This window comes from Pogona vitticeps, chromosome 1 (assembly GCF_051106095.1).
Source record: "Pogona vitticeps strain Pit_001003342236 chromosome 1, PviZW2.1, whole genome shotgun sequence".
Classification (NCBI taxonomy): Eukaryota; Metazoa; Chordata; class Lepidosauria; order Squamata; family Agamidae; genus Pogona; species Pogona vitticeps.
The window spans coordinates 50355058-50499236 of record NC_135783.1 but is presented as its reverse complement, the minus strand read 5'-3'; the positions used below and the strand labels follow the sequence as shown (position 1 = coordinate 50499236).

Below are 144179 nucleotides of genomic sequence, written 5' to 3'. Positions count from 1 at the left end.
TCTTCGACCTCCTATTCGTCCACCGATTCCGCAGTGGTCCCTTCACCTGGTCCTACATGCCCTTTCTAGGCCTCCATTTGAGCCCATGGCTACCTGTGACCTTAAGCTGCTCTCTTTGAAAACATTGTTTTTGGTGGCTATAACATCTGCTCGCCGGGCTAGTGAATTAGCAGCGCTTCGCTCTGATCAGCCATTTCTTCAATTCTTCAGGGACAAGGTTATGCTCTACTTGGACGTTTCGTTTCTCCCTAAGGTGGTCTCGGACTTCCATGTGAATCAGCCGCTGATCCTGCCAACCTTGTTTCCCTCTCCGGCTACCGATGTTGAGCGCATGCTCCACATGCTCGATGTTAGACGATCCCTGGCCTTCTATGTGTCTAGAACCAAGGAATTTAGACAGGCGAACAGACTTTTCCTCTGTTACTTTGGTCCAAAGAAAGGCTGTCCAGCCTCGCCGTCGACACTCTCTACGTGGCTTGTATCTACCATCACTCTCTCCTACGAGCTCAACCACAGAGACCCTCCAGAGGGACTTAGGGCCCACTCCACCAGGGCTATAGCCTCATCAACTGCTTTTCTGCGTGGCGTAGACCTGCCCGACATCTGCCGGTCCGCTACCTGGTCCAACGCCTCTACCTTCATAACCCACTACAGATTGGACATGAGGGCAAGGGATGAGATGAGATTTGGGAGTTCAGTGTTAACATCTGTTCTTCAGTGACAGCCCACCATCCGGTTAGTAAGCGTGCTAATCACCCTTTGTGTGCATTCACAGAAGACCACGATGAAGAAAGAAAGGTTACTTACCTGTAACGATGGTTCTTCAAGTGGTCATTCTGTGAATTCACACAATCCCGCCCGGCCTCCCCTCTGTCTGTCTGTCACTAGTATCTCTAATGGATTCAGGTACCTGTGGCGGACAAATGGAACTGAAGGACGGTTAGGCTGGGCGTGCGCAGTAGGGGTAGTCCTAAACATTGTTACTTTTCTCTTGCAGCTAGAGAATGTTCCGAGAGGACCGACGCTGGCACTGGGGTTAACCCTTTGTGTGAATTCACAGAATGACCACTTGAAGAACCATCGTTACAGGTAAGTAACCTTTCTTTTCATTACTTGCAGTGGAAAAAATCAAATGGCAAACTGACAGACATTACTATCTGCTTCAACAACAGACCTCAACAAACTACACAGAGAGAAGGAGAACACACAGCAGAGAAGTGAGACTCTCTTTGAATTCAGAGGCAGGAGAGAACAATTGATTAATGCTGGATAGATTGACAATCTATCCAGAAAGGTCCCTCCCAGCCAAAACTGCTAAAGGCAGCATGCAAGGTTGCAAAAACTCCAGCAGTTCCCAGCTGAATGAAAAACAAATTACAAACTATGAACAGAGGGGGGAAAGGAAGAAAAATGCATCTATATATTTGGGCTCTCCAGCCAGAATTCTTGGAGCTAAAATCTAAGTCGACAGAGGAGGGTTTTTTTTTTAATCACTCACATATGAGCCTCAGTAAGCCTCTGGAGCTGCCATTATTTGCTTCTGAAGAAGAAGGAAATGGCTGGGAAAGGGGAAGCCTCTTTGGGATTCTTTCATTTTGGCTTCCCAACTTACTTTTTTGACACAGCTGAAGGTAGTCCCAATGATCTAGGAAAACCAAGCCTGAGTGTTTCCTTTTAAAGAGTAGTTTCACTGAGTCACCTATGAACTCACCTTACCAAGACAGGAGAAGTGATGGGGAGAGTTTACAGCAACCATTTGTGCTCCTGTTTGCTGCAGTGAAGTCCCACTGGAAAAAAAGGTAATGACAATCCTATCAATATTATAACAGAAATTGAATCATGTGCAATTAAGTAAATTCTGACTTATGATGACCCTTTCCAGGGTTTCCTAGGTATAGCATATTGGGAAGTGGTGTAGCATTCTCTCTTTCTGGGGGCAATTTGGGATTGTGTAGCTTGCAAGGTTCCATAAGGCTGGTTCTTCTTCTGCAATGCACACTGAGGAGTCACTTCTTGAACCTTGTCTCCATAAGTCAGGTGTTCTAGTTCACTGAGCTATCCAGCCAGCTCTTACAAAACATTAATTTTATGTTTACTGGCAGTGAAAGAAATGCAGAAGTCCCACACCTAGTCTCCATGTTCTCCCAAATGCTCTCTAAACCACCAAGAGTAGCAGCATAAGAAGAAGAGAGAAGTCGGCAGGTCTGGAAACAAGGCAAGAGGGATGGCTAGAAGATTCACCTTTTAAAAAGAGTAGCCCAACAGCAAACCAACTTAGGGCTCATTTGTCTCTGAAAAGAAAATACTTCCAGAACCATCAGAAAACTGCAGAAAACCCTTTAAAACTCTAGAGGGCACTCCCTTCTCATAAATAAGGCAAAATGGGTTGGGTTACTTGAAAGAAAAGCATTACTTTTAAAGAGTAATCAAAAATAAGGTGAGATTTTTGTTGACTCCATGTTGAGCCAGGCTTCCTGTTCATCTTCTCCATAAGAGGACCCTAACTTTGGGGAAATCATAATTAGCAGGATATTCCAGGCTGTTGTTGGAGGGTCAATAATTAATGAGACAATCTAAAAGGACCTAAGATTATATCCACCACTGATAATATAATGGCCAGATAATAATGTCATCTGGTTTATGCAGCATAAATTTACACCAATCAGATTTTGTCCAAAAAGTGTGTGGTGACTCTGTTTTCTGCCAATTCAGTAGTCTGGGTGTCTAAGATGCAGGATCAAATGTTTTGTTTCTAGTTCTGAATAGCTGAATGTCCTGTATTGGGAGAAATCTAACACTGATTGTCTGTAGTCTGCCTCTTCCATTACCTCCCAAGAAAGCAAGGAACCAAGCTTCTCTCTGACACACACACACCCTTTTTCTTTAACGTCTTGACTGATGAAGATATACTGATCACAAAAGCCTGGACATTTCTTTGTGCTTCTTTTAGTTGCACTAACAAAACTATTGCTACAGTTTCGATTTTGGAATGTGTGTTATGCATGCAAGCCTAACTCTGCTTTTGTTGATCATACCTTAGATTTTTCTTTTGGGACTCTCTCAGTTTTCATCATATTCAGTGTTTTTCTAAAGCCGTTCAGCTCTAATATTAAAGTTTTTCATCAGGTTAATAAATGTTGCCTTCTATTGAATTGACCTTGACCTTTAATTTTCTAAAGATATAATGATAAAACTATTGATGAAGGAGAGGTGATGCCAAGCTATTAAGTCAATGATACAGGACCTCCATCAAATTGCACAGTATCTATGCACAAATAAAACCACAGTGCTAGAACAAATGTGTTTACAGCTCCAGCATCTTTCTCATGCCCTGTGCAAATGTCCATTAGCACAAATGTATTGACAGGGTATTATATAAAGGCAGAGCAATTTCAAACTCCTACACACAAAGGTCAGTGTATGTCATCAGACTGCTTCTCTTGTGTACATGGTGCCATTGTGCAAACAGAGATCTCCATGAAGAAAACCCATCTTGTATTTGTGTAAGTGGCACCATGCTTGTGCAAATAGCACAACCCCATGTTACGATGATGTAGGGACTTTCTACTCAACAGAAGCTATGTATGATACTACTTGAAGATCCTGCATTAGTATCTTTGCTCATAGGGCAACAGTGACTTTTTGCGAGTATGTGGTGATGTGATGCATCATTCCCAGGTGTCACATGTATTCGGGATGTGCTGCTGAGACTGCTGAATAAATGGAAAGCGAAGGTGACCATTCACTGAGGGTTTGGGGGCTATCATGTCAGTGAGTCATCCCTTTTGCTGGCCTACCCACAGTAATGAAAGAAGGTACAAAGGAAAAAGAAACAACCAACCCACAATGAGTATTTGGATAGGCAGAAAAGGGTTAGACAAATGTGTTCAAAATTTAAACAAGCAACCTCTAAAATAACATAAAAACTAACAATCAGCTGGGATTTATGAAACACAGCAATATTCAGAAATGTTGCAAGTTCTTTAGCAACATAAAAAGGTGTTACATAAACAAAATTCTGAATGCTCTCATGAAAATAGCACTGAAAGAAAATACATGAGATATTGTGTAGACCTCTAGCAAATTTAGAGACAGCATCTGGCTTCATGTAAAAATTGTATAAATTTACCCTTCAGACAGGAGGGCCTGGCGTGCTCTAGTCTATGGGGTCATGAAGAGTCAGACACAACTAAATGACTAAACAACAACACCCCTTCAAAATGTTTGGAGGCAAACGGTTAAAGAGAAGTAGAGAAATAACACCTCTGTATTTAGGAACAGTAAATAATTCTACAATAGGCATATAGGTATCAGGAACAGATTGGGAAAGGTCTGACAAGTTCACAGGCAGAATTTTTGGTTCCTGCAAATCTGTATCTTTTGAGATCAAACTGGTTGAGCTCATATTTAGAAATGGAAAGCACTGGAAAGGCACAAAAATATGAGTGAATGAATGACTCAATTGGTTCCATAAGGCAACATACAATGAAACTACTACAAATGGAGCAGAATGGTTCCTTGTCTCCTTTACAGCTCTCCATGAACTCCAGACCCCTCATGTAAACTCCAGCTCCAGTTTTGGAGAGCTCCCAAGAACAGAGGGGGGGGGGAGAACATTGCTGGGTTCAATTTAGGTCATAGCTGAGCAAATTGGGTACCTGACTCTGGAACCAGATTTTGGGGGCTTGATTCCACACTGTGCCTCCTGTAATGCAGGACCTGAAATGAAATTCATTTTGAATGGGTGGCAGGCTTCCCACAAGTCTCAGCATCAGTCATGGCCCCCACAAACTCTGTCAATATCATGTGTGCTGTAAGTGAGGCAGCAGAGAATATGGGCCTTACTAGGAATGGTGGCAATCGCTGCAGTGCTAATATACTATTTTGCCTCCTGGCCTGCCATTAAGTTATTAGTTTTACCCATATTCTGGGCCTATTAAATCTGATGTTTTCACAATTTGTTTCCATAAGGAGCTAATGCAGAAGCTATCCCTGCTTTGTATGGCCTTCCACACAGCCCATGTCTTCTATGCTTTCATGAGGATTGCAGTCCCTTCTCCGGGTCATGCACTGAAAATTGAGGAAATTGGCTGCTGGTGATCTAGCAATCCTAATCTTGCCACACACTCTCTTGTTAAAAATGCAGGGAAACTAGTCAAAACTGATTTGAATTTCTACTCTAGCAGGCCCAAATTAGAATATATTTCAACAATGAAGCACACAGTGTGTGTTACCTGTCATGAAATACCCGTACCTGTTATGATATACTCATTAACATGCGCTGCCTTCCACCATCAATAATCTGGCAATACCAACATCAACATGGAGAGCCATTTTGCATAATATGACACCATGGTTCAGCAATATATCCCAGCTTGACTGTAAAACTTTTTAAAGAACCATTTAACTTACTGAACAAGACCATTAGCATTTCATTAACTGCTGAGGATTAATGGCTTCTAAGTTCCTCCAGTAAGATGTCAATAGGTATGTATTTGTGGAAGTATTTGCTCTTACACACAGGGTACACTATTAGATTAGTTATAAAATGTTATATTTATCCTATATTGGCAGAAAGGTAGTTGCTATAAAATTACCAGCATGAACATTGTGCCAGAAAAGAGTACTTACACAAATGCTTATATTCGCCATGTCATATAATGATGCTTCTATTGCACTGTCCATCTGATGAAATAATATCTTGAGATGACATTGATATTCTTTACCGCATTGCTCAAGTGTCTGTATTCAATAAATTGTCCTTTTGGCAGTTGCACAAAAGTACCCGGGGCTATGTATAATGTTAGGCCAAACCACACTTTGCTTTCCCAGAAATTGCACTGCTGAGATCTTTCCCAAAATTATGGAAGAAGAACAAAGATGGATGCCCAGAAATGTCACTTACAGAAGCTTTGTAGTATTCATATATGTGAAGGCCTCTTCACAGTCCTTGTCCAACAAGGGAACCTTACAAGTGCTTAGAAAGGTTATGGTTTTGGAGTAAAACTCCCAAAACGTCTTATCCAGCATGGCTACTAAACTTTCCCTGGTTCTGATTGCATCATGATATAAATGGAGCCATCTCCATGAAATACTTAAACGTGTGTGTGAAAAAGAGAGAGGGGCACACAACAGAGATGTCACTTGTGCAAAACAGTGACTTATTTTTAAGGTTTCACATTCTAAGCAAGTTGAAATAGAATTATTCCAAAGGAAGTTTTAAAAAATCCAAGATAGATGACCTAGTCTCCATCACAATATCACTTACGAGGAAAGCACATGACAAAGAGTCCTCACAAGTAGTTGCAATCCCCAACTCTGCAATATATAATTTACATATTTTTAAATTTAGACTGAGCAACACTGCACATCATTGTCTGGAACTCTGCTGATCTTAGTGCAAGGTTTGTGTAACTTGCTGAAGATAATTTCAGGCAGCTGATGAAATGCCAGGACCATTGTGCAATCAGGTGCATGATCAGTCATATGACCAAGGTGCACACTGGAACCTTGTGGATTAGCTGGAGCAAGTTACAGAAACTTACACAAACACCAACAGGATCCTGCCTGATGTGTGTTAGACCAATAATAGACATTTACAAGCTTTGATCTAGAAAGAGAGAAAGAAAGAAAGAAAGAAAGAAAGAAAGAAAGAAAGAAAGAAAGAAAGAAAGAAAGAAAGAAAGAAAGAAAGAAAGAAAGAAAGAAAGAAAGAAAGAAAGAAAGAAAGAGAAAAAGAAAGAAAGAAAGAAAGAAAGAAAGAAAGAGAAAAAGAAAGAAAGAAAGAGAAAAAGAAAGAAAGAAAGAGTTAGTTGGTATTATGGCCATGTAGCCAGTGGTATTTTGGTATTCTCACTAGTTAACTAGTGAAGAATTACATTTCAATATTTTGTCCTTCCCATCCCAAATATCAGGAAGATCAAGAATTCACTGATGAGAGACACCTATGTCTTTGCTACCTGTGCTTCCTACCAATATTTTCTTTTATAAATGGGAGACATTCACTTTTAGATTAAAATAAGGGAAAATCAGATTCTGTACCATGGATCTTAAACGTTATACTCAACATTTATTGGTCTGAATACACAGATATACAAGCAGAAATGTCTTGAGGATCCAGTTCGCTGAATATCTGCACAATATAAAAGTGACCCAGTAATAGGTGAAGGCAGGGAAGTTATATTTTGGGCAAAACAATACTGCCTGCATGGCCATATGACCAAGTAACATTTTAATATCTAGGCAGCAGGGTGGGGTGGAAATCATAGTGTAGGTTGTCCCCGGTAATTAAACAGGCTAAATAAAACTGTTCTTTTTTCCTCACTTCCTGATCTGATTTAAAGATTGCCTAATTATATTCAAGGCTGATGCATTTTCTTCTGGATCAGCTCTAAGTTTGCCAACTGCATCTCATTTTTCTATTACCCTTTTCTTTTCCTCTATTATGGAAATTATGATAAATAAAAGGAGAAACCTACAGTGAAATATATCTGGCAGCAGCAGATACGTAAAAAAACCCCACCTTCCAATTGATGGCTAGCAGAAGAGAGGGTCGGCCTATAATGTCTCCCCACCCTGCTTTCTTGATTTCAGTAGCTCAGGCAACACTGAGTAAAGTCCGCTTGCTTGAAGCCAAGACAAATAGGAACACAAGCAGAGGTACAGATGTGATGGATTAATAACAAGAGAAGACATGGGGGACAATCAGATTCAGAAGTTTCTTTGTGACTCCTCTGGATTATGCTAAAATCACAGTACAGCATTTATCCCTGTTAGATGTTATTTTGAAGATGACAGTGGGTCTGGCATGAATGGAATTATTAAAGACTAATTGCTTTCCAACTCACACCAGTTCAAGCTTTTGTAAAATGGGCATAGTCAATCGTATAGTATACTAGAGCCAGTGGCTGAAATCCTGTTCTGTAAATTATGCCACATAAGGCTGATGTCATCAACCATAGCAATTTTTCAGAAATAAAACATTTCTGATTCCACCACATCTCCCCTCTATCCCTTTTTCTCAAGGCTAAACATGTTCAGCTTCTTCTTTATTTCCTCATAGGGCTTTGTTTTCAGTCCCCTGATCATCCTCAGGGGAGTAGAAACCATCATCCTGGACATGACAACAGAACTCTTCAAAATGTTGAAAGAGAAAACGCCTTGTGTTGTGGGAGAAGAGTGAGCAGAGTGAAAGTCTTAATTAGCCTCAGAATAGACCTGCAAGGGTTAAAAATGGGGTGGGAGAGAAAAGAAACAGAAGAGAAAGGGGAATTGTTGGGCATTCTAGAAGAGGAAAAAATGAATCATGACAGCTGAGTGGAGAGGAAGAGTGTTTAATCCTCCTGCTTTGCGGATTCTTTACCAGCTGAATTCACTATGCCACAATGATAGTTACGTTACATTTGCTGCATTCATAGACACTAGGTGCTCAGAGGCAGCCACTAGTCTCAGACAGCAGATTTTGCAGTACAAGTGTGTTTTTGCAGTCTATCCAAGGCATGGATCTAAATAAATTTTAATGTAGGGTCATCTCCAAATTATTGCCCATCTTCATTTCCTCAATTCTGGCACTGGTGTGAGAGTTTGGACTGTAAACTTCATTGAAGTGGCATATTTTCTCCCCACTTGTACTCTGCAGGGAGCTGTCCATGGAGTGCTCATGGTGTTGATGATGAAGATGAGGCTTGCCAGGTCTCAGAGAATGAGCTGCAGTGCCAGGAAGTGGCTGTGCTTCCTTGAATCTCTAGGCCAGGCAGACAAATGTCAGGAGCACTGGTGGAAGGGAAGGGAAGAGTCTCGTTTATTGTTACAGGATCGTCATAGTGTTTGGGTACACAATTCCAACGCTCTCTGAATGGCAACAGGGCTCACTGGCTTCCTGCATGTTTTGGATGCATAATATATTTAGGAAGTCGTATAGGGGACCAACGATGCCTCTCCCACTCTTTCACACCTGCAGACACATTATGTTCCCACTGTTGAAAAGGCTCCTGTCTCTTGTGACATCACAAGGCCCCACACCATGACCTCACAGAGACCCATCCCACAGCATTGGGCCCCAGATATGAGGGGATGGAGAAGATGCTCCCATGAAAGCCCCTGACAAACAAGACAATTTATTTATTTATTTATTTATTTATTTATTTATTTATTTATTTATTTATTTATTTATTTATTTATTTATTTATTTATATTTTATGTATTTATGTATTTATGTATTTATGTATTTATGTATTTATGTATGTATGTATGTATGTATGTATGTATTTATTTATTTATTTATTTATATTTTATGTATTTATTTATTTATTTATTTATTTATTTATTTATTTATTTATTTATCTGTTTGTTTGTTTGTTTGTTTGTTTGGTGAGATCATACTTTCGCACTATTAGGGAGCAAGCCGGGTAGGTGGGACCCGTCAACCATGGAAGGCAGCCCATCTAGGAGAAGGAAAACTCTGATTTCAAACCTCCACTGCCTTGTGGCTATATCCACTCATGGAAAAGGCTTCAGGAGATAACCTCGAGGCAAAATCCGGAGCCAGAGTCCCGTAGACTGTTCGTGTTGTTCTGCCAACTCCTGCGACGTCGCTGGAACCAGTTGTATTGGCTCTTGCCTCTCCATTGGACTATTTCAGTGATGTGCAGAGGGGGGATTTGCTGCTTGGGTAACAGCCTATCCTCCATATTATTCTACCCAGGCTTCGTGCTCTGGAGAGGACACTCCAGCTTTGCATACAGTGTCTAAATAACACAGGAACTAGAAGTTACTGGTTATACGTTTTGCTCGATTGGCGTAGAGCATGATGCCAGGGGCTACTTCTGATGGTGGGAGAGCCGAAAAGCAGATCAATAACCCTGCACCATGCAACAATCAGAAGAAAACATCTGCCCTAAAGTTGGGCACCTGGAATGTTCGGACAATGACCCCTGGCTTTTCTGACAACCTGCAGGAAATAAATGACGTGCGCAAGACAGCTGTCATCGACATTGAACTGAGTAGACTGCAGATGGACATTGTTGCCCTGCAAGAGACGAGATTGCCAGACATGGGATCTGTCAAAGAAAAAAACTTCTCATTCTTCTGGCAGGGGAAACCATTGAACGAGACCAGGGAATATGGTGTTGGCTTTGCAGTCAGAAATACTCTGCTGAGATCCATTGTTCCACCTACTGTGGGGAGTGAAAGAATCCTGTCTCTGCAGCTCCACTCATCAGCGGGACTGGTCACCCTCATCAGTGCATATGTACCAACACTGTCATCCACAACAGAAGTCAAAGACAAATTCTATGACGATTTGGCAGCTACTATCAAAAAAGTCCCTGAGAGAGAGCTGCTATTCATTCTCGGAGACTTTAACGCTAGAGTTGGTGCTGATCACAACTCTTGGCCCACCTGTCTAGGCCGTTTTGGCATTGAGAAGATGAATGAAAATGGCCAACGCTTGCTGGAGCTTTGCTGTTATTATGGTCTTTGTGTCACCAACACGTTCTTTAATACAAAGCTTAAACACAAAGTTTCCTGGAGACATCCAAGATCGAAGCATTGGCATCAGCTTGATTTGATCCTCACTAGACGTTCTAGCCTATCTAGTATTACGATCACACGCAGTAACCAGAGTGCTGATTGATACTGATCACTCCCTGGTGTGTAGCAGAATAAAACAAAGAAATTGTATCACACTAAAAAGGAAGGAAGACCACATATAGACATCAACGAGATTCGCAATCAAAGAAAAGTGGAGGAATTTGCCCAAGCGCTTCAGGAAGCCCTTCCAGGCCCGGCTGATGCGAATGCACCTGAATGATGGGAACACTTCAAGAACGCTGTTTATAATACTGCCTTGTCCACATTTGGCAAGAAGACTAAAAAGATGGCTGACTGGTTCGAAGCCCATTCGGAGGAGCTGATTCCAGCCATCGAGGATAAGAGGAGAGGTCTAGCAGCATACAAAGCCTGTCCTAGTGAGTACAACTTGCAGGCTCTTCGAGCTGCCCGTAACCAAGTCCAACAGACTGCCAGGAGATGTTCCAATGATTATTGGATTCAGCTCTGCTCTCAGATACAGATAGCAGCGGACACAGGTAACATCAAGGGAATGTATGATGGTATCAAGCAGGCTTTAGGTCCAATACAGAAGAAATCTGCTCCCTAGAAGTCTACTACAGGCGTGATCATCCAGGACCAAGCACAGCAGATGGAATGCTGGGTGCAGCACTACTCTGAGCTATATTCTAAAGAGAATGTAGTAATGGAAGAGGCACTAAATAACATTGAGTGCCTGCCTCTCTTGGAAGAGCTGGACAGTGAACCAACTTTAGCAGAAATAAAAGCGGCCTTGGATTCCCTTGCCTCTGGAAAGGCACCTGGAAAGGACAACATCCCCGTTGAAGTTTTGAAGTGCTGTAAAGAGATCATCACCACTGAGCTGTATGAAGTCTTTTGTCCTTGCTGGAGAGAAGGTGGAGTACCACAGGACATGAAGGACGCAAACATCATCACATTGTAAAAGAACAAAGGCGACAGGGGTGACTGCAATAACTACCATGGTATCTCTCTTCTCAGCATTATAGGGAAGCTGCTGGCCCATGTTGTGTTGAAGAGACTTCAGGTGCTTGCAGACAGAGTGTATCCAGAATCACAGTGTGGTTTTCGAGCTAATAGATCCACCACCGACATGGTATTTTCCCTCAGACAGTTGCAGGAGAAATGCAGGGAACAACAACAGCCACTCTTTGTGGCCTTCTTAGATCTCACAAAGGCCTTTGACTTGGTTAGCAGGGACGGACTTTTTAAAATACTTCCCAAGATTGGATGTCCACCTCAACTCCTTAATATATCAGGTCCTTTCATGAGGAAATGAAGGGCACTGTAGTTTTTGATGGCTCAACATCAGATCCCTTTGACATCCGAAGCAGAGTAAAACAAGGCTGTTTGGGATCTTCTTTGCTGTCATGCTGAAGCAGGCCTTTGGAACTGCAACAGAAGGTGTCTATCTCCAGACTAGATCAGATGGAAAGCTCTTTAATCTCACTAGATTGAGAGCGAAGACCAAAGTCCAGCTGAAATGCATGCGGGACTTCCTCTTTGCTGATGATGCAGCCATTGTTGCCCACTCTGCTGAAGACCTCCAACAACTCATAAATCGTTTTAGCAAGGCCTGCCAAGACTTTGGACTAACTACCAGCCTGAAGAAAACACAAGTCATGTGCCAGGGTGTGGACTCACCTCCCTCTATTACTATCTCTATGCAAGAACTGGAGGTTGTTCATGAATTTGTGTACCTTGGCTCAACAATCTCTGACACTCTCTCCCTAGATGTCGAGCTGGATAAACACATTGGCAAAGCAGTTACCATGTTCTCTAGATTCACAAAGAGAGTATGGCTTAATAAGAAGATGACGGCATACGCCAAAATCTAGGTCTATAGAGCCTGTGTCCTGAGCACACTCCTGTACTGCAGCGAGTCCTGGACCCTTTGTGCACGGCAGGAGAGGAAGCTGAACACCTTCCATATGTGTTGTCTCCGACGCATTTTTCGTATCACCTGGCAGGACAAAGTTCCAAATAGAGTAGTCCTAGAACGAGCTGGAATTTTCAGCATGTATACAATATTGAAACAGCGCCGTGTACGTTGGCTTGGGCACGTCGTGAGAATGGCTGATGGTCGGATTCCAAAAGATCTCCTATATGGAGAATTAGTGCAGGGAAGCCGCCCCCGTGGGAGACCACAGCTGCGTTACAAGGACATCTGCGAGCGGGATCTGAAGGCCTTACGAATGGACCTCAACAGATGGGAAACCTTGACATCTGAGCGTTCAGCCTGGAGGCAGGCAATGCATCATGGCCTCTCCCAATTTGAAGAGACACTTGTACAGCAGGCTGAGGCAAAGAGGCAGTCCCGAAACAAGCAAAACCAGGGAGCTGGACAGGGGACAGATTGTATTTGTCTTCAATGTGGAAGAGATTGTCACTCTCGAATTGGCCTTCTCAGCCACACAAGACACTTTTCCAAGACCTCCATATAGAGCATGATACCATAGTCTCTCTTATTTATTTATTTATTTATTTATTTATTTATTTATTTATTTATTTATTTATTTATTTATTTATTTATTTATTTATTTATTTATTTATTTATTTATTTATTTATTTATTTATTTATTTATATTTCTATCCCGCCCTTTTAGAAAAAGTCTACTCCGGGTGGGTTCAAAACCATTCCAGAAAAATACTTTTATTGGCTTTTGAAAAAAGCCTAAATGGGTATCCTGGTCCTCAGTGGAGACAGCCCGGCTCAGCTCCAGCAAGACGCCTGCCTTCTGGCCCCTCGCATCACCCTAGGGAAGAGGAAGCTTCTGGCCCTGCAAGAGAATGAGAGAGAAAAACAAAACTAAGGGGCGAGCTCATCCACTGCCGTCAACCAGCTCATCCACCGACCAATATTCTGGCAACTTCAACCTGAAGTTCTGCCTACCAACATCCACTGGCTTCATCCAGGAATATCCACAAGTTCATCTCTTCCACTCTGCTTCTGAAGCAAGCCTCCGCCAGCTTTTGAATGCTTGGGTCACACACACACACCAGCGACATCCCCATGGAACGCCAGCCCGCCCATTCACACACACACATTCACACACATGCACACACCATCCAGTCCCCCCAACACACACACACACATTCACTCCCCCTCCGACACACACCCAGGCTTCCATCCACCAATATCCACCAAGCTTCCGCCAGCTGGTTTCAGGAGGCTAACGTCCACCAGCTTCATCCACCAACCTCTGCCAGCCTCCGCCTTGCGGCCTCAACCAACTTCAGCTGGCAGATTCCACTAGCTTCTGTCTGCCAATGTCCACCGTCTTCCGCCCAGTCCATTGCCAACGTCAGCCAGCTTCAAGCCACAGATCTCCGCCAGCCTCGAGCTGTTAACTCACAAGCCCATTTAGCAAGTTCAGAACTTGCCTTGGGCAGAAGGGCTGGATCCCCTGCAGCCACCGCCGCTGCCACTATCTCTTCCGGACTGTCCTCTGGCCACTGGCCTCCCCTCTGGTTTCCTGCCCTGCCCAACAAGCCCCTTTTATCTACCAGCAGAAAGGTGGAGCCCTGTGAGGTCACAAAGACTGAGGAGAGTGGGGTTGGGTTCACAAGGCAGCAGCACCCTCGGGATTGGCTGTCCTGAAGATGATGTCAACAATCCCCCTTATCATGTGATTTACCCACAGAAGCTTGCATTTTATATGATTTTTAAATATATTTTTTATTAGTGGCCTATAAATGTATCACCTATCACCAAATCCCTCTGATTGTTAAATCTCCCTATGTTGACCTTCTGACAGGATTCTAGGCTGGCGCTCCAGAAAGTTATCTTCCAGCATCTGCATGAAAAGGAAATTTCCTGTGCTCTGAGCTAGGGGAAAAATGAAAGTTATAATTGAATAAGGATGGGCACAGTAACACAATGCAGCTTTTGACCCTTTGGGGTCTCTCTCTCTCTCTCTCTCTCTCTCTCTGTGTGCCTCTTTTTGGACATTTCTTCTTGTTCTTGCCATGAAAAAGATAGTATAAGGAGCCAATTAAAAAAGACCTAAGTGTTTGAAACACATACCAGTATTTTAACACTATCTGTGAGCTATCAAACATGCCACAGTAGTTATTGCAGTTGCCCCTGTCACCTTTGTTCTTATACAATGTGATAATGTTTGCATCCTTCATGTCCTGTGCTACTCCACCTTCTCTCCAGCAAAGACAAAAGATTTCATGCAGCTCGGTGGTGATGATCTCTTTACAGCACTTCAGCAGGGATGTTATCCTTCCCAGGTGCCTTGCCGGAGGAAACCATTCCATATTCTATCCTAATGGTAGCTTCTTCTCCACAATACAGGTTACACATTAGGACAATCGAGTACTAAGGCACACCCATTTCTTTCTTCTATAGCTTCTCATGATCCACACAATCGAAGGCTTTGCTGTAGTCTTTAAGTCATAGACAGATCTTTTGAAATTCGTTGGTGCATTCCAGTAGCCAGTGAATATTTGCACTATGATCTTGCTTTCAGTTTGTTTTTCAAAATCCAGCTTAAACATCAGATATTTCTTACTCTTTGTAATGTAAAAGCCTTTGTTGCCACACCTTGAGCATAACTTTGCTTGAATGGGAAATTAAAACAATAGTCTTATACTTACTGCATTCCTTAGCATCTCCTTTCTTGGGGATTTCAATTTTTGGACCATTGCTTTGTTTTCTACATTCGTTGGCATATCCCTGTTTTTTAAACAGCCTAAACATGACACACAGAATTTTTCTTCTCCCCCCCCATTCCTTTTTTGGGGTTAGAGCAATAAGCAACATGTCCAGAACTTCGCCAGAAGATTAATCCAGAGCTGAGCAGATCTACATAGAATGATGTGAAGTTTTGCGTGCAACACAAGCTGCAATACATCATAGACAGATGAAGATTATTCAGAGCAAGATGGAGAAGGCAATTAAACTCCAGTAATCACAGGACAACCACCACTGACCAAGAGAGTAGATCTACAAGCACAACACCTCTGTGTTTAACTGGTGGGGGAGGGGAATGTTGAGATTTTAAAATTATCAAATGTAGTGTTAAAATGAAACCTTGAAAATGTATACTGTGCTTAACAAAATGATGTTTTAACTAGTGTGTGCTAAAAGTCAGTGTAAAACATTCAGTTAACTCTCTATCCAAGCCATTAAAAGGAAATGTAAAATAAAATTGCCTCACAAAATATATACAGTGGTACCTCACTAGACAACGACCCCACTAAACGACAAATCTGCATAACGATGACTTTTTTCGATCGCTATAGCGATTCGCAAAATAGTCATTCCAATGGGCGATTTTCACTTGACAATGATTTGGTCCGTGGTTCACGAACTGTTTGTTCGCAAGATGACGATTTCTATAGCTGATCGGTGCCTTCGCAAACTGGCTGCCCTGTGTTTTCCGGACCCATGCTTCGCAGGACAGCCATTTTTACAGCTGATTGGCACTCCGCAAAATGGCTGCCCTATGGGTGATGTTCGCAAAACGACAAGGTATTTTCCCCATTGGAACGCATTAAATGGGTTTCAATGCATTCCAATGGGGAAATGGTTTTCACACGACAATGATTTCGCTAAACCGATTTTCACGGAACGAATTATTGTCGTCATGTGGGGCACCACTATATTTCCAAGCAAGCTAACACTTGAGTGTAGACATGCAAACAAATGATAAAACAATAAAAACTGTGGAGAAAAGAATTCTTAGACCATGAAACTCCTAGAGTGCTGTAATGCAAGTAAAGCAATTTGGTATCTCACCCAATTCATTTACCAACAATTTGGTCTCCCGGCAGTTTGCTCTCAAAGCAATCCACACTCCCAGTGGTTTGCTGGGTTGGTGAAAACAATATAAACCTGCATAGAAACTTTATGAGATATATTACATGGGACAACAGTTTGCTCTACCAGCAGTTGTTGACAGTTGAACAAAAAATGTAAACAAAGGAAAGAAATATAAATACTGTATAGGAAAATGACACACACATTCCCCCCCTCACACTCACACAGTGGATATCAGTGACATCGATACCAGGCACTAAGCACCAGACATCAAAGAAGAATAAGCAATAGCACAGTAGCAAGCTTCATTTCCAGGAACTAGCAACACAGAGAGATAACAAGATCATGGATTTACCCCCATAGATATAAACTGACACATGGCTGGCTTGGGTGAGTGAGAACATTGTTCAAGTGTCACATTTTTGACCCTGACAACATCAGCCAGTTTTGTTTGGAAAATGAAAGTAATACTGTAACAGAATCAGAAAGCCTAAGGAAGGAGATGCACAGTTCAAATGCCAATAAAAAGCCCAAGCTCTCCAGGAAACCCCAGTCATGAAACCCTAGGAAGATCCAGACTGATGAAACAGAATTCTATGCCTCCATGATTAGACACTATTTTGGGTCTTGGCAGAGTGGGAGAACGGTGTTATATTGTATCACTTTATTTTCAATAGAGTGCATGAGAGATTTTTTTTCTTTTTCTTTTCAGGCAGCCGCAGATTTCAATTTTTAGCACACTTTAGTATCCAATTGATTGAATGTCTCTGTGTGTGCATGTACCATCAATGTTTGACTCTCTTGTGCATGATTTGACTGGGGTAGGTTATTACTCTTAAGACCAGAAGCATACGAAGTAGAAGGTCAAGCAGATTATTGAAGAGGAATTCTCCATTAGTGTACATAGTCTGAATTCTTCTTTATCCTTAATTCTTATGAACCCTCTTTTAATGTGCACACTCTGAATTCTTGTCATACCTAATGCTTTTATGGAAGCTTTGGCTAAAACTTTGCACCATTGGGTAATTCCTTATGTAAGTAGTTATATCCAATTAGCCTCTCCTGTAGACAGATTGGCTTCTGTGGGTGGAACAGGGAGGGGGCCATTTCCCTTCCACTCTATAACCTCTCCCCTTCCTCAAATCTGCTCTGGAGAATTAGGGAATCCTTGAAAGCAGATGGCATGCTTCCAGTGGAAGGAGAGAGGAGAAAAACCCAATCATGTGATCCAAAATCCTAAGCAAAATGACACCATCTGTTGACAATTCCTTTTAAAAAGTAGATATTAGTCTAGTAAAGGGTTGTTTATTATTATTATTATTATTATTATTATTATTATTATTATTATTATTATTATTATTATTATTATTATTATTATTATTATTATTATTATTATTATTATTATTATTGGTAGCCTGTGTTTCTGCACCATGAGCATCAATTACCATTTCGTTGTAGAACTTTTTCCAATATGGTCTCTTTAGGACATCCTGGCACTGTTTTTATGAGTAAGATTTGTTTTCATGTAGGCACCACAGGTAAATAGCAAAATTCCAATGTCTTTGTCTAGTCACAGACTGGTGGTTGCCAGTATTAATAGATAGGATTAGCAAATGCAAGCAGGCCAGCAGGGTGTAAAGCTTCCACTTGCCTCCTTGAGACTGATAAAGCAGAGGGGATCTAAGGAGACAGAGAAGGCTCAGCTCTGTCGGCCACAGAGAGAACAGAGGTTTCAGAAAGGAAGAGGTGGTTTTCTTTTTGTTTCCACCTGGGACGTAGGAAAAGGGACACATTCTGGAAAAGAGACTGCTGAAAATGTCTCTCCAGGTATCCCCTCAAGCACCATGGAGGAACAACAACATCTCTTTTTCGAATAAAGATCTGACCGTCTCAGAGCAAGGAGAAACTATAATTGGCTTCTATCTGCTGGCTCTAGGTATGTATGGGTTGAGTATCTGTACGACAGTTGAAATGACATGGGTATACAGGATTTAAGAGGCCATTCCATGCAACTTCATTAAGAATTTAAATCTCATAAATGTTTGCAGTTTTTAATCATTGTGGGCACTTATCCACCCCAGTTTAGGAAGAATGGCAAGCTATAATTTGGATAGATAAAGAATAATGATAATTGCAACTTCTTTTTTGTGTGTATTATGAAAACTGAAAAGTGATGTGTTTTTATTCGACATTCAAATGTTAGAAGTGGAGTGGGGGAGAAGGGGGCACCGTATCGTCCACCCTGTCTACTGTTCAAGTAAGCTGACGTACTGGACTGCAAACTGATCAGGTTCCATTCACTTCAAAGGGATTAAACTGGCTTGAATCTAGGGACTTGGGGTTAATCAGGTTGAATGTAATCCAACTTGTTCTTGTACTAAACTGCAATCTAAGATTAATTAGACAAATGCAGGGGGAAATGGTTAGCAGGTCCTTTACAGTGTTTTCCATGTAACAATGATAGATTTGGGAAATCTTTCAAATAAATCTATGCTGCTTGGATTTCCGAAGGGGTCCAATCTGAAACCTGCTTGTACGGCTTAAGTACTGGCCATCTCTCTTTAGTCAACAAAGAGCTGTTAGCCTCTTAGGGTTTGCAGGGATGATGGGGCTAATTTAATAAAGCAACGCTACTGAGTCTCAGTCCTGTGTGAGTGATTGGGGAGACCATTTTTCTGCCCTTTTGCCTATGACCAGTTGGAGGCATCAAACAGCAGGTGTTTGATTACATCATTGTGCACTGAGTTTAAATTAGACTCGAATGGCATAATTCAAAATCAGGTAATCTTCTGTTGATTGGACCTTTGTGACACTTATATTAAAAGATACCGTGACAACAGGTATGAGGAAAAGAATTACTCCAATGTGGTGGAAATCAAACGGTCATTCAAAAACACAGGAACCTCTTGCTGGAATCATCTTTGGGCTCCTTAAGATGGGGCTCTTCACCCCAAATCTGTTTCCATTGGTCCCACTTGATAGCAAATGAACATGGAGATTACTGGGAATTCTACCTAGTGTACTTGTTATTACAACCTCACTTGTCTTCTCTTTAAGAAACTAACAACTGCTTAAGAAATTCCATATATTCCAAAAAGGATGATTTAAAACTATATTTAAACATGATCTTCTCTGTTGGAGTTTGTGTCATGATAGATACAGTATACCACTAAAATTAAAAGCTTCAACCTGGAATCTTTGTCAGTGGGCATCCCCTAGTAATCCACTTTGGAACTGTGTTCCTCTTTTGAAAATCTGAATGAACTCTTTACAAATGATCTCTTCTGGCTTTTTCTTTCTTGGTGTTGCTCTCAAATGGTATTTTAGAGATAAAAGTGAATGCTTCCTACAAGAGAAACTCATGTTGACCGAATCCCACTCCCAGTATAAAGTGAACAATTGTCAGTCTTTTTTTATTTATTTATTTATTTATTTATTTATTTATTTATTTATTTATTTATTTATTTATTTATTTATTTATTTATTTATTTATTTATTTATTTATTTATTTATTTATTTATACCCTGCCCCTAGACCATGTGTTCTCTGGAGGGCCTGAAAAGAAATATCATTAGCAATAGTCAAGTCCTTATTAGAGAGTAAATAAGCTGTCTGGAGGAGCACCTTGAGACCCAAGACACTCCAAGGTTTACATAAATGGTTACCGGACTATGACATTAATCAGAGCTTACAAATAATTAGTTTTTTCAACTACAACTCCCATAATTCCCTAGCCAGCATGGTCATTCCAAGCTCTGACAGCAACCTCATTGATTTTTAAGAGACAGGGCAGAGGGAGATTTGCCCTCAAAATGAAAGTTAAAGGCTCTTATTATACGTAATAGGAGAATGTGTTTCTAATAATATAAAATCCAGAAAATTAGAGGTTTGCATGTTTTCATTATGGCTCCCTTCTCAAAATTAAGACTGAGTTATGATTGCACTTTTTAAAACCAAGCGTACAACCATCCCAATTTTCAGTTCCAAATTCATTTTTATAGGCAAATTTTCCTTTTCCCCACAGGAATATTTTGCTTGCATAATATCAGGGATGTTGGCAACTCTTTGGGTTTGAGTCCCAAGTCTGAGTCTTTGGTACCAAGTCCTAAGTTCCAAGTCTGAGTCCCTACTAAAAGCAAGCTTTTTCCCTGGGAAAAAAGTAAGAAGTGGGTGGGTTCCCAGTCATGAGTCGTGTCGTTGGTGCAACTTAGGTTCAGCTTGACAGCAAGTCCTACAACATGAGTCCCCATCCCTGCATAATATCCAGTCATCGTTCAAGATATGTTTTGGGAAGATTAGGTTAAATAAATGTAAGTTCAAGAACCTGATAAGAAGATCGCATTTGCAGCAGAACTTGCAAATGTTACTTTTTGGGCTATTGATTGCAAAATCTCACAGCCAACATGAAGGTACAGTCCAAAACAGTAACTTCTCTGATGGGTAAGCCAGTACATATGACCACAGTCACTAGCTCAAAATAAATTTTGGAAACTCCAAAGACAGAGTTAAAGAAAAAAAATATGAGTACAATATGTGGATCTCAGTGAAACAGAAAGAAGTTTCAATTGTGCTTGAACAGTTGACTTGCCAACAAGTTTGCTTGTAAAAATGACAGCTGTTTCCTTAGAATGCACAGAGCATGTTTGTGTGGGGGGGGCACACCATGTGTGCAAAATATGATACTTTGCTGCCATCTCATCCTTCCCCCCACTGCTTGTTTTTTTCCTTTTCTCTTCTTCCTTTGATTTTTTTCTAATGTTAAATTCATTGAATTTACAACAATTAGAAAATACTTATATTTAAAGTCACAATAAATTAAGACATTAACAATAAAATATGACTAAACCAACAGAATGTTTAAAATATCCTTATTTAAAACAAGTTAAAACATATTCAAAATATACTAATAAAAATATGCTGCACACACCCCCATACTATAAGATACAATCCTACATGGGCATTTAATGGTCAAAACTAAAAGCCAACTTTAAAAAGAAGTTTTTCAGCTGCTGATGGAAGGACTGTAAGAAGGTTACCTGAAACGCATCCTCACTAAGATTTATGTGCAAAATGTGTAGGAAATAATGATTATGACAGTGATCACAAGTGTGCAATTAGACTCATATTGAAGGCAGTATTTAAGTCACAACTAAGGCTAAGGACTATACAAAATGGTTTATTTTAAAAGGTAGTACAATACCTAAATGATCTGCTGAGGTCCGACGAAATAAATGCTACATTTTATCTGAAGCTGACGGTGTCACTAGGTTCTGGTTGTAAACATTGTGTATTTACTATTTGTGGTGTCCAGGATGTCTCGTTTCCTTTTGGCACTTGAACAATATGATAGGATACTGTTCTTGGAAACTCTGGTGTGTCTGGCATAATTTAGCTAAGTGCACAGAGTTTCATGGGAATCTTACTATTTATTGCTGCTGCAAATTTTTTTCCTGTTGGTGCGTGAAGGTTTTATCCGGCACGAGGACTGGTGATTTATGATACCGTTTCTTATTCCATGTACAGTATTATTGCATTCTGGCAATTACCATTTGAGAGTATTAAGAAGTTATAAAATTTTAGTGCTTACTTAATACAGTGGTGCCTCGACTTATGAACATCCCTACTTACAGCCGTTTCGACTTACAAACAGCTCCGGTTGCAAAATTTTGCTTCGACTTGTGACCGGAACTTCGATTTACAAACAGAAAAAAACCACAGGGAAGGCGGGGAAAGTGGGAAATTTGAACTTTCAGTTAAATGTTGGTCAGCGAAGAGGCTGCTTGTCTGTACCTTGTTCGCCCCAGTGGTTAGAGAGTGTGGGTATTGAGAGAGACTTCAGACTGTACTGTACATACTGTTTTTTTTTTCTTTCTGGATTTTTGACTTTCTTTTTTAAAACAGAGAGACTGCCTGTTCTAGGTGAATACACTGTATTTACTGTACAGGGTTTTTGCAGTTTGGGTTTGGGGTAGGTGCTCTGATGGGCCTTGCAGTGTGGATTTAAAATGCGAAAAGTAGACTATAATATTAAATTAAAATTAAATGTGAAAATTAGATTGTAATTTTAAAATGTAAAATTTATTTATTTATTTTTGCATTCTGTGGCTCCTAGGGTTTGTGTACTGTGACCTCTCTTCTGTTTTAAAATGTGTGGGTTTAAAATGTGACTCCAAAGTCTTTTTGTTTTAAAGTCAGAACATTTTCTACAAGGGTCTGTGGTGGCTGGCATGCTGTAAAATGGAGTTTAGCTCCAAAGTTTTTCTCTCTTTTTTTGGTTTAAAAGGTGTTTGGTTTGGTTTAAAAGGTGTTTGGTTTTAAAAGTGTTGATTTAAAAGGTGTTTTAGACTCCAAACTCTCTCCCGGCCCCCGTGGCATTTGCCCCTCGTGCCCCTGCCTGAGTCCCCAAACACAGAGCACACAAAGGCAAACTACCGTAATACTCCTTTTTTACCCGCTGCCACCAGTTGATCACTAAATTAACGTTACTTATGGAAGGATGAAGATGCAGGTCCAAACTTCACTGTCTTTTAAATAAAACTTGTTTATTGATTACAGATGTTTGATTATTAATCATAGGTAACTTCTGCAGGTTTATTGATCATCAATCTCAACCTTTTATTTGTTATACAGACCTTATTCACTCTTCAATCTAATTACACCTCAGATCTCCCAAATACCACACTCTATCGCTCCACTCTGATCTCTCTGACTGTCTGACTCTTTGACTCCATCTCTTTTTACATATCTCTCATCCCCGCCTCTTAGCAACATTAGCATTCAACATGAATAATGTATGACTGTTTAACATAATAGGGAGAACGCTACACCCCCATTGTCTTCTCTCTCTCTACCTTCTCTTTTTGTGCTTAACAGCACAAACCTTTGTCTGAGGGGGTCTGTGTGCCCCAGTGATGTCCTTCTTTCTTTCTTCTTTTTCCCATTGTTCCCCCCTCCCTCCTTTCCTGCCCCTTTTTAACCTAAGTCATCTTAGGTTAAAAGAAGAAAATTCTCCCCCTAGTGGTAGAGGGCGGATTAACCGCTTTTGCATTAGTTCCTATGGGAACAAATGCTTCGACTTGGAACCGGTGCATCAAGATACAACCAAAAACAGCCAGAACAGATTAATCAGGTTTCAATGCATTTCAATGAGAAATACTGCTTCGACTTCCAACCATTTTGACTTACGACCATCTTCTGGAATGGATTATGGTTGTAAGTTGAGGCACCACTGTAATAAAATGACTGCATTGGATGTGTTCTCTTTAGATTCTGCCCCTTTAATACTGGTTCGCTCCATGCAAGTATAACTGTTATACAGTACTTTGATTCCTATACTATGTTGGTGGCTATTGTTACTGGATGCATAGACCTAGCATTTATTTAGGTACAACCTGGACAGTTTAGTATGATGATTTTATAAAGGGTGTCCCAGGACCGCACGCCTAATGGCGCGCAAAATTCTCAAATTTTGTATCTGGCCTTAGTATGGTAAATAGGAAAACCAATTAGATTTGCATAAGCCGGGGAGTCAGGAAAGTTTTAAGGATCAGATCATACTTTTGCACTATCAAAGAGCAGGCTGGGTAGGTGGGGCTGGTCAGCCATGGAAGGCAGCCCATCTAGGAGAAGGAAAACTCTGATTTCAAACCTCCACTGCCTTGTGGCTATATCCACTCATGGAAAAGGCTTCAGGAGTTAACCTCGAGGCAAAATCCGGAGCTGGAGTCCCGAAGGCAGCATGTGTCGTTCTGCCAACTCCTGCGACATTGCTGGAACCAGTCGTATTGGCTCTTGCCTTTCCATTGGACCATTTCAGCAATTGGAGAGGGGGGGTCTGCTGCTTGTGTAACAGCCTATCCTCCATATTACCTTACCCGGGCTTCATGCTCTGGAGAGGACACTCCTCGATTCAGAGCATGTTACCATAGTCTCTCGAGACTGAAGTATGCCTATGCTATAATGTCAGGAATAAAGAGCAAAGTTTACTTATATACATGAAATTCAAAGAAATGTGATAGTCCAAAATTGCAAGTTAACATTGTATGCTTTTATTAGTAGTATCAGGTTCACTGATCACTTGAATTCCTTTCTCTAGTCAGAATTATGCAAGCAGAATTAACTCTCCAGAATATTTAACCACCTTTAATATTCATTATAGTAGTAGCAGCCTGCTAAAACTTTATAATATGGGCGTGTAATTTTGAGAGGATTGTTAGGAACTGAAGTATGGTCTCTACCCCTGGATTAAAAAAGCATATTGTACAGCCACTGCTTTAACCCTGAGATATTTTTGGAGGCATGTTAATATAAAATGGAACTACAGAAAATTATATGGATAAATAAATATAGAAACTTGCTCTTGAAAATCTCAGCAGGAAATTCCAGCACATCAAAGGCAGCTCCTTTTAGAAGGTTCTCTCCAATGTTTAATTACCACCACAACCATTCTTTATATTAAAATCATTATTTCTTGTCTTCATAATAACCAGTTAATTTGTTTAGGTCATTAGTGTGTTGTGTTTGGCTGAACATACTCAGTTATTCTTCTAGTATATACCCAGTACAGTACTTACTAAAATACTGCTGCTTGAGTTATTCATTTACCGGAGTACTGAAGTAAGAGTTTGCTTCTGTTCTTATGTAGCACACGATCTTATGCAACAGGCAAGGGCTCCTTCTTCTCTGCTGAAGGTGATGGTGAAAAAATATAATGAACTACAAAGTCATCCTTGTGTGTGTGCATGCATGCATGCAGCATGTGTATAAACATACATACATACATACATACATACAATGTAAAATGAATAGGAAAGCCATGTTAGATTAATGCAAAATTTTCTATGTGATTATTTTATTGATGATTACTGAGAAGGACTGATACTAAACCATACTTTCAATCATCAAAAAATGAACTTGGAAATTAGTTTTTTTAAAAAAATAATTAATTTGCTATGTGTATATCAAACTGCAGATAAACAATGGAGGAGAAACAAAAGGCAGGGACAGAGAGAAGTGCTTCCCGTATCCAGATGGAGCAACCAAAAAGAAATTTGCTTATGAAGTAATAGTGAAGGAAGTACTGGACTGAATAAAGAGGTCTTCGACTGATGCCTCAGGGGAGAGAGTGAGGGGGCTGCCTTGCCTCCCTTTGGAAAGATATTGCAAGGTTGATAATAAGCACCAAGAAGGTCCTCTCTCATATCTTCACCAAATGTGCCTCTAGGGGCAGCATGGCAGAGATGGGTCTTCCACAAATATCTCAAGCCTTGACAAGTTTACATGGGGAATATAGTCTTTCAGAAGTCATATAGGGCTTCATAAGCCAACCCCCAGGACTTTGAATTGTGCTGGACACAGACTACTAGCCAGCAAAGGTATGGTAGCAAAGGCCTCCCTGTATGCCTCTCCTTGATGCAAACATCTATCAAGGATAGCAGTGTACTTCTGTCTTGTATTGCTAGGAGAATCTATTTTCCTCTTTTTAAAGAGTCTATGTCTGTTTTATTTTAGAAAGTTATAACTGCAGTTTTTATGAGCCAGATCCTACCCTGGAACAACTATGTCTAGATGGGCGGCATATAAATGCAATCAATCAATCAATCAATCAATCAATCAATCAATCAATCAATCAATCAATCAATCAATCAATCAATCAATCAATCATTCAATCAATCAATCAATCAATCAATCAATCAATCAATCAATCAATCAACTACGTAAGTTGTGTCAACAAACCTCAGCCAGCCAACAAGATGCTGGTCCTCTGCCTGGCTAGACACTTGTCACATAACCAGGGATACTACCAGCAGTTTGCTGACCAGATGCAATTCGCTGCCACAACCCTTGTGAGTTCATCATTCTAGTGGGAGCCCGGCCATGTTTTTTAATTAGCTTTTTTTCTCCTAAAGAAACAGAAGGCACTGCCATTCAAAAAAAATAATCATGAAAAAAACAGAAGAATCCATTCAGGCTTGTAATTAAGAACAAAACCAAAGAATTGACGAGTATTTTCACTGGGAATATTAAAATGCTAAAATTACTTGGTGCAATTTAACAATGATTGCAAGTAACAACAAATTTAAACTAACTGTTTTGTTCATTCTACCCTTATAAAGGCCCCCTCCCCAATGTCCTAGAAGTCATGAGAATTATGGCTGCTAATCATGCTGAATGTATCTAGAGGGAGAAAAACTATACACGGTCATCCAAGCTGCACTGTGATACCATATGGCAAATTTTGGCATCTAAGTTCAGCATTTATAATTCAATATTTCCAGGATCCTAGTGTGCTGAGTAAGAAAATTCTTTGCTAAGTGTAATTATTTTTCATAACCCATAAATGTTGCTTTAAGGCACATAGTGTGACTTAGAAAGCAGCCCAACTGATCAAAAAGACATCCCCATTTAGACTTCATAACACCTCATTAAAAATATATATATATATATAAATCAAGAGTGATAAAAGAAGATATAGAATAGTTATCTACCAGAAGTTGGTAGTGTATGTATAGTTGCCAAAGTTATATACTGTATAAAGGTTTGGTACTTCACTGGGATTTTGAAGTAAAACTACTCAGTGTGGTGACAGAGCACAGAATGCATTTAGAGTCAGGGGGAGGGGGAGTGGTTTTTTGGAAGATGCTGAAGCAGAGGTTAGCATGTAATATTCATCAGTAATGTTACAGGTTTCAGAACAAAGCAAAAACCTCTTCTACATTAGTCCAAGATCATTTGACCTGTTGATTGCCATATTGGATGACTTACACTAGCGAATGTATCCTGGACTTTCCAGTAGTTGATAGCATTGACAATGGTAGGACCCTTACCCTGGATCTGCTCCATACCTAGAATGAGGTACCAGGAAATTACTGTTTTACCCCATGGTCACTGGGTTCTGGGGTGCCTCAGATTTCTTTTATTCTCTTTTTAACAGCAACTGTAATAAGCCATCTGGAGATTTGTGCTAAAGTACTGTCAACGTGGGAATGATACCTCATTTCCACCAACTAATTCCAGGGAATCTGTGGAAATCTTGAAAAGGTGCCTGGAAGCAGTTTTAGGGTAGAAGAGGGAAATTTATTAAATAAATAAAAAATAAAACAAGATGAAATTTAATTCAGCTAGGTAAAAAGTTCAGGGAGTTGAGAAACCTCCTGATTTTGGGGGGGGGGGGGGGCGGCAGAGTTGCACTCTCTGCAGAGGATCCAATACACAACATTTCCAGTCAACATGGCACTGATTCTGGAGATTGCTAAGTATGGCTCTTATCAGCTTTGGTGAGATACTGGTTGTGCCCTTAGCTGAAGAAAATAAACCTTGGTACAGTTATTCCTGGCCTGGTTAAATCCACACTAGACCATTCAAATGTGCTTCGTAAGGGGTTGTCTTTAAAGGTATTTCTGTGTCTCCAAGAACTATTCTGAGAAGGGGAACAAAGCTACATAGCAGAATACAGCACGAGTCACACATGGAGTCTACATCCACGACAATTGCACAGGGAATCCGTTCATGTATATGAAAATAAAATATACAGTGAGGAATCCAGGGAAAGGCCAAATACTCACTTTCCCTTCCCTGTAGATACCCCTGTCTTCTGTGGCTTCAGCTGGGGAAGACAGCTCACAAACGGCATGAAATCTGAGCATAGATCAATTCTGTACCAGCTGCAGTGGTTACCAAGACCCTTCCAGGCTTACTTTAACGTGCTACCTCTACACACAGATTGGGTCCAGGTTAAGAGAAGTCTTGCCTGAGCCCTAAGATTGCCTCCATAGGAGTGAATGGCTTTTGCGTGCATCAGTAAGATCTGGTGTGAGCACAAAAGAGAAAGTATTTCCCTGGTGACCCCTTAGGGGGTGCCCCGTAGCAGAACATGAACCTAGTTCCCTGCGTGATCATTTTTAAATGGGCCTTAAAGCCATAGCTGCTCAATGCTGCTTCCAATTCAACATTAAGGTCATGTTTTATAATATAATTTCTAAGGTTGCGGTTGTTCTAAAGCATTTTATGTTATTTTAATTAGGTTTTATTTTTTAAAATGACTACATTTTTTAACTTGGTGAACTCAAGGTGGCTTTCTTTGGTGTTTGTTCCTCTTGCCTTAATATTCCATATTCGACTGGTTCTGAGAGCAGGCTTTTCACTTAGCTATCCCATCTTCATTTGGAGGATTATATAACTGGATTGACTGGTCTGCAAAAACTCCTTTGAGAACTCTTTCAGCTCACTAATATATCCATCTAATGGAGAGATTAACAAATATAATCCAAGCACCTTCAATCCTGAAACACTAGGTTAAACCCCCCTTTGGTTGAGAGCTTCAGGACAAACAGATGGGTCTCCAGTTGACAGACTGAACAGCAGCTTTCTAAATCCTGCCTTGAGGTCGATGAAAGCAAGGCTGTTTAACCCTTGGAGTTTTGTTGCCTGGAAGCTACAATTTGCTGCCACCTTGAGATCATGGAGAAAATACATTATCATCATGTCAGGTTGAAATTATGCTAATGTCAAATATTTCTACTGCGAGCAGTTGCCTTTTGCAGCTTTCCCTTTACAGCATTTTCTTTTATTTTACAGGATGGATGTCTTGGTTTGGGAACAGCATAGTAATTTTTGTACTGTACAAACAGCGAGCTGCCCTTCAGCCTACAGATTACTTGACATTTAATCTGGCAGTATCTGATGCCAGTGTCTCTGTCTTTGGTTACTCCCGGGGGATCATTGAAATCTTCAATGTTTTCAGAGACGACGGATTCATTATTACATCAGTATGGACTTGTCAGGTATGAAGTACATTTTGATGGATTAGGCAACCATGGACGTCTACACAATGTGAATACCAGGGGTTACAATAGCTCTCTCTCTCTCTCTCTCTCTCTCTCTCTTTCTCTGTGTGTGTGTGTGTGTGTGTGTGTGTGTGTGTGTAACTTTTCCTAGTTCTGATAAGACCTGGTGGAAATGCAGTTCTGCCAACCTGTACAGGAGACTCTCCCTTCCCTCAAGGGTAAAGTCCCACTGTTCCTTTCCATGTCAGTTCAGATATACATTAGCACCAGCGTCAGCCGTGGCCTCTACCTTATTCAGGGTTTGAAGCTGGTTTGCAAACTGTGGCTAAGTGCAAGGCTGCCCTGATGGTGGAATGATTGTGACAATTTGTCTAGGGCCCCCACAACGCAAGCCAACTTTATGTGTACTGTTGGCCCCTGACATGCCATTCACCAAAACTGGCACATAAATGTAAACATAAATGTAAAAGTAATGTGGAGGCAATCTCATGGCCCTTAACATCACATCTGCAACCTTGTGGGTAGCCCTAATTAAGAAAGAACCTGATTATCTGATTACCATTAACCATGGTTTATGTTATGCCAAGTAAAATGATAAACCAGGCCTGCACAACTTGTGACTCATAAAGCTGAATACAACACAGCAGCTCTCTAAATGGGCCAACTTGATAGCCAGGGAAAAATATCTTTGCTGCCTGACCAAGAACTCAAAAACAGGAGAGTTCTTGAGAATCTGTCAGCCCCAATAGACAGCTCCTAGGTTGTGTTTAGCAGCAGAGGAACATAAGATACTTCCTTACAGTGAGCCAGCTATTGAACCATCTAATCCTGTAGCATTTAAAAGCTAGAAGAAACTCTAAGGATCATCACATCCAACCTTCTGATGAAGGAGGAGGTCCACAATGTCAAGTACTTGTTAACTCTCCAGATTTCTGGGGTGGGGATGTAGGGCTCTCCTATAACTCCAACTCAAGATCTGATATTATTTGGTCTTCCACTTTAGCCCAATCCAAGGATAAATAACATATTGGACAAAGCATGCATTCAACACCCAACCTGTGATCACCTTTGCAAAACCACCCAAAAGGTTTCCAGGTCTTGAGGCAAGTGTGATATTAGGAGTCCATACATGTGCATACATAACTGGGGGCCAGATGTGAGAATCATCAAATGCATGAACTACATGTGAGAATTCTTACAGCTCCGCCTTGCTGGGACCCAGGGGGGGTAATTGCTTGGCCAGGGCAAGTCCTGCGCCTTCCTATCTGCTTATTTCTGTTGCCCAGAAGTAAAGCAAGCTTTTATCTGATTATGGTGCTTGTATACTCCCTTGCAGGGAAATATTCTTTCCCCTTTCCCAAGTACTGTATATATTTCACAGCCAGCTTGAGATTGAGCAAAAGAGCAAGTTTAATTCATTGTTCTTTATCAATACAAGTAACCAGTAAAGTATTTTTTATGTTCCATCCATAGGGTGGGCATATTTCAGGTCTCCAAATCTAGGTAGCCAAATTTGTATAGTGTGTAGGTTAGGTGGTTTCATCTGCATATTATACAAATATACATACTCTGCAAATTAAGTCCATTAATGTTCTGTTTCTTTTTCTACCAATATATATCAGCCTTTGCATAATTTATATAGTAACCATTGACCTGAAAGAGCCACTATAGTGTAATAGTTAAAGTGGTGGATTTTGAATGGTATATACAAGCTTAGTATTCTTGGGCCAATCAGTACTTCTCAGCCAAAACTACCCTACATAATTCCTTTGGAATAAAATGGGGAGAAGGGAACTATGTAAAGCAGACATGTACAATACTGATGAGGGATATAAATAAAACAGTAACAACATTTGTCACATGCAAGGGCTTCTGGTAATATTCTCACAAGATGGCCGTTATTTTATAGCATCAGTTTTTATAGAAGACAAAATCCACTACAGAATAAAGGCAGAGAAGGGCAATCATGTAAGCATTTTTCCACTCCAGCAGGATCCCCTTTGCATGCCCCATCTCACACTACTTACAAGATTGGTTGTGCAGCTGGCTGCACAATGGGGGCCTGCTAGAGCAAGGAAACATTTACACAGTCATCCTTACTTTCCAGATAGGATACTGGGCCATGCAACCTCCTAGAGAATGTGTATAGTGTTCCATTCACTGTAACATCTATGTCCAGCCTATGTCTTGGCTGTGTGAGGCTCAAGGTTGGCGAAATTAGTACCCATCTTGCTGGGAGCAAAGTGTTCTTTATATAGATATGTTGTAAACTGCCCAACAACAACATTAAGATAGTAAAACACATTTGTTAGTGAAAGGAATAATTTATGGACAGGTTTTGGAAGCTCCAGTTGAATCTTGTGTAACTCATTATAATAGAAAGCTAGAGACACACCCCAACACATACAAAACCAAGATAAGGATATCACCATGCTTTGTAGAAACCCCAAATTTGCAGAAGTACAAAATATGCTTTAAAAAATCCAAGGGGAATATTCTTCCCCAGAATATAAAATGTCTGTTCTGCATGCTAACATGCAATCCTTTCTTCTCACAAATTTTGGATTGTTTGGACAGTTCCTTCTAGAGGAAACAGAATTCCCAGCTCTGTTGAATGCATGTTGGATGGATCAGAGCCAGTCAGAACCTTTAAGTCTAACCTACCCCACAGGATTGTTGTATGGTTAGACCATGGGGAAGAGGACATAATGTGCTCTGCTTTAAACTCCTTGTAAGAAACGTGTACATATAAATGTAAAAATAAATGAATTAATTAACATAAATCTGTTACATAATTCTGATTCTATAAAAAACTAGCACATCTTTCAACCTCCAGAGCTTACACCCAGGTACAGTTTTTACAGTGCAGCCCTGTACGTGCCTGTTCAGAAGTAAATATCTTGAGTTAAATGGGTCTTTACTCCCAGCTAGATGAGACTACCTTTGTAGTCTCAAAAAGCAAATTTCAGTCCAACCTGCTGTCTTCCTCACTGCCACCAATGCCTACACCTTGCCGTGCCCTGGAACGTTCAGAAAACTATGCACGAGAAATGCACAACATCATCTGGGAGCATCCTTAGATACTGAACTGCTAAGTCCTTTCCAACAGCAGGTCTGTTAAGACGTTGCTGCAATAATCCCCAGCATTCAAGGTTTCTAAAATCGAAAGCACTTTAGTTTAATAGTGAACGTTGTTAATGACTGGCACAAGAAGATTAGAGTTGGAATCCTGGGAAGGAATGAGGCTCGGCATTACTAAAAGTTTACCTCTTCTGACAGCTGGTGATTTGACAATAAACTATTCAGTCTTAACACATGGAAATACAAGTCAGACTGTCAAAATCAGGTGGCAGTTCTGTGCATCTATAAACACATCAGGTTTTATTTCCCAGAAGGATACCCAGTATAGTGCAGTGCATAGAGTGAAGGATTATAACTCAAGAGACCTGGGTTCAAATCTCTGCTCAACTATGGAAACTAACAGGAAGAGAGAGACACTCACAACTATGCATAGGATTGGACTGATAAGGATTTTAGCAGCAAGATACACATATTTGAAAAGCTCCAGTTGTAAAACATTGCAAATCTTGAACTCCTTGCAACAGCCTTTTCTAAACAGGCATCCTCTAGGTGGCTTCAGTGATTCCTCCCCTGCCACCCCAGCCAGCATGGCTACTGCAAGAGTACCGGTGTTGTTGTTCAATATATCTGGATGGCACCAGGCTAGAAAAGGTAACTTTGAAATGAGAGACTGTCTTAGGTAAAGGTTCCCCTTGACATTTAGTCCAGTTGTGCCTGACTCTAGGGAGCGGTGCTCATCGTTTCCAAGCCGTAGAGCCAGCGTTTGTCTGAAGACAGTTTCCATGGTCATGTGGCCAGTGCGACTAGACACAGAATGCCTTTACCTTCCCACTGTGGTGGTACCTATTTATCTATTCACATTTTTACATCCTTTCAAACCGGCTCTAAATCCTGGTGCAAACAGAGGATAGTCACTCCTGTGGACTTGGGAGGGAGGGGCCAGCTGCACACAGCTCCCCAGAAGGATTTCCACAGCAGTTTTTGTTCTCTCAAAACAAAACAAAAATATTTGGTGAGTGTTTTGGAGGTGTTAGGGAGCCACATTTGGCACATGGGTCATATCTTGCCCGCCATGTGATAGATCAGTGTCTCTTAGATGCTGGCCTTCTCTTATGGAAAGTATACAGATTTTTTTTTCAGTATTTACCTTATCAGAATTTCTTAGGCACACTTTTGGGAGGGACCAGGGCTTTTTCTCTCATTCCATTTTGTTTCATTCATTTTTATCCCAGGCATTCTATCTTTCCCATGCAGAAAGAGGAAACGGGAAACTATGGGGGAAAAACTTTTCTGGGTTTCCTTTCCCTTCTCTTTTTGGCTTAGCCATGTAGGTTGAAGAGAGTCCGTTTTTAGCCAGGTTACTTAGGGGAGCTGAATGATGTACTTCTACGACGTCTCACCTCAACACCTTTATTATTATTATTATTATTATTATTATTATTATTATTATTATTATTATTATTATTATTATTATTATTATTATTATTATTATTATTATTATTATTATTATTATTATTATTATTATTATTATCCCGCCTATCTGGACTATAAGACCACTCCAGCTTTGCCACCTGTTTATCTGTTAATGCTCTTAAGACTGTCAGATGCACCGTTTGGCTCTTAGGTTATTTCCACCTTACACAATGTCAGAAATAATGAACTATGTATAGACATTTGCCTCCATGAATGCCTGTGCTATTTATTAAGTCTATACGAGCAACTAGTTCTTAATTTTTGTTGCATTCATTTTCTTCAGACCTTGCCTTAAAATAACATATAACAACAGACAGTGCTTGGGTACATAGTACATCTGTACATTACAAATGAAATTCCCCAACTCCCAGAGACTTGTTCAGATTTCAACATCTTTTGGCAACTTTGGACAATCTTATTTTGTTGAATTCTGAACCATTTCTTTCTTTTTTCTTAGGATGGAGAGAAAAAAATAGGTGCATATAATGCATTTTGGTCCTCATTTGTGCTATATTATATACGGTACATACTTACCTTGAAGCAATTTCCCTTAACTCAGTGGGACATGTGTCTGAGCAGCCATGAATAGGATTACACAGAAAGTGATGCACCTGAGGTGGAATCCAGGCTGATCCCCGACTCAAGTGCGGAGAGTCCTACTCTTGGGAAAGGGGTTAATGGGTGAGGGAAAATGTTTTCACAGTTTACAGTGACAACAAGCCTACAAAGATCCATTGTTTGGTCTCTGCACACATTAGGAATCTGTTGCAACAGTTTCCTTTTAATTCAGGGGTGGCCCTATCCTGAGCCTGGATGAGGCCTGCTGACCATCCTGGCTGGAGGATTCTGGAAGTTGTAGTCTTTGAAAAGTAAATTTTTTAAGATCTGAATGAAGTGTGTGAAGTGTTATAAGCTTATGTTCAGGAAACTGTTAAAAACAGCTATTCAAAGCTGCCATTCACAGCTGAATTTCCTGAATGCCATTAATAGGAAGATAACAGAAAAGGAAAGACCAGAGATCTGTTCAGGAAAATTGGACATATTAGAGGAACATTTTGCGCAAAGATGAACATGATAAAAGACAAAAATGGGAGGGACCTAACAGAAGCAGAAGACGTCAAGAAGAGGTGGCAAGAATACACAGAGGAATTATATCAGAAAGATTTGGATATCCCGGACAACCCAGACAATGTAGTTGCTGACCTTGAGCCAGACATCCTGGAGAGCGAAGTCAAGTGGGCCTTAGAAAGCCTGGCTAACAACAAGGCCAGTGGAGGTGATGGCATTCCAGTTGAACTATTTAAAATCTTGAAAGATGATGCTGTTAAGGTGCTACATTCAATATGCCAGCAAGTTTGGAAAACTCAACAGTGGCCAGAGGATTGGAAAAGATCAGTCTACATCCCAATCCCAAAGAAAGGCAGTGCCAAAGAATGCTCCAACTACCGTACAATTGCACTCATTTCACACGCTAGCAAGGTTATGCTCAAAATCCTACAAGGTAGGCTTCAGCAGTATGTGGACCGAGAACTCCCAGAAGTACAAGCTGGATTCCGAAGAGGCAGAGGAACTCGAGACCAAATTGCTAACTTGCACTGGATTATGGAGAAAGCCAGAGAGTTCCAGAAAAATATCTACTTCTGCTTCATTGACTATGCGAAAGCCTTTGACTGTGTGGACCACAGCAAACTATGGCAAGTTCTTAAAGAAATGGGAGTGCCTGACCACTTTATCTGTCTCCTGAGAAACCTATATGTGGGACAGGAAGCAACAGTTAGAACTGGTCATGGAACAACTGAGTGGTTCAAAATTGGGAAAGGAGTATGGCAAGGCTGTATATTGTCCCCCAGCTTATTTAACTTATATGCAGAATACATCATGCGGAAGGCTGGACTGGAAGAAACCCAAGCCGGAATTAAGATTGCCGGAAGAAATATCAACAACCTCCGATATGCAAATGATACCACTCTGATGGCAGAAAGTGAGGAGGAATTAAAGAACCTTGTAATGAGAGTGAAAGAGGAGAGTGCAAAAAACGGTCTGAAACTCAACATCAAAAAAACTAAGATCATGGCCACTGGTCCCATCACCTCCTGGGAAATAGAAGGGGAAGATATGGAGGCAGTGTCAAATTTTATCTTCCTGGGCTCCATGATCACTGCAGATGGAGACAGCAGCCCTGAAATTAAAAGGCGCCTTCTTCTTGGGAGGAAAGCGATGACAAATCTTGACAGCATCTTGAAAAGCAGAGACATCACCTTGCCAACAAAAGTCCGAATAGTCAAAGCTATGGTTTTTCCTGTCATGATGTATGGAAGTGAGAGCTGGACCATAAAGAAAGCAGACCGCCGAAGAATTGATGCCTTTGAATTGTGGTGCTGGAGGAGGCTCTTGAGAATCCCCTGGACTGCAAGGAGAACAAACCTATCAGTTCTAAAGGAAACCAACCCTGAATGCTCACTTGAAGGACAGATCCTGAAGCTGAGGCTCCAGTACTTTGGCCATCTCATGAGAAGAAAAGAGTCCTTGGAAAAAACCTTGATGTTAGGAAGGTGTGATGGCAAGAGGAGAAGGGGACGACCGAGGATGAGATGGCTGGACAGTATCTGCGAAGCAACCAACATGAACCTGACACAACTCCGGGAGGCAGTAGAAGACAGGAGGGCCTGGCGTGCTCTGGTCCATGGGGTCACGAAGAGTCGGACACGACTAAACGACTAAACACACACACACAAGACATTTATTTATTTATTTATTTATTTATTTATTTATTTATTTATTTATTTATTTATTTATCCATCCCGCCTATCTGGTCAATTACGACCACTCTAGGCGGCTCTTTAGTGTCAACATCCTCTGCTCTCCTCATCCTCAGATATGTCAGTTCCTGATTTAAATAAATCACTCTTTACTATTGTGCATCATAGCCTACAGTTTCATACCTGCAACACAGGTATGAACATTTCCAATCATTATCCATTATGGAAAACAGAAGAGAAAGCTCACAAGTCCAGTGTTCCTCAAGCTTCAACATCCTAATGTTGGTCTTACATCCTAATGTGTTCATTTGTGCTAATTGAAATTAACAATGTCACATTTGGATTCAAAATCAGAGAATTCTCCAAGAATTTCCCATAGAGAATTCTGGGTGTTCCAGCCTACAAATACACCATCAAAAACCTTCATTTCATTCACTTGGAGAAAGGCTGGAGTTTCCTTCTAAGTCTTGGACTTGATCCCTGCCAGAACACTTACTGGGGGCAGGGGGTTCTTTAGGATGTGCCCTCTGTTGAGCATAAAGGGCAATGAGACTAACCACCACCCCACCCCCAGATGCATTTTAGCTGGAAATGAGCTAGAATCAGCCTTTCTCTACGTAGGTGAATTGAAGGTATCTGCATGCACGTATTTATGAGTGGGAACGCTTTATCTTTATATATTTATCTTCCTCTTTATATCTTTCACAGTTAAATGGCCCACACAAATTTCATATATGGTGTTCCTTTTTTGAAAACGGAATAGAAAAATATTGGTAATGTTTTCAGTGCAGCTTGCTCCCATTAAAAGCAAAGGTTCAATAAAGATAGCTTGAGTATATGCAAGTTTACTCATAAGTCAGTCCTGTTGAATTCAGTGCACAGGGAAATTATGCATAAAATTGTAATTTTATCAATTGCATTAAAGCTGATAAATCAAATTTCTGTAATAATAGTTTTCCCTGGGTTTAGGCTGCACTCTTGTTTATACTTCTGCAATGATAATTCCCACTGAACTCAGAATGACTTTCTTCTGAACTGTATAGATCAATGACTGTTCATGTTGCTTTTGGCTATAATTCCTTTTAGAAAAAAATCCTAGTCCTTTCCATCTCATTTATGGTTAGTTCTTATCAAAACATGGCTCCCTCCAAATTCTCTTCCATGGCATTAAATAGCTATACTACAGTTCTTTGCCTGTCTTTTAGAACTACGTTTCACCAGATTTACAGGAATTTATTCAAAGCCAAGTATGTATGAGATTGCACCTTTACCCTATACACATTTACATGGGAACAAGTCCAGCTGTGATGGAGAATGATTCAGTTACATCCTGCTCGGATTACTATAGCAAGCTGTATATAGGGCTGCCTTTGAAAAGTATTCAGAAACTTCATTTGAAGCCAGACTGCAGTGGGTTACAGGAGGCATATAACTTCCATACTACAGCTGCTCCATGGGCTGCTGTTCTGTTTCTGGACCCAACTGAAAGTGCTGTTGATGAACTCTAAAGCCAGGCCCTATACTGCTGGGTTTCAAGTTAGCTGAAGGACTGCATTTCCCCATATTAGCCTCTACAGGTTTTCAGGTGTTCAAGGCAGGCTCCCTGTCCATCTCATCACCCTCACTGACACTCAAGAAAAGGCCTTTTTCCACAGGAGGCTATATTGTCCCTCCACCAATAGGCAAACGTCTTTCTCTTGAGGCAAGCGTTTGGCATCTCAATAGGCTGCAGTGGGGGGGGGGAAGAGAAGTTAGTGAGGGATGCTGCATTGTTTCTTGGTATAATTTATATAGGTGTTTGTTTTTCTTTTTAATTTGTTTCAAATTAATGGCATTCTAATATGATCGCATATTTAACTGCATTTTTCATATTATAGTTTAGGCATCTCTGTATCTTCCTCTCAACATTCTGTAAGCTGCTTGGGTTGGGAGAGAGGCAGGAGATAAATTAAATGAATTGAAATTAGTCTCCTTGAGTTTAGGAGGACTGACTTCAGAGTACAAATGAATAGCATCGTATCATATCAGTTGATCATATTATACTCTTCCTTTGAGGAGTTCCATACATTATACATGTACCTTCCCACAATATTTTAGCTTCACAAAAACCCTGTGAGGCACATTAGGCTGAAAGGAAGTCCAAAGTCACCCAATAAGCTTTTTGCCTCCCATTGTTTAATTTGTTGAAACATTTCTGCTGTGTTTTAGCTCAGAACAATGGGCCTGGAAACATAGTGGGAGCCAGCATGATTCACAAAGAACAGGTATCCAATGTAAACTCCCCAGTTCCAGATAATGTTTTAACAGCCCTGGGGTGGGTGTGTTTCTATTGTAGTTTTCAAACCATTTACAAAAGCAGCCTCACATACAGTGCATTGTACTAGTCTGGATGGGAGCATGATAGAACATAGTGGCTAACTGTCTCCACTCAGGAATGCTAGCTGAAGCTCAGTAAAAGAGACTTTGAAGGACAAGAGCCCACCAGAAATCTACTGGTTCATTACTGCTTCCAACCACTGTCTGATCAAAGTTTAGAAAGATGGGTGACACCTCTCCCAGCAATTTTATGTAGATTTCAGCATGAGAGATTAGAAGCTTGGGGCATTCCGAAGCTTTACTGGGAATATACCAAGCAGTAATCTCCCAACACCACCTTCTGGAAACCACTTGGGAAGTCGAAGACGAATCCGTACCCAATAGTGCCTATACATAAAGTTGCCATGGTTGATGGTACTGAAAACCACTGAGAAGTTCAGTAGAATCCACATTATCTCATCCCTATGCCATCCTTCTTGGAACTTGAATTAACATGTTAAAAGTAATGTTATGTGCCATGAAGTTGGAACTGACATATACTGTAGTGACCCTAATAGGGTCATTATTAATAATATTAAGGGTAAGTGAGATATTTAAGGAGTGGTTTTACCAGTTCTATGCCCCCAATTAGTTTCCATAGCTTAGCAGGAATTTGAACACAGGTCTCCTGAGTCCTAGTTCATCACTTCATCCACTACACCACATTATATATCCCATAATGTTACTCATTATGTACGTATTTTTCTTTTTTGAGTAACAACTACTGAGGTCATTACTTTTATGTGCTACTGGTATATTTATGTATTACTAATATATCAGAATCCTACTGGTGTCATGCTGCATAAACATAAATCATGTGAACAGTGTGCCTGGGATCTTGCCAGCTGTTCACTGCTCACTCAGACATGCCTGGGTTCCTGGGTGCTCAGCTGACATCAAACCCAAGCACATGACAGATGGCCAGCAAAAAGTGAACATTACTTTGTCAGGTTCTGAGTTGTGCACAGTCGCCTTTACCAGCAGGGGCAAGGGCACCAGGACCCAGCCAGCAGCACAGAGGGCCAAGCCCAAACTCACACATGGACCAACGAGCCAGGATAGGAGCAGAAACTGGAGCACCAGGACTGGAACCCGGCCACAGTAGTGGGAGCACTGAGCCAGAGCAGGAATGTAAGGTCAGGAATACTGAAGTTCAGAGCAGGAATGGAAGCCAGAGCAGCAGGGCTCACGAGCACAGGAACAGCACGGCCAAAGACCTATGTTTCTGAGGCAGCTTCTTCCTTAAGTAGGCCTTCCCTCAGGATTCCCAGGTGGACCTCATGGGAGCCCCAGCAGCTGATGCCCTGGCAGGGCTTGACCCTACAAATGCCAGGCACTTCCAGGGACCAAACTGGCCCCAGTCCTGCAGCTGCCAGGGCAGTGGTGCAGGGAAGTCCTGCTGCCACCCAGATCCTGACAGACTTGCGCAATTACTTTTACATCAATGGTATTTTGCAGTAGGATTTTGAGCTTTGTTTCAAATGTTTGAATGTGACTATAATCTTATTTACAGGGGTCTTTGGGGGGTATATTTTAATTTTAGTACATATTTTCTATACCACATTACTAACAAGCAATATAGTACACATTAATTTTTGCTGTTTAGTAATTAAATAAATGAAACTATTATAAAGTAATGCTACTGTGTTAGGCTTTAAAGGAACTTTTCTAACCACTGGTCTTTTTTTTTTTTTCAATAAAAGTCATACGACAGGGTGACCAAGGCAGGTTTGTCCCAAATAATTATTTGAATTGAAACTTTACAAAGACAAACTCAATCTTCAAAATTCTTAAATCAATTTCCATTCCAACACAGAACACCCAAATCACTTCTTATTAAATTAATTTGCCCAGATATTTGAATATGTGCTCCAAAATCAGTTTCCCTTCAATTAATTTGTTGTTATGTGCTGTCAAGTTGGAACCAACCTAATAGGATTTTCCAGGTAAATTGGATATTTAAGGAGTGGTTTTATTAGTGCTACACCCAAGTGAATTTCCATGGCTGAGCAGAGATTCATAGCCAGATATCCTGAGTTCTAGTTCATCAATTATATCACTGGGTGGCTCTTCAATTATTACCCCAATTCAATTCAGCTCTGTTCAATTAAATCATCACCCCCACCTGTCAAATTGAATTCAACATAAATAGGGTGCATATCACCCTAAACAGGACAATGGGAGGTTAGGGCATTTCTACAATGAGACATGATAGCTAATCAATCCATCTTGCATTTGTTAAACTTAATTAACATAACCAAAGAGAAGCTGGCAGGTGAGTTGCTATTGAAACCTCACATTCCTCCAGTTAGGACAAAATACATTGATCTTATTTCTTTTCATGGATAGTGTACAGAGATGGAAATGGCTTCCCCATCAGACATAGGGAAACTGAACATACTCTTTGTTTTTTTGACACTATCCCTCTTGTCTTAGCTGAAGCCTGATATGCTGCCATTTAATTGGTGAATCATTTCCTGACTTAGAGATAAATGATGGGGAAAGTTTCAGGGGCTTTATCTGCTTATTACTTTTGGCTGTAGTCCACATTAAATTACTTTAAAGCACCCTTAAATTACATTGACATAACTGGTTCTTGTCTGTGCAAATCAGCAGCAATAAGAAGTGCTCAGTTTTGGCTGCTTCTGAGACTTTCCCTGTGTGCCATTTAAAATCTAGGGTTTTTTCTTTTCCACCTTTTCTTTGATTAGTTAAGCATGTACGTTTAAACATGTGTTTGCTAGTTTACTGAAGCTATACCTCATCCAGATGACTGCCTTTGAGTTTTCAGATGTCTCCATGTTTGCTGATCATTTGGATGATAACTTTCCTTGACATTTGATATTTCACTGATACTTAAAATGCTTGTTATGCCCCTAAGTGTATTAATATGAAATCACTGGAACACTCCCAAAGTTTGTTATTGCTGTTGGCATTCTAAAGTTGAGCTGTGGTAACTGCTCCTTAGCTATTTGGGGTTTTTTTCTTTCTTTTTTTCAGGTGGATGGATTTCTGACACTGCTGTTTGGTCTTGCTAGCATTAATACACTGACCGTGATTAGCGTGACCCGCTATGTAAAGGGATGCCATCCTGATAGAGGTAAGGTGTTTTTTTAACAACAGAGAATTCATTATATTGTTCTGCTTTGGCCTGATTTCTCTCACCATAGGCTATACCTGTAATGATGAAAAGCAACAATGTTCATGTGGCCCCCCTAAAGTGTATCAAGTATCGTAGGCTTTTCATAGATTCGGTGTACCTGAAAAAGTTTTTTTCATGAACATTTATGCCAAATAAACCTAGTCAGCATTTAAGATTCCATAACATTATCTGTTAATTTGACTGCAATCAATAAACATGGCTATAACCCAGGAAATTATTGAAAATATTTGTTGTAAGGAATGTTAATTACCCACTTTCCTAGATAGGCTGTTTTGTGCAAATTGAAATTGCTTTTATGCAATGGTAAATCATGGATTCTTATTATAGAAATGACAAGATGCATTAGACTTACATACATTATAACCTCATCCTGCTCTCCATCTCTGGTGTGGCTATTCAGCAGAAAGTGGCAGCACCCATTGTCAAGTATCCACTGTTAATTGTAATGTCTCAACCCGGACAAACTGCAGTTGGCATATATATATGTTACATTTTGAATCAAATTAGATAATATGCTCAGCTGATATTTAAAAGAAGTCATGCTGTTTGACATAGTGAAAACCTTTGCCTCTCATTACCTCATTATTGTGCATTCCAGGCTGATCTGTTTTCTGACTGGGCACCAGAAGATAAACATGGGTTTAATTTGTAAGTCTATTCAGTGAGACACAATGCTCTAAGGAGACCCCCATGCTGGAGAAAAAGCATGCTGATAGCAGAAGAAACGCTGTCTCATTAAATCCACAGACTAATCACAGGCTTGGACCTGCATCTATAACACACAGCCTTGGTGCTTTTTCAAGGTGTTGTGGAAAGACAGAGATGCTTTTGATTCCCAAATATTGCCCTGCAAGGCTACAATATCTATTGACACAAAAGAAACTGTTCTGCTTTGCTTCCCCCATTTCCACTTTGAGGAAGTCTGCATAAGCTCAACCAGTTCTGAAACAGAGGGATCAGGCATGATAATGAAATCTGTGTTTTAGAAGTCTAGCCAATATAAAACTGATCAGATTCATTAATTAGTCAACAGATACATAAGTGCTACCTTACCACACAGCAACTGATTCATTGGGTCTGCTCTAGCTGGGGTTCTCAATATAATTCTTCCTATGCCTATTGGTAAATGGATTCCTGGTCTTCTAAATTTCTTTGTGCAACTTTCTTGTGCATGTGTGGGCATTGTATGATCATGCAGTTAAGATCTTGTGTCCTCCCTGTACCATTTTAAAACATGCTAAGCTCTAACTTTTCCTGATGTACATTTCAGGTCAGTGTATCAGCAACAGCAGCATTTCTGTGGCACTTATTCTTATATGGATAGCAGCCTTCTTCTGGTCAATTGCTCCTGTCCTGGGATGGGGCAGTTACACAGGTAATGGAATAGTTTCAGCTACATTGAAAAAGGTGGGGAAGCCGTTCTGCATTGTGTCACAGTCCTTATGTAGGGCAGTTATGCCTTAGTTGCTGCAAAAAAGGAATAATGTCAAGAAACTCAATATTTGGCTTTTGTACACTCTTTCTATTTATTCATACTTCCAAGTCCTAGAACTGGTGCATCTGAAAAATGAGCACACACTTTTGCTTCAATTTCTTCCACTTACACAGCATGAACTCTCTCTAAATAGGTGAGGAATTAAGTTTTACAGACCCACAAAGCTGAGGAGCAGTTCTGCATATGTCACAATTGCCACCTCTGTTTCTGGCACGATCAATTAATTGGTCACTGATTGTGCGGATAACATGCATCAATTCTGTGTGCAAACTGTTGTTACAGTCAATTTATCTATGGGGGAAAAGGGGGCCTAAAGGGAGGTCATTGCTGCTGCTGCTGCACAGGAGGAGCCCTGAACAAAGCAAGGCCCACAATGTAATATGTATTCATTAAGTTCCTGAAGTATTTTGCATTTGGAATTCTAAAGGGAAACCTCTCTGAACCAATTTCAAAGATTTGAAAAGTATAGCAAACTGTTTGTTAGGAGGGCTTGTTAACCAGGTTCTTTTGCTTCCTAGATCGCATGTATGGAACATGTGAAATCGACTGGGCAAAAGCCAACTTCTCCACAATCTACAAATCTTACATCGTCTCCATTTTCATCTGCTGTTTCTTCCTCCCTGTGTCGGTCATGGTTTTCTCATATGTCTCCATCATCAATACAGTCAAGTCAAGCCATGTACTGAGCGGAGTGGCTGATCCAACGGACAGGCAGAGGCGTACGGAACGAAGTGTCACGAGGGTCAGTCTGGCTTCTCCTCCTTCTCCTCCTCCTCCTCCTCCTCCTTCTTCTCCTCCTCCTTCTCCTTCTTCTTTCTTCCTTTCTTCCTTTCTTCCTTCGTACCTGAGAAAGGCAACTGTTCAAGTTCAAGTTTACTGTATTGGCTAAAAGCTGTCACAATTGGTTGTTGTGGGTTTTTCGGGCTTCTTGGCCGTGTTCTGACGGTGATTCTTCCTAACGTTTCGCCAGTCTCTGTGGCCGGCATCTTCAGAGGACAGCAAACTGTTTGCTGTCCTCTGAAGATGCCGGCCACAGAGACTGGCAAAACGTTAGGAAGAACCACTTTCAGAACACGGCCAAGAAGCCCGAAAAACCCACAACAACCATTAGATCCCGGCCGTGAAAGCCTTCGCGAATACACTGTCACAATTGTTTAAAATACAAATATGATCAAATAAAATCATGATAAAATCACAGACAGATAAAATAATAAGGGATCCTTCATATCTGGGAGTCTCCCGCACAATTGATCGTGGTGGCTTTCAGGAAATTAGGACAAATATTAGCACAAAAGGCAACTGCTGGGAGTCGCTTGCACCATGACCACAACAAAATTCAGCAGGGGCAGCTAATGTTGCTGCCCAGTGTGCAGAGCAGACACATCTTTTCCTTCCAGAAGTGAAGATGTTTGTTTTTTCCTGTGGTTATCACAGACTGTTCCTTTTTAGGCAGCGCATCATCTAGGCTCAGCCCCATGGGCTCCAAACAGGCAGCTCCAGCCATTCCACACATAACTGTCTTGAATGGGTGCCTTGTATAGGTTTCAGGTTATTATGCTCCTTTAAAGCAAAAAGAAGAAGCAGCAGCAACAGAAGTACAGGCACTGGTGCCAGGCTTGCTCTAATCATGGACAATTAGTGGCCGTACACATCTAAAATGCTGCAACTCACTTCATCAACCTGGTCTAAGGACCGTAAATAAACTATTCTATTCACTTCAGCAACAACTGGATCAACACTGAGGTCCAGATGTGCCTCCAGCTGTGTATTTGCATCAATGAGAGAGAAACTGCATCTAAGTACAGCTGTAAACCAGCTGGGTTAGAAAATGAGCAGCTAAGTAGAGCTATTTGATGGAACCACATTTGTCTTGAGGCCCCAGTTTCTGGTCTGTAATATAAATTACATTTAGTATCCTTGCTGCTATTGCTATTATGTTGCTTTTGATTGATGGAATCCTATGAATCACTGACCTCCAAGATGTTCTGTCATTAATGGTTGCTCTCAGATCGTGCAAACTAAAGGTGATCACTTCCTTTATTGAGTCAAATCCATCTCATTTCAGTATTCCTTTTTTTCTCCCTTTTGCCTTGTGCTTTCCCCAGAGCTATTGCCTTTTCCTTTGATTATGCTCATGATATGCCCAAAGTATAATACCCTAAGTTCACTCATTTTGGCTTCTAGTGTGAGTTCAGACTTGATTTCATCTAGGACCTGCTTGTCTGTCTTTCCCGCAGTTCATGGTATCCATAAAGCTCTCCTTCAATACCGTATTTCAGATGAGTCAATTTTTTTCCTGTTGGCTTTTTTTTATTGTACAGCATTCACATATATACACAGCAATTGGGAATAGTATGAGTGCTCTTGGCTTTTTAATCTCCAGCAGCGTCTCCTTGCATGTGAAGATTTTTTTCTGGTTCTTCCATAGCTGCCCTTCTAAGTCTCAGTCTTCTGGTTTCTTAGCTGCAGTCTCCATTTGGATTCATGACTGAACCAAAAGATAGAGAAATCTTTAACTAGGTTGCCTGCATTGAAGTTATATAATCTTTATGTAATCTTTTGTCCTCTTGTCCTAAAGTTACTGCAAGCTTGGCATCTTCTGTCTCCGGGACTACTATGTGCATTAAGCATTTCTAGTCTGTGGGCCATTGTTTTGTTTTCAATACTTACTGACATATTCTTGTTAGGATGTTAGCCTTCATAGCTTGAAATAACTCTGTTGGTATCTTATCTATTATTGGTGAATTGTTTCTTCCAAATGCCGTAAGAGCAGTTTTTCTTTCACTTTCTAATGTTAAAGGCTATTCATCATTTCTTTGAAGGAAATTGCCTTTATTGCAACTTTTTTTGCATAGTTGTTCAGTATGTTGTATCCATCTGGTCTTATTTTTATCCAGATCAGCATTCCTAATCTTATGATAATTGTAATTTTCCTTAATTTTTTTTACTAAAATGCTGTTGCTTAGTATAATAAGTTGTAACTTTATTGAATCAGCAAGTGAGTCAACTACTGTTAAGTCTGTTCAATGGGCCTACTCTAGTTGTGGCTTTGTATATTAAGTAACAGGATTTCAGTTTTTGGATCTTATCAGAGATATTTCTTTTTCTTATTTTCTGGCTGTCCTCTTGTTTCTTTTCAGTAATTCTTTTTATAACAGTTCTTTTTGTCTCTACGTGCAAGTTGTCAAAAAGATGTATTTTGAATTCTCACCCTATTTCTGTCTCTTATTAACCTTAATTTTTGTGTGTTGTTAACAATTTTAAATGTTTCACTAGTCATAAATCAAAGCTTTTCTTTTGTTTCCAGAAATAGTCTTTTTTGTATATTTCCCTGATTATAATTCTGATTTCATCGCACAGTTCTCCTGGTTTCTGGTCAGCTGAACACAGTAATGCAAATCTCTTATTTAAATTATTAAATTTAAGTTTTTCAGGAATGTAATTTAAAGTATATTTCAGTATTCTGTTCTTTTTCAGCTTTTCTATTATTCCTGATGTTAAGAACTGTGTGTGTGTTCCTGTTCTGGGTTTCTCAGAGAAAATGGAGCATCCTTGTCTTCTGCTTCTATTTACAGTCTGTTTGATTTCTATATTGTCCATTCGGTCATGTCTACATATACAGTCCTCTGTTCAGCTGCCCAAAGCATATATTCATAATTAACAGTTTGTTGGCTTCTCAGAATTCTGTGACTCACTTTTCTGCTTCTTTTTAACTTCTAGGCTGATGATATTTGGTTATTTCATACTTCTGTGATTATCAGCACATCCTATTTTGTGTGATCAGTTTTCTCCTGGATTCTTTATAAAATACTAATAATATAATAATATTTATTTATATTGTGCTGTCTATCAGAGTTCATTCCAACAGTCAAAAACAGTTAAAATATAACCATAACATAATTACAATGATGAAAACATGCAGTAAGCAATTATAATTCAATAAGGCATAAAAATCAATACAAATAGCTGTAATAACAATATAATAATTAAAGTATAGTAATTCTATCCCAATAATTACCTATTTCCATGGTCAACCCCTATGGTTCCAGGTTGAACAAGTAGATTTTTAAGTCTCGTTTGAATTTGTCCAATGCTGGTTCCACAAGAAGGTACTGCAGAAGGAAATCCCATCTATTTCTTCTTCTTCAGCATCTGTAGCTGAAGCACAGATTTAAACAATGGTTATGTTGAGAGTCTTTCCATGAAAGTTGCTATTATTTGATCATACTTTGCATTAATTTATTTTCAAATTGTTGTTTCTTATATCAAGCCTTTGTGTCTGTTGTTTTCAAAATATTCTCCATGTTCACTGTCTTAAGTAATTTTTCTCTGCTTGTACTGATATAATCATTTAGGCTTCCTCCTCTACTACCTGCTCGAGTTGTTATTGTTGTTGTTGTTTAGTATAATCTCTCACATAGGGAGATGGAAAGTGGGGATGAGAATGAGCTTCATTTTTTCATTGTCTCTCATCTAGGTCTCCATCGTTATTTGCACAGCCTTTATCACTGCTTGGTCCCCATATGCAGTCATCTCCATGTGGTCTGCCTATGGCTACACAGTGCCCAGTTTAACCAGCATTCTCGCCAGCCTTTTTGCAAAGTCTGCAAGCTTCTACAACCCCATCATTTATTTTGGAATGAGCTCCAAGTTCCGGAAAGATATCTTCATGTTGCTGCACTGTGCCAAAGAGATCAAGGACCCTGTAAAACTCAAGCGGTTCAAGAAGCTCAAGCAGAAAGTGGAGAATTCACCTTCTCAAAGAGAAGAGAAATACGCAGCTGATGTTCTGCCTGCTCTGAGTCCTGATTCAGGTGTGGGGAGTCGCTCAAACACCCCACCCCCAGTAAACAGGGAAGTATATTTTGGAGCTTTGGATAGTCCATCCAACAATCCTGACATCGAATGTGACAGACTATGAGCTGCTCACAGCCCACCACCAGAAAATACATCCAATAGAATACTGCAGTCATCCTCAACCCACCATCCTTCAGATGTGTTGGACTACAGTTTCCATTATCACAAGCCTAGAGATGATGGGAATTGCAGTCTGACTGTGGGAGAGCTGGAACACTGCTTGGCCAACGCTTGTGACCTCTGACCTGTTTCTCTAGCACTACTAATACAGCATGCCAGCTTGACATGAAATGAGGCAAGAAACAAAAAAAATTAGTTTTGAATACATGCAAGATATAAATTTAAAAAGTCACCAAATTGCACTGCAGCTGATCCAATATAAAGGAGGGATCGTGACAGATGAGAACAACACATCTCCTGTGAGCAGGACAGCTGCAAGACAACAAACAGGATGTTTTCATAGACAATACACCCACTGGCATGTGAAAAAAAAAAGGAAAAGGAATTACTAATATTTTCCCCCCATCCTAATTAACTTAATCTAGATGTTACTTATTTTTCCTGCCATTTTCATCTCTTGCTCAGAATCTTGGCTTTCATCCAACTTGTCCCCAGCTCTCACATCAGTGCATTGACTCAGGGAGCAGAGCAGCAGGAAAGGCAAAATATTGCCAATTGCACCAAAACCGCTCTTCCCCATTCAGCCACCAGAGGGTGCGCAAGAGTTAGCACACCCCCATGGGAGACTGCACAGTCCACAAAAGCTTATTCCAAATAAAACTGGGTGCAGTCAGACAGCTGGAAAGGGCCATTTTAATGGAAGTGATCTCCATTAAAGTGACTCTTCAGCCTGCTGGGGAAATCTCACCAGCCCAGCTCACAGGTTGACCAAAAAGGTCCATCTTGGGCATGGATCAGAGTCAGTCTGAAGCGCATTTCCCTTTATATTGTGTGATCGCTGGGAAACATATGGCACTGGTCTGCTCCACAGGTAGTCCAACATGCAATCTATTTCCCTGTGTGATTACACTCTTAGTCTTTAAGGCAGGACAAGTCCTTTTCATATTTGCTGTAACAAACATCCTTTCCTATCTACAAATCTCTGTTTGAAGTCCATTTCCCAGTATCTCTAAGCCAGCATGGCCTGATTTGGGTGAGAGTCTAGGAACTGATGTCCAAAACTTGGAAAAGTTCTTTTGGAAGAATAACTTCTCCAAACTCTGGTTCGAGGTAAGCAAAAGTCATCCCGGACTGCCTAAATAAATTGCTTTGTGGCACAACTGTGATGGCGAGAATTCATTCTAATGTTCTTCCATCAAGCTTTTGTAGAATTCCTTTCAGCACCAGGAAGCTACTGTGTAATGGGCAGGAGTCTTTAGGTCCTGAAAATCATCACTGCTGGGATGATTTTTTTGAGGGGAGAAATCAGAAATACGTTATTTCTGAAAAATCGCTGTAGTTGATGTCATTACCTTGATGTGCCATAATTTATGGCAAAAAGGATTCTACGCGTAGCCTGTGTTTTATAGAGTTAATTTCCTCAGTCCAAGATAAAATTGTCATGTGAGGCAACATGGCCTCCCTTCTGCACAATATACAGGAGCTCATGCTGAGAGAGCACCAAAACTATGAAAAGCCATTGTTACTAAACTAACAGATGTTTTAGAGGGTGATTTCTAAAAACACATAGAGGCAGGATTGGGGGACTACAACTCCCAGAATCCTGCAGCAAGATAGACCTTGGACATCCTGGTAGTTGTACATCCTGGGAGTTGTACTCCAACTCTGTTTGGAATCTCAAGTCCTGTATATCATAAAAAGAAGGTAGCTACATGGTATGAAGGAGGAGAATAGCTTCCCTGCATATTTTAATGACGTGAATATGAGCAGCTTTCCTTATTACATTTCTCATACTTAGGAAAGATTTTTTAAAAAAAAATACATTGGAATTTTGCACTTTCCCAAGTGGGAGGGAGTGCAGTGGGAGGCGGAGGAGAAGGAGGCTACCGTGTTTTTCCAAAGACTGCATTTTTCTATTTGTATTCCTTGGGATGGTTACAAAAAAAGCCCACTTTCCTTTCCTCCTTCCGTATATTTGTTTTGAGATTATCATCTCTAATTTCAATTTTAAACAAATAAAATCTTTATAAGCAATAAGAAAGAGAACTATTGATTTCTTTGGGGGCTATGGATGAAGTGAAAGCATATTCAGTTTTAGGGGGAAAATGGAGAAATTGTTTGGCCTTAATTCCCATAACTAATGAAAAGCTAATAGATAACATGTCTGCTCCTGGCTATAATCATTTCAGAACCAGTTGAACCAATGGTGACAACAGCCAAGTCTTTTCCTCGACTTAGAAAGTGAAGCAAGATGATTCAGCAAAAACGTACTAAATCTGAGAGATGGCGTCTCTAGTTCAGCATTCTGTTCCCAAAGTGGCCAACCAGGCAGCTATGGAAAGCCCCACTGGGAAGACACAAACACAACACCAACCTCCTGGGCAACTGATATGTAAAGGCATACTAACACTAACTGGAGGGGATATATAGCTACTCAGTGTCTTCTTGAAGTTGTCCAGATTGGCAGTCACTGTGCCATCTTGTTGTGGCAACAAATCCCACAGTTTAACTACATGCTGTTTGAAGAAGTGCTTCCCTCTATCTGTCCTGTACTGCACACAATTCAGCTACAGTGGACACCTCCAGGTTCTAATATTATGGGATAAAGAGAAAACCCTCTCCACTCCCCTTTTCCCTGGGTAATTTTATACACCTATATAATATCCTTACTTATCTGTTTTAATAAGCTAAACAGTGCCAAACCTTTCCTCATAGGAAAATAGTTGCATGCATAGGGGATTATTTTGGTTGCTCTTTCTGTTCACCTTGTCCAAGTCTAGAGTATGTTTCCTCAGGTACAGTAACTAGACAGTTACATAGTGTTCCAGATGTACTAGAGCCATTTAATATTGATAGTTCTACATTTCCTTTTCTATAATGCCAAACATGAAAGTTGCATTTCTTATACCAACCACAAACTGGGTCAATGTTTTCCTTCAGCTGTCTACCACAATCCTAAGACAACTATTTTGATCAGCTCTTCCTGCTCAAATCCCATCAATGTATATGTAAAATTGGGGGCTAGGAGGAATTTCTGGGAAAAAGGTGCATCACTTTACATTTCTGTGTTTACCATTGGTTTCAGACCATTCCCCAGTTTGAAAAGGTCCCGTCAAAGCTTCTCAAAATCCCTTCTTGACCTTGATACCTTTGATAATTCTGTGGCATCAGCAATTTTGGCTACTTCACTACTCATCCCTAACTCCAAGTAATTTATGAATCAGCTAAAGCCTTTTAGAAGTAAACATAGGCCAAAATCCCATTGAGCTCTTACATTGGCATAACATAAAAAGGTAAAGGTAAAGGTTCCCCTTGACAATTTTTGTCCAGTCGTGTTTGACTCTAGGGGGCGGTGCTCATCCCCGTTTCCAAGCCATGGAGCCAGCGTTTGTCCGAAGACAATCTTCCGTGGTCACATGGCCAGTGTGACTTAGACACGGAACGCTGTTACCTTCCCACCGAGGTGGCCCCTATTTATCTACTTGTATTTGCATGCTTTCGAACCGCTAGGTTGGCGGGAGCTGGGACAAGCAACGGGCGCTCACTCCATCATGTGGATTCGATCTTACGACTGCTTGGTCTTCTGAGCCTGCAGCACAGGCTTCTGCGGTTTAGCCTGCAGCGCCACCACGTCCCTCTGGCATAACATGTGGTGTAAATCTCAGTGCTGAATTGCTGCAAGTTAAGAAGTTATGCAGGAATCTTCTGTTGCATGCTATCACATGACTCGAGATCCAACAACAAATGCCTAAGCCAGACCTGGGCAGAAAGTCACTGTGCAATCATCCATCTTTTGCATATCAGATATTAACATTGACCTGTCCAAAGAGTCGGGTGGAAAAGCTGAGAGTAGAAAAAACAAAGATCCCAACCCCTTCCCACCCCACAATTATCATTATTTGAGGAGGACTGGAAGGATGACTTCTCATTGACCTTCCTCTCCCACATGTCTTCATTTTTACTCATTCCTGCAGCCTCCATTGAATTTTGCAAGGAATGAGTCAGGCGGGCTACACAATGAAAACCTTGTTTAGAAACACCCAGAGGTGGAAAATAGAACCAGAATTAGATGCTGTCAAGGAGAGCAAAACACACGCACACACTATATATGTAGCGAATTTTGAATTAGTGGTAGTGATAGGTTTGCCATAAAACTTATGAAGGATATATCTTACTTATAATCTATAATTAGAAGAGGGGAGATCGTAACTGCTGAAAGAAGTCTAATTGTCATAAGATAGACTGTCTCACCTCCAATACTGTATCTTGCAAATTGCTCTGTTTTGGGATTGGTCATTGGGAAGTAAACATGGATGGTAGTTTTTTGTATGTTTGTTTTGTGCAAATTTGATATCTCAGGCCTGAAGCTGCATGGAAATCCAAACTGGTAAGAGGATTTTGGGAGCTACCGTGGAAAAAGATAATGTTCCTACACTCTGTTTTGAAGGGTATCCTTTCCCCCTTTGCACTTCCTTATTCAGCTGCTGATGCACTTAATTCTGGAACTTCTGAAAACAGTTCAGATTCTTTCTTTTTTTCTTTAGAAGTTGATCAACATGTTGGTCATGCATGAGGTTTAAGCCACTGCATTGCTGATTCAGATAACCTGGCATCTGGTTCAGCTCAGCATGGACTAAATGGTCACAGCAGGATCAGGAAACCAGAGCAAGCCTCTATGCTCAAGTACCTGGCCTCTTTAAAAGCACTTTGAACCACTCACAAATTAATGTTAGGCTTTTGCTAACCAGGCGTGGGACAATTTGATTTTCTCAGCAAGGTACTTGAAAACAAATAATTCAATTAATGAGAGAAACAGAGTGTAAAATTGCTTGGAGATATGGAGAATGGCACAAATAAATGGTGAGAGGGGGCACCTTCTTCGTGGAAAGACCCTCCAGAAGACAGCAGCTTGAGAAGCTTTCCTTGTTTACATTAACCGTGTGGCTGGTGTTTGACTTCCACAATAGCCCAAGCAGTCATTTCATTGGCAGTTGTTAAAAAAAGCAAAGGATAAAACTTGACTCTGGGGTAGCTGTGCTGCACTTTAATTCAAAAATATTCCAGTAGATACATTCCTCTGAATTCAACAATGGTTGGTGTAACTTTCAGCCCTGCCCTCACCTGTCCGTCACAGCTGGGCAGTGGAACAGCAGCCAATGAGGGGATGGAAGGTGGTGCTAAAGAGGGAGGAGCTGGGATATAAAGGGGTGTGTATGGTGTTTGAGAGATCAGTTTGAGAGTTTGATAGAGTTAGAGAGTGAGTGAGATCTGGAGAGCTTGTTTAGAGGCCTGCGTGCCTGAGTGTCAGTGAGGGAAAGTCTATGTGATTGATTTAACTAAGTAGCAGTGATTTACACCTTGATTATCTTCATGTGATTTACCTATTTTATTTTGTAATCAATAAACCAGTTTTTGTTTTTGAAAGAAACCCTTGTCCTTTTCATTTAAAGGAAAGGTTGGTGGCAGCAAGAATGTGTAGTAGCGCGGTGGACATTCTGAGAGGCCCGAGTAGGAGGTGACCTCAGAGTGTCTCAGCCACGTTACAGTTGGTTACATACATTTTTTCCCAATGATTCAAGGCAAATGTTCCTAGCAAACAAACCAAGAAAGGTCAGTTTAAGAAATGCAGCTTTTGTTCAAGATGGTTGAGATGAAGGGGGGATTATAAGCAACATGCTTGGCTTGCTTCGTGTTACTGGCCCCACTCTTCTGGGTGGGGGTGTCTTTTTAGTTATTTTTTTCAATGTTAATTCTGGTATTGGAATCCAGAATTTCAAAATACAGTAATATGTTTAGTCTGTCTTGATATGACTTTGAATTAACTTCTTCTGAAACTATATTCCTAGCCTGCCATTTCATGGTTAAAATGTCAAGGAGTCTTTGTAACTGAGAGTGTTACAGCCTTGGCTTAATCTAGACTGTTGTTCAGAAATTAATAATTGACCCTGTTCCTTACAAAAGAAGTCATAAAATTATTGAGTTTTCTTTTTCACAGAGTTCTGTAAATCAGTCTAACTTATTAGGGTCACCAGTGACTTTGATCAATACATGCGCAACTCTTTTCACTGAATTATCTTCCCAACAGCCCAATTTAGAGGGTGTTATTAATTCATCTACAAACACAGTTGGAAGCTTTAATTGGTTTACAGAGGAACTGTTGTGTTTAGTTTTCTTTCTAGCACTGGTCAGTTGGGGGACTTACTCTCTCAGCTAATTATGCCTTGGATTGGAGCCTAGAGCCACAAACCTATACCTGTTTACCTGGGGATAAGCCCCATTGAATTAAATGAAACACATCTTTGAGTGGACCATATACTGTATAGCAGTTCACTTTTAAAAGATTCACCAGCTCAAATTTTAGTAGACTTAGGGAATGTGACAATCCGGAGACATGTGACACTAACAAGCGGAGTAGCAGGGAAGGATTGGGATGCAGAAGTGGCACTGGGAGCCATACACAGACCTATGCTTTGCCCACCTGACCTCAATATAGGTGTCTGCAAAACCCCGCAGTCTCATTTGCAAGGGACTGTGGCAGCATCTCCAGTGACTCCCCCTCACTCTGATTGGATAGAACGGATTGGATTTTGATCCCGCCTGTTAACTGAAAAGAAGAATTAATCAATTTGTTGTTATATGCCCTCAAGTTGCCTCCACCTATGGCAACCCTATGAATGAAAGATCTCTGAGATGTTCTGTCCTCAACAGACCTGATCAGCTCTTTTAAATTCAAGTTCATGGCTTCCCTGATGGAGTCAATTCATGTTATATTTGTTCTTCCTCTTTTCTTGCTCTTTTCAACTATTCCTAGCCTTGTATTTGCAAAGGCTTTCACGGCCGGGATCTAATGGTTGTTGTGGGTTTTTCAGGCTCTTTGGCCGTGTTGTGAAGGTTGTTCTTCCCAATGTTTCACCAGTATCTGTGGCCGGCATCTTCAGAGGACAGAAGTAGCACTTTGTGCTCTGGTGCAGTTTGTTTGGGAGTATTTATAGCTGTTGGAGCAGCTTTTGTCCTTGTCAGGAGATGGGTGATTATGGTGATCAGTGTGTTTTTGTTGTGATAAAGGAGGAGAGATTATCTGTCACTATGATTGATGGGTGTCGTTAGCTGGTCTTTTGTGTGTAGTGACCACCGGTCCTTGTGGCTCGGTAAAGTTCGTTGACCTTTTGCAGGCTGTATTTTTTAAATTGTTTTAATAACTTGGGTTAGGGTATGGGATACAGAAGGTAAGAGGGGGTGTAAGGAAAAAAGAAAAAGGGGGGAGGAGAAACCAAAATATACTAACATCCAGTCTATTCATATTGCAATATCAAAATTCAGACTCTGCTTTTCTACTATTTTCTGCCTTCCAGATTTTAGTTCACGTTTTGATCTATGTTATTCAAGCACTTTCTGGTGACGCTAAACATTTGTAAAATAAGTCCCATCTTTCAGTTGCCTTTTGTATAGGACAGTCCTTCATCACTTCTGATAGAATGTCCATTTCTGCTGCTTCCCTTATCTTCTCAGTAAGTTCCTCTTGATTCGGTATCACCAGACTTTTCCAATTTTTGGCATAAAGAATTCTGGCTGCAGTGACTATATATATAACTAAACACTTCTTTGCCTTATCTATATTATCTGGTATCATACTCAATAGAAACAGTTCTGGAGTTAATGGAACCTTGCAAAGCAACATTTGTTGTAACACAGTATGCACTCCTATCTAATATTGTTTCGCTACTCTACAAGTCCACCACATATGATAATAGCTTCCCATTTTTTCGGAGTCATATGGCACCTATAATTTTATTTATTTATTTATTTTATTTGTATCCTGCCCATCCGGTCTATCCGACCACTCTGACCAGATATATCTTATATATGTTCTCTTTAAAATTAACCGATTTTGAATGCTTTAGATTATTTTGCCATATTTGCGACCATTGATCAATATCAATATTATGACCTATATTTTGTGCCCACTTAATCATACATTCTTTAACCATGACCTATATTTTGTGCCCACTTAATCATACATTCTTTAACCATCTCATCTTGTATTTTAATATCTAACAAATAATTATACATTTTCTTAATTATTCATCTTTCAAGCCTAATAGAAATTTATCAAATGTCGTTTGTTCTGAGTAGAAATCCTCTATTTTGTCTTTTCTGTATCTGGATTCCAGCTGTGTCTATAATGTGTCTCTAACTCTTCTTTAGACCTTAACTCACAGTCCTTTTTCAATAAATTTTGATATCTTAGAAACTTCGCTTCCGTCATAAGATTAGGTTATGTAAAGGCCTCTATAGGTGAGACCCATACTGGTGGTTTTTTTTGGTAAATTTGTTGGATAATCTTTTTCCAAATTCCTAATAAAGCTCTTCATATCATATGTGAATTAAAATGTTTTTGCTCTTTATCTTTTTTATACCATAGAAAAGCATGCCAACCAAACTGCAAATCATATCCTTTGCAGGCTGTATTTTTCAGTGCTGGGAACCAAGCTTTGTTGAGTTTTAAATTTTCTTCTTTTTTGTTGAAGCTCTGCTGGTGTTTGTGGATTTCAGTGGCTTCCCTGTGCAGTCTAACGATTTCAATGGCTTCCCTGTGCAGTCTAACTTGCTGGCATTGTCCAGTATTTCAGTATTTTGAAATAGAATTCTATGTCCAGCTTGTTTTAGGGCATGTTCAGCTACTGCCGATTTTTCCGGTTGTTTTAGTCTGCAGCGTCTCTCATTTTCTTTGATTCTGGTGTGGATGCTTCGTTTTGTGGTTCCACAGTATACCTGTCCACAACTGCAAGGTATCCGGTATACTCCTGCAGTGGTGAGGGGGTCCCTTCTGTCCTTTGCTGACCTTAACATTTGTTGTATTTTTGTGGTGGGCTTGAATATTGTTTGTAGTTTGCGTTTTTTCAAATGTTTTCCCATGCGGTCCATGACCCCTTTGATGTATGGCAGAAATACTTTGTTTGTGAGTGGCTGTGAGTGGAGAAAAGTGGTTTCCCATAGGAATGCATTGCAATTCATTCCTATGGGAACCTCACAAGAGGAAAATAATTCATTCGTCTTGCGAGGCATCGGCCTTATAAAGATTTTGGTTGTTTGCTGAAAAAGTCCCCCCTATGTTGCTGTGCATTATCCCGCAGAGATTTTAATTGGCCTCATAATGTTGTGACAGGGTTTTCTGTGCAGCTGTGTAAAAAAATCAGCAGGTGTTGTGGTTAAGTAGGGAAAGTTCTCTGGCCTTTGTTTTGATTTACTTAAATGGTTCCCACACCACCCTTAAATATATCCCTTCCAAGTTACCAATCTGCTTGGCATACTTTATTGATAAAGTTCAATGGTTTGTTTCACATGACAGCAGACAAATATGGCCCAACAGTGACAGTTGCACAGAAATTATTTCTTTTGGTTTGTTTAGAACACAGGGATGTATCACTAGCTTTCAAGGACTCACATCAAGAACTAGAAATACACAGCAGAGGAACTTGGCTTTTAACAATGTTCAGTTCTCTTTCAGCAATAACATTGCTGAGCTGCATCAATGACAAGCCTCCCCATCTTGTACTTTTTCCAAATTTTTTTCCAAAACTGTGTTTGTTATGAGCTGTTTTGGACCACAACCCCTGGGTTTGGGGCTGCCCCACTGAACTATATCAGATGGGTTGTGTTCAACATAGTTCCCAAGGAATTGGACAACTATGGGTTTTCTATATGTTAACCTATTTTTTTTTAGTATACATTTTAGTATATACAGTATGTTGAGATTTACACACCGCGGTATTGTTTATGTTGTTTGAGATTCTTCAGTAATCTCTAAACGAGAGCAAAAAATAAAGACTCTGGACACAGACGTTCCCTTCACCGAGAGTGTATTTACAAATATACATACGCCGCACTTCAGAACTGGCAAAATCCACGATTCCAACTGACAAATTGACGTGCTGCTCCTCCATGCAACAACCCAACACTTAGTCAGCACCTTGCTTATATAGCGTAGTCTGATGCAATCATGACAGAGCATGTTGAACTCTGCACATGTGCAGCAGAGTCACATGACCTTTGGCTCACTGCCAACCTAATTCACTCAGCCTTTTCTGGTTTCCCACAAACCACCAAGGCAATTCCATATTACATTTTTATACAAAGTGCTAATAATACATCTAGCCCAGATGGCATAGGTTTGGAGGGGATTTAACAAGGATGGGGCATTTCTGTGTGTCAGTTTTGAACCCACATATTGTATTTCAGTACACACTTTGTGGGGATAGGGCTGAAACCTGGTGTTTGCTGCACAAAACAATCCATAATGAGTATGGATGTTTCACATATATTTGTTGAGGATGTGAAATTGGAGTTCTTATAGTTATCAAACTGAAATGGCTGCTCAGTGTCCCTTCCTTCAGAGTATTTCCCTAAATTACTACATGACAAGTGAGGGCCAAATTATTCATTATAGAATGAATAATGAGGAGGGAAAAAAATTTAAGTACTGATTGTGTGTGACTATCACAGGAGAAGCTCCTCTCACTTCCTGTAGTCTGCACTGTTTGGGGTTGATCTTCCAGTCATGAGAACAGCATTTCTTGGCATGTCTGTCTGTCTGGATCCAAACATACATTGCAGGTAAGTTATAGGTCATTAGAAGAGAGAACTCCTTAAGTACTAATGTTGTGTAATTATCAGAACATGCACTTTTCTCATCTTCCATAATTTGCAAGGTAGCTGGGTTTATCTGGGCTTAGAAACGGGGATGGGCACCGCCCCCTAGAGTCAGACATGACTGGACAAATTGTCAAGGGGAACTTTTACCTTTACCTAAGGTCTGACCCCTTGGTACAGAGGAAATGCTGGCCATGCCCCACAGATAACATGTGATTGGCATACATGCATAATATATCTTTTAAAAAAAAGAACACCAAGAGAAGTCATGGAGTGATATATATTGGTCCGTGAGAACTCTTCTTCAAACAAGATAATTTAAAACACGCAGAAACACAAACCTGCACCTCTGCTTTATTTATTTTTTAGGCATCCTTCAGTCTCAAAAGACTATGGTAATGTGCTTGGTATGGAGGACTTGGAACAGCGTCTAGTGTGGCTGAGAAGGCCAATTCAAGAGTGACAATCCCTTCCACACTGAAGACAAATGTAAACAATATGTAAACCTCTGTTTACATATTGTTAAACTGTCCACCTAAGGAACAATCCTGGAGAACCCAAAATGTGGACATTTTTGCTTGATTATAGTTGAGCCTTATAAACATGTACCTGTGAAGAATGCTAGACTTTGCTTTGGCCTACCCCGGTGCTCTCTGGGTTTGGAAGGTGGCTCTTCCTGTTCCTCTGACCAAAACGTGCAGCTCAGTGCCTGCTGAAGGAGGAAATCCACAATTTTGAAGTATTTTAGACCTTCTAGAGAGGTCTAAACCTCCAGATCATCTTCAAATGAGAATTCCTTCAATGTGGGCACAATGCCAGGAACACTCCATACCCACATTCCTATCTGAGCACAGTCTGTGGTAAGTTAGAGAGTAATGGCAACCTCACTGACACCTTTTCAGAGAGCAATCAGGACAAGGCCGCATGGTCAGAGAGTAGTAGAGCTCATCCTACTCATAGCTTACCTGTCGTGCTCTTGTCCTTATGAATGGACTAAAGTGGAGTTGAGGTTAAGAGAGTGGGAAGGAATTTGATTTATACAGAGGCAACTTGAAATACTTCACCTTAAATGCAGTTTAGAAAATCTCCTGGGGTTCAGCTGAGGTGGTCATAGCAGAGAAGACATGTCTAACTGGAGTTTAACTGAGCATGAACAAATACATGATCCTCAGGGAATAGGGCAAAACTGTCCCCATTTGTTCTGGAGATGATTGCTTCACCACTCTCTCATTCCAACCATTCAGGTAAACGTCTGCCCAGTTTTTAGAAAGCAGAAGCCTTAATAACTGGCAAGAAAGAGATGTGAAAAAAAGCTAAAAGCCAAAGCAAGAAAGTTTTTTTAAAAGCTGGTTTTGTGCATAGGTAGGTTTCCCCCTCAGCATGTCTGGTTGTTGCACTTTTATGTGTAGGACAGGATTGGGTGGGCAACTTGTGACCTTCCAAATGTTGATGGAGTGCAGCTCTCATCAGCCTTATCTTGTATAGCTAGCAGTGAGAGATAATGAGAGTTACAATCCAACAATTTCTGGAAAGGCATACGTGGACCACTCTGATGTAGGGCATGGTCTAGTTCACTTTAATGCAACACTGGTGTTTGTCTATCCTCACACTTTGGAGTGCTTTTTCCATCTCCTTTCTTTGCATGGATGATGGCTAACTATCTACTGATTCATATACCTTTTGGGGAACCCTACAAGCAGCCTGAAAGACTTTGCTGCTAATATGTACTCCTGTAATCTTGAGGTGGTAAAGTGCAGCCTATGTGCTGCCCATCAAGAACATTTTCCATCATGGAAACCCCTGTTTAGAAAAATATCTGAAAAATATTTTGGAGACGAAAGCGTGGTTTATTGCTTTTGGAGGCTCCCAGGAAAAGGGGTTTCCACAAACCCACCAACACTCAAAACTAGAAGTGGATATTCAGGCACTTTTAATTTTTTAATTTTTGAACTTTTTTCCCCTTTACACTACTGGGCCTGATATGGCCTCCCAGCAGCCCTGGGAACAAAACTGTGTACCCCCAGGTGCCCAAGTTGTCCAACCTCTCCCCCCACCCACCCTTGGACAGTCTGAGGTAAGCTGAGTGACACATAGTTGCATACAGAAATCAGTCTGGAACACACACACACACACACACACACACACACACACACACACACACACACACACACACACACACACACACACACACACACACACACACACACACACACACACACAATTTCCCTGAGTGATTGACTGCCTCAGTGGGGTGTTAATTAGGTTCTTGTACCTTACTGCTCACTTCATACTCATCAGGGGCATTGTTATTATATCATATCATATTTAGCCGATTTTTTAAAAAAAGATAATTTATTTTGTTCTAACTCAGAAGGGCTCGCCCACAACTTTTTGCTACTTCAAGTGGAGAAGGAAAGGATGTCACAGCCCTCAAATCAAGACAGGTAGTACCTAAGAATGGTCATTGTATTTTGTCACATGAGACAAAAAGAAAAGTCCTCTTCCAGCTCCCTCAGAGTACAAAGATAGGAATGCGAATGATGTACTTCTCTTTTGTGACACCCAGAATCAGTTGCCTGAGGGGACTGAGATGAGAACTAGGGAAACACTGTTCAGAGACAGGTGCCAGGGGAGGTTGTTGAGTGCCTTATTTAGAAGGTTTTATCCCTCTAAAGACATTTTGAGAGCTATGTTTGGCTCTTTAAATCTAACAAAGGAACAGGCGTTTTCCAAGTGAGCTTTCAAGTAGGGTTTTCAAGCTCTTTTTGTCTCTTTAAGGACCTTAAAGGGAATTTAATTTGGGAATGGCTGACATTCTTTGTTTGTGTGCAGCTTCTCCATTTAACTAGCTTTCTTGTGCATACATAGGACAGCACACAAGATGCTAATATTAACGCTTTGAGCTGCTAACCCACTGCTCATGTTTCTTGAGCTGGATTTGAATACATGATGTAGCCTGCCAGGGCACACCTGATGTTTCTATTTTGGTTTTCATTCTTTACTTGCTCACTTGTAATCTTATATACAGTATAGCTGCCTTTTTAGAGCATAGCTCTCACAAGACAGCTTCCATAATATTAAAAATACAAAATATGACTTAAAATCAAAATCACAGATTGCAATGCACTAATTATTTAAAACCACAGACTAGTTAAAAGTGCTGTACTGGAACATTGGAGATCCAAGGTTTAGTTGCCACTGAACCATGCAGCTCAGGGACCGATGCCTCTCTCTCCCTCTCTCTCCCTCTCTCTCTCAGCCTACTTCAAAGGGTCATTGTGAGGATAATGTGGGAGAGGACAAGAACTAGTCAAAAGTCCTGGAAACTTCAACCCTGGGAGTCCCGGCTTCACTACATCTCTGCTTATGAGATGATATAGCAAAGCTGCCGAATGAGAGCAGGCAAGAAAATAGAAAAGAGGATAGAACAAAAGAAGAGCAAACAGGCAGAGGGTTTGCAGACAATCAGGTAATCTGACAGGCAGAAATAAGTTAACTGGCTAATGGGGCAGGTTGAAGACAAGTTGTTGCCTGAAGCAAAATGTAATGTGGTGGCTCCTTACCCTTCCTCACCATAGGGCTGGAAGCTAGCAGGGAAGTGCACTCCCTATTGCTGCATCCATGGCAGCAATCCTGTTTTGGTGAAACAACAAAGATCTGGTGCCCTGTGCAGCTCTGCCACCTGACAGATGGGTAAGCCTGGTGGCAGGGAGCTGGAGAGGAACAGCTTCTTCCACTTGAAGCAGTTGTCTTACTCTGCCTAATGGTAGAGCCAGCCACGCTGGCTGGCATGTCAAACAAACATGGCTGTCATTTGATTGCAGGCTTCACCTGCAAATCTTTTTAGACAAGTGAGCTCAGGAGATGGCAGAGTAGGAGGAATGTGGAATAGGAAACAGTTAGGAAATGTTTGCCATGCATACACTAGATATTTGTTGTTGTTTATCTTCTTGCACCAGTGCGGCCTTGTTTCTGAACAAACACCATTGTTTTTAAGACTGTGCTAGGAGAATGGATGTTACATCTTCAACATATAACACAATGATCCCAAAGGTCTCTGAGTCAAATCACTTGTTAATGCAAAGTCCTATGTCCTTCCCTTATTTTTGGTCTCCAGAATCCCTTCAAACACAGTGCATGAGCAATCAGACTTGCAGACAAGGCCCATGTTTACTTCCCAATGAACAGGCACAAAAAAGCAAGCTAATGGGCAACATGTGGTGTGAAGCTGAAGGGACTGTGTACACAAAAGCACTACATGCAACACACAAGAAGAACACACCTTTAATAACATTGAAAACGGATCCGATCACACAGAACACAGTTTGGAAAGATAAAACACAGCCAGCTATACATATATATGTACATGTTTTTCATTCCCTCAACGAGTCTCTATAAAGGAATATGAATGGCTGGGTTTTGACTCACTTCCCCAAGGCAAATAACAGGACCAATCTTATGCAAATTCAACTCTGGAACCTAGGCAGTCACCGCACAATACCTTTTTCCTATGCAAGCATTATTTCCTTCTCACCTTGGTAGTCTCCTTTTCATCCAACCTTGTAACCTCTTTGCAATATAATAAATTGCTTTCCTGTCAGAATAATACAATACGGTAACCATGTATTTCCATAATCTGTTGTGTTGTAAATTCTATCCCGTCTGTGATTCCCACTCCGATAAAGTTTGGATTCCTTTGTAATCCCAGCCCTTCTGCCAATAGGTCACGAACCACCCATTTCTCCTCCCATCTCCTTGTACCATGAACCATTTTTCCTCCCATCTCCTTGTGTACCAATGTTATAAAAGTCCTGGTCTTCCTGTGCATGGCATGGGTTCTCTTGCCTACACTTGGAGGCATGACTTCCGTCTGCCTTTTATTTAGCTAAATAAAACAGCAACCATTTGAACTCTCTCCCGTGTCAAGGTTATTGGTGTTAAAGCTTTGACTCACTATTCCGGATACTACCTCCTGGTTTAAACAAAGCAAGGCTGTGCCAGTATAAGCAGACATTTTTACCTTCAAAGAAACCTCTTTTTCTTATGACATGCTAACTTTATGATTTAGTTTGAGTCTTTCTAGACCAATTTCACATGGCATCCCATTACAGTGAAGTGACCTCTGAGCTGTGGAAAAACATTAATTGTGAACCTGAAGAGGGAAATCCTTTTACCCATTATTTGTGTGAGGCATTTTTCAGGCCAAGCATATTTCCTAAAGGCTGAAGCCATTCTGAGCTCAGGAGGACCACCCAAACGAAAGCAGGCCATATACTGGGTAATACCAGTAAGATCTACAGAGAAGGAAATCTCCTGTGGAGTTTTGCTTTTGATTGTACCAAGCATTCATTAAGCTTATCTCAGGCCAGTTCTTCACACAGCATTTCTCCTGTATGTGCTTCCTTGTTAGAAACAGCTAGTAATTCTAGCAGAGTTTATGTGATCAACTTGGAACAGTATTTTCCCCCTGAGAGCCATGTTATAAAACTGCCCTCATAAAACCATTAGGGAGAACCTAGGTGTGTAGTTGGTGCTGTGTATAGTACAGCTCTCAGAAAAATAAATCTCCTTCCTTCCACATGTTAATCAGACAAACTAGGGTCAGATGAGTGCTCGGCAGACGTGTGGGGGCATGGTGGGGCCCTCATAAGAGGCTTCTTATGAACTGTTGGCACTATCTTGAAAACAGGAGAGAGAAATAAATTAATCTACTGGTTGATCACACTGGCAGTTCTGGCTAGAGAGTCTGTTTGGAAATATGTAGGTGCCAATGCTGTGGTACAGTTCCAGCATGTTCCCTCCAGAAAAAAAGTTTGCATTTTGTTTAATCCCCAGAGCACTGAACGAAGTAGCCAGGAATAAGTACACACCACAGAGAGGATCTGTTCGGTTTCATGGAAGCAGGCGCTAAGTAGTTGTTGCTGGCACTGCTTTAACTGCTTTGACAGCTGGGTGCCACACGAAAACTCGGCAGAAGTCCTGTCGGAAAAGTTCTGAGGCACTGCACAAAGAAGGCCATTATAAGGACTTGGGCATTATAAGCTGGGTTTAGAACAATAAGCAAAACAAATGGTAAATGTCACTTCAATTCAGCTGCAAACTTCAGAAGCCTCTACTTAGCTGCATCCATTCCCCTTGAGTTCAACACTATGGATGGGTCAGCACTTGATTGACTGCCTGAATACTATGTTATATATTGCTTTATAAAAATGGTTTCCATGTTTCATGTGATTGGCAACAAGTCACTCAATATGGATACCTGATGGCAAAATTTATTAAAATAATGACGAGCTGTGTGTGGCTACCTCCTCTTGACTATATAGAGCACGCACTGCAGCTCTGAAAACATACACCAAATGGGTAACACAAGGGGTGTGTGTGTCATGTGTTCATTCTTTTCATGATGTCAGTTTACTGCTACCCACTGGGAAAGAATATATATGAGAGAATAAAATCAACTATATTAGATATTGAGAGAAGGTATAGCATGCAAGGAAGACTTAATTTCCTTTTTGCTGCTAGTAAACATGAAGGAAGCCACTCTGCATCAGGTCCATTGCCGCTGATAGGAGAGCACTTTAACATCCTGCTCAGCTGAATCTCTCCCCCCCGATAACTTTGAGATGGTTAAAAAGAGAGAAACTGATTTTGTTTTGCAAATTTGGGGATAGAACTGGAAGGGAAGAGTTAAATCTAAACAAAGATCGGCCCAGTCTAGAAAAATGAAAGACTTCTCTGCATGCTCACCTTGGACATGACATCTCATTTCCAAATCTGTTGTGCAGGAGCAACATGGCTTGTAGTATTTCTGCTCCCTCTACTGGTCACAAGGGAAACTGCTTGCCTTTTGGAAATTTAAACATCTCAACTGGTGGTATTCTTCATCATAGATGACAACAACAAAAGAGAAGCCTTTTCTTTGAACACCACCTAAATTTAATCTTCAGCTTGGCTGAGAAAGGAGTTGCCATTGAACTGGGTAGTTGGCTGAATAAGCTCATCAAGTGTAAAGATATGTCACTGAAGACCAAGACCAAGGTCATCCACGCTCATGTACTTTCAATCACCATGTATGGGGTGTGATTGCTGGACAGTTGAGAAAGCTAACAGGAAAAAAAATGATTTCTTGGAAATATGATGCTGGCTGAGAGCTTTGTGGATACTCTGGGCTGCCACAATGATGAAAAAGTGGGTCCTTGCACAAATCAAGCCTGAATTATATCTGAATGCAAAAATAATGAAACTGAGACTGTCCTACTTCGGGCATATTATGAGAAGGCAGGATTCTTTGGAAAAGACAATAATGCTGGGAAAGGTTGGAGGCAGCAGGAAAAGAGCAAGACCAAATATGAGATGGATTGACTCTAAAAAAAAAGAAAGGCATGAGTTTGCAACAGCTGAGCAGGGTTGTTGAGGACAGGACAGTATTTGGAGATTGCACATTCATAGGCTCACTGTAAGTTGGAAATGGCTTGATGGCACATAACAACAACAATGTACAGTTACTGGATGCTTCTGCTGTGTGCCAGTATAAAGGTCATACACTTTGACTAAAAAGCAATGGAAAGCTTGAGTTTCTGTAAGCTCCTTTTCTACAATAATGGGTACTTGATTCTACATCACTGGAAATACAAGCTCTCTAGTTGCCTCCCTGTGCTTGCAATCTCCATAAACAATTTGGATTTCTGACTTCTCACACCTTCTTTTGCAACAACCTCTGGACTTGTGTTTTTCAAGCCCTCTTCCAGACCCCTAAATGCCCAATGGCATGCTACTTACACCACTGAGAGATGCCTCCAAAGGAATTTATGACATCAGGATTATCCAGAAATAAGAAATTTTAAAAACTGCCAAAAATCTCACAACACACACAAACACACACAGAAGGAGGGACCAGAAGTAAAACCATTAATTAGAGCCTTGGGTGGCAAATATTTCATATTTTGAGCTGTTTATTTATTTATTGTCATCCGTTGTTACATTTGTATTGCTACTGGTTTGGTCTGAGTAGAAATTGTAAAGTTACTTTTGAGAACAAATATGATAATACACCGAATCAGTGATACCTCTGCTAAGTTATGGGTTCAGCATTATAAGGTCTAACTAGACTTTTCACTTGAAAGATGTAGCATATGGTTTTCCTTATGCATGTATTTTACTTTAGTGGGCTTTGTTTTGTGTTTATTCACTGGAATGTAACCATAAGCTTACTTTGCATGTCCAGTTATTGTGTCTCAGAAGTATTTCTGCGGGAGGGGAGGGAAAACTGGTTATTCAGAGGAAATATACATTATCCTGAATATTTAATTTGATTGGGTTCAACCTTCCAAGTTCAGCCCTTTGGAAGATTCCAAAATGCTGAGGGATTACACTACTGAAATAAACAAGGTGATAGATTGGGGTTTTTTTAAGTTGGCTTAAAGTCCTGTGGTTTATTGGTTGGTATGTGTGTCCTCTTGAGACAACTATTAATCCATATTTAAGCTGTGTTGTCAGTTAAGGGGGCTACACAGACTTTTAAACTGTTGCATTTGAGGCTTTGTCCTCCACCAGCCTGTCGTCACACTGACGTGCACTCGACTGCATGGGGTTTGTTAAGTAACCGATGCCAGAATCATGGGTTTCTGACTGCAGGGAAACCTTGTAACTGTAGTCTGATCTGTTACAAGGTTGCTGGCAGTGAATAGCTGTTAGAGATAGCCAGTGTGAGGGAAAGTAGACGCAGGACAAAGCCTCAAATGCAATGAGATACCTTACTTTTTGAACAAAAAAAACCCCATGCTTCCTAGCAAAAAGAAAAAAAAAAGAACAAAGTGATTAGCGGTACATTTTGTGAATGGATATTTTTAAATCAATTCCAAACGTGCTAAATCCAAGGCAAACCAAGGAGTATTTTGATATCTAACCACACCCTGAGACTAATTTATAGGACCACAATAATCGCCAACACCAAAGTGTACTAGAATCAAATATAATAATTTTGCAACAATTAGGACTTTTTAAGAACCATGACAGGCATTCTCAAAGAATGAACCAAGGAGAGCGGCTCTCCCATCCATGCAGTGGGTGGGGGAGAGTCAGTGAAAGTCAGTGAAGCTTTCCATAGAGCTTGTGAAAGATGCTGGCCCCACCCAACCTGACTTCTCACCACAGGAGCCTCTGAAGTTTGCACCCTTAATTTAAGCTGCAAAGAGTTTAACAAGATGCTTGTGGTATATACCGAACACAAACTCCTCACATGCCAAAATGGGAGGGAAAAAGAAAAACACCCCCCCCCAAACCCAACCCTACCACATTTCCTGACGCCAAATTTAATGGGCACCCTACAAAACTGGAGTTCAGCTGTTCACTGTAGTTAAGTTATAACATGAAATTTGTGGGCATTTGAACTTCTAAATGCAGTACAAAGAATAGCATCTCTTCCAGGCAAAAGCAGCTTCACTGAGCACTGCAAATACACTTCGGTAGCCTAGTGCATATAATCCAACATTCAGTATACAATTTTCAATACACAAAGATGGCCTCCTTATAACATTTGTCTTCTGCATTCTCCAGGGAAATAAACATGTCCACTTCATCCTGTGTTCCAAAATCTCATGCAAAGGGCCTCTGAGTGTTTAGCCAACCTGATTCATTTTGTAACGAGCGTACATAGTCCACACACTATTTCATTGTTCAGCCTATGCAATGCAGCACCACACTTCCCAAAGTTTTTGTGGATTACAAAATTACAGTTCATAAAATCCCCCAGCGAGCAGGGTGAAATTTGTATTCAGAGACTTGCCCTTCTTCTCCCCAGTGGGATCCGAGCCCATGTGCTTATTGGGGACAGTAACAGTGAAAACATGGCCTTAGGGTTATTTATTTATTTATTTATTTATTTATTTATTTATTTATTTATTTATTTATTTATTTATTTATTTATTTATTTATTTATTTATTTATTTATTTATTTATTTATTTATCCCTCCATCCTGCCATTCTAGTGTCCAGGACACTACTCTGGGTGGCTTATGATGTCATAACATAAACACAATAAAACTAGAATAATGATCTAATAAAACATCAAATAAACCCAAATCTCTAAATATAAAATAAGTAGTACAGAAAATACAAAGGTGCAATAGACAGTGGCAAAAAAATGGAGATAATTATTCCAGAATTAACAGATTAGGAATGGTCACGAGCAACATTAATCCGTGGCAAGGCTGTGGAAGGCCTGTGTAGACAACCATGCTTTTAGCTGTTTTCTAAAGGCAAGGAAGGAAGGGACCCGTTACACTTCTGTTGAGGGAAGAGTTCCATAAAGATGTGGGCACTACAGAGAAGGCCTGGTTCTGAGTTGTTGATTTCCAGGCCTCCCTCAAGGTAGCAACCCATAACATGCCAGAATATGTGAGGCAGGTGGTCATTCTGAGAATGTTTCTGTTCTGTTCCCCTCTTGGATGCCGACTGATAACCTCAAGGATGGTTTAACTTTCTTTCTGTCAGAGTACTCTTTCATCTTTCTCCCAAATACTATAGAATCCCTCTTTGAATATGTCAGTATTTTATTTCAAAAGAGGTTTTACCCTTTCAAAGGCCTCTTGCTATCTTCTGCAACATCTGTCTTAATCCCTCTACTAATTTCAATGAACACCATGCCTTATTGTTATCACCTGCTGTTACTTCTGTTAGCTAAATGCCAATAATAATGTTTGTCAATGGCCCAAATAACCAAGGTTGCAGTCATGTATCAGCTTAGCTGGGATTTAGTTCTGAACTGATATGAGAAACATCACACAAACTCAGATCACTTCATCTAGTGTAGCCCATGGACGAAGTCCCTACAGAACAACAACAACATTTCTCATCACTGTGGTGTAAGATGATTTCTAATGACATTCAACTTTGAATGTGTCCACATATAGTGATGCTAAAGATTTTTTACATCTCAAAAAATATTGCTATTAAGTTCTCACCCAGAATGTGGTGGATTTGTTCTAGAGTTTCTCTGAAATTAGCTTTATTATTTTATTATTTTAATGTATTTTATTTTTGTTATGTTCACATTTTGTTTTAAGTTGTTATTGATTATTTCTGTATTATTGCTTTGTATTATTGTATTTGTAAACTGCCCAGAGTAGCCTTGGTAACCAGATTGCAAGTATAAAACTTAATTTAATTAATTAATTAATGCTTAAACCTTTATTTTCAGTCATGTTAGAACAGTTTGCTGACCAAAACAATCAATGCATATTCTAGCCAAGTTAAGCACCTTTGAAGGTTTAGTTCTGAGTTTCTCAAATGGTTCAAAATTAAGTCCCCACCCCTTCTCTTCCTCCACCATCACTACTACCTCCTCCTTCTGGGGGATGGACCTCTTTAAAATAGTTTTTCTGTCTTGACTTCAAGGTTTCTCCTGGCTTGCACATTTTAGTTGTGTCTTTTGCCACCAATTTCTGATTATGTTTTGAGGCACAAAAGTAGCCTGGAGCGGCCTGAATGCCCCTCTCTCTCTCTCTCTCTCTCTCTCTCTCTCTCACACACACACACACACACACACACACACTCTTAAAGGTTCTTTGAGATATATATGTAGTTTTAGAGGCAACTCCCACATAGAATCAAATGAAAAATCACCATGCTTACAATATAGTGCTGTATGTTTAAAGAAGAAACCCTACCCAACAGTAGAGGCAACTTGCTAAGTATACTTTCAGCATGTAAACTTTCCTCCTAAATTATCACTCAAGGACTGTAAGTAAAGCCAGATTCATAGAATTGTAGGTTTGGGAAAGGCTTGTTGTCTGAGCCAGACCCCCTCACTATTGCAGAAGACATCCTCTGACACAGTGAACAGCTTTCAGTGGTGGATATTTAAGTAACTTCTGTACTCAGTAAAACCTGTTGGGTTCCTATCCTGAAGCCATGATGTGTTTGAGACAGGAAGATATTAAAATATGCCAGCAACTGTAAATGCCGGACTTAGGATGAATAATCGAATATTGATAGTATCACAATGTACAACAAAATTGACAGGGACACGCCACAGCAGAAGACTAATGGATTCAGATATGGGGTCCCCAGTTTCTGTATATCTTTTGTTGGGTCCACCGGTTACATTGGCAACATTTCTCATAAAGGGACAGAACCTAAGAGGCAGCATAGCTGGGTAAGTCTGTCCCTTTTGTTATGCATACAGTACTACTAAAGCAATGCAAGCCGTAAACACTGCCTAGTATCATGATGCTACTCTTTCCTGAAGGTCTCTACAACCAGCCTTTGATATACAACCCACTATGATTTACCCTTGTTACTAAAGTAGGGTTTTTAATGTTTATAAATTATTGAACAAGGTGCTTATTTGAGCTTTTCAAATTTAAATATGCATTCGCTGTTCTTAACGTTACAAAGAACATTTGAAGGACAAAGAAACACAGAAAATCCATGCAGTTTCATAACCCCACTAAGCATGAATACATTGATTTCATAAGTATTCCCAGATATATGTTTGTTAGAATCCTGTTGCACTACTATACTTTTAGTGATGAATTTAGCACTGTAAGAAATCATTGTACACATTATGTATTGTATACCATCACACAACTGTGCCATGAAGGATGAAATGATGGCTGGGGTGAATAACATCAAATGACAGACACTTCTAGCCAAATGTCATCAAAAAACTGCTGAAGAGGATTTTATAATCATTTGATCAGGTACTTTACTAGAGCTTGCAGGGGGGGGGGGAAATGCTTATTTTAACCTACAACTCCTAAAATCTTTCAGTTTCTTGAATTCTTCTTGTGAACTCTGATGATTGGAATAAGAGAACGCTGACCCTCCTATAGTCCAGTGAGATGGGTTGCCCAGATTAAACTGCACTTCTTATTTTTCCTCTTGCTTTCAGCCCAAGGAACAAAGTCCTAACTGTAAAATTAGTTCTATAAGCTTTTCAAAGAACCATGACTATTTTGCCCTTAAGAAACTATTGCTTGCAATTCCTCCCCAGCAAAGAAATTCCTAAGTAACATTATCAGCAGTATTAAAATAAAATGTGCCAAAAAGCTTGTCAAATGATTCTTGGCTTTCTTTAAAGCCTGACACTCTTGATAAAAAGTTACATGCCAATTTAGTTCCCACAATTTTTTTTAACTCAACTAGGGAAAAAAGTGGGAGGGCGAAGAAATTTAAAAGAGCACCGCCTAATTCAGAAAGTACATCAATGTTAGGAATTCTGTGTTTGTGGTGAGAGGCAGAGAGGGTGGGAGGGCAAGAAAGAGAGAAAGTAGTTAAATGTGCCTTTCAAACTACCGGGAGCTTGACGGGAATGTTTGATGAGTTTCTTGCTTGTTTCTGATTCTTTAGATTAATATGGTCTGACGTTTGTGGTGCAGAAAAGCTCGGGAAAAGTGACCTAGAAATACAGGTTGGAGAAAAGGATTTAAACAATTACACACCTCCAGCAAGGTAATGCTGATTATTTCCCTACATTTGTTTTATAAAGTACTGTAGTAATATTCTAAGGCAAAGAGAATAATTCTGTATTTTGAATAATTCTGTGTTTGTATGTGAGTATTTGTATGTTTGCATTTAAAGTACTTTCAGCACCTCATCAATGATAATATAAATTTCACAAATTAATGATATGCCCACAAAATATACAAAACATACACATACAAGCAGTGGCTACATAATTCGATAAAGATTCATTTACGTCCTCAAAGTTATTCTATAGGTAATGTAGCATATATATAACATACACAGTAGTGTTTTCAAATCTGTAGTCTGTTTTCTTACCACCCCCCCATTGTCTCTGCATTTAAAAGCTAAAGAATTGTATTAATATTGGTCAAAGTTTGTGTATTAGGAGGACGTCTTTTCCTGATTTGTGGATTCAGTTGTGTGAGGAAAAAGGAATTGACAAAGCACTATGCATGTGCATTGCAATAGTCTCTTTCTTATGTTCCTTCCTTCCCTCCCTCCGCCTCTCTTTTTTTTCCCCTTTCCCCCTCTCCCCTCTCTCCAAATATCCTTTTGTGCTGAATGGCTGCTATGCTAGTAAGACTTTGAAGAGGACTAGCATTATCAAACCTGTCACAGCAACTCACCTTCTCCCAGAGCGAATGGATTCTTGATAAATCTCTACAATGTGATTTGTGTCAGACCAGTAGCAACATGCACCGGCTGCTCCAGGCAAATTTGCAGAGAAGGAAAAAATAGTATTCTTAAGATTGGTGAATGCTTATGGAAATTGTACCCCCTTTTAGCAAATTGGCAATTTAAATGGGGAGATCCCTTTGGGATAGTGTTTCTTCTTCCTCCTGCTCATTCTCTACCCTCTTTCTTTCTTTTGTGTCTTGCTCTTCCCCCTCTCTGCATTAATTGGAAAACAATAAAAGGTTCTCGACTAGCAAATAAGAAAACAGCTCAAATGCCATCATTCATTAACATGTCAAGCTGTAGCAACAGGAATTCAGTCAAGTCACACAATTTCCAAATGGAAATTTACAACAAGCATAATCAAATGCCTTATATCTCCCCATGCCATGGAAACATCATTTCTTGTACACAGAATGCTGAATGAGTTAAGCTATCTTGTTTATGGTGCCCACAAAGCAAGGAAAGGAAAATATAGCTATTACCCAGATTGCAAACGTGACTTGGTGATAATGCAACAGGATTTTCTGAGTGTAGATTGTAAACAGGTTATGAACAGACACGTTTCTCATTTACAGTATTTTAAGCTGATCTGACAAATTGCTTGGCAGTGGAGATAGATGTAGGATAAAAAGGAAATGCGTTCATTCTTCTCATTATATTTGTGAAAGAGCAGTAAAACTAAAAATGCAAGAAGCATCCCATTTGTGTGGATTGAAGATGGGTTGAAGGGAAAAGTCTGATTATGGTCAGCAGCTGTTTATCAAATTGTAATGTATCCCCTGATGTGATAGGTAGTGGTACGGGAAAACATCAGCTCTGATTTCACAATTAGAGTCTTGGTCCTGAGTTGGCAGTCAAGGGAGGAATGTCGCCATGCATCCAAATTTCAGTTTCATTCACTAGTTAGGATTGTGACAGCTTACAGCTAGTCAGAGTGTTTTTGCTGGCTTGTTTTTATTCTCTCACAACTTTATTTTCATTTGTTTGCGTTGCACAGCCATTTATTGCATTGATGCTGCTTTTAGTGTTTCCCAAGTTTGCCTTGTGTTGTATTTATCCATGGTGGACCCATTTGGGGGCTATAGAGAGCAGATTCCAAGCAATTTCACAAGGACAGAACCAAAACTTGGAAATGCAACTTTTAAAATGTCAGCCCTCAATCACAATGACAGATAATCTCTCCCCCTTATCACAACAATACATCCACAACAAAAACACGCTGATCACCATCATCACCCTATCTCCTGAAAAGGACAAAAGCTGTTCCCACAGCTATAAATACTCAACTATCCAACAAACAGCAACAGAGCATGGACAGAGTTCCTACTCCAGTCCTCTGAAGATGCTGGCCACAGAGACTGGCGAGATGTCAGGAAGAACAACCTTCAGAACACGGCCAAAGAGCCTGAAAAACCCACAGCAACCATCAGCCCTCAGAATTTGCCAGACAGCATGGTTACTGGCAAAAACTCTAGTAGTGGCCGTCCAAAACAGTAATTTCCCCAAGCTCTGGGAGGTAATACATCTTTGAAGCCCTAAAATTTTAAAGTTCATTTATTGCTTCCCCCAGTATATACTTAAGGTGGGTGGGGGCTCAGCACACTTCATGGACTGTTCGCCACACAGCCACATGCATGCACTTAATGGGCAAAAACCTCACCAAAGAGGTTATAAAGATGATGATGGTCCTGCATTCAATGCGCTGCTTAGAGCAGGGAGGGGGAGCCTTAGGTATTCCAGAGGTTGTTGAATTCTATCAGCTCCAGGCACCATGACTGATAATTGGGGATGATGGGAACTGTAGTCCAAAATTCAAGAAACCTGGTAAGAATTTATCAGTCATGACTAGAAAATTAATACTACATGCTTCAAGGAATGGTTTCACCATGAATTGGGTGAACAAGATGACTCACAATACTTGGACCAGGACGACCCACACTCACAAAGAGTAATGCAATCTTAGGAAGCGTGAAAGCAATATACTGTGTTTGTTTTCTTAAAGCTTCACGGCTTTGCATAAACACAAAGGTTTCTCTCTATGAAAGCAATGTATCTCCTTTTTTGGAGTTTTAGGAGTGGGAAGCTACTAAAAACACAGTACTGGTAGGTCCACATAATGTTACAACAATGATCTGATTAGTATGGATGGAAGGCTACATTGAGATTTCTCAAAGACCATTTTGAGTTCCACAGTGGAAGGAAGATGGGAGGAAGATGTCATCCTTAGCGAGTTCATTACAAGAGGGGATGGACTGGGGACACTGACTCACAGTCAAACTTGACATTAAGGAGAAAATGTGTTCCCTAAACATATATTGTGCAATTGAATATTCTCCCATCCTCCCTCTAGGTTTCTCATATCTAAGAATATTGGTTGAGATTCTACAAGGTACATTGCTGAAAATTGTCCCCACTTGCCCCATGTTGTAATACCATAGCCTGTCTATCTCCACTGATATGAAACCATGCATACTAGACATAGAATGTAGCCAAACATTTCCACTTATATGGACCTGTATATACTAGACACAAGATGCATCCACTCAGCTACTTAACAGTTCTACTGCTGGTGAACAGAACTGGGAAACTGGCAATTCTTACTATTTACCGTAACAAAATATTAATTGGAACAGTTGCAGCCAAAAAAGATGAATAAGGAATGACCAAGATCTGGTGGTAAGAAACTACAATTCCCTTGATAAGCAGGGACAGTTGAAGCATTATGTGTTTTATAGAGTGTTTGTATGCCTCCTGCTTTACAGAAGCTAGTTCTCTATATGAAGGTGTTCTCTATTGGAAGCACTGGCCCATATTCTCTTGCCCAGCTCTGCTGCATTGTTGTGGAACTCCTTGCCACAGGATGTGGTGATGGCATCTGGCCTAGATGCCTTTAAAAGGGGATTGGACAGATTCCTGGAGGAAAAGTCCATTGCAGGCCCCAAGCCATGATGGGGATGTATAATCTTCAGGCTTTAAAGGAAGGTACCTCAAAATGCCAGATGCAGGGGAGGGCTATAAGGAGACAGCTATCTAGTTGTCTCATGTGCTCCCAGAGGCATCTGGTGGAGTCACTGTGAGATACAGGAAGCTAGACTAGATGGGCCCTTGGCCTGATCCAGCAGGGCTCTTATGTTCTTATGTTCTTATGCCTGGTGCAGGGGGAATGATATCAACAGCAGTAGCAAATTGCCAATAATTCAAGTGTTCCTTTTTTTCCCCCTTTGAGAATGCACAATGAGGCAATTGGCCACTCACAACAACATTCCCACTGTGCTGGTGGACCTCTATAAGAGGATACTGGCCACATTGCTCTTTAAATTTGCTGCTGTTTGTTGTATTGTAGTTATGTTGCAAGAGTAAGCCTCATATCCCAAAATAACTTGGCTGGGTTGGGTTTTATGCACCTTGAACTGGGTTTGTGTGGGTAATTGAGTAATCCTTATACCTCTCATGGAGAGATTTCCTCAGAAATATGTCTTACCATTCAAATTTGCAAATTAAGCCCATGTTTACTTTCCAAGGCAAGGTTTGATGACATTCAGCACTTCTGCTAAACCTCTTACATAGTTTAATCCTGCTTGCAGAGCCAGAAGGATATATCAGGAACCCCTAGCTTCCCAAATTCCATAATGTACAAGGTTTTCTAGTTCTATCTAAATTCTGCTTCAGCTACCTACCATACCTGCAACTAGACCAGGGCTTACACATAAACCAGATAATAGGTAATCACAACTCTAACACCGGAGGCAGACTAAAATGAGAGATAAAGCTGAGTATCATAAACAGTGCATCAGCTACACCAGGGGTGGGCAATTAATTTCTATAGGGGGCTACGTGAAAAATCTGAACTGTGTTCGGGGGCCGAGCCAACTTTACTTAAAAATAAAAGATAAGCAACTGATCAACTTTAGACAAAACACTACAAATGGTTTTGATGTTCAGTGAGAGAAATCCAGTCTCTCTTGGGCTTGAACAAGTGCTTGAACACTTGTACCTCATGATAATCAGTATTACTGTTGTTATTGTTGTTTTGACTTATATGTTGCCCCATAGTGCTAGGACACTCTCTAGATGGTTTACAACATTATTAGGCAAGGAACACTCCCCCCCCCCCCCAGGGAGCTGGGTCCTCATTTTACCAGTCTTGGAAGTATGGAAGGCTAAGTCAATCGTGAGCCAGACCTGAACCCATTGGGATAGACCTCAGAAGCTTGACTGCAGCGTTGCAGTTTCAACACAAGGCTCACCGACATCAGTAGAAAACGATATAAATATCTGTGTACTTTTTATTTATTCATTTAATTTATCACCTTTTCGGTGTGGCAAGCTTTCAGTCAAATAAGACAACGATCTTCGTAAAAAGCAAAAAAAAAAAAAAAAAAAAGCAGTGTGTGCTGCTTATATGCCACATCATAATGCTTAAAGCACTCTCTGGGCAGTTCACAATTTAATTATTCAGGTTGCACATTGGTCCCCCCCCCTGCAAACTGGGTACTCAATTTACTGATCTCAAAAGGACAGAAGACTGAGTGAGCCTTGAACTGGCTACATGGGAATGAACTTGGGTCAGGCGTAGAATTTTGGCTGTAGTACTACAGTTTAACCAGTGCATCACGAGTTTCCTTTAGTAGTGCACCCATTGATGTATAAAAAGGTAAAGGTTCCCCTTCACATTTTAGTCAGTCGTGTTCAACTCTAGGGGGCGTTTCCAAGCCGTAGAGCCAGCCTTTGTCCGAAGACAGTTTCCGTTGTCACGTGGCCAGCACAGCTATACACAGAATGCCATTTACCTTCCCACCGAGGTGGTACCTATTTATCTACTCGCATTTACATGCTTTCGAACTGCTAGGTTGGCAAGGAGCTGGGACAAAGCGACGGGAGCTCACTCCGTTGCGTGGATTCGATCTTACGACTGCTGGTCTTCTGATCCTGCAGCACACAAAGGCTTCTGCGGTTTAGCCCACAGCGCCACCACATCCCCATTGATGTATAGGTGGACTATAAAGCTTCATCTAATTTTATATGAGTGTTGTTGTAAAATAAACTTGGGATAAAAACTTCCCAAGACTTTCACTGATGCATCATAATGTTTTCCTCTGAGGATCAAGCTATGCTCAATGCTGAATATGTTGGCCAGGATCCAGTATATGGTGTTCCCACACAAATTCCACCAGGAAAAAGAAAATGCCTTGCTGTGGGAGCAATGGCTGGGAAATTATATTGTTACTGGCAAAGCCAAGACCATGCATTCCATTGGTCAAGAATTATTTGGCATCCAAGCAGTCTAATGAGCTATGAATGTCAAATATATACATCTATTTACTTTGCTTTATGTTTTTAGTCATGAATCATATTTGGACAATAAATAAGACAATCACTGTATAATACGTATGCAGGAAACAACGGATGCAGGCATTTGCAATCTCCTATACAGTGTGAGCCATACCTTAGACGTAGACTTTGTCTTCTTCTGAAACTGTAGTTACAGTGAGAGGCATAGGTCTTTAAGGAGTAGAATTGTGATGTAATGGTATGAAATCTAGGCAGTCAATTATAAAAGTGTCTGCAGTTAGACCTCCAATGAGGGCCCAAAACAACCAGCAGCTGTGTTGAGTCAGATAAATAAACTAGCTTTAATCTTATAGAAGTTTAATTAATCTGGCTTCCTCAGTACCTTTAGAGGGAAGTGCCTCTATCTTTGCTTTCTTCGTGTAATGGTGGAGGAGCCTGAAGAGGAAAAAATCCAGACTCAACATGTACAATATCTATTCAGTAAAATATGCAAACTGTCATGCAAAGAACTTCTCCTCTTGATACTCTTCCATCATCACACAAAGAAAAAGATGACAGGGGTTGGTGAGACTACATGCAACTCTCTCAGTGCGCTGAGAAACTTAGCTTCATTAACAGCTGAGCAGGGTTTTTGCCAGTCTGTTCCAAGACATTTTGTTTCCCAAGGCAAATTATAAGAAGGCACCCTCTTCATTTCATATGCAGAAGCAAACTAGAACGGTAACCGAATCTTGTGCGAACATTACAGAAGGGATGGATGCTGCACCTGAAAGCAACTGTTGTGTGGTTTAGGAGAGTGCAGGTCAAGTGGCATGGCAAGTATATGAGCAATGTCCTCTAAGAGAGGGAATGTTGGTGTGTGTGTGTGTGTGGTGGGCAGGGCTGGGGACAAAAGGTTCAGGACTGCCACCGCTACCCCAACCACATTTCTCACAATTGATTTTTTCTTCTGCCTAATGGTGGAATCAGCCTATCTTTAGTAAAACTGATGAGTTTTATTTGCCCATTCAAGACCAAGCCATACCAAAATATATTGCATTACAAGAGGAATATGTTTCACTACAATGTTCACTCTGCAGTTCTGGCTCATCTGCACTGGTTTCCTGTTGTGTCCCTGGCCAGGTCCAAGGAGATGGTTCTAGCTCATGAAGCCCTTAATGGTCTAGGATCACATGATCTGTCAGAGCATTTTTCCCTCTGAGCATCTGTCCCATACCACCCTGTCTTCATAGGCTTTGCTTCTGCGACTGTCTGCACCAAGGGAGACAAAACAGACGGTTACTAGAAACCACATCTTCTTGATTGTGGCCCCATCCTTAAGGAATGGTCTCCTACCAGACATGTATCAGGCTCCTGCTCTCCCAGCAGTTAAGAGTATGTTAAAGACCATTATCTTCTGCAAAGCATTTAAAGACATCCTTGTTTAAGTAAATTTATATCTGTGTTCCCTGTTATTTGGGTTCAATGTCATTTATGCTTATATGTGGGTATGTACATTGGTTTTGTGGGATTTGCAAACCAGATTGTTTTTAATTGTAAATCACTTAGAGCAGCACTTAGTACTAAGTCAAGCTGTCTATGAATGCCTCAAATAAATTAATGAATGAATGAATACATATTTTTAATGCAAAATCCATTTTCTCCCCACCAACATTGAGCGTGTAGTCCAGCTCAAAGCCTGGAGGGATTGGCCAATGACATAATCATCTCTTTTCATCAAAATGCAACACTTATAACTATTGCCTTTCTAAGGCTATAATTGCCAGAATTCCCCAGCCCTATGTTAAGTGAGGAAATCTGGGAGTTGTAGTGCAAAAAAGCAACATTCTGAAGTTCTGTCAAAACACCCTGCTGCTTCCATCCTGCAGCATTTGGTTTGCTACTTTATTTGAGGAGAATTTTGTATACATCAATTTCTCAAGCTCTTTCCAAGGACTTTTTTCTTTCTTTTCTTTTTCTTTTTTCTTCTTTCCTTGCTTTTCTCCCCTTCTTTTGGGCAACCATGAAGCCAGACCAAATTTTATGGGCTGCCCTTTCCTTAAAGAGATGTATTTAGTGGCACCCAATACACCTGCAGGGTGGAACTAGCAGGATGTTTTGACAGAGCTTTGCAAAAGTTCCTTTTTTGGATCATGACTCACTGAATCTCCCAGTTAGCATGAGGGCTGGGTCATTCTGGAAAGTGCAGCTCAAAAAGGTAACGGTCCCAAACTCTACATTTTGATTAAAGGAGATAGATAGCTTTGTGAATTGAATATCTGGTTATGGAACCAGAGGTTGGGAGTTTGATCCCCTTGGTGTGATTTCCAGGAAAAAAGAAAGTCTGTGTCGCCTTGGAGTGGCTGCCCAGTCTCAGAGCATTCCCAGAAGAAGGGAATGATAAACCACTTCTGAGGACTCTGAAACTAGAAAATTCCTGAAGGAGCCACCATAAGTCATATGTAAGACAGCATGTAAGCATTATTATTAGCACACCTGTGACATCTAGAAGTGCGGTTACAAATGAATGCTTTATTTTCTGGTCCAGCTCATTCATTTGAGTACAGAACTCACAATATTTGACATAAAAGATTGTCAATTCTAAAGGAAGAACCAACACCTTGTCCTGGAACACCTGGTTGCTTAATTTGTGATGTACAAAAATTAACAAAATAATTCTCACTTAACTGAGTGCAATGAAAACATTGGCCAGCTGGAAGTAATGCCAATGTCAGGGAAGGGAATGTTATTCCTGGAGGCGTGAAAGCTGTCATAATAATCTGAAGAAGGGAAGTGTAAAATGGACAAAACTAGGCTCGTCCCTCTGAATATGAACATTCAACATGGATTTGCCTTAATTTATATGTCAAATGGCCCCCAGCTAATCAGTCTGTAGACTATCCTGCAGCGAGGAACACACTTTCATTTATTTTCTCCTTAACAGCTTCTCTTCTGCGAATCTTTTTTGGCACCTCTTGATCAGCTCAGACTTCCTGGATCACCTCCTTTGACATCACAAATCTACACTCAGTACTCTGGAATTGGATTACTGTGCTTTGCAATTTAGGCAGTTTAAGAAGGGGTGCTGATGTACCAAAAGATCAAAATCCTAGAAATCAAGGGCAGGCAGTCCAATTTCTGGTCCAACTTCAAAATAAGGGGACAAAGTATGATTCTAAGTTATTTTGTGCAAATGAAAGATGTAGTCGCACATCCAAACACTTTAACTTTCAGCTGATTCTAAAATCCCATCAGAAGTCTTGTGTCAATATTAATTAACCAAGGGTTCTTTTAAAAGTATTAAGTTCTTGGTTATGGCACAGAGCTACGTTTTTCTAGGCTAAGAAAATGACTGATTGTTTCAAATGCTCTAGGCTGGCTTTATGTACAGCAGAAGAACTAATGGCTGTAGTTCTAGTTAAACAAGATCCAGCCACAGCAAACAAGGTTCAATTGACTGGAAGTGTCTTTCTCTTTCCATGGGAACTTCCATTACATCCTTGCCATCCAAACCTTTGGCTTACACAACAGTTGTACAGGTTCATGTTTTTGGTCCCTAATGGCCAGAAATCCCTGGGCAGCATAGCTGTCTACAGTTCTCTAGTTTGCATCAACGTTTGTAGCTCTGATAGATCTAAACATTTAAAGGAACTGTTGGAAAAGCAGCAATGACCTTTTAAAAGTCCATTCCTGCCATTGCTGTTCATATAACTTTACCTAAAATTTCATATACGAAGTAAATATGACAGATGAAAAGCAAGCTGTAGCATGTCCATTTACACAGCACTAGAAGAGAGGGTGCTGATTGATGTGTACTTGCATGTGCTAGTTTATATGTACAGATGCAAAATTTAAAAAAATTGATGTTATAAACAGAATTTCAGCAGCTGTCAGCAAAACTGGGAATAACATAGCTAGGTAAGTTGTATGTTTGTTGGGTCTGTTGTCCAGACACTAACTGTGGATGGACTACTTTAATGCTGCTGATTTCTCCTCCTTTTGATTTTTTAAATCTGCAGTTCAGATTTGAACTTGACAGCCCCTCAACTAGAAGGATCCTTTTAAAAAAGGACTTTTCTCTCAGAGGCTTCAAACGGGAGACTGTATGTGTAAGGGGAATGCAGCCACCTTAAGCAAACTGTCATATAGCAATCCCAAATGTTCGTGTGTTCCAGCGTCCCCTCTTTTTGTAATATCTGGTGTTCACCCTTGATTAAATTGCTTCCTCCTTCTGAGAACTTTAATCCAGAAAGGTAACCTGTCCAAGCTTGGTTCCCAGAGTCTTCTTGTATTTGAAAATAATTGCTGATTCAAAGCCATTTCTGAAAAAGAGTACATTCTCCATTTTTCTTCTTCTTCTTCCCCAGTCTCTGTTCAGCTTCTTCCTCTACTACCAGCTGCTGCTTGAGGCCCCATAAAGCCAGAGGCAGACCCTAGAAAGGAACCTTCCACAGTTCATGCTCATGCATGTCCGGCTGGCCGCCATGAATAAGTATGAGTGGCAGCCACATCGCCAGCAACTTTAATGGGCAGATGGTGCTTTCCAGAATTTAAGGCAAAGTCCCAGAGCCCAGACACATATTTTTCTTCACCTGGCGCTCTCTACAGATGATGATAATATTGATTAGTGGCGCTGGGGAGAACCTATTTAAATAGCACGAGGGTTGCATGCAATTCCCTTCTTAAGCTCTCCAATACAGGAGGGTGTCAAGCTCTGTGCGGACATGTAAGAAAAATCCATAAAATGACCCCCAGGGTGTTTTTCAGGGAACCAGAGTCTGACACACAAATTCTTTTGCTGCTAGACTAAATATGTACCTTCAGGGGGAGGCTAGTATTGTGCAGTGATAGTTCTTACCTTATGAGAAGCATAATGCTGTATTTACCAGAGCTTGACAATATTTGTTCTTTTGACCACTATCCCAAGAATCCCTCAGCCAGCATGAATTGGCCAATGTTTGCCAGTTGTAGTCCAAAAGGGAACTTTGCCAAGCTCTTGTATGTACATATGTCGCTTTGCTTTCTCTTGTGATGAGAGATAAATCAAATATTTCAATATGAAAAGTTACAATTTAGCATTTAGCCACTGGAGAAAAAGTTATCCCTGGGTTAGGGAGCTCTAGAATTAGATCCTGTCTTTGACACAGGCTTAGTGGGCACACCTGTACCATATATTTAAGTGGATTTAATAAGCTCATCTCCAGGAAGAGGGAGAAGAGGAAATATGTCAACATATTCGTAGTATTGCCAGTCTTCAGTTCCCTGACTAGTTAAGGAGGTTCAGTCACAATGAAATAGACATTCAACAGTTGAGTCTGTGAACTTGGCCATTGTGTGATTTGATGCCAACAGCCCACCTCAACCTCAATTCCCCATTTACGAGATAGGAACGATCACAACTTAGCACACCACGAGCATATACAGCAATCTACAGATTTTAAGGTGCTAAGTAGAAGTAAAGGTAGCTTATAAAGTGAAGGGAAAATGGCTGTTTATACATCACCCTGTGCACTGCGGGGCAGTATAAAAATAAAATAAACAAACAAACTTTGAGTTAAAAACCTCATTAGATTTTTGCATTCCAAATACAAGTCAGCCCCATCAAAATGCCCCTTACATCTAATTTCACATTGATTTCACATTTACCTCTTTCACATGAATGCTACTCACCCCCCAGGCAAGAATTAATGGAACCCTGGAAGTTCTTACGATGCACATATGAGTGGAGGTTTGATCATGATGCTTCAACAAAAGTATAAACATCCCACATGTGTTGGCTTTTTGGGAGGGAAGTTAAGTGCCTGGAAGGGCTAGAGGAGGAGTTAATCATTGGAAGGAGAGTTCACATTCCCAGCATTCAGAATTTAGCAAACTTTGTTGCAATCTGGCACCCATAAGCTCTGTGTCAGATGTTCAGGGTAAAGCTTGCCACTTGTAATCAGGTGAACTCTGAGAACAGCCAGCCCTTGTGACATGTTTGTGGTGGTACTTTCCTGGCAGCATCTTGAGGAGGGATCTTTTGATATACCATCCAGTCTTGAGCTGATTCAACTTCTGTCACTACATATTGAGTATGCATGGAAAGCTGGCACTTATAAAAATAATCAGCTGCTTGCATTTTTTTCAAGCAAAAGAAACACTTTTCAGTTAGCTTTTAATTTAAAATTATACATTGAAAGTATCAAAACAACAAAAAATAGAACAAAATATAGCTCTCCAAATGTTTTATGAGCAGCGCATAAATTTTATTTATTTATTTATATTTATATTTATATTTATATTTATATTTATATTTAGTTAGTTAGTTAGTTAGTTAGTTAGTTAGTTAGTTATAGCCCGCCCATCTAGTCAAATAAACTACTCTGGGCGGGTAACAACATGACATATAACAATTGACAGTTTAAAATGGCAATATATTACTAAAAACACACTAGTCCAAGATGGAAGAGACACAAGAACAAAAATTCAGACAGTGGATGGAGGGAAGGCTTGCTTGAACAACCAGGTTTTCAATTGGCATTTGAAGATGCCTAGGGAAGGGGCCATGCAAATCTCAGGAGGAAGATTGTTCCAGAGATGAGGAGCCACTGCCGAGAAGGCCCAGTAAAAGTAAAATGCACCTTTTACTTTTATGCCAAGAAAGAATGATGTCACCAGTCATCTTATAATAAAATATAATTTCATAACCATCAGTCACTTAATCAACTATCATTACTCCCAAATCAACATTCTGCATGTAACATTGTTGCCTGTAATGCTTTACTTCCATATTCAGGCTTTGAATGGGTGTCAGGATAGCCAGGCCTCAGGGTGCTGTCTGAAGCCTCATGAGGTTGCTATGCTTCTCAGACTCATCAGGTGAGGAGGCAAGTCTCATGTCAATCAGCACTGGAGGAAGAAAGGATCATTTTTCATTTTCTCAACACAAAGGTGTTTGTATGTGCATTGCAGCACATGGCATGAAAACCCAAGTGCAGGTACCTACCAGTTCTCCGCTAGTCCCCACTGCTCGCTCCTGGCTCTTAGGCCTGTCATACCATTTGGAGCAAGGCAGGGGTTGAAGCACTGACATCACTGCTTATAAGCCATCTTGTTGCAGCTCAAAGCCTGAAAAGGGTGGGGGAGCCTTTCCCGTTATCCCAATCCTCCCCTGCCTCTGTGATGCCATAAAGGCCCATCCCTATGACATTACAAGTATCCTGCCCTTAGACTCTCATTGTGTCTTTAAAATACAGTAGCAGGGAATGGAATGCTGCTAGTCTGCAGATTATAGGATACTGTACTTCCACCTTTAGCCAGGAAGAGCAGGTTCACCTCATTTCACTTTCCATTTGGTCACTCTAGGTTCTTCTGGGAAATGGACAACTCTACTTATCCGGAACCCAATGAAATGAAGACAAAGTCCATTTATTAGTATTATAAAACTACCAGCTCTTCACATTTCTTTTGAAGAGCTGGTAGAACCGCATATAAAGCTCCCAGGTGGTCCTCTCTCTTGGGACTGGCAAAGCCTACCACTGCTCACATCCCTGGAGAGAACTATATTTGGCAGCTCCCTTGATTTGCTTTGGAAGGAAAGGTGCAGGCCTAACTTTGAAAGCAAGGTGGCAAGGGTGTTTATGGCCATGCACGTACAAAAGAATGGGACTTACATGCTGGGCAAACATATCCCTTTTTATGATCCAACTACTTATTCATCAGTTGCATGCTTTCAGACCTCACAGTTCAATGCTCCTCAAAAAAAAAATCCACACCTTGCTCAAATTGTGTTGTATTTTCTTTTGCCATTCCAGTTTTATAAGCTATGAAATTTGACTCACCGTGCCATCTCCTCTAGCCAAGCTGTAACTGAATCAACAAACCCAACCATTTCTTGGCTGTCAGAGCCCACAAAATGCACGCCAAATCTACTGCTAAGTTTTCTAAGGTGCTAAAGGAGAATTTATTCAGTAAGCTCTGATCATAGAAGTTACAGACTGAGAAAAGGGCTTATAAGGATCTCAGACCTTGTGCGAGAATTTAAAATATTGCCTAGTGCAAGTAAAGGAAACAAACCTTGTGAAACATGAGTAGCTCCCATGTATGCTTTCGCTCTGCCTAACCAAGATGCTGTGCAGTGGCATCTTACACTGTATCAAATGGGTCATCCATCTTCCCTGGAAATAAAAGCAGTGTTGCCTAGTATTAATCTGTTCCCTCCACCAGACTGAAGATCCAAGCTTGTCTATTATAATAAAGCAAATTAATACATTGCAAAAAGTGAAAGGCTGTTGGGACTGAACTGTTAGAGCTGCCAGCTCTCCTGAATTCAAATGTTAGTTTGCAGGAATATATTCCTTCTGCTTACTTAATTGAGAGAATCAATAAAGTTAGCCCTATTCAGTCCTTTTAAACCAGGCACATGTACCATAAATGAAAGGAGCTCTGTGACCCCACTCTCTCCATTTCTAGTGCCATTGCTCTCCTGCACATGGAGTCTGAAGAGGGAAACTACTGCTGTCTGTGAGGGCTCTCTGTCTTCCTCAATCTCCCTTGCCATCGAATAAAAATAAAAATAAAAATGGGGATGGGAGAAGGTCTGTGACATTTCCATCATGTGATGTAGCACCCTGCTTCCAACATGTCCCCAGCAGCAATGTGCATGTCTACATGCAACGGATTAAAACAAAGAAAAGAGTGGTGTAAATATATTTTATCTAGATTATTATGCAGGTAGAGTTCCAGTCATAGTATGGCAACATGGGACTTGGGATGTGTAGCCCAAAACAGCACCATACTGGAACAAAATATTGATGTAGATTTGGAAGAGGGGATATAAAATTGGGAAGATTGTAGTCAAGAAACCCTTGACTATAAACATATTTACAAGCACAATGTTTCTTCAGTGAGCTCCCTGTCACTGGTTAAAGTGGGATTTAGCCCCATGCAGGGAATCAATTGCAGCCTTGCAGGGAATCAATTGCAGAATCAATTGCAGCCTTGATTTCTCTTAGGATTCCCCACCCAGCTGTACTTCTAGGAAAGCCAAACTACAATAGGAGTGTTTATGGTCTTGTTTGTGCTGGATTGTTTTTAACACACTTCAACTAGCACAGGAGTCTTGGTCAAATTCTGTTTAACATTTTTGAGGTGGGGACACAACTCATTCTAGCCTATTCTTAGAAATAACTTCAGCACAACACACGTACACACACACACTTACCCAACCACCCCTGTTCCAGGATCTATGGTTTATTACAAAACGGAATAGAGTCAGAAGTTTGAAAGAGAGCTTCAGATACACAAAGAAGGCATGAACATCCATCCATTGGTGGCATGGACTGAAAGCCTGTCCATTCTGACATAGCTGTGGCATATAACAGACTGATGGCACGGTTTGGATTGGGAAAAAAAAACTTTCTGCACACGTTTCATCCTTCCCCTTTAAGAGCTGTCCCATACCTTTCTGGCCCAGAGGTAGGGTATGCATTCTTTTTGGCATGGTTCAGTGAGATTTAAAATAGCTTTATGGACAGTTATTTTCATCAAAATGGCATTAGAGGCAGTATTAGCTGTGGTGACAACCCTGTCTTGTAATAGGTGGGTCATGGCATTGAAATGGAATGTGAGAAATGATCTTTTAAATTGTATTTTTCTGCTCCTCTTTGGATTAAAAAAAATTCCCTAATGATACAGCACTATTTCAGTTAAGCTGGAAATGTTAGTTACATTTTACTTAATGCCTTGCTGAATTGGCTCAATGTGGATCCATGAAGATGTCTGTTTTTGATCAATGTTTTTGCAATACAGCAAAGCCATACACTGATGGATCCATGATTCCTGTGGTGTAATCTGTGGGCACAAAAGAAAGCTTCAGGAACATCCAGGAAACCATGGCCACCCATCCATTGGTAGCACAGAGAAAGCCTGCACTGTCAAGCTAAAAACCTTTGTGTGTGTGTGTGAGCACACCACATGTGAGCATGTGAAGGCAAACATACCACTGTAACAAAGAGGAACAGAAAAACATATTTCCACTTTGAGACGATCTCTGCAATGGATTGGTCTGGCAAGTCTTTAGCATGCCACAGCCCAAGTAATGAAAATCATCAGTGGAGGCTTTGAGTTGACTGCCAACTCCCCAAATCCCCACAGCAGCTGTGCAACTATTCTCAAAATATATTTTAGGAAAGAAATTGGAAGGTGAACGATGAATGTATCAACAAAACATCGTGCACCCCCTTTTAAAATAATGCTTGGGAAAAGTTGGTTGGCCAATCTGTCTTGTGAGAAAAGAGGTTAAGCCGCTAAAGAGACAGTTAGTCCAACTCTACAGACTGTGATTTATAGTACACATTATCTAAAATATGCTAATAGTATGATGCAGGAGGTAAATAAAACAAATGTGGAATACACATTTTTCACATCAGGCTCGAGCTAGACTCAGTCTGCAAATGAGGAATTTGTTATAACTATACTTTGATTACCTAGTCTGGCCATCATGACCAAACTGTTTTGCTTGGTTTGTGCCCATTGGACTTTACCTCAGGCTTGCACACTCCCTCTTTCCCACTTTCCTGCCTCTGTATGTATATCTGTTTCTCCTCCCTCCTCCCTTCCTCATCCACAATATTTGTCACTAAACCTAAACAGGAAGAGTGCGGTCGCCATAGGATATACGTAGTTACATGCAACCAGAAGTAGAAACCACCGTTTGAAATAGGGTTCCAATGCTGCTTTTGCAGCCAACTGTGATTTATATAAGTGACTTAAATCATAGGTTAGCTGATTTAGGCATAATGACAAACTGTAGCTACATGAAGCAGAATCAGAGGATAGAAAGCAGAGGAGGGAGGAAGGGGAAGGTATCTCATCTGCTGTGTCGCTGGCTCTGCATCTGTTGGTTTCACCCTGAGGTGATAAACTGGTGGAAAAGGAAAAATAATTTCTTATAAATATTAAAATGTAGTTTATTTTAAATGTGCTCTTCACCAAGTCTACATATCTTAATCAATCTCAGCAGCAAAGTAATCCATTAACATTTTAGTTAAGTAATTGGTGGAAGGCCCATTTTGCCAGTTGGGTTGAAAATGAAGAGCTCCTTCAGTCCTCCTTAAAAATGAGGAAAAATTGCTGTCTTGAAATGAGTAGTCATGTGTCATTTACTGCTCAATATTTGACAACTCAACAACTTACTGGTCAACAACAACAACCCACAGTTTATTTCAGAAAAATAGGACTGGCCTATACAGCTAGTGATCAGCCTTGCTGAATGCAATCTACTAGCCATATAAATATCCAGTATGGTCCCATGGGTTAGCGCGCTGGACAAGACTTGGAAGATCCGACTTCAAATAACCACTGAACTGTAAAACACACTGGATGATTTTGGCTAGTCATTCTCAGCCTAACCTACCTCACAGGGTTGTTGTGAGGAAAAAATGGGGAAGAGGAAGAGTAGGAGAGTCCAGTATGTTGCCCTGAACTCAATGTAGAGACTATAAAAATTATACTTATATATATATATATATATATATATATATATATATATATATATATATATATATATATATATATATATAAAGGCAAAGGTTCCCCTTGACAATTTTTTTTTGGCCAGTCGTGTTTGACTCTAGGGGGCGGTGCTCATCCCTGTTTCCAAGCCATAGAGCCAGCGTTTGTCCCAAGACAATCTTTCCGTGGTCACATGGCCAGTGTGACTTAGACACAGAACACTGTTACCTTCCTACCAAGGTGGTCCCTATTTATCTACTCGCATTTGCATGCTTTCGAACCGCTAGGTTGGTGGGAGCTGGGACAAGCAACGGGTGCTCATTCCATCGCATGGATTCGATCTTACGACTGCTGGTCTTCTGACCCTGCAGCACAGGCTTCTGCGGTTTAGCCCACAGCGCCACCACGTCCTGTGAGTGTGTGTGTGTGTGTATGTATATATATATATATATATATGTGCTGTTAATCACTGAAACCTGGCTGAACCCCACTATTCCAAACACTGTTATTGATATGGAAGGTTTTTTATTACATCGTTTGGACAGAGACAGGAATGTGGGGAAGTGCAGAGGAGGAGGATTGTGCGTGTTTGTTAGAGAGAGCTGGTGCACAAACTCGGAGATTATAACACGTCATAGCTCTTTGGAGCTGGAATATCTGTCTGTTAAATGCAGACCTTTTTACCTTCCACGGGAATTCAGCGTTGTAATTATTCTTGTTGTTTATATTCCGCCGGATGCAAATGCGGATTTGGCGCTGGGTCATCTGGGCGATGAAATTGGCAACTTGCAAAGTAAATTTCCGGATGCTGTATACATTATTGCAGGAGACTTCAATCATGTAGATCTACGTGCAGTCCTCCCCAAATTCCATCAACATGTAAGGTGTGCTACTAGGGGGCTGAACACCTTAGATAAGGTCTACACGAATATTGCAAATGGATACAGGATATTACAATTGCCACACTTGGGCCAGTCTGACCATATGTCCCTGTTTTTAGCTCCGGAGTATATTCCTCTGAGAAAACAGTCAGGGCCAGTAGTCAAGACAGTGAAAAGCTGGCCGGAGGGAGCAATGGAGCAGTTAAAGGACTGTTTTGAACAAACGAATTGGGAAGTTTTTGACCATCCTGATCTGGAAGAACATACAGCTGCAGTGTTAGGGTATATGGCACACTGTATTGACACGGTCACAGTGGATAAACGTATCCGGGTTTATCCCAATCAAAAACCTTGGATGACCGGGAAGGTTAGACGCCTGTTGTATGCTAGAAATAAGGCTTTTAAGTCTGGGGATGATCTAGACTACAGTGCAGCAAGAACGAACTTGAGGAGAGGCATTAAGCAAGCTAAGGCCGAATACAAGAGGAGAATTGAAGACTGCTTTCTCAGCAATAACATGAGGCAAGTTTGGCAGGGGGTTCAACAACTAACAAACTACAAAGCAAAAAAGGTTTCCTCGGGCGGAGGCGTGGAGGTGGCTGAGGAGTTGAACAACTTTTTTGCTCGATTCGAGATCGATCAAACTGAAACTGTTCGTTTGCCATCATTTACTCAGCAGAGTCCCCCCTTCATTGTGAATGAGCAGGATGTGAGACAGACTATGAAAGTGGTTAACTCCAGAAAAGCAGCTGGACCCGACTTAATTCCTGGTCGGGTGGTAAAAGACTGTGCTGATCAGCTAGCCGGGATATGGACTATAATTTTTAATCGATCCCTGACACTATGCGCAGTTCCCGTCTGTCTCAAGGCTTCCGTCATCGTTCCACTGCCTAAAAAGTTGCCTACAAACAGTCCGAATGACTACAGGCCGGTGGCACTAACTTCAATCTTAATGAAGTGCTTTGAGCAGTTAGTTCGGAAATATATTATCTCCTGCCTTCCTGATCCCTTTGATGGGCTTCAGTTTGCTTATAAAGAAAATAGATCAACCGAGGATGCGATCAATACTGTGCTTTATATGGCTTTATCCCACTTGGAAACACAAGGGAATTATGTAAGAATGCTGTTCGCGGACTTTAGCTCTGCTTTTAACACCATTATACCCCACAGATTAATAGACAAACTTAAAGATCTTGATTTTCCAGATTCTATCTGTCTGTGGATTTGGGATTTTTTAACAAATCGTCCACAAAGGGTTAAACTGAATGACTACATCTCTACTGACAAGATACTCAGCACTGGCACTCCACAAGGCTGTGTCCTTAGTCCACTACTGTTCTCCATTTATTCATCAGATTGCACCAATAACCATCCCAGTAATAGGATTATCAAATTTGCAGATGATACTACACTAGTAGGACTTATCTCTGGGGATGATGAGTCTGCGTATCGGGACGAGGTATTACAGCTATCCCGCTGGTGCAAAAAAAATAATCTTTTATTTAACATCCAAAAAACCAAGGAATTCATAGTGGACTATAGGAAAAAAAGAGCAGACATTCAGCCACTGTATATAGATGGAGTTTGTGTGGAACAGGTGGTTGAATGTAAGTTTCTTGGGACTATCATAACAAATGACCTGACTTGGAGTGCAAACACCGCTGCGTTAATCAGGAAGGCACAACAACGGTTGTATTTTCTAAGGATTCTTAGAAAGCAACAATTGACTGAGAGTTTGTTAATCACCTTCTATCGGAGTTCGATTGAGAGCATATTATCCTACTGTCTCTGTGTATGGTTCACGAGCTGCACAGTGGCAGAGAAAAAGGCAATTCAAGGGGTGATCAAGATGGCCCAAAACATCATTGGCTGTTCACTCCCCTCTTTGGAAGAATTGTATAAGAACAGATGTAAGAGGAAGATATCTAACATACTGAAAGACTCCTCTCATCCGGGATATCAGCTCTTTAAACTATTACCATCAGGAAGGAGATTCAGGGTATTGAAAGCAAGGACAAGCAGATTCAAGAACAGTTTTTACCCAAGTGCAGTATTGAGTTTAAATGCGGGGCCATAAGTTTTTGGTGGACTTTTTAATTGCTGAGAGAAAACGGGGTATCTATATTTGGATGGTGAAAGTTGTGTATATTTTAACTTTTTTTTTGTAGTGTTGTCCAGTTTTACCTTGGGGAAGAGCACCTCATTTCGTTGCACCCACTTGTGAGCGCAATGACAAATAAATTTCTTATGTCTTATGTCTTATGTCTTATATCTATCTATCTATCTATCTATCTATCTATCTATCTATCTATCTATCTATCTATCTATCTATCTATCTATCTATCTTTATTTATTTATTTATTTATTTATTTATTTATTTATTTATTTATTTATTTATTTATTTATTTATTTATTTATTTATTTCATTTGTACCCTGCCTATCTGGTCAAATGTGTATGCATATATGTATATATGTGTATACACACACACACACACACACACACACACACATATATATACATATACATATACACACACATATATATATACATATACATACACACATACTGCCCCATAGCGCTACAAGCACTCTCCGGGCGGTTTACAATTTTAATTATACAGGCTACACATTGCTCCCCCCCCCAGCAAGCTGGGTACTCATTTTACCGACCTCGGAAGGATGGAAGGCTGAGTCAACCTTGAGCCGGCTACCTGGGATTTGAACCCCAGGTCGTGAGCACAGTTTAAGCTGCAGTACAGCGATTTAACCACTGCACCACGAGGCTCCTCCATATATATATACGTGTGTGTGTGTGTGTGTGTGTGTGCGTGTGTGCGTGTGCGTGTGCGTGCGTGTGTGTGTGTGTGTGTGTGTGTGTGTGTGTGTGTGTGTGTACTAAAAACTCCAGGTTCTGTATGCAAAGCCAGATAGGCGGGGTATAAATTAAATAAATAAATCAAATAAAAAAATAAATAAATAATGATTCCCATAAACCACTTCCTCAAAGTACCTTGCTGTAATGTTTTTACTCCAGCAAACCATAGCCTTGTTCAATCATAATTTCTGATTACTCCACATTCTTATCACTCCATGAGCCCCATCCTCTCTGTTCCTGATTTCAACAGGTAATAGCAAACAGTCCACCGTGTGCTTTTTCTGTGTGTCCTCATCACATGAGCCAGACCCTCATTTGTGTGTGTGTGTGAGAATGAGAGAGAGAGATAACATTGTGGTTTTACATAGTCACTTTAGCATGTTGAAAACAACAACAGAAATAATGCTCCCCTTAGCGCATATGGGGAGCAGACATTTTTAATCATGTCTGAATAGAACTTGTGTTACTGGTCCATTGAGAGCCAGAGGACAAAGGTTCACATTTGACTTTTCCAGGAGATTAGTGACAATAAACTGCTTACGCTCTCCAGATAATCATATAATGCAAAGAATTTCTGCTTGCACATGTAATCCAGAAGCGGAAATCAAACACTGAAAACCAGCACTTCCATTTAAAAACATAGGATTAGCCGTGCCTAAACTATTCCTGAGGACTATGATTAAGCAGTTCATTGGTAGCAGGTCTTTTATCCTGCAGCTCCATCAAAGGGCATTATAAAGGTCAGTCTGCCAATAATGGTGTAATTTAAAAGGACAGCATTCTGCAGTCTAGGTGTGGTTTGATCTAGTTGTTTTCTTTCAAACGTAAAAAAACTTCTCAATATTATTTTTTGAAGGAAGAAAGAAAGGATTATATTTGTTTCTTTTTTAAAATGAAATCCCCTTCCAAAGAGAGATCTGATTGTGTGACTGCTATTCAAAGTGGCTACTGTTCTAGGCTTTAAGGAGTTTCATATGAGTGGTTTTGTGGGTCTTCAGGGATTTGAATCAGAATGCCAATCTCACACAATCTACACATTTAAGGCATGCTGAACCAGCAACAGTTAACTCTATAAACTGGGGTCAAGCTAAAAAAGATACCCTTAGCACATTATTAGAAGAACTGTTGTGTGATTAGCACTGACAACGGGATTTCCACACAGATGTGTGCCCTAGCAGTTAGACTTCAATTGAGCTTATATTTACTTTAAAGATCAACTGCAAAATGAAGCCTGCAGAAATGCAAGATCAGGTGTGGAAAAGCTTTGGTACTCCCTTCAGTTGCCTCTCACAACTTAAGGGAGTACCACATCTTCATAATGCCAAGTGTGTTATTTAATTTGAATTTATGATGGATAAAATCCTATTTGCACAGCTATACCTGCAGAATGCGTCAGCAAGGAGCAATTTTCAGAAATTAAACATTTCTTTTCTCTGTCCCAGGGCTCCCATGTAATCCTTTTCACCATTTGGAAGTTATAATTTCACCCTGGCAGTGACGATTTTTGGTAACTGAAGACTTCCTTTTCCAGTCCCATGGCTCCCACGGTTTCCAAATGATGAAAGCTATTATGTGGGAGCCATGGACAGAGCCAGAAAGTGTTTAATTTCTAAAAATTGCCCCTCTGTTGATGACTCATTGACCTTCTGCAGGCTTAATTGCACAAACAAAGAATTCAGCTGTTGTCTGTCCTGTATTTGTTGTTGATTTGCAGATGATTTGTGTACACTGGTTCCATTTTTAAGCATTGTGGTTAGGCTAAATTAAAATGAGAGTTGTGTTTGTCAATGTATGGCAGGTATTAAATTGCCATATGTTGATGACAAAAAAACTGGGTCTGAGTACAGATAGTTTGTATCTTTAACAGTTAATACAGCTAAGTATGGCTCTAAAATGACTGATAGTATAGATATTTGAAGATGAACTTGTTGTATTAAAGGTGAAAATATTGAATGCTTACTTTACAGTCCTATTAAAATTCCTGGACTTAATCTGTTTCAATATGAAGGCAACAATACCTACTGCAGTAGTCTCTGGTAAGTAATCAAGTGAGATGCATAATATTTTAATAATAGTCTTAGAACCGCAGAGGTGGAAAGGACCCTATGGATAATCAAGTCCAGCCTCTGTCAAGGAGGCACAATGCTTTACGATTTTGCATTAATTTGTGTATTTTTTCGTACAGTCTGCCCAATTCCATAGACTAAGGTCAAGTTACAGGTGTTCCATCAGTGTAGGGAGATAGGTTCTGGATCTGCTTGAGTTTTCATGTAACAGTAAGTTCTCAAGCAGTTTGTTGAATTGTGCCTTTTTTTTACACAAGGCACAATTGCTGCAAACAGTTAGTGGCCTGCCCCCCAACCCCAATTTCTGGAATGTTAGTTTTTAAAATTAATGAATTTTTATATGTGTTATCTGCCATCAAGTTGCATGTGACTTCTAGTGACCCTAATAGTGTTTCTCAGGTATGTGAGATACTTGAAGAATAGTTTTATAATTCAGTCCTAGTCTATCACTCTGTCAGTGTAATGAATTCTTACATCCGGGTCCCAAACCATGGTTTGTCCCTGGTTTATTTCTACAGCTACAATATCAGTATTGATAAAAAAAAAAATCAGAACATTTGATTTAGATAATTTAAGAAAATTATAAACAGCCAACTTGGCTTTGGAGCCCCATATACAGTTATCTGAGGATTAACACTATTGAATTCCTTGGTGCTCACTTCTTAGTAGACGTGCATAGGACTACACTGTGGCTGAAATGCTGTTGTGCTGTCATGCAAATGGTGTAACGTTTAGGCATGAATTACTGTAGATCAAGAACTCTCCGCAGATAACACTGATTGGGTATTGAGCTGGGTGACTTGATGTGCAGCAGATAATGTCTATGCAGATTTCTTAGCTGAAGGCAATTGGTGTCTAAACGTTATGTCATTCGCATAATTGTGAATTTTGTTGTATGGGTATACTGTGTATATACTTACAATGACAATAAATTATTATTATTATTATTATAACTGCAAAACAGGATTTCAGCTTGTGAATTCCAGAGAAAAAAATCTATTTTTTCAACTTCATACAAGAGGGTATATCTTCATGAGGAAAGTAGAAAATAATGCAGTTGTAAGATGTGTATTTTCCTCACTTTCTTCTCTATTATAGCTTTGTTGCTGACTTGTGTATATGCAACTAGAGAAGCTGCAAAGAAGAACAAAAAGGCCAAGTTGTGTAAGTAACGTGATGAACATATCTGGTCTACGAGGAGGGAGTTGAGCTCTGCTGAAAGCGTCATCTCTGCTTTGGTCCTGCTTTTGGTCATTCAGAAACTGTAGAAACTATACTTCAACTATTTCATACAAATATTGCATAGAGCACATTTCTATTTATGTACATTATGTTCAGCATTCTATTTGGAACAACCCAGTTCTCATTCCAAGCATCATATCAAGAGATTGCTCTCTCTCACACACACACACACACAATCTTTCTCTCTTGCTCACATATACAGGTTAGTGTCCTACATGCTTGTTTTGCAATATCTGACCTCCACAGATTTAAGAGCTAACAGGATAATTAGACAAACAACATGTCTGAAAAAATTGTACAACAGACTATTCTTTTCAAAATAAAATTATAGCAACTAGACAAAAACTGTAACGTGTGAAGTGGTGATTCAGGTTCATGTTCATGTATCTAAATACAGTTGAGGGTCAAGGTGCAACCATTTTTCTAGTCAGATACAACTCTGAGATACCTCCAGTTCTAGTTTCAGTCAGTCATCCAGAACCATAGTCCTGTGTGAGAGCCAAAGACAGAACCCAATGATATACAGTGGGGTCTCTACTTAAGAACTTAATCCGTATTGGAAGGTGGTTCTCAAGTGGAAAAGTTCTTATGTAGAATCTGCATTTCCCATAGGAATGCATTGAAAACCATTTAATCCGTATCTGCTCTTTTCCGTCCATAGAAACTAATGGGAAGCTGCTATTCCGCCTTCTACCACTAGAGCGGGATTTTTTTCTTTTTTTCCCCTTAGGTCAGGGAACAGTGTTAAAAGCACTTCTGACGAAACTAATTTTGAAGCAATGGACTGAAAACCAATTAATCCATTCTGGCTGTTTTTTTTATGTAGAGGTGCGTCCGTACATAGGAACTAATGCAAAGCTGGTTAATACATACTCTACCACTCGGGGGAGAACTTTTTTTTAACCTAAGATGACCTAAGGTTAAAAAAAGAGCAGGAAAGTTTTTTTTTCCTGTTCTTATCTGGATTTTTGTTCTCAAGTAGAAGCAAAATTTAGCAAATGGAGCTGTTCTTAAGTGGAATTGTTCTTAAGTAGGGACGTTCTTAAGTAGAGACCCCACTGTAGTTGACATGTCATTAGGAGCAGAGCTTCCTTAAGAGAGAAAAGGCTTAGAATCAAGTTGTCTTAATCCACAAACTAACTTTTCTTGTAAAGATAGGTATGGTTTCATTTGCATGTCAGACTTCTCAGGCATTAGATGTCAAAGATATGTATGCCTGGATGGAAGAGGGGGAAACATGCATTCACATGTGTGTGGATTCTGTGGTCACAGCAGATCAGCACACATCAAATTCATTTTCAATGCACTGCAGGAATATGCTGTGATAGGTAAAGCTAAAGGTTCCCCTTGACATTTAGTCCAGTTGTGTCCGACTCTAGGGCATGGTGCTCATCCCCATTTCCAAGCCATAGAGCCAGCAAGACAGTTTCCATGGTCACATGGCCAGTGCGACTTAGACACGGAACGCCGTTACCTTCCTACCGAGCTGGTACCTGTTTATCTACTTGCATTTACATGCTTTCGAACTGCTAGGTTGGCAGGAGCTTGGACAAGCGACGGGAGCTCACTTCGTCATGTGGATTCGATCTTGCGACTGCTGGTTTTCTGACCTTGCAGCACAGAGGCTTCTGCGATTTAACTCACAGCACCACCATGTCCCTATAAACACACAAATCCTACAGCGAACATTGGAGCTGAAGTTCCTCTATCTAAAATGTATATAATATAACTGTTAAGTAGTAAGGTTAAAAAAAAATGGCAGAAATGCTTAGGAATGGCCAGTTGGGCTTATAACACTCTAGTATCCTTTGTGTACTTTGTGTAAGAACACTAAGACTGAAAATAATTTCTAACCTATGTGTTTGCAGATGTCCCTCAGTTGGATTGTGATGTGAAAGCTGCGAAGATCCTCAATCCTGAATTTATTGCCAAGTGTCCCCCAGGATGTCAGGATGTGAAATATCGAGTCTACGGCACTGATATCTATGCTTCTTTTTCCAGTATATGCGGCGCTGCTATTCACAGGTTGGCAGGACTGCCCTTCAGTCTTCGACCGTGTGTAGAACGAAAGGGAAAGAGGTTAAAAACTCACAGGGTATGGAGGAAAGAGTCTACAAATGTGACAGTGCTACAGCCAGTCACTCAAGGCTAAAAATCCTTTCATTTTGCTCCTCTTGACAGCTAACATGAGACAGAGCATTTTACAAGTTTCCCATTTAATTGCAGAAATAGGCTTTTGGGGATAAAAACAGACACAATAAAAAGAATTACCAGTAGGTGAACCCAGACTTGTGCCAGCTCTGAAGGCAAAATATCCATATATCACTGGACAGAACTTTTCCATACATCCTGTAGAGAGTCAAAAGCATTGTCCCATTTCTTCCTACTTATGGAGATTATCAGTGACCGGAATCCAGTAGTGAGTCAGAACAACCATAGGCTCATTGAACAGTGAGAATTTGGTCAGTAAATTCCTCTGTAAATTCCACTGATTCAGAGGGGCTACTCTACTTAGAACATACTATTGGATTTCAGCCAGTATGTCTTGATTTTCACAAAGCAAATCTCCAAGCTCATTTCCTTGGTTTTATTGAATCATTGGGATTTTTTTTTCTTGAAGGGGTGCAGGGTCTTTTAAAAAAAACAAAGAAGAGAGGGAGGAAGCTCAAGTAACTCTTAGTTCTCCTCTTGCCAGTTGTTTTGAACGGTGAAACATACTCTAAGCTTGTTGCACCTAATGAAATCATATATTATTTCTTCTTACAAAATAACAAAAAGTCACATTAATTACAACCAGGCTTCCTGGTTTGCTTACATCCACCAAACTCAGGTTGTGGCAATCTCATAACTCAGCATTGATGTTGGAATTGATTTGAATGCATTACTTTGCAGTGGTACAATTAACAAATCTGGAGGGAAAATCCTGGTTCAAAAAGTTGCTGGACAATCAGGTTACAGGGGTAGTTTCTCCAATGGAATCCGATCACTGTCTTTACCGCGATGGAGGGAGTCCTTCATTGTTTCAGGTAATGCTATACTTTTCATCCATCCAGTCATCCATATGTTCATTTTTAATTATGTTTTATTTAATTTTTAAAAAATACCACTAATGTATAATTGGCCATAAGCATGGAGAAGAAATGCCTGAATGGTTATTGCTTAGATAGCATTGATTTATGGGACTATTTGGAAAAGCTTTGCTTTCCAAGAAATTTCCATATAATTCAGACAAAGTCAGGGACGAAACAGCAAAGCTTAAGGAGGCAGTGTTCTCATAGTAAAGAAATATGGAAGGCCAGGGCTTTGGCAACTGAACTGTCTGCAATTTAGAGTTCTTCCCACATCTATGGATCTGATCTAATAATTTCTCAGGGAAACTGTCGCTAGAACAAAGAGGCAGTCACTCCTGAGCTTCCAGAATTAGGAATTTGAGATGAGAAGAGTGTGAGGATTCAGTCATCCTCCTATAAAGGAAATGTGTATCATTAATTTTATTTATTTGATTTGATTTGATTTATACCCCGCCCATCTAGACCAAAGGTCTACTCTGGGCAGCATTACAAATTTAAAAACAGTAAAACCAGTAGGATGCTCATACAGGTGGCATCTCGCCTAACTTCTCCAGGCTCCCCTGTCTAAGTGAAGACTAAGGAACTGACTGGTCAGGTGTTTGTTGTTTCTCAATACAGTCCATCGACTAGACAACATTAGTGATACTCGTAAGTTGAGCCAATCTTTTGGCATAAGTATGTGGTACATTTTGTTTGGCCAGCAGGGCATGAGGTTTGTTTTGGTGTTTTCTGTTGCGTTAGTTGATCTAGCTTTTGGCTTGTGATCATTTACACCTGTTCTTTAGAGTGGTGTTGCGAAGCATGTCTAGATGATATCACTGAAGACGCACAGGGTGGGTTATGGTGTGGATTGTAAGTTGTATGTGTGTTTAAATCTAGATATAACTTACTATTCAAATGCTTATTGGGGCTTGTCAGTTCAGCACTATTTCACTTGCCAAACATAAAAAAAAAGTGAAGAGACTTGAAAGGCGATGAGTGAGAGGTGATGATGATGGCAGAAAAAGGTGAGAGAGAAGGGAGGGTGTGTGACCTGGGGACACTTGGAATACACGTTCCTGAAATAATTAATGAGACAGTGCAAAGGGTGAAGGGCAAGGTTACAGGAACTGAAACGATGAGTGTGCTAGGAGGTACCCAAATTGGCTGGTACTCCCTTTTCAGAATCCTAAAATGTTTTGAATTGTGTATAAATGAGTGACTCCATTCAGATCTGCGAGAGCTCTCTATCAGTGCCATGATTGTGCAGCACGGTCTGCTCTCCATTTCTTGAAGTTTTAGGGATTTTACAAAGATTCGTTCCATCTGCTCTGTTTTTCAAGCAGCATTTAAAGTACTGAGTTTTCCCATTCAAATATAACAATATATCTATTGTGTATGTTTGGTTGTTGTTTTTTGGTGTAGTTATTTTTTTTAAAGGATTCTGTTTTGGTGTATTATTAAAGCTGATAAAACTTTCCTTTGCTGAAAGGAAAAACCCATGCCATTACCTTAGAGATGTTGCACTGAAGACCAAGCAAGATCTAATTCCATTAGGCTCTCTTGCTTCATTGTTTATTGAACTAGTTGTTTCACCTTAGGCAGTTGGCAGTTGGATTTAAATGGACCATCCATTTCAGAGTTACATAAAATGCACCAAAACTGAGGGGTTTAAATGCACTGGGGTGGCGTATGGGAGTGAACCCTACTCCTTTTGCCTGCCTTTTGCTTGCATTGGTAAGGACTACTATTGTAGTGCAATTTGCAAACTGTATATAGAATACAGTATACCTATTTCTCCTTGTTTAGTACTGTGACTATAGTGTGAAACTGAGACCATACTCATTCCAATGTCTTCTGTGTCTTCTCAATTCAGTGCTATTACACTAGCGAAATATATTTTTTAATGGTATTTGGATGCAAGTGAAAGAAGTGAGCAAAAGAGCGGTGATAATGGCAGAGAAAGATGAAGTGGCCGCTGTGTGCACTTTTGAAACACACTTTTCTAAGAATCAAATATTTCTGTGTGAACGATGGCAGTGATCTGAGTACCATAGTGTAGTACAGAGAAGTTTGCACCAACTCTGAGAACAACCTTCCATGTGGCCACACTTTTAAAAGTTTGCTTCAACTCTAGAATTGGTTTTGGTTTTAAAATGTATGTCCTTTTATTGCAAGGTCTCATCCAGCTTGTTTTGTTTTGTATAGAAGGTAAACCTAAGAAAGGGGTTCAGTACCCCTCAACTCTTGAATACGCATCTTCCAAAAGTACATCTGGGAAAGGCAAGTGATTGATTTTTCTGTTGCAATGGCCATACATGTGTGTGTGTGTTATCCTTCCATATGTGTGTGTATGTGTGAGGGAGGGGCACTGCTGGCATTTCTGGCAAGCCATCAGCCCCCACCCCAAGCATCCTGGCAAGGTCGTTAAACCTGGTGGTTGCTGAGTCTAAGACACACACAGGGCAGGAGCAATTGGCTTGGGAGCGGGAGGAGGCCACAGCAAAGGGCAAGAGGGATGAAGCTACTCTGCAACTGGGGGGCCATAAAAGAAGTCCCAGAGTAGGCAAATAAGGTCTGGAGGGAGATGAGGAACACCTGCACACAGCAGAGGAATCCTCCAACCTAGAGGAGGAAGCTGTATGAGGTGATGCAAGACAGGAGTGGAGAGAAGCCCTGAGTATTGAGGAGACGTGAGGCTGTGATGAGGACTAAGACTACATATGCTGTGAGTCCATCCAGCCCAAGGAAGCTCACACTTCTTGTTGCTTCCAGCCTCCATACTGGGACAGCCACTAAAACTTGTACAGGGCAAGCTAGCCTCAGTCCCAGCCAGAGGCAATGCTAGAGGCAGAAAATAAATCTCCCCACCCACCCAAAATAGAGACAGCAATGGTGCCTCCAGCTGCAATAGCAGGCACTGCCACCAGTACCCACAATGGCCTTGTCTGGGCTGCAGGATTATAAGATCTCTCTCCTGCAAGTTGCCACCTTTGTATCCCCATGGATACCTCTTTCGAAGGAAACTAAGGACTCGTGGGCCCCAGTAGAGTTAACTAGGGGCCCAAACTGGACTGAAACTCTGCAAGGACAAGTGCTGCTAACTTTGCCTCTAGTGAGAACTGTAGGAGTGGAGCAAGCTCCTGAGCCTGTTGTCCCCCATCCCCCCAAGTTTCAGTAAACCTCATGGAGATGCTGGCTGTCACATACAGCCACTGACTTTGCCAGGACTAAGGGCTAAGCCAAATATCCCAAACATCTCAATGTCCTTGTCAGGGGCACTTTTATTCTAATCCAACCCATGGTTTTGACTATTTCTTCATATAGCTTATCATATATTCCTTTAAATACTGATATAGGAGGTTCCCAAAGGAAGGAGTATCAGACAACTGCCGTAACACCATTTCTTGCAACACACACTGCTACAACAACACCAAAACGTCTCATCACGACAACCTCATTTGTCAGCACAACCCCAAAACCAACAGTCCCAACCACCATTACTACGACTGTCACCACCCAAATGACTACTGTTGCAGCTGCAAAGCCTCAGGTTGCAATGCACAAGGTCAGAGATATAGGTGAGTAGCATGGAACGGGCGATAGTGGTTGAACCATCTGATTCTTCTGTGTCTCACTGATATGCTGAGCACTTCAGAAGAGGCTTAGAGTCTGAGTATTAAGCATAGTTCATATTAAACATGGGCATGAATCACCAGTTCAGCAGTTGCCCCAGTTGCCCTGCCCTGCCTCCTTCGAGCACTGCCTCTGAGTGGACATCCATTAGAGGAGGCAGGGCTTGGAACTGCATCGGAACCATGGCACACCTTTTGGGCTGAAGCCCAAGCTGGCACAAACTGTCGAACTAGTGGTTTGTACCTGTCTCTAATTCATATAATAGTAATCTCATAATTGTTCAAACAAACTCTCTCCATGCAGCCATCCAACACATGGAGGCTTATTTTTCCTATTAGCCACCTGTTGCACCACTGTAAGCACACAGCAAAGAAGAGTATGGCATAAACCCAGTTGTTCATTCAACTAGCAAAGACTTGCTGAAATGAACAAGAAGTTGCCAACTCAACATGTGTATGCTTCACAGATTCCGGTTGGGTATACTCCATTTGGGACTAACAATTGGATATAGGCTCATGGTGCAACATATGCAACATTTATACTGTACTGTCGTGTTTTCTTGGTCATATTTCTATTCATCACTTTGGATGGATGTGATGTGATGACTTGGATGGAAATGTCATATGAACCTACCCAGCAGTTAAGATCTAGCCAGGGGGCCCTTTTGAAAGAGCCGTCCCTTAAGGAGGTAAGAGGGACGGCTTGTAGACAAAGGGCCTTTTCGGCAGCTGCCCCCAGACTATGGAATGCCCTCCCGACTGAGATTCGTCTGGCGCCGACGCTGATGACATTTCGGCGCCAGGTCAAAACCTTCCTGTTCCAGAAGGCTTTTAATTGAAATTATATTAGCTGTGGGTCTGATGGCAATTTTAATTGTATTTTAATTGTATTTTAATTATTTTATCTTTTGCTGTATTGAATTTTAATTATTGTAAGCCGCCCAGAGACCTCTGGGTAGTTTGGGCGGCATATAAATTGAATAAATAAATAAATAAATAAAATAAATATTTAAACAATTATTCTTCAAAAAACAACTTGCTTTGTCCATTTCTCCCCATCACCTGATCCCTTGTTTTACAGGCTGTTATTTTTATACATAAACTGTTTCCCTTCTCTATAGTGAGGATTGGTTTTACTTGTTTCATAGGTTCTTCTAGCTATGTCCATCCAGCGTACTCATCAGTGGCAGCTGTAGCATCAAGTAAGTATAGAGTCAGCAGGCAAACCAAAACCTGTGTGGAATTATCTAAGCCAAGTCCTACTGAAATCAGTTGGCTTACATCTGTGTATACATGATCAGGAGCCACAACTGTAAAACTCTCTTTAGGTGACTGTCCCTTTCACAAAGGAGGAAATAATGAAATTATTCCTTGCTACACAAGACTGTAGTGAGGACATTCGAACATCTTGCAATATGTGTTAGGCTCCCAAATACTGTAATCAGAGTGGAGGGGGGTCTTTTCCAGATGAAACCCCAAATTTCAAAGTTCAGTTATACCAGGGAGAAACCAGTTATCAGTCTTAAGGGACTCAGTGGATGAAAAATGCAACAGAAAACAAGCATACTGTCTTATGATGCCAGGGATCTCAGTAGGTCTCTGACACCATTTCTAAAAGGGTATTCTCAAAGTCTTGAGCTGTAGCACACCATTCCTATCTCAAGTGAAAACAGAACCAAAAGATGAACTTTGGGATTTTATACTCCTTTTGAGAGTATCCCCTCATGAACTTTGAGAAACTGGGAGGAAGGAACAGGGCTGGGATATTTGCATTGTTTTCATTCAGGGAGTTCTGCATACCCTACAGACTGCTTCAAAACCTCAGTGTGCTGCACCTGGGAGAAAAGTCCTAAACTGGATGGCTTTGAGGTTTAGCTAGGCCAAGCTTCATTTATTTTATTTTATTTATTTATTTGATTTGTATCCCGCCCATCTGGTAGGTCAGTACCACTCTGAGCGGCTAACATAAAATATACAATTATAACAAGATAAACCAGAAATATCAAATGTCAATTAACAGAACATAATGAATCATAAATAATAAATAGAAAAAGAAGAGAAAAGTAAATTAAATTAAATTAAACGCTGGCAGGAGGGAAGGCCTTGATATAAAGCCAAGTTTTTAACTGAGTTTTAAATGTACCCAGCGAAGGGGCCGCGCGAATCTCAGGAGGGAGATTGTTCCAAAGGCGAGGGGCCACCGCCGAGGGTCCTAGCTGAGAACTTTCTAAAGATAAAGCATGGGTAGAGGTAGGCCTAGCTGAACCTCAAAGCCCTTCAAGTTGGCCCTTCACATCGAGGCTTTGCAAGGTGTCAGAAAGGTAGGTAGAACTCCCAGAATGGAGAACTGTGGTAATTGTAGTCCAGAAAATCTGAAAATCTCATCCATGTCAGGAAGCAATAGCCAACACCTCCCTTCAGCAAAGGGCAGGAGGACCAAATAGAATGAACTCTTGCTCCAAATAGGTCAGTATGTTATCACTTTAACAAAACAAGCTGTTCCCAGAATAATAACCTGAACAAAAGTCAGGATGTTATGTGTGATATCTTTCCACCCTTATGGCTCTCCATACACTGGTGACGTAGCATTAAAGAAAAAGTTTGTCAATATTTTCTTACTGCAAATTTTCCATTTGGTACAGTGGAAAAAGCAGATGATTGCTACTTATTCTAGCTTGCATTTTCATTTGCTAATGAGAAATTAGTCCTGGAAAATGTATTTGGGAAAGAACCAGAATATTGCTCAGAAAACAGAATAGGCTTAAAATTATCAACAGCTGTGGTGAAGTGCTTCAAATGCCCAGGAAAAAACTACATAGAAAAGAATTTAGAAGTAATCAGTTACAACTAGTTACAAATATTTCCTTCCTTCCTTCCTTCCTTCCTTCCTTCCTTCCTTCCTTCCTTCCTTCCTTCCTTCCTTCCTTCCTTCCTTTATTTATTTATTTATTTATTTATTTATTTATTTATTTATTTATTTATTTATTTAATGTTTGCCCTGCCTTGATTGCATTATCCCGAGAGTGTAATATATCAAGGGATAATTTCACTCCTTTTGTGGTATAGCTCTATCTGGTTTAATTTTAGCTGAAATTGTTAGTGTGGCTAGGCCCTGAGTCCCTACATAACATTTTATAAACAAATTTAATAATTATGATTGTAACTGGGGTGGGGTGGGGTTAAAAGTCCTTCATAACAATATTAAGGGATTAGGACAGGTGTCTTTAACTCTAGTCACCAGCTATAAAAGAAATCTTATTTTTTAGATATACATAAGTTATAATAATAACAATGAAAAGTACAAATAATATACTCACCTTTAATGTATACTATAGGGCAGGTTCAGGCTGCACAAGGAAGAACCCAGAATCAAGGTATGTTCTAATTTAAACTAATCCAGCTTAAACAGATTTTCTAATTAAAAATATGTTCAAGTTTATGTACTGATCAGTAAAATATTTTTAAAGCATTCAAAGGCACTTCCAGCTATGCAAGTAACAGAAATGCTCCTCGGCTTAATACAGGTAAAGTCTTTATATAATTTTTTTAAATGTCACAGATCAGGCTTTTGGAAGTAATATCTACACCCCATCTTCAACATTCTTATTCTGAAGTAATATTCCAGTTTGGCTACTACTTAGTTCATAGTAAATGTTCTTTAAAAGAAACAATCACTGAACTTAAAAGTAGTTCAATTTGGTTGCATTTTCTCCTTCCAAATTTTGAAGTACTTTTGTAGCTGTCTGCTAGTTATCATTCTCTAAAGTCACTGACTTTCAGACACTGCAGAGTTGAAATTATGTTAGCCAAAGTATTTGTTATGAAATGTATAACCAATTTATATCACCAGAGGACTTCTTATAAAATAAACAAAATTGATCTAATTATACCATTTCTAAACAGAACCCCGGGGGCCTTGGAACTTGAAATACTTATTGCCATTAATCAAATAAAATTTAAAATCTCCTGATACTTGTGGAAGGGGGGAGTCCAAATCCCGAGAGGGTACAATGAGCCATGTCAAGAAGGGGGAAATGTAAGAAACCCATTCTAACTTTTGACGGGTGTGGTGAGTCAGAGAAGTCAGGACCCTGGAGACGGCATGCTGCTGATGGGCAGCACTGCTCATCCCTGCATTATAGTGAGGCTTAAGAGCAAGGGAACGGTGTTACATACAGCACTGATGTTACCTGTCTGTCATGGGTTTGGAGGGAAAGTTCCATCCTATGGGGAGTGGAAGGCGGGACATCAGGAGGAGGGGCTGTACTGTATAAATATGTGAAGCGTGTGTGGATGCTAAGAGATGCTGAGAGACACTGGGATGTGACGAAGCAGCAGCTGGGAAGAAGAAGCTGTTGTGGAAGTCTGTGTGTCAGACAGGGTACTTCTGTGTGTCAGAGTACCAACCTGATAGGTTCAGGTGTCTGTTGGTTAGCCAGAACTGATAGGTTCAGGGTCTGTGCTTCAAGTAAGGGTTCTGGGTGAACCAAACTGTATGCTTGTATGAGTGAGAATAAGCCACGTTACTTTATCCTATTCACCTGATTGTTTTATTTTTCCCTGTGTGTATTTAAATAAACATTATTCTTTATTGTTTGAAAAATCCATCCCTGGTCTGTGTGACTTCTTAAAGGGAATGGTTGGTGGCAGCTTAGTGTAACTGTGTGACATATCCCAGTAGGTCTGGGTTTGTCACATTGATTGGTGTCCAGCGTGTGGGATACGACTGGTCCAGTTGTCCAGTGGTCCAGCAAAGCCTTGGCAAGTGTGCCCAGAGCAAGGGGGGTCTAGTCAGGGACAGTCTGAGGCGCGTAGGTAATCTTCTAGGTGTACCTCACGGGGAGGTGCGCTAGTAGAAGAACGTGCCAACTGGGGAGACTTAGATTAAGGTGCTCTGAGGCAGCCTAGTTTTGGCGGGAAAAAGCTGAGGCAAAACTGCGTAGTAACAGTGATCTAGCTTGCCAGCTGAGAGGCCCAGTAGAGGGGGGTAGGCTCTGACTCGATACTGTTGCAAGTCAAGTGCTGAAGAACAGCAGCAATCTCTAGGGAAAGCTGGTTCTGAGGCAAGAAGGAAAAAAGTGGTCGTTTTATTTTGAGGCTTGACTTTTAAAGCAGCCTGTTCTGAGGGGGGATTATGCCCTTGACTCGAAGCCAGATGGCCGAAATGAGTGAAGTGAAAGACCCCCAGATTGACCAAGGTTCTGAGGATGAATTTGGCTCAGTGCAGGGTGACAGCACAGGAGAGCAGAACCCAGAACTTAGAAAATTGCTCATAGCCCAACAGCATGAACTGAGGATGAGGCAATTTGAAATGGAGGAAAGGGAAAGAGAAGAAAGGGAAAGAGAGAAACAAAGGCAATTTGAAATAGAGAGATTGGAAAGAGAAGAAAGATTAGAGAGAGAGAGAATGGAAATGGAGAGGGAGAGAGAGAAAATTGCTCTGGAAAAAGAAAGAATGGCCTTTGAATTAAAAAAATTGGAACTAATGAACCAGAACAATAATAACAATAGGGATTCTGAGGGAGGCCAATTGTCTAAGGCTGACCTGAAGAAATTCCCGGTGTACCACAAGGGAGATTGTCCTGAGGTGTTCTTTTCCTTAGTGGAAAGAGCGTTTGTGGACTTCTCAGTGAGGGAAACTGAGAAGATGACCATCATGCGATCTTTAATCAGTGGTAGCCTGGCTGAGGTTTATGCCGAGATGCCTGAGGAACTGATGAAAGATTTTGCAGAGTTTAAAAAACTGGTGTTTGCCAGACATGGGATAAATGCGGAGCAGCTGAGACAAAGATTCAGGTCCCTCACCAAAAAACCAGAACAGACTTTTACCCAAGTGGGGGCCCAATTGGTGAGGCTGCTTGAGAAATGGCTATCGCAGGAGGGAACAGAGACCTATGAGCAACTTAAAGACTTGATAGCACTGGAACAGTTCTATTCAGTCCTGCATGGGGAATTGAAATTCCAGGTGAGGGAAAGGAAACCGAAATCTGTGGCAGCAGCCGCAGAGATCGCGGATTTTATTTCCCAAATAAGAAAGCCCTTGGGTGAGGGGAAATCTGTAGGTAAACCCAAAGAAACCTACAGCAAGTACTCTCAGGGACCAGGGAAAAGCCAGCAAGGGGGAGGGGCCCATGGTGAAGGGAAACCCTCAGACATGAAACTAAGACCTCAGGTTTTGGAGGGAAAACCAAAACAAGATGAGAGAGAATCAAAATACACCAGAAAATGCTATTTCTGTCAGGGAAAGGGTCATCTAATCTCAGAGTGTGAGAAATTAAAGCAGCTAAAAGGAATGGTGCCTCAGGAGTCTAGTAGGACCAAGCCAAAAGCTGTGTTCTGTGTCCAGAAAGAGCAAGGCTCGGTGTCACTGAGGGAGCCGGTTGCCATGGCTACTCAGTCTGGGACAGCTACCTCTGCTGATCAGGCTGAGGAAAATGGTCCTCTTGTGGAGGTAAAGCGCTGCTTGCTGGTGAAAACAGATTCTCAGTTGTTTGAGACAGCCGGGGTGGACGTAGGAATACTTGACCGTCAGTATAGGGGGCTACGGGACACTTGTTCCCAGGTAACCCTGTGCCATCCAGATATTATTCCTAGGGAGTTTATAATCCCAAATGAGAGCATGAAGGTGGCAGGGATTGAGGGGCAGGTAATCTCTCTGCCAGTAGCAGAGGTACCTGTCAACTTTCAAGGCTGGAGGGGAGATTGGCGGCTAGCGATTTCATCGACTCTGCCAGCAGCCGTGCTCGTGGGAAATGACCTGGCTGAACATGTGAAACGGGTGCTAGTGATTACACGCTCACAAGCCACCACAGGGACAGTTCAGGGGGGTAATGATGAGCCAGAGACGGAAGCAGAGGGGAGTTCAGAAGCTGTGGTGGAAACCTTAACCACAGACAGCAGATTTGGACAGGAGCAAAAGGCAGACGCCACTCTCCAAAAGTGTTTTGAACAGGTGACTGACGCCCAGCTAACACCTGAAACCCCAGTGAGATTTCTGGAGGAAAAGGGGATTTTATATAGAGAAACCCTGAGGAATATCTCAAAAGGGGGAGATGGGATCAGAAGTCAGCTGGTGGTACCTGAAAAGTATCGCCCCATGATCTTACAAAGGGGGCACTCTGACATGTTTGCTGCACACTTAGGGGTGAACAAAACACAGCAGAGAAGGGTGAAAGGGCCCCTTGATTTGATCAAACAAAATTGGGAGCAGATCACCCAGGATGACCCACAAGACGTTGTGACATACATAGACACCTTGATGAATGACCTAAAAAGAAATCTAGAGCTGGCAGCAGAAAACCTGCAAGCTCAGAAGGTCAGACAGAAAACATGGTATGACCACAAAGCTAGAGAGAGGCACTTTGACCCAGGGGAGGAAGTGCTTTGGCTTAGGCCCTGCAGAGAGAATAAACTGCAGCTCAAATGGGCAGGACCATATAGGGTCATTTCCAAGATGTCAGACCTGAACTACCTAATAGAGCAGGAGGAGAACCAAGCAAGGAGGGTGGTTCATGTGAATGCCCTAAAACCCTACTACAGAGGGGAACAGAGGGTTTTATTCGCGATAAAAGCAGCTGAGAGTGAGGAAGCTGAATTACCCTTCTGGGAGGGTAGAGGGGAAGTAAAATACAACCCAGAGGAGGTAAAGATCAGTCCTGCACTCACCCAAGACCAGCAGCAAGAACTAAAAATGCTGCTTAGTAAATATCAACAGGTGTTTTCCAACAAGCCGGGGATAGTGAAGGGAGTGATGCATCGGATCCACACAGGGGATGCACCCCCGCAGGCAGTATCCCCATACCGAGTAACGGGACCCTATAGGGACAAGGTGCGGAAGGAGCTGGACGAGATGCTTAGGGAGAACATAATCGTCCCCTCTTCTAGTCCTTGGTCCTCTCCGATAGTCCTTGTGGACAAGCCTGATGGGAGCATTAGGTTTTGTGTTGATTACAGGAAATTAAACCGTGTAACCACTCCTGATGCCTACCCAATGCCCAGGCTAGACAACCTGATTGAAACCATAGGGGGTTGTCGGTTCATCTCATCATTGGACCTGGTAAAGGGATATTGGCAATTAAGAATTGATCCCAGGGATCAAGAAAAGACTGCCTTTTGTAGCCCTTTTGGTCTCTATGAGTTTCGAGTCCTGAGCTTTGGTCTCAGAAATGCACCAGCCACATTCCAAAGGCTGATGGACCAGACCTTGGCAGGGCTCAGTGACTTTACAGTGGCCTACATTGACGACATAGGGATCTTCAGTAATACCTGGGAAGATCACCTGATACACCTGGAGTTAGTGCTGCAGAGGTTAAGTGCAGCAGGGCTAACAGTAAAGGCCAGCAAGTGTCAGCTGGGTAGCCCAGAAATAAAATACTTGGGTCACATGGTAGGGGGAGGAGTGATAAAACCCCTGGAGGCCAAAATAGAAGCTGTTCGTAATTGGCCTAGACCCAACACCAAGAAAAAAGTCAAATCATTTCTTGGGTTGGTGGGCTACTACAGAAAGTTCATCCCGAGGTTTAGCGAGATTGCGGCTCCGCTGACCGATCTGACGAGGAAGAAGGCTGATGACCGCATCCCGTGGACCAGCGACTGTGAGGCGGCGTTCCAGAGGTTGAAGGAGGCGTTAATCAACTATCCAGTCCTGCGTGCTCCAGACTTCGACAGGGAGTTCATCATCTACACCGATGCGTCTAACAGCGGGGTAGGAGCAGTTCTGTGCCAGGAGGATGAGAATGGTGACCAGCATCCAGTGTCCTACCTGAGTAGGAAACTTCAAAAAGGTGAGAGACATTTGGCAACCGTGGAGAAGGAGTGTTTGGCCATAGTCTACGCGATCCAGAAGGCCAAGCCTTACATCTGGGGAAGACATTTTATTCTGTGTACTGACCATTCACCATTGCAATGGTTAAAGACAATGAAAACCCACAATAGCAAACTTATGAGGTGGGCTTTAAACCTACAGGACTATGACTTTGAAGTGAAGGTGGTCAGAGGGTCAGTGAACTGTGTTGCTGACGCCTTATCAAGAAGACCTGAAGAATGAAGACGGCGAAAGAACATGGACTATGTGTATATAATGAGAACAAAAAGTTAAAATGTACCTGGTTTTGAAATTGGTTTGTATGAATAAAGGTAAAATTGATGTAATGTATATGGTAAATGTTTAAATGCCTATTTGCTATGGTTTAACTTAGAGTGTAAGTATAAGAAAGTATTATATGGTATGTATAACTGTTGTTGTATGTTTTATTCAGGTTGTTTTTTGGTGAAAAGCACGTTAGCTTTCCCCCTACAAAACAACTTATAAAGAGGGGAGGTGTTACATACAGCACTGATGTTACCTGTCTGTCATGGGTTTGGAGGGAAAGTTCCATCCTATGGGGAGTGGAAGGCGGGACATCAGGAGGAGGGGCTGTACTGTATAAATATGTGAAGCGTGTGTGGATGCTAAGAGATGCTGAGAGACACTGGGATGTGACGAAGCAGCAGCTGGGAAGAAGAAGCTGTTGTGGAAGTCTGTGTGTCAGACAGGGTACTTCTGTGTGTCAGAGTACCAACCTGATAGGTTCAGGTGTCTGTTGGTTAGCCAGAACTGATAGGTTCAGGGTCTGTGCTTCAAGTAAGGGTTCTGGGTGAACCAAACTGTATGCTTGTATGAGTGAGAATAAGCCACGTTACTTTATCCTATTCACCTGATTGTTTTATTTTTCCCTGTGTGTATTTAAATAAACATTATTCTTTATTGTTTGAAAAATCCATCCCTGGTCTGTGTGACTTCTTAAAGGGAATGGTTGGTGGCAGCTTAGTGTAACTGTGTGACATATCCCAGTAGGTCTGGGTTTGTCACAAACGGCAACAAGATACTGGAGAAAAGGACTGGGTACCCATATGACCTCTTAAGCGAGCTTGCTGCCTTCAGGGACAGTAGAGGGCATGGTGTTGGAGAAAGGCTTCACCGGCAGTGCACTCAGCTTTTGTGTGTGGAATGAGAGAGATGTGAGCTTTTCCTTTCTCTTAAGCAACAGAATATCTTGGGGCAGCCCTGCCTACTGTACTTCTTTGTACGAACAAGCATCATTTTAACAATAACAGATGTTTTATTATGGTCATTGACCAGCAAAAGTAAGCAACATTATTTAAATTAAGAAACATAAAATCAATCCAAAAGCACTAAAACATTTATATACACACACACACACACACACACATATATATATATATATATATATATATATATATATATATATATATATATATATATATATATATATATATATATATATATATATATATATATATATATACATATATATATATATATATATATATATATATATATATATATATATATCTACATTCATACATCTTGTTAGATATCTTCTGCCTCCCTATCATAGGCCTTGTCGATGAGCTATTGTAGCTTGCATAGAACGACATGATTATTACTTAGAAGCTCATCAGTTTGTACTCACATTTCTCACAGGTCTTCAGCGGCACGAGCCAAGTGCTACATTCCGGAAGCCTGCTAGCAATCCTGCCAATCTGGGTAAGATATGTTTCAGCCAGGGAGGGGCTTTTCCAAAACGACTGTTGTCTGAGGTGGCTGCTGCCATCTTAACTTCCCTGGAATGTCCTCTGGGGTCGTGTTGGGAACCAGAAGAGTTCCACTACAATCAAGCAAAATTTTTGAAAGGGCCATGAGATCTCCAGAACAATACAAATGCAGGAGCAGGTGATACCTTTATTAGACCACTAAAAAAAAAATCAGGCAAACAACAGACAGCTAGCTCTTGATGATTACTGATCTTCTTGAAGTTGGACACCAAGTTCTTTAGATGTATCCATCTAAAGAAGTTAACTTGACCCCAACAATGGCCATGAAACTTTGGGACTTTAATAAAAGTATGTAATTTTCTGAACTACCCACAAGAACTTGGTGCACAGCCTGAAGAAGATCAGTTATAGTCAAAAGCTAGCTGTCTGTTGTTTGCTTGATTCTTTTTAGTGGTGTAATAAAGGAATCACCTGCTCATTGAGAACTAAAAATGTTTTGTAAAACAGGTTGTAAAATTAAAGAGAAGTGTTGGCAAAAATGAGCTTTAAGTGCTTATGGATTCTGACATTTATCTCATCATGCAAAGTACTGACAGTGGGGGGAAAACTCATCTTGAATTCCAGAGAGTCACTGCTATTCAGAGTGTATGATGATGAAGGTCAAACTAGATGAGACCATCAGTCAGCAATTAGAAGTGGATAGCAGAGTACTTCTCCAGCAATGGACTTGCCTGTGTTTACCTCCTGACAACCTATCATAAAACAAAGCAAGTTAATGTGAGAAATGCATATGTGATTAAAGCTCATGTTAGGACAAATAGATGTTGTTTGGTAATGGAGGGAGCTTTGCTTCTAAATGTAGAGCTGACTGCTGTGTCCTTATATCGATGACCGGTCCCTTCTTGCTTGTGCAGAGGGGCTACCAAGACCTGGGCACCTTGAAGGATTTTTATACACTAGCCTCCTTATGTTGAAACTGTATAGGAGAATTTCTTACAGTAAATTTCCCACATAATAGAGAAGAACAGTTTGTAGTTGTCCAGTACTCAAAATTTTGAACTTCACAGCCTCTTGCTCTTTTCTCACTTGCAATGTTTGCATTAATTATCCTGTCCAACGCCAGTAAGGTTATCCTTCTCCTCCTGCCATTCATTGATGTACTTTCCATTCAGAGTTTGCTTCAGGAACTTGCTAAGTGCAATTATGTAGTCAGATACATCCCATAATTTTTCCTCTTGTCAGCTCCAAAACATGCAAGGAAATAAATGACCTTGTTTATCAGTTTGCCCATTACCTTAGCCCTGATCTCATCTGTTGGGTTTCTTTAAGCGTTTTTTGTACCTCATTACTAAATGTGCTTCCTTTCCATGGGACCACATTGCAGCCTGAACTCCGTACTTTCTAGAAAAACACCCTTGTCTTTTGGATTGATTATGTGGCACAAAAGTCCTCCCCCCACATGTAACATTGTGTGCACGTACACACATGGGCGCATCCCAGATGTACCTGGTCATTCTTTGCGAAAAGGTCAGGAGAAGAGAATGGATAAATAAGAGCTGTGTTGTTGTGCACTCAGAGGTTTGAACCCAGGTTCCTGATTCCTTGTCCCATACTCTATCCACTGCACTACTCTGGCTCTCAGCTAAGGGTTGGCTGGCCAAAAGTGATAGGAACAGTTGTTCTGTATACAGTAACTGGTACTGTATCACTTCTCTTTGGCACCCTTTTTGTCTTGTACATATGACAAAAAAATGAAACAAAAACAAAAATATTGGGACTTTTTTTAAGACTAAGGGATTCATTTCAGCGTGAGTGTTCCTCATTCTACACTGAAATAAATCTGTTAGACTTAAAGGGCCCACAATGCTCTGGTTTTCTATTCTACTTTTGTGTATATATGATCTCTCTCTCTCTCTCTCTCTCTCTCTCTCTCTCTCTCTCTCTCTCTCTCTCTCTCTCTCTCTGTGTGTGTGTGTGTGTGTGTGTACATAGCAAACAAACAGTGCCCAAAATCCTCTTGCCTAACCCAACACCTCAACCCACCCATTTAATGTTTAACCCAGGCATAGGACTGCAATGTATTTTACAAAGGTTTTTTTTTCGTTAAGATATACTGTTTGTTCTGTTCACATCAGATTTCTTTGTGACATGAAATAATCACAGTTTTTGTCTCTTGTGTCTGAAAGCTATGGAAACAGACTTGTGGAAACCAGGATCAAGCCTTTTTGACACAGGTAAGAAATCTTGCAACCACCAAGACTCTGGGAAGAAATTATGAGGCCACTATGATGTGGAAGACAGTCATATGGCATATGCAGGAAACCCGCCTTGCAGGTTTTTCTTGAAAATTTCCCCTTTTTAATCTTGATCCTAAGCCTGATACAACCACTTGTAATTAGCAGGGTGCTAAGAGGATTGAGGGTTTAGGAACATTTTAGATTATGGCCTCTAGTAAGGTATGACAAGAGTGGCAATCTGCTTTCATATTTAGAGCTTCACTTATAATAAGGTTAAAAAGTTCCCTTTGTAGAAAACTGAAAAACATAGGATGGTTAAGAATGGTGCCAACATGAAACATTTTCTGCAAGACTGTACACATTTGAATGTGTGAGGGAACTGAATCTGTGATATAAAGTAGCATTGTTGAGAGAAAAATACCATCTCAGTTCAAAAACAGCTTCATCACAATGTTCCTGTAGATTGTGTGGCTTGTCTCTTAACAGGTTGTAGTGAAATGCCTGGTCTATCCTGTAAAAGAGACTGAACAGAAATCAGAGTGGGCCCAACCGATACGTAAGCCCAGAAGTACTGCAGTATATAAACAGATCCATCTGTCAGTACTGTAGTTTAACTTTAAATGGCTGCGCTGGATAAGGCATATCTGTTCATACAGTAGCAAAGCAGTTGCTCACAGGAAGCCCAGCAACGGAACATCAGAGGGCCTTTCTTACTAAAAGGGCTTCCTCTGTCTCCTCTCCTATGAGGCTGCTGAAATCAAGATAGCTTGCAGAGGAAAGGAAAGGGGGCCTGTTCTAGTTACTGGAACCCTGGGCTGCTTATGTTCTTCGAAGCACTTTGTTTTCAGTTCTGTGACTACTTTCCTGAGCTGTTAATTTGCAGCAGGGTCCTGCTGATCGATCTCAGGATGCTAGTGGTAGATTCCACGAATAGATCTCACAAGCCTGAAGCCAGCTTTCCCCTGTCATAGGTTGCACATTGTCTGTATGTGAGAGACAGGTATTTCTCTTCAGCTCTGGCACGCCACCAAATTCTCCCAAGTATGAAAAAACCACCAACCACACAACCTGTAATACCTAACGTTAATTTGGACTGCTTATCTCATGAATACGCAATGTTCAATCAGTCAAAACACAAGCACTTGTGGGTCACCATTAAAACTGTTTACTTTAATGACTGATGTTCAAGTGACATGAGCTGGTCCAACAAGGTCTCTCTCTTTCAGTGTTTGTTTAACAAAAGTAAGTTGTTGCATGATGCTGCAGTATCTCTCTGTGTGTGAACTTGCTTCTCGTCCTGTCACATTTTTGTAATTCTTCCTCCTTTTCTGTCTGACCAGTTGGAGGGAAGGCTGTGTAAGGCTGTGCATGCATGAGCATCAATGAATTTATGTCAGACAACTTTCAAAAGGTTCCAAGTAGGATCTCAGCACAGTAGAAAAATTTAGGAAATCAACATCAAAAGAAAGTGAACACAGCAAGCTTTAGAGAGGCATCTGAATATCTATTTTCAGATATAATTACTCATTCTAGAGCATATTGAGCATGGAGAAGTGGAGTGTTTTCCAAAAAAAAAATGTAGTGAAAAGGTAGTCCACTCATGAATTTTGATGTATGCAGACCATCACTTCAAAAAGAATTATTTTTTTGTTTTAATGAAACAACTCTTGCCTGAATGGATAGCTAATGAGTCTGGACAGCTGTGACAATCTGGTGGCGAAAAAACTTAATTAGCTTTCAGTGAAGTACTATGGCAGTGAGCTGATATTCCCATGACTGACAATACACTCTTAAAACAAGCCTGGGAACTTTTTAGAATACATTGGAAGTGACTGCATTTTCAATTAGCTCTGAGCAATGCGCAGTAGGTGGTCTTTTTATTCTTATTTCTTTGTTTTGCGTATTTCTACCCTACTCTTCAAGCTTTCACAAAGCAGTTTATAATACACTTAATCTATATTTCATAAACTAAGCCAAATTATCTGCAAATTTAAATATGTACAATTTGTATATACACTATTAAAACCATAACAATTCAATTTTAAACCTGAATCTAGTACTTATTATCCTTACACTCATGGGCACCAAATACCCGATGATGGCCAGGTTTCATAATAAAAGGGTTGTTCAGATGTAGTAGAGGTATAGTGTGGTTCCCCAGCTGACGTTACATAAATAACATGGAACATCACGTAGACTTTCTTGGCATTATTTGCTCTGCTGTGAAGTTCAGCAGTGCTCCCAGCCATGAATATGATAATTGAAAGCAATGATGCTGAGCCTTTTTGTATTTTACAAGCTACGAACCACTCAAAGAAACAGAGCAATGAATGTATTCTTGGAGGCTTTCTCGGCCAGGATCTGATGGCCAAAAGCAAAAAGCAAAGTGGGCTGTTTATATATCACCCTATAGTGCTTCAAGCACTCTCTGGGCGGTTTACAAATTACTTATGCAGGCAGATGCTGGCCACAGAGACTGGTGAAACGTTAGGAAGAACAACCTTCAGAGCACGGCCAAAGAGCCCGAAAAAACCACAAAAATCATCAGGACAGTGAATGTTGATCAGGAGAGGAATCAATTATAATGTTAGTTAATCTCTGGATTAAAACTCAGTGGCCCAAATCCTGTTATGTTTTTACACAGACATGCCTTAGCTTTGTGGGTGTGCAATGCACCATTAGGGCCCCCCATTTGCCCCCCCCCAATATAATGGGTTGGTTGTCCCCAATGGTCTGATTGGGTGGAGATTGGGGCAGTATTTAAAGCTGCCCCACCTGCTGAACTGCCTCTTTTTCAAGGTGTGCATCCCACCCACCTGCCCTCGGATCCCATTGTGAGTTTAAGTGGTCACTGTACAGGGCCAAATAGGATCCCCCCCCCAATTCTATCTGATTGGCATATTGGCAAAAACGTTTTTCACCCATCCCACACTGGTGTATATTCAGAGCTTGGGTTGGCTTCAGTGGAATGTGGCAAATAGGTCACACTAGCGATTAGTGCAGAACGAACAGCTACAGTATAGGCGAGTTCCCATGGGAAGTGCTAGTGCATATGTCATCTCAGCATCGTGGATCATGGGATTACAGTGCTGGGTGTGAATGTGCAGGGGGCTGCTCCGGGCTGAGGGCTGTCTAAGAGCTTTCCAGGAGAGAATTCCCAATGCTTCACCATGTGATGAATCTGGAGATTCCATAGGATGGAGCCATGGATTCAAATGGCATCAGACTTTGAGGCATACACTTCACAATTTGATTCCACTTTAACTACCATGGCTCTGTTTTACAGAATGCTGGGATTTGTAACCTGGCAAGAGATTTAGAATTCTATGCCACAGAGCTGTAATCCATTCCCCTGAACTACAACAAAGGATCAGACTCCTATGATTGTATAGTGTAGCCACAGAGGCCAACCGGTTGTCTCTAGGATCTTAAAGAGTCATTTGTCCCCAGCATCTGGTTATTATAGGAAAGTTACCTATGAAGTTGGGGTGAGGGGTGTTTCCATTTACTGTGAATAATGAACACTGATGGACATAGCATCTATTAATTGTACAGTCATGCAAGCTAGTTAACTATTCCAGCATTTCATACATCATATATAAGATGTGCATCCCTTATTTTTGCATGGAGTGTTTTCATCAACTTGTGTCATGCTGCATACAATAATTGAATGGATTATTGATTGTTCCAGGTTTAAGCTCTAAGGAAGATGTGATTCCCAAACCATTGGCGCCGACTTCTCAGGGAAACCCAAGTATGTGAACCAGAAATGTCCTGGAACTTGAGTGTCTGCCACCTCAATGTTCTAACTGAGGGGCAGAATAGGGTGGGTGGGTCTCCTGTTGTGGTTGCTGGGGAAAGGGAAGGACATGGGGGGACACGTTCAGGAGTTTCTAAGGCAATGCAAACCGGACTGCAACAGAGCAATGACTTGGACTAAGCTATTGAAGTCAATTAAGTTGAAAATCTGCTAACTGAAAAGGGCAACTGATTTTATTTTGATTTATTTGGATTTTATTTTGATTTATTTTGATTTATTTTGATTTTATTTTTAAATGAAGTGTTTTGGAGTTTGTGTGTGTGTGTGTTTTTGCTCCTCCAGAATTAAGTATGAGCATTATGATGTTATTCTTTCCTAAATCAGGGAAGCTGCAGGGGGCAGAGTCTGGGAGGTTGCTTTACAGATTGCTCAGGGATTATGTGTGCCAAGAGATCCACAGTTATGAAGCTCACCAGGTGACCTTGGGCTAGTCCTTTGCTCTCAATCTGACCTTCTTTCCAGGGTGATTGGGAGGGTTAAGTGGGGCAGAAGACAGCCATTTACACTGTTTTAACACACTGGTGAAAAGGTGGGTATAAATGCAAATACTAACAATAGTAAAAAGAAGCAGATACATATCCATCCAAATTCCAATTAAGTAACAAATGTGGAGATTCATATGGAAAATCCTGAGCTTGATTTGGAAATATCTGAAGACTAAAAGAGGTAAAATTACCAATTTTTTTCATCTTCATTCTGATAAGGCTTGTAGCGCAGAAATACAATGTAAATGTAAGTGCCAATTTATAACTCAACTAATAAAAACATTTCTCTTTCAGTGTAAATGTAATTAGATTTTTAATCTTATTACTGATTAATTTTAAGGCAATACTTTCACGTTAACTTTCCCATCTCTGCAACTAAATGTATATTTTAGAATTGGGCTTGGAGAGAATTTGGGTAAAGAATCGATTTTAGCTGAGTCCATTCCAAGAAGAAATTAAAAGAAAGTTCATCTGGTACTAATTTTTGCCACTGCAGACTGAGCTACAGTACAAAGTACCTGAGATTTACAGAGTGATGTCATAAATACGCACTAGAACAAATAGCTGCTCCACATCCAACAAGCGTACACCTACAAATACAGTATTAATTATGGTTGTTACACATACGTCTTTACAATCACATGTATCATCCAAGTATGCTTATCAGGGACTCCACCCAGCTTCCTGTCATTTATATATTTGGTAGTAAATCCATGCAACTGTGAAGAAATAGAACATGAATGGATTAACAGAAATGTACAAAATAGTTTGTAGTTTCACAGTTATTTTTAGGCAGGTTTGTCATGTATGGTGTCCTCTAAGCTGTTGTTCTTTCAGTGTACTTCGCTGACATGATAATTCCTTATCATTTTTGCATCAAATGTGGATTGGAATTGCTTCTGGAACAGAGATTTTAAAAACAACAACAGTGGGCTCAGGGACAGTAGAGGAATCATCAAACTACTACAGACTTAGGGAAGGGTGAGAAGTTAGTTCAGTATGCATTTCGGTGTGAAAGTGCCAAATACCAACCTCCTGAACTGGAATGCAGCGAGACCTTGAAATCCATACTTTCCCAAGGTATTCAATGCAATTTGAAAAAAATATATTAAAATATATAGATTTGGGAGTGGAGCACACAGATACATGTATATTTGAAACAGTGAGCAGAAATTGCATATACTTTGGGAAATGTGCAAAAATGCTTCATAAATTTATCTGAATCAGTGAACACACAAATGTGTGCATTAAAATACACACAAAAATGTGTGTATTTTGAGAAAGGCACAGGGAAAAGGTATATATAATTTTTTATGTGGACCCGAAAAAAGCAATAATTTGTGATCCAATGAGAAAATGCATGACAGAAAGATGGGAATCTAAGTGAACTAGCCTGTACAAAAGAAACCTGTACTTACTGTGTACATTTGGCAACACACTGAGATTTTTTTAACTTCTCTTCTTTAGATTTGCATTTATGCTGTCATTATAGGTAAAGGTTCCCCTTGACATTTAGTCAGTCGTGTCTGACTCTAGGGGGCAGTGCTCATCCCCGTTTCCAAGCCATAGAGCCAGCGTTTGTCCGAAGACAGTTTCCATTGTCACGTGGCCAGCGTGGCTATACACGGAATGCTGTTTACCTTCCCACTGAGGTGGTACCTATTTATCTACTCGCATTTACATGCTTGCGAACTGCTAGATTGGCGAGGAGCTGGGACAAAATGATGGGAGCTCACTCCATCACGTGGATTCGATCTTACGACTGCTGGTCTTCTGACCCTGCAGCACACAAAGGCTTCTGTGGTTTTCAAATATCATTCCTACCAACTACGATTTTCCTTGTAAAAAATATCTGACCGACCCATCCCCTGTGGTTCTCTGTAAATAATTGCATAATCCACTAGGTTTTTATGTTGCCTGCACTTCTAGGTCCAGTCCTGCAGGCCCTGAAAGAGTGCCATGGTAATACATCCAGCCTACAGGCAAGGCAAGCCCTCTTTTCCAGGCCAGAAGCTGGAACACGTTGAGCCCAACGCCACCCATCTGTTTATCAGGAGAGAATCTTTTTCAGGCTTCTGATTTCTTCACTGCAATATACCTTTATTGGCATGTATGCCTTGCTGGAAATAGCTTCAAAGGGAAATCACAAGAAAACCACCATCAGGAGCAAAAACCACTAATTACAACTTAAGCTTCCCCCAATGTTGATCCCTTTCCCAGTAAATAAGTATCTTCTCACTAGCATACTAAGAAATAAGATACTACTTAGAGGTTACTAAAAACCAGTTTGTTTGGGTATTTTTGTTTTTGTTTTTAGAAATAATTAAATGGAAGAAGAAGCCTAAACATTGGGTGTTTGCCTAAAGCTCAGGGAGTCAAAATAATAAGGCCAGGAGGGAGACATATATTTAAGAAATGATTATTGAGATTTTGGATATCTCATTTGGAAGGACAGATCAGAAAGCTGCAAAGAAGATTATAATTCTTTGCATTAATTTCCATGTTTTCTAATGTTTAGGAGGCAGCTCAAAACACTGCTCTTTTGGGGAGGCCTTCCACAATGACTTGGCTTGATGTCATGCCTCTTGCTCTGCTCTCACAGAGATCATGTGCTTTTGGTGCCATTGATTTTAATTTTTTATAACTCATCCCACTATTCATTTATATGTTTATTATTATATGTATTTATTTTATTATGGCCCAGAAGAGTGCATTGCACTAATGGGGTGGTAGACAGACAGACAGACAGACAGACAGACAGACAGACAGACAGACAGACAGACAGACAGACAGACAGATAGCAGTTCTCACTTGTAGGAAATTTTCAGTCCAGGAACATTTTAATTAAAGCAAACACTATGGTGACAGAAGGAAAGGAGCCACAATATATTAGAACTCTTTCTGGGGTGAGCCACTTTAAAATGGGGTGGTGGGGGAATAGCGTGTCAGAAAGCTCCTTCATGTAAAGCATATTCTGCACTGACAAAGTTTGTAGGGAAAGACAAAAGTCCTCCCATACTTATCTCCCTGTTGTGTTAGTTTTGTAGATGCAAGGAGGACTATTACTTCTGGTCACTGTCAGCTTTGGAAAATGGCTCCTCAGCTCAAGGGAGGGCAAAACCCTAGAAAAATCACCCCTGTCCCCACTACATGATTATGGGAGTGGTTTATGAGATAAAAACCTTTTATGAAGAATTGGGAGAGTGTAGGGTAGAAACTTCTGCTCACCCTCCTTTGAAGATGAAATCCCGCCCCCTCAGACCATGCGGTCAGGGAAAACAAAGGTCAGCCTAGAAAAAATAGCTCACCAAAATGTCTACCCAAACATACCCTAGCTTCTTCTTCAAGAAAGGGTCTTGGAGCTTCTTCAGCACAACATGGGCAAGCAGCTTCCCTACAATGCTGAGAAAAGAGATGCAATGGTAGTTATTGCAGTCGCTCTGTCTCCTTTGTTCTTGCACAATGTGACGATGTTCTTCAAGCCCCTTTCTTGAAGAAGAAGCTAGGACATGTATGTTTGGGTAGAAATTCTCTGATTGTATTTTTGACCCTAATTTGGTAAATAGGAAAGCCAATTAGCATTGCATACACCTGGGGTAGGAAACCTTTAAGGGTTGGATCATACTTCCGCACTATTAGAGAGCAGGCTGGGTAGGTGGGGCTCGTCAGCTTTGGAACGGAGCCCATCTAGGAGAAGGAAAACTCCGATTTCAAACCTCCACTGCCTTGTGGCTATATCCACTGATGGAAAAGGCTTCAGGAGTTAACCTCGAGGCACAATCTGGAGCCAGAGTCCTGGAGGCAGTTCATGTCGTTCTGCCAACTCCTGCGACGTCATTTGAACCAATTGTATTGGCTCTTACCTTTCCATTGGACTAGCGACGTGGAGAGGGGTGATTTGCTGCTTGGGTAACAGCCTGTCCTCCATATTATTTTACCCAGGCTTCGTGCATTGGAGAGGACACTCCAGCTTCACATACAGTGGCGAAACAACATGGGAAGTAGCAGTTACTGGTTATAAGTCTTTGCTCAATTGGCGTAGAGCATGATGCCAGGGGCTACTTCTGACGGTGGGAGAGGTCATTGCACCTCACTAGGTAGTTACCACTCGCCTTAAACTGGGCAGGTCCCAGCCAGTAAGGTGGTACCTCGCCACGGTCTGTTAACCTCATGGGGTGCGTGGGGTTTAGGGTGAAAGTTGACAAGCAGATTGATAACCCTGCACCATGCAACAATCGTAAGAAAACTTCTGCCCTAAAGCTGGGCACCTGGAGTGTACGGACAATGACCCCTGGCTTTTCTGACTACGGCTTTCCTGACGACCTGCAAGAAATAGACGACGTGCGCAAGACAGCTGTCATTGATATGGAACTGAGTAGATTGCAGATGCATTGTTGCCCTGCAAGAGACAAGATTGCCAGACTCAGGATCTGTCAAAGAAAAAAACTTCTCATTCTTCTGGCATGGAAAATCATTGAATGAGACCAGGGAATATGGTGTTGGCTTTGCAGTCAGAGATACTCTTCTGAGATCCATTGCTCCACCTACTGTGGGGAGTGAAAGAATCCTCTCTCTACAGCTCCACTCATCAGCAGGACTGGTCACCCTCATTAGTGCATATGCAGCAACACTGTCAGCCACTACAGAAGAGAAAGACAAATTCTATGATGATCTGGCAGCTACTATCAAAAAAAGTCCCTGAAAGAGAGCGACTGCTCATTCTGAGACTTTAACACTAGAGTTGGTGCTCATCACAATGTCTAGGCCATTTTGGCATTGGGAAGATGAATGAAAATGACCAACGCTTGCTGGAGTTTTGCAGTTCTTATGGTATTTCTGTCAGTTCTTTAATACAAAGCTTCAACACAGAGTTTCCTGGAGACATCCAAGATCCAGCCATTGGCATCAGCTGGATTTGATCCTCACTAGATATTCTAGCCTTCCTAGTATTACGATCACATGCAGTTACCAGAGTGCTGATTGCGATACTGATCACTCCCTGGTGTGTAGTAGAGTAAAACTGAGAACAAAGAGATTGTATCACATGAAAAAGGAAGGAAGACCACATATTGACATCAGCAAGACTCGCGATCCAAGAAAAGTGAAGGAATTTGCCCAAGCGCTTGAGGAAACCCTTCTAGGCCTGGCTGATGCAAGTGTACCTGAACGATGGGAACGTTTCAATAACACTGTATATAACACCGCCTTGTCCTCATTTGGCAAGAAGACCAAAAACATGGCCAACGTGTTCGAAGCCCATTCAGAGGAGCTGATGCCAGCAATCGAGGATAAGAGGAGAACTCTAGCAGCGTACAAAGCCTGTCCTAGTGAGTACAACTTGCAAGCTCTTCGAGCTGCTCGTAGCCAAGTCCAACAGGCTGCCAGGAGATGTTCCAACGATTATTGGCTTCAGCTCTGCTCTCAGATACAGATAGCAGCAGACATAGGTAACATCAAAGGAATGTATGATGGTATCAAGCAGGCTTTAGTCCAATACAGAAGAAATCTGCTCCCTTGAAGTCGGCTACAGGCATGATCATCCAGGACCGAGCAAAGCAGATGGACCGCTGGGTGCAGCACTGCTCTGAGCTATATTCTAGAGAGAATGCAATAACCGAAGAAGCATTAAATAACATTGACTGCCTGCCTGTCTTGGAAGAGTTGGACAGTGAACCAACCTTAGCAGAAATAAAAGTGGCCTTGGATCCCCTCGCTTCTGGCAAGGCATCCAGAAAGGATAACATCCCTGTTAAAGTGCTGAAGTGCTGTAAAGAGACCATTAATACCAAACTGTATGAAGTCTTTTGTCTTTGCTGGAGTGAAGGTGGAGTACCACAGGACATGAAGGATGCAAACATCGTCACATTGTACAAGAACAAAGGAGACGGGGCGACTGCAATAACTACCGTGGCATCTCTCTTCTCAGCATTGTAGGGAAGCTACTTGCCCGTGTTGTGCTGAAGAGGCTTCAGGTGCTTGCAGACAGACTCTATTCAGAATCACAGTGTGGATTTCGAGCTAATAAATCCACCACTAACATGGTATTCTCCCTCAGACAGTTGCAGGAGAAATGCAGAGAACAACAACAGCCACTCTTTGTGGCCTTCATAGATCTCACAAAGGTCTTTGATTTGGTTAGCAGGGATGGCCTTTTTAAAATACTTCCCAAGACTGGATGTCCACCTCAACTCCTAGACATCATCAGGTCCTTTCATGAGGAAATCAAGGGCACTGTAGTTTTTGATGGCTCAACACTCCGAAGCGGAGTGAAACAGGGCTGTGTCCTCGCGCCAACCCTTTTTGGGATCTTTTTTGCTGTCATGCTGAAGCACGCCTTTGGAACTGCAACAGAAGGTGTCTATCTCTGGACTAGATCAGATGGAAAGCTCTTTAATTTCTCTAGATTGAGAGCAAAGACCAAAGTCCAACAGAAATTCATGCAGGACTTCCTCTTCGCCGATGATACAGCTGTTGTTGCCCACTCTCCTGAAGACCTCCAACAACTCATGAATCGTTTTAGCAAGGCCTGCCAAGACTTTGGACTAACTATCAGCCTGAAGAAAACACAAGTCATGGGCCAGGGTGTGGACTCATCTCCCTCTATTACCATCTCCACTCAAGAATTGGAGGTTGTTCATGAATTTGTGTACCTTTGCTCAATGATCTCTGACACTCTCTCCCTAGATGTCGAGCTGGATAAACACATTGGCAAAGCAGCTACCATGTTCTCTAGATTCACAAAGAGAGTATGGCTCAATAAGAAGCTGACAACATATACCAAGATCCAGGTCTATAGAGCCTGTGTCCTGAGCACACTCCTATATTGCAGTGAGTCCTGGACCCTTTGTGCATGGCAGGAGAGGAAGCTGAACATCTTCCATATGCGTTGCCTCCAATGCATTTTTGGTATCGCCCCACAGGACAAAGTTCCAAATAGAGTAGTCCTAGAACGAGCTGGAATTTTTAGTATGTATACATTACTGAAACAGGAACATCTACATTGGCTTGGGCATATTGTGAGAATGGCTGATGGTTGGATTCCAAAAGATCTCCTGTATGGAGAATTAGTGCAGGGAAATCGCCCCAGAGGGAGACCACAGCTGCGATACAAGGACATCTGCAAGTGGATCTGAAGGCCTTAGGAATGGACCTCAACATATGGGAAACCTTGACGACTGCGCGTTCAGCCTGGAGGCAGGCGGTGCATCATGGCCTCTACCAATTTGAAGAGACACTTGTCCAGCAGGCTGAGGCAAAGAGGCAGTCACGAAAGCAGCAAAATCAGGGAGCTGGACAGGGGACAGATTGTATTTGTCTTGAGTGTGGAAGGGATTGTCATTCTCCAACTGGCCTTCTCAGCCACACTAGACACTGTTCCAAGTCCTCCATACACAGCATGTTACCATAGTCTCTCAATTATTATTATTATTATTATTATTATTATTATTATTATTATTATTATTATTATTATTATTATTATTATTATTATTATTATTATTATTATGATTATGATTATGATTATGATTATGATTATGATTATGATTATGATTATGATTATGATTATGATTATGATTATTATGATTATTATGATTATTTGTTGTTGTTGTTGTTGTTGTTATTGTTATTGTTATTGTTATTGTTATTGTTTAATTTATACCCCACCTATCTGGTCGGTGAGGACCACTCAAGAATGAAGAATGCCTAATGACCTAGTGTAGAAGGCTTTGTGCAGCCTCCAAGGTTCAGGCATGGGCTCATATGGCCCTCAGACCTCTAGAAGATGCCCACCTAAGTCTACAGAACCCCTGGGATTCAGATCTTACCAATTTGTTAGGCTACTCCATGAATGGAAGAACTCTTTCTATCTACAGAAGAGAAGTCAGGATCAGCAGAGGATCATGTGTGAAGGGGTCACAATATTCAGCAGTTTTCCCTTATAGTTTCCAAAGCCTTCTTACATAGTTTCTGGAAGGGGTCCCAGCTTTCCATAGCAGATATTCAGTGGGTACTGTGAGCTGTGGCATGACCAAATTTTTTCATAAATCATCGCCCTGCTTTCTGTCCATAAACATCTTAAACAAATACTGTACACAGATGGTTGGATTAAATTGATACCTACAAGAGCTGAAAGGGACAGAACAGATTTGTATCTGCCAGCCAGGTAGAATTATTATTATCTTTGATAAAGAAATACTCCTGGTAGATTATGAGAATCATCCAGTGGTTGCTTCAGATGGGGATCTAACATAGGGTGGATGTTGTAAGAAAAGTGTGTATTGCAAGAAGGCAATCCAGAGTTTTCCCAATTTTATTTAATTTCTATTTCCAGATTGCAAAGTGGATTTATCCTTCTTGATAGATGGGAGCTGGAGCATTGGCAAGCGCCGCTTTCAGATCCAAAAACAATTCCTCAGAAATGTTGCTGAAGCGCTGGATATTGGCATTGCTGGCCCTCTCATGGGCATAATTCAGTATGGGTAAGATATTTTCCCTGCTTTTTCCCTTTCTCATAACAATGGTATTGCCTAAAACTAACATGGGAAATTGGGGTCCTCAAAATGTTTTTGGACTGTAGTCTTATAATTGCTCACCATGGGCTATGCTGGCTAGGGCTGCAGAAGTTTATGTAAAAACATCTGGAAGGCCACAGTTACCCACCATCAGTGGAGCATGTCCTCCGAGTCTGAGTACAGTAGCAACACCAGAAGAAAAATTCTAGACACCGTTTAGAGCTGTTTGTGTTGAATCACAGAATCATAGAATACTGAATTTGGATGGGGCCTATAAGATCATCAAGTCCAATCCCCTGCTCAGTGCAGGAATACAAATCAAAGGATATCTGCCAGATGATTGTCTAAATTTCTCTTGAATGCCTCCAGTGTTGGAGCACTCACCACCTCTCAAGGTACAGGTAATTGGTTCCATTGTCATACTGCTCTAACAATTAGGAAGTTTTCCCTGACGTTTAGTCAAAATCCGGCTTCCTGTACCTTGAGTCCATTGTTGTCTGTCCTGCACTCTGGGATGATTGAGAACAGATCTTGCCCCTCTTCTATATGACTGCTTTTCAAGTATTTGAAAAGTGTTATTGCATCAGCCCTCTGTCTTCTTTTCTCAAGGTTAAACATGCCCAATTATTTCAGTCTTTCCTCATAGGGCTTGTTGCCCTCCTCTGAACTTGTTCCAATTTGTCAGCATCCTTCTTGAACTGTGGTGTCCAAAACTGGATACAATACTCAAGATGAGGCCTAACCAGTGCTGAATAGAGGGGGACCAGCACCTCGCAGGATTTGGAAACTATACTTCTGTTAAAGTAGCTTAAAATAGCATTTGCCTTCTATGTAGCCACATCACACTGTTGGCTCATATTCAGCTTGTGATCTACAACAATTCAAAGATCCTGCGAGCTTGTAGAATTGCTGAGCCAGGTATCCCCCATCTTGTAACTGTACATTTGGTTTCTTTTTCCAAGGTGTAATACTTTGCACTTATTGCTGTTGAATTTTATTCTGTTGTTTATTTTGCTTTAATAGATATGAGTTTGGTCCATGCGCTCTTAGTCTCAAGGTTAGACTACTGTAATGTGCTCTACATGGGGCTGCCTTTGAGACTGACACAGAAACTTCAGATGGTACAGAATGTGGCGGTCAGACTTCTTACTGGGGTGAAAAGGTACCATCATATTTCCCCCACTCTGGCCGCCTTGCATTGGCTGCCCATTCATTTCCGTGTTGATTTCAAAGTTCTTACGATTACATATAAAGCCCTAAAAGGTTTAGGACCTCGATTTCTGGCAGAGCGCCTTCTCCCACACAGTTCTGCCAGAGTCATTCGTTCCAGACAGGCCTGGCGGCTAAGAGGCATAATGCTGAGGGAGGTCCAGAAGGAAAGAACGAGGAACCGGGCCTTCTCAGCAGTGGCCCTTCACCTCTGGAACAACTTGCCCATGGAGATCCACCTGGCTCCCTCTCTGGGTGTTTTCAAGAATAAAATTAAAACCTGGCTATTTGGGCAGGCTTTCCATCCTGCTGTATCTTAATTTCTTATTGTAGCAACCCCAGACCTACTGGAGTATCCCACCCTGTAGTTATGCTGCCACCAACCCTTCGCTCTACCAAGTCACCCAGACCAGGAATGGTTTTTAATAAACAAAAGAACAAGGTTTATTGAAAAAACAAACAGGGTAAATAAAAGGATCAGGTAAATAGGATACTGGAACTTGGTATAGTCCCAGTCATACACATACAACAGATTGGTTCCCACGGAACACTTTAAGGTAACGCACAGACCCTGAACCTATCCGTTCTGGCTACCTAGATAGAAACCTGAACCTATCAGGTATGTACTATCTGACGAACAGTTGTACCCAGTCTGACCCACAGACTCCAACTCCACTTCTCCACGTCAGCTCTCTTACGAAGGACTTCCCCCAAATATATACAGTACAGCTCCTCCCCCCTGATGTCCCGCCTTCCACTCCCCATAGGATGGAACTTTCCCTCCAAACCCATGACAGACAGGTACCATCAGTGCTGTATGTGACCCTTATACTTTCGCCACCTTGGATTTATGATATATGCTTGTTGGTTTTATTGTTTTTAAATTTGTAAACTGCCCACAGTAGACTTTGAGTCTAGAGGGGTGGGATAGAAATCCAATCAATCAATCAATCAATCAATCAATCAACCAATCAATCAATCAACCAACCAACCAACCAACCAACCAACCAACCAACCAACCAACCAACCAACCAACCAACCAACCAACCAACCAACCAACCAACCAACCAACCAACCAACCAACCAACCAACCAACCAACCAACCAATCAATCAATCAATCAATATAAAAAACAGAAAAATCAAGGAAATACAGCATCCAGGTGTCAATAGGATTACTACCCCACTCATTTCACCAGCTGCATCAGCACATGGTTTTCTTGTTCTGTGCTGTCAAGTCAATTCTGACTGATGGCAACACTTTTGAGAATTTCCCAGGTAGGGAATACTCAGAAGTGGTTTGCCATTCCCTTCTTCTGGGGCGTGCTGGGACTTTGCAGCTTGCCCAAGGCCACACAGGCTGGCTCTTCTCCCTGGAGACATTGTGGTGAATTGAACTGCCAAACTCTGGCTTCACAGCCAGATACTGTATGTAAATCACTGAGCTATCCAGCTAGCTGCACCGGCAGATGGGCGCTTTAAAAAAAGAATAGCAAGATATGCTACCACATCATTGAGAAAAATATGGAAGTGCAAAACATTGTACTACACATGGGGGTTTTGTATTTGTATACAGATACGAAGGCCACCAGCATAGGTGGCTGAAGCAATGACTACCCACCGCGAGACCACTTACCACACAGCATGCGGTGCACAATGCCGGCATTGTCCCCTGTGCCCCAATCATGGCAGAAGCCCGGCTACCGCAGCCCCACCTCCCTGCTTGCTCAGCCACTCCACTGCTGAACGGGGAGACTCGCCCTCCCACTCCCTTGTTGGAGAGGCCGGGAGAGCATGTAGGCGGGGCTGTGGCAGCTGAGCGACTGCTACAGTTGGCGTGCAGGAGATAACCCTGGCCATGCGCACCACACACCATGAGGTAAATGCTCCAGCAGGTTCTGGGGGGGTGGCAATCAGGCTGGCCCTCTGTGCCAGCAGACTGCATATTCGTATATGAGTACGAAGCCCTCATGTCTACATTGTCTCATTTGCATGACAGTCAAGAGGCATGGACTAGTACTACCCTCTTGCCTTGACATGAAGCCAAACGGCAATCAGATCATGGCTCCAGATTCTTCCATTTTGCACTGGTTGTGTGAGAATGGTCACACAACCGTTGTGTGCCCATTCTCACAACCAGTGTGAGAGTCTGCTGGAGTGTGGTGGGAAATGCTTATGTGATTTTTGTTCCTCTCTGCATTTGAGAAACAGGATAGCAGCCATAAACACAAACATCTTGTCTTGAAGAATGAGATTTATATTTTGCACGAAAAGCCTTGTATTTTCTGTGCAAAATACTATTTTTATGCATAGCCACAAGTTTTTTTGCCACAAGTGTTGCTTTTTTTTGTGGGAGAGGAAAAAGTATTTTTTGCTACAAAAGTTGCCAAAATCTGGAAACGCAGAAATGTACAAAACTCTTCCAAACTGACCCAGTAGGAGCAAAGCTTTTGCAATTTTTCATGCTCACTGCAAGAATCAAATAAATCAAAATTTGCATGTCTATCTCATCAGTTCAGCTATGTGTCTAAGAGGGATCAAGTGGAACTCAGTGAAATCCTTTTCCCTCCTTGGCTGAACCTAGGTCACAAATATAATGGGTCATTCTATATCATTCTATTCCAGAGGCTGGAAACTTACTGTTGGGTGAGGTGGTTGTATAACTCCTAGAGTCTGGGGAATTGTGCAAATTCCAGTCCAAAAGTAATTTTTCCAAGCTGTGCCGAAGAGAGGGAGGTACTAGCTGGCCCGGGGTTTGCAAAATTACACAACAATCCTTATGGGAAAACCTTAAGAGAACAGCCTCCTCCAAAACAGCCAAATGAGCACTAAATGGGCATGGAAAACTGACAGACTGGGGTGGGAGTGGGCAGAGGGAAAGGAACGGAGCATTCTGGGAGATGTGGCTGGCTGGAACCCTAGCCAGGAACATCCCACACAGCAGTATTTTGTTGCTGGTGTCATCATGTGTAGCATTACACATGATGGGAGGTCCATGGGTACCTGATCTATATTCATCTCACTGCTCCTCTTCTAGCAAGATAAGTATATGGCACAGCCACGGAGGCCCCCTTTTTGGAACAGCCACCAAAACACACTCTATGGCGCATTCACAGCTAGCAGCCAGATGGAGCTGCAAGATGTAAAATGGCTCCTGTGGACCTTTGTGTACTATTATTACATTTTCCATTAATAAGGCCTGCCTGGAGTTGGTGATGCAAGGCCTTTAAGGTTATGTTTTTATTTCCTTCAAGAATAGCTTTTATGTCCAAACACGAATAATACGAAATTGTCAGGTACAACAAAGGCATTCGTAATTAATTATCACCACTGCGTTTTTTGATCAGAGAATAGTTCACAAGTGATTCTTGTACATGTCCAAACGTAATGGTAAAATTGTAAGAAGTAAACTCATATGCAAGAGCCCATAAACACAGCATGCATATATTATGTATTCATTCATTTCACTGTATAGGAGGACCATGTGTATTTCCTATTGGAAACAATTTATAGGTACAGTGGTGCCTCACTTAACGATTGCTTCGTACAACGAAAAATTCACTTAACGATGGCTTTTTCGGAGCGATCTTGCACTTCACTTAACGATTTTCCCTATGGGCGATTTTCGCTTAACGATTTCGGGACCATGCTTCACTTAACGATGACAGTTTTAGGTCCCCTTGTTTCGCTTAATGTTTTTTTTTTACAGCCCCGTTTTTGCTATTTTAAAAATATTCTAAAATGTTTAAAAAAATGTTTAAAATGCTTGGAATCGTTAGTGCACCTAATAAAACCTTTGTTAACTTAATTTGGGTTTGTTCTGAGTCTTTTTGAATTTTTTGTGACTTTTTCCCCCCATTGAAATTTGGCTTCAATGCATTTCAATGGGTTTCGCTTAACGTTTTTTCCTATGGGGATTTTCGCTTAAGGATGGTAATCCGTTCCAATTGGAACGGATTATCCGGTTTTCAATGCATCTCTATGGGAAATGGTGTTTCACTTAACAATGTTTTCACATAGCGATTTTTTTTTTAACCAATTAAAATTGTTAAGCGAGGCACCACTGTAAATTGTTCCCAATATGACATTATCATTGTTCCCAATATGACATTATCATACTTCTGTTCTTGATTTGATCAGAGCTTTCTTTCCCAAAAATAAGCATAGAAGCTGCTCTGCTTTTGTTTTAAACACAGAGATGACCCTTCTACTGAATTTAACTTGAAGACTTATGCAAACACTAAGGACGTGAAAAATGCTATCGAGAAAATACTTCAGAAAGGAGGATTATCCAATGTTGGTATGTAGCCTGCATGATGCATTCACAGCTAATCAGCTTAAGTATCAGAAGGGGCACAGTGGTATGTCTGACATTCTAGGAGTTTCCGGCTAAGACTTCACAAGCCTTTCCCCCTTGAGTCATTTTCCCTGAATCTGGAAAATATATTTCTTTTCCAGAAAATCAAGAGTTAATATCTCAAAGACATTTCTGATTTAAACGTATGTTTTTTATTTATTTCACAGCATTAAGAACAGCCATAGTGAGCTAATTAGTGGTCATTAGTTAACAGCATAGGATTTCAAGCAGAAACTATGAGCTAAATTAAATTAAATTAACAGGGTATGTGTATTTCCTCCTAATATCTTGTTCTTCCCTCCACCACTTAATTTCTTCACACAAGTCTGAGTAATCAGACTTACAAGTGTCCATATTTATCTTCCAAGTACATATCTGTCACAAAAAAGCTCATTAGCATGCATCATACAAAGCTGAGTGAAAGCGTGTTTTCACAAACAGATGGTTTTCAGCATCTTTTCAACTTTCACTCATGCTTTCTTTCTAGTAACATTTTAACTATAGTATATTGTCTAGAACGAGTCTGAATCACAAGTGCCTTATGGCTAAACGATAAACTACATTAGAAGTTGATGGTTAACTTATATTTCTACTTTAACTTAATTGGGCCCTAACACTGTACATGGATAGGGGTAATTTAGCTTTCCATCTGCAGCTACTTCCACTGCTAAATCTCACCTTCCATGTAGGAGCTTTTAAAAAATCACACACAGAGAGAGAGAGAGAGAGAGAGAGAGAGAGAGAGAGAGAGAGAGAGCTTCCATTGGACATTCAAGATTTTCCTCTTTTTAAGCCCCATCACAGCTAATGTAAAGTTGGGTGTGGGTGGGAAACAGCCTTGGGGCAAATAGTTAAGGTTTCGTTACCTGCACACTGTCATCTCAGTCCACATCAGGAAATCACTAAGCTTACTTGCAGTAAAGGGAGCAGGGGACAAAGTCATTACCGTTATTGCTGCGCCAATTGCAAAAGTAATGTGTTGTGTTGCACATTATTGTTGCCAAAAGGACAGAAGAATACAAGGGGATATTTTCTGGTTTCCTGTTGTAGCCGATTCTGACATTTTACCTTGGAAATATTCATGAAAATACAGAAGGCAAAATCAAAGAATACTTCCCTGCAATTTAGTATTTAAAATAGGATGGCATAAAACCTGAGAAGTTCCTGTTAAGGAACCATAAAAGTAACTTCTGAAAGTAACTGCCTGTTACTTATTTCAGATAACTTACTACTTACATTGGATGCAGAGGAAGTAACTAGTTGCTTTCCACACTCTGCTAGTGAGGAAGACTTAGCTGCTTGCTCTAGACATGTCAAGGAGTTACATTAGTGCAGTGGTTCTTAACCTTTGTTACTCAGGTGTTTTTGAACTGCAACTCCCAGAAATCCCAGCCAGCAGAGCTGATGGTGAAGGCTTCTGGGAGTTGCAGTCCAAAAAAACCTGAGTAACAAAGGTTAAGAACCAGTGCATTAGTGAACCATTCAGCCAATCAAGCAATAAAAGCAAGGCATTCAAGTAGGCAGTTTCTCTTGGTGGATCAGGAACTTCATGCAGATGTTGGGTGTCAATGAGCAATACCAGTGTATGGCCACATGGTCAGGCACATTTGGATGTGAGGCTAGTTCCTTGCAACATATGCTTTCAGTGGGGATGCATATTTTCTGGGCAATCTGAATGGAAATTAGTGCTCTCACTTACCATCTGGAGTAACTACTAAATATAGAATATTACTATTTCGTAGTATCATCTGCATATTGATTTTCCTCATATTAGCCTTCTATTGTCACTTTACACTTGCATAATGCAAATTGTATAAGTCTTCATGGCAAATTACCACTCAAGAGCATGATTCTGGTTGTGTTCCTGGGCCCAAGAGCGCAACCATTACCACCTTAGCACCTGCCAATTTGTTGCCAAAACTTAGGCTTTTTCCCTTTTGCAAACCTAAATTAGCAATAGGATTCTTGCAATTAATTTAGACAGTTTCTAATCTTTTTTAACCATACATTTTTATGAAAAATTTAAGAATGGGAACCAAGAACAAAAACAACAAATGTAACTTTCAACTAAAAAACAACTAATCATTCAGTTGGGTGTACATTATACAAAGGGTAAACTTTAAACCAAAAACTATTTTTCCTTTATCAGGGTTACTTATCTTGTTAACAACACAAATTATACTAAGTGAACTGTACGGCATGCTTCCACATCACACTGAGCCTCAAATAACTTTGGTATTGTATAGAACACTTCATGAGCTATTGGCTTAACTATGTGATGTTCTTAAGGATATGTAATCACAGTACAGGTAAGTGGTAACTGGTTTCTTAAATGTCCACATAGAAGTGTAGCATCTTTTGAGATATGAGGTTGTTGGGTTGGAAGTCCTGTTTAGCTGCATGTTAAAGGAAGGGGAACCATTTAATGACAAAATTAGTTTCTCTAGGATAGATGGACAGTTTCTGCTCTTAACTATATGCAGCACTAAACAAGTATACATTATGTAGCAGGAGATTTAATGTCATCTTTTAAAATTACAATTCACTATGCCCATCCTTCTGGCTTTTTTCTTTCCACCTTCTATCACAGGGAGAGCTCTGTCTTTTGTTAACAAAAACTTCTTTGAGGATTCTAACGGGAATCGGGGTGGTGCCCCCAACATTGCTGTCGTGCTGGTGGATGGCTGGCCCACAGATAAGGTGGAGGAAGCCTCCAGGTTGGCAAGGGAATCTGGCATTAACATTTTCTTTGTCACCATTGAAGGACCAGATGAAAATGAAAAACAATATGTGGTTGAAGCCAATTTTGTGGACAAGGTAAGACGAACCGGGGTTCACCAGAAGAGAGGTGAGACACAGGATTTAGTGCCAACAAGTCTCCTTAATCTGGGCAAAGACTGGTTTGACCCAGGTATCTCTTTCAAACTTGGTGAGACAATGACAGACCATATATAAGTGGGATATATTTGCCTAGATAAATAAGTGTGAACAACATTCTCTAGTTCTTGGTTGCAGTCACCTTCCTTTCAAATATTCTGTTGCTACTGTAGTCAGGGAGGCTCAGTACATGTCTGCCTTTTATGGGCTGGAAGTTAAAAGTATGTAGCAAGCATTTTGAACCACCATGGAGCAATAGATCATGATCTATGGACCAATGCATTTTCTCTTCCTTTGTAAGTAATCACGTACTGATATATATATACAGTATATATTGCTAAACAAAAAGCTTTACTTTCTCCTCTTGCAAACCATGTGGTTTTTCTCCTTTGCTGTAGAAGGTTAGCATATAAATTTTTTCTCATAATGGCTACTAACAAACATACCTGCCTGTGTTAATGGCTCATGTAACCAAGTACAGTGGTGCCTCGCTTAGACGATGATAATCCGTTCCACTGAAATCACTGTTTAGCGAAATCATTGTCTAGTGAAAGCATTTTCCTATTGGAATGCATTAAAACCTGTTTAATGCGTTCCAATGGAGAAGAATCGTTGTTGTCTAGCGAAGATTGGCCATAGGAAAGCCGCTTTGCGAACCACCGATCAGCTGTTTAAATAGCTGTCGTGTGAAGCTTAGGTCCCGAAAACACCCGTTTTGCAAGCGCGGAGGGAGCTGTCAAAATTGTTGTCTAGCAAAAATCCGTTTGCGAAGCAGGGACCAAACATTGTCCAGCGAAATTCCCCCATAGTAATCACTGTTTTGCGAATCACTATAGCGATCGCAAAAAGTCAATGTCTAGCGAAAAAACTGTCATGCGGGGTAACTGTCTAGTGAGGCACCACTGTATAGCGTTTTTTTTTTTTAACGTACTACCTCCTAATGATTTCCTGAAGAAATAAATGTGAGTTTTCTAACCATGCAAGAGCAAACTCACTGGCAAGTGTCACATCTAGTTTAACCTTGTAGTATTCAGTGAAGCAATGCAAGCATGAGTGTGGAAAGTCAGAGGGAAGCTAATAGGAAGGCCAGGAAAAAAAATCGAGCATTTCAAGGTGAAGTATAGAGATGAGTAATGTTAGATCATGTTTACTGAACACCGTGTGCTGCTGCCTCCAGTTTTGTTCCAACACACATGAAACTTCTGGGTTATATTCCATCTTCTTACAACAAACTACGTAGTTTAGATTGGTACCCATTACAGAATGCCTATTCAGCTGAGTAGTTAGTCTGGCATATGAGGGTTGCTGGAAGGGCAAATGAGCCCTGCTTGAAGTGGGCTTTGGGAACCGTACTCAGAAAACAACACCCTGCCACCATTTGGACACTCCTTCTGATAATTTGGTGCACTTTTCTCTGTATCTGTGCCAACGAACATATTTCCTATGAGCTTTAATGCCAGGCAGCCTCCCCTGAATCTGATTGGCTGATATTCTTGTGTCTATTAAAGTCTGAATGGGGTTGAGCCACAGTGAACCTCTGTGCACCTGCCAAATTGGAAAATTAGGATGAGACAGCAAGTCTAAGCCTGTGCACAGGGAATTAACAGTAGCTGCATCTTAGAAAGTGGCAAAAAAGGGAAGGATAAACACATGCTATAAATTCACAAGCGAATTCCTTAAGAGATCCAAGTCAGATGCTACGTCGGCAATGTAGAGGTTCCTGCAGGAAATTATATAAAGCAGTCTGGAATACTACACTAACCTGTGCCTTAGCTTAACGCTGAGATAGAAGCCAGTGACTAGAGGAAGAGAAGATGCGCAATCGGATGAAAGACAAGAATGACACTACAAGACAAGGCTTAATATGCTAAGGGGCCAAAGCAAAGTAACTCTTTGCAATTTGAATATTTTCCTGCTAAATATATATAAAGCACATTTCAGTTCTGTGCAAGTCTCCCCACTACAACAGCTTTGTTGCCTGCAAAGTACAGCTTAGTTTCCAAGCTGTTCAGTGTTATGTGATCTCCTGCCTTGTGCCCGCTCAGTGCAATAACTGTAATTCCAATGAGCGGGCCTAGATGATGATCTAATGAAATCGGAAACAGATGAACATATTGTTGAATACGCACATCAGCGCTGCACTTAAGCAAACAGTACGGCAACTGGCTAGCATCTAGCCAGTAGGCATCTTCATTCTTGAACATTGAAGGTAGCCATGCTTGATTGCTATAACCTTCCCCTCTTCAAGAAAATGGTTTTCTTTTTTCTTTCTTTTTCCTTCTTTGTTTCTCTCTCTCTCTCTCTCTCTCTCTCTCTCTCTCTCTCTCTCTCTCTCTCTCTTGTTGCAAGTGCTCTCTCTCCACTCCCTGTTTTGTATTTACATTTGTGTTGCAGGCTGTATGCCGGACCAATGGCTACTATTCTATCACTGTTCCCAGCTGGTTCACTTTACACAAAGTGGTGCAGCCTTTAGTGAAGCGAGTCTGCGACTCTGATCGCCTGGCCTGCAGCAAGACCTGTTTAAATTCGGCAGACATTGGGTTTGTCATTGATGGATCCAGCAGTGTTGGGACGGGGAATTTTCGCACCGTCCTCCAGTTCGTAGCCAACATTAGCAAAGAATTTGAGATTTCTGATACAGACACCCGTGTTGGAGCTGTGCAGTACACCTACGAGCAGAGACTGGAGTTTGGCTTTGACAAGCACACCACAAAGCAAGATGTCTTGACTGCTATCAAGAGGATCAACTACTGGAGTGGAGGGACCAGCACTGGTGCAGCCATCAACTATGCCTTTGACCAACTCTTCAGCAAATCTAAGCCCAACAAGAGGAAGATCATGATTCTGATTACAGATGGTAGATCCTATGATGATGTCCAAGGACCAGCTACAGCAGCACACCAAAATGGTAAGCCACTGAATGCTGTGGACTTTTTTTTTTCCAAAGCATCAGCTACAGTCTCTAAGGGTTTGAAATACTGTACTGAAATTAGGGAGCTGAGAAATCCAAGTTTATAAAGAAAACTTGATACTGCATACTGAGTTGTGATCCTAAACATGGGAACTCCCGGTCCAAATTTTGGCATACTGTATTTTATCAGGCTGTGATACGAAAAGGATTGTTGGCAAACATGGGTCTAAGGAACAAAAGCCCTGCTTTGTTGTTGAAAAGCGTAAAAGCAAAGTGAGCTGCTTATATACTACCTCATAGCACTTCAAGCACTCTCTGGGAGGTTTACAAGTGACAGTAATTATGCAGGCTATACATTGCCTCCCCAGCAAGCTGAGTACTCATTTTACCGACCTCGGAAGGATAAAAGGCTGAGTCAACCATGAGCCGGCTACCTGGGATTGAACTCCAGGTTGTAAGCACAGTTTTGGCTGTGGTACAGCAGTTTAACCACTGCACCACAAGGCTCCTCATGGATTGTGAACTGTATAGCTGCATAAGTAGATTTTCCATGTGGTAATTGGAACCCTTAATATACACAAACATACATAGATATACAGTGGTGCCTCGCAAGACGGGCGCTCCGTTTAATGCCGAATCCGCATTACAAGTTTTTTGCAATCGCAAAATGACATTTTGAATGGGGGAATTTCGCTGCGCGATGATTGGTTCCCTGTTTCGGGAACCAATTTTCGCTTCTCGACGATCAAAACAGCTGATCGTCGGGTTTTCAAAATGGCCACCGGGTGCTCAAAATGGCTCCCCGCTGTGTTTCACTGCACAGGCACCCGAAAATGGCCACCCCATGGAGGATCTTCACTGGATGGTGAGTTCTTAGCCAATTGGAACGCATTAACCAGGTTTTAATGCGTTTCAATGGCTTTTTATTTTCGCTTTACGACGTTTTCATTCTACAGTGATTTCGCTGGAACGAATTAACGTCATAATGCGAGGCACCACTGTATCAGTGTAAATTCAGCATATATAACTGTAGCAAAGTACAGGAAAGAGTTATTCCTCTGCATTACACCAGCCTCTTCCCTGCCACTTAATTTTAGTCCTCCTGTAACTATGTTACCATCCTTCTGTAGGATGATCAGTGTTGGCTCTGTTAATATAGGGCTTTGGTGCTGGGATTAGCAAAGAAAATCCAGGCAGTTTCCTACTGCTAAAGATTAATGAGGAAGAAAATCATTGCATACTCCTTTTGAAGAAACTTTGATAATTTTGTTGGGTTTGCTGTTATAATTATGGCCTGAATCCAACTGCTAATCTCAACTAGAGTGAACCCACTGAATCAGTGGGATTGACAGAGGTGTTACCTTACTAAAGTTGATTCAGTAAGTCTATTCTAGTTAAGACTTGTTGCTGGATTTACACCTTTATATTAAAGATTAATTTGTATGCAATATTGTTTTAACAAAGACCCTTGTTCATAGTTCTGTCTATTTCTCACTTAGGAGTCATAGCCTATTCAGTAGGAATTGCATGGGCCGCCCAAGATGAACTGGAAGCCATTGCCACCGATCCTGATAAAGAGCACTCCTTCTTTGTGGATGAATTTGACAGCCTCTACAGATTTGTTCCTAAAATAATCCAGAATATTTGCACAGAGTTCAATTCACAGCCGCGAAACTAATCAACTAACTCCGCATTTTCCACCAAATGCTGAGTCACTGAAGAATATTACATGAGAGATATAACACAAAATATTAGGCAAGCAATATCAGCCAGGTCAGGAGGTTGTTGGGGCATTTTAACTGCAGGACCCTTCAGCTGTGTTCCCTATGTATATCAATAATGGGTGTAGATTGATGTATTTTTCTCTCTGCTGGTTTCAAAACTGATCTGATAGTACATCAGGCACAATCCTTGGCTAAATTCCACTGATTCGGTCCCATAGTTTTGCATTAATTTGTACACACCTCAGAAGGATATGTCCTGAGACATTTAAACCATGGTGGGCCAAAGACTCCATTTGTTAGGAAATATTCCATTGCAATTCCCCAGGAATGGAAAAAAGAGCGAATAAATGACCTACAGCTGCCTTGCAAATATTGCAGGGCCTCATATCAGAGCCACCAGCACATATATGAAGAATGGAAGCAAAGAACAACCCATTAAAAAAAAGCGATATCAATGAACAGAAAAGTGAGGCAAGATTTGTAGCAGCAAAAGGTGCAGTGTGACATGCACCTTGCTATACACTGGCACTCTTGGCCAGTCCTCCAGAGGATTCTGCTGTGTGTATTCCTGCTATGGACTGAAGTGTCTATAAAACAGCTCTGGGCAAAATTACTTCATCAGACATCTGAGAATGTTTTGCTAAGAGTGGCTGTAACACAGACCAGGTGGCAAAGTGGCAACCTCCAACAAATGTGAAGAAAGAAAAAAAATAGTCAACAGTTCCTTCTTGCTTTCACAAAGCACACATATCTACTTCCCACACTCCTTGTTCAACAACATTATATCCACCGAAAAGGCACATACTTTCCACCACCCCGTCAGTTTAAATAAAGAAATGAACAGATCCCAAGCTTCAACTCCAAAGAGAGTGAACAGTTTTTACTGAAACCAGCAAGGCTCTATTGAGATGCATTCAGAAGGATCCCTGGTGCTGCTGTGCTTACTGTATGGCTCTTGCTCCAGAGTCCTGTTTCACAGAGGCATCTAAGCACGGAGGGGAGAGATCTATATTGGCTATTTGCAAAAGCTGTTGCAAACCTAATCATCCTAAGAATTGTTTGGGATGGAATCCCACCCCTTTCAAATTACTTGTTAATGTATAGCCATTAACAATTAGAGTGTGATAATGAGAACAGTGACAGCTATTTCTTCCAGAAACAGTAAGCCTACAGTGCTTCAAAACATTCCAGATGAGCAGTTATGCCAATCAGTCTGCTATCTTTCCCATGACTGCTCTGCTAGGTTTATTCTGAAGCCTTTGGTGGGTGACACTGTATACCTGGATTTAAAAAAAGCTTTTGACAGCATCTGCTGGAATATCTTTAACCACAGGCTTGTTAAGAAGCACAGTTAGCTTCAAAAGGTTACTGGGAGGGGACTTAGCTTTGTTGACTCTTTTACAACAAGAGATATACTTCTATATGTTTAATATAATGCTTTGCAAATGTGTTAAGCTACACCACCCCAAATAATCCACCAGTCTGCAAATGTTTTTAAAACATGGTGATTTTTCACTTGGCACTTTCCAGTCTTTGCATACAAAAGCCTAGGGTGCGATCATTTGAATAGTTGTGGAGACAGATTGGTTTGCTTTGTTGGACAGCGATTACATGATATAATTATTGGAGCAAACCAAACCATCTCAGAGAATTCCTATCCACACATTTTTGACCCCTGTCAGGAGCTTCTACTTTTTTGGTGCGGGTAAGATCACTTTGGTTTATTCCATTTCCAATGTG

The 144179-nt window shown here is 40.9% G+C and overlaps 2 protein-coding genes across 4 annotated transcripts; both read left to right on the top strand.

Moving 5' to 3' along the window:
• The first annotated feature begins 1710 nt into the window (after nt 1–1710).
• On the top strand, nt 1711–48909 carry LOC110083918 (visual pigment-like receptor peropsin). 2 transcript variants are annotated; one of them, XM_020802815.3, is made up of 6 exons: nt 1711–1799; nt 28934–29139; nt 41811–41910; nt 43244–43348; nt 43987–44210; nt 47946–48909. In XM_020802815.3, exons 2-6 carry the CDS (start codon nt 28939–28941, stop codon nt 48387–48389), a joined length of 1074 nt encoding a protein of 357 aa, XP_020658474.1. In that variant the 5' UTR covers nt 1711–1799; nt 28934–28938; the 3' UTR covers nt 48390–48909. The 2 variants fall into 2 exon arrangements, with proteins under 2 accessions (XP_020658474.1, XP_020658473.1); XM_020802814.3 differs by lacking the exon at nt 1711–1799 and adding an exon at nt 18041–18293.
• Nucleotides 48910–72261: 23352 nt separating this feature from the next.
• On the top strand, nt 72262–143285 carry VIT (vitrin). 2 transcript variants are annotated; one of them, XM_020802846.3, is made up of 19 exons: nt 72262–72325; nt 72446–72547; nt 95729–95797; nt 96926–96991; nt 98938–99094; nt 99962–100095; nt 102328–102402; nt 103479–103700; nt 104903–104956; nt 107090–107128; nt 107222–107278; nt 114241–114303; nt 116498–116545; nt 120240–120302; nt 129183–129330; nt 134767–134870; nt 137518–137744; nt 140199–140712; nt 142215–143285. In XM_020802846.3, the coding sequence occupies exons 3-19, from the start codon at nt 95764–95766 to the stop codon at nt 142391–142393; spliced, it is 2184 nt and encodes a 727-aa protein (XP_020658505.3). In that variant the 5' UTR covers nt 72262–72325; nt 72446–72547; nt 95729–95763; the 3' UTR covers nt 142394–143285. The 2 variants fall into 2 exon arrangements, with proteins under 2 accessions (XP_020658505.3, XP_020658504.3); XM_020802845.3 differs by having other exon boundaries at nt 72293–72547.
• Nucleotides 143286–144179: the final 894 nt, after the last annotated feature.

What these genes read in the sequence shown, in the direction of transcription:
- VIT (XM_020802846.3), top strand. Translation starts at nt 95,764, where the DNA reads ATGAAGGCAACAATACCTACTGCAGTAGTCTCTG. An exon ending in GAACAAAAAGGCCAAGTTGT is followed by an intron (nt 96,992 to 98,937) that starts GTAAGTAACGTG and finishes ATGTGTTTGCAG; the next exon opens with ATGTCCCTCAGTTGGATTGT. An exon ending in AAGCCAATTTTGTGGACAAG is followed by an intron (nt 137,745 to 140,198) that starts GTAAGACGAACC and finishes TTTGTGTTGCAG; the next exon opens with GCTGTATGCCGGACCAATGG.
- LOC110083918 (XM_020802814.3), top strand. Translation starts at nt 18,173, where the DNA reads ATGTCTCTCCAGGTATCCCCTCAAGCACCATGGAGGAACAACAACATC. An exon ending in CTTCTATCTGCTGGCTCTAG is followed by an intron (nt 18,294 to 28,933) that starts GTATGTATGGGT and finishes TTTATTTTACAG; the next exon opens with GATGGATGTCTTGGTTTGGG. An exon ending in CATCAGTATGGACTTGTCAG is followed by an intron (nt 29,140 to 41,810) that starts GTATGAAGTACA and finishes TCTTTTTTTCAG; the next exon opens with GTGGATGGATTTCTGACACT.